Genomic DNA, 141,298 nt, shown 5'->3' with positions numbered 1-141,298 from the left:
GTGGCGTACCACTTCGCTGCTTTGGACTCCAGCTCGTACTGGAGCTCCAACATGTCCGGCACGGCAGCGCTCAATGGTGGAGTCACTTCATTCAGGGCACGATAGTCCACAGTCAATCTCCATTCCCCGTCAGACTTGCGCACAGGCCAGATGGGGCTGTTGAAGGTGAGTGGGTCTTGCTGACCACCCCTTGACTCTCCAGCTCGCGGATCATCTTGTGGATGGGGATCACAGCATCTCGATTTGTCCGATACTGCCGGCGGTGCACTGTCGAGGTGGCAATTGGCACTCGTTGCTCTTCCACTTTCAGGAGCCCAACTGCAGAAGGATTCTCAGATAGTCCAGGCAGGGTGTTCAATTGCCTAATGCCCTCTGCCTCCACAGCAGCAATCCCAAATGCCCACCTGAGTCCTTTTGGGTCTTTGTAGTAGCCATTCCGGAGGAAGTCTATGCCCAGAATACACGGGGCCTCTGGGCCGGTCACAATCGGATGCTTTTGCCACTCCTTCCCAGTCAGGCTCACCTCAGCTTCCAAAAGGGTCAACTGCTGTGATCCCCCGGTCACCCCAGCGATGGATACAGGTTCTGCCCCCACATGTCCCGATGGCATTAAAGTACATTTGCCCCAGTATCAACCAATGCATCATATTTTTGTGGCTCTGATGTGCCAGGCCATCGGATCCACACCGTCCAGAAAACTCGGTTCTCCCGTGCCTCTTCCTGGCTAGAGGCAGGGCCCCTCTAGCCCTGGTTATCATTCTTTCCCTGGGCGTACATGCTCGAGGTACCTTCAAGGGGATCCGACATATCATCCTCCCTTCTGTAATGCCTGGCAGCTCGGTCACGGGAGGCTGAGGCTACCTTCACCTTAGCGGAACCCCCTCGGTTAGTGCCTCCCTCCTTGAGTTCACGCACCCGCGCTGCCAGGGCAGAGGTGGGTTTCCCATCCCACCTTCTCATGTCTTCCCCATGCTCACACAGGAAAAACCACAGCTCAGCTCGTGGGGTGTACCCTCTCTCTCTAGCGGGGACGACGGGCTCTGACTTGGGGGCCTGTGACTCGCACTGGTGCCACACTGACCCTCCTCATCTCCTCCCTCATCTCCCCTCATCTCCTTCATCTCCTCTTTGAGGTCCTGGACCACAGCAGAGACATGAGTTTCAGTGGGCCATTGATCATGCTGTCATAAAATGCCTGAGCCTGTTGGCAAAGAGCCACTGTTTCTCGGGTATTGTCAGCATCAATCGTTGCAATGAAGGTGGTGTATTGTGATGGCCCTAGCCTTGCCAGGTTCCACATCATCTGTCCTGTGCACCTGACCTTATCGGGGTCATTATCATGCTGTCCATCCTTCCCAAAGAGTACCTCTAATATTGCCACCTCTCTTAGCTGTTGGATCCCTTGCTCGAGTGTCTTCCACTGCATTCTATGATGATACTCCTGCATTCTTTCTTTGTGAATGAACCTTTCTCTCACACTCATTAAGAGCCGCTCCCAAAGAGAGAGAGGCCCTGGCTCCCTCACAAATATCTGGTCCACACCTGGGTCCTGGGTCAACGATCCCAGATACCTTGCCTCACCACTATCCAGTTGCACACTTGTGCCCATAAGGTCCCAAACCCGAAGCAGCCAGGTGGTATAAGGCTCACGCCCCCTTCGCACAATGTCGTTTCGCATAGCACGGAGACTGTCGTGCGACAGGGACTCAGTGATGACTTCTGGCTCTGGCTCTCCTGCTGGTTGTGAGGGCCCTGGTTGCCCATCATCATTAACTGGTCGTACTGATTTGGTCTTATACTTCCTCCTTTGCACAGGGGCGACTGCTGCTGGCTGTGGTTGTCCTTGTGGTTCAGCTGAAGCCTGGACGGTTGTAACATCCGTGGGTTCCATGCTGCACCATCGGACTCACCCTCTTTGGGGCAGGGAGAGGGTTTTTCACTAGCTGAGGAGGTGTATTCCCTTAGCAATTGGCATATCTCCTGGCGCACCTGGCCCATCTCCTGGCACATCTCCTTGCGCACCTGGCCCATCTCCTGGCATATCTCCTGGCGCACCTGGCCCATCTCCTGGCATATCCCCTGGCGCACCTGACCCATCTCTTGGCACATCTCCTGCATCCCTTTTGCCAGTACCCCCCACCCAGTTTGGGTAGTCCATTTCTGAGGTGGACTGTTGGGCAGTATCAGTCTGTGGGGCGGGATCTCTAGTGTCTGGGGCTGTGGCAGGCTCTGGCTCTGGGGTAGGATCTCTAGTGTCTGGGGCCGTGTCAGGTTCTGGGGTAGGATCAGGCTCTGGGGTAGGAACTCTACTCTCTGGGGCCATGTCAGGTTCTGGGGCAGGATCTCTAGTCTCTGGGGCTGGTGTCCGGGTAGATATCCAAGCCAATCTCAACTTATCCTTGAATGCTAAATAGAGTAGGCCTATCAGCAGCAGATGGTTAGTATTCAGAGGGAATTTAAACCCTTCGAAAATTGATGGGGTGGGCCCAAAGAACCGGTTGAGGGGTTGGGAGAAAACTTCCCCTGGTGTCATTTCCTCACAGAAGGTACCATTGTTAACATAACCCCAAAAACATGTGCTCAGTGTGTGATAGCTGTTTATCCATGTGCCCACATTCCGGAGGAAGTTAAAAACCCATGAATTCCTCACCTTCTCGACCCATAACGCAAGCTGGATAACAGCAATGGTAGCCTTAGTCAGAGGACCCATATTCAAGTAAGGAGCTGCAAAGGGGAAGAATATAGCCACGGCCACATGCCACCCAAACCAGGGTAAACTAGACCACATAGTGCTGCCTAACAAGGTTCCAATATCCAGCACACAAAATAAAGTTATCGAGGAACTGTTATTCCTTTTTCACCTCTATCTCTTAATGCCCTCAGGCCCCACGTTGGGCGCCAAGATCTGTCTCGGTTTTGAAAGACAGGTGTCTGCTAAGGAAGGCAGAGGCCCCCTTGAAGTGGCAGATATAACCCCTTTTCCCTCCAAGTTATTATATTTTGAAATCAAGAGCCGCTTAGGCGAAGATGTGGGAAATAGGAATAACAGTTCTTTACTATATATATGTATGTATATAACCAGTCAAACAAAAAACAACAACAATGGCAGTAACAGCAATCACAAACCCAGTCCCAGCTTCTCGGCTGTCGGGCCCTTTCCCCTCGGGTGCAGTTCCGCTCGCAGCCGGCAGGGGCCGCTGGCGGCTCCCGGTGAGCAGGGCAAGGTGCGATGGTTCCCCCGCGGCTGCAGGGGGCGCTCCGGAGCGAGCTCGGGAAACCCGCGGCTCTGGTGCCCTGGGATCCCGGGAAGGATGGAACAAAGGCTTCACAAACCCCTGGGAGTTGATCCCCGGGCTCTCAGGAACAGCAGGCTGGAACGGCAGGGACGGACGCAAATCCCCGGGTGGCAGACGAGATGTATCCAGATGGGAGAACCCCACGGAGGCCCAGGCAGGCAGGGCGAGCAGGGCTACAAGCGTAGCGAAGCTCAAGAGCAGAGCGGAGCAGGGCAGCCACAGCCCGGTCTCCAGCAGGGCAGGGAAAACGGCTTTTGGGTCCCGGCGTTGTTTCCAGCAGGAAGAAAGAACGGCCAAAAGAAAGAAGCAGCAGCTCTTTCTCCTGCAGCTTCTCTCTCCGGATGCTCCGAGCGAGCTGACCCCACCCCAGGTGTAGACAAAAGAGTAGCCAGGCCCGCCCCAACTCCCCTTTTTGTCTTTCTTAAGTACAGCTATTTGTCCCCTAGCAACATGCATATGGGAGAAAATTCCTTTAACAGGAAAAAAAACTAAGACTAAACTAAAACCCCAACAACATCTCATGGCTCTGTGACAGAACCCAGGAGCCTATAAGCAAAGCTGGTGTTCTCAGAGTGCAGGATGCAGGATTCAGAGCAAAATGGGTTATGCAGCACTATCCACAGTACAGTCTGGGACATGAATATCGTTTCTTCAGCTGGGAGCACAGTGCAGTCAAAGGCACCACTGAAAACAGCCTGACTCCATCGTCTTAGTGTCCTCCCTTCAGGTATTTATCCACACTGAGATCCCCTCGAGCCTTCTCTTCTCCAGGCTGAACAGTTCCAGCTCCCTCAGCCTTTCCTCACAGGAGATGTTCTCAGGTAACTTTTCCATGTTAATATATTGTTATTTTGTCACTGCTCAGGTTTCTCCAGGTCCCTGAGGCAACTTTTTTTGGCCATTTCCTTGTCTTCTGATCCTTCTTGATGTCTTCTGCTACCACTGCACAGTTATACCAAACCTGCTTTTATTGATACCTTTGCTGGTGATTCCTTTAGTGACCTGAACCACCCATCCCTGGTAAGCAGCTGCAGGTGACACTGCTGACATGTGGCAGTGAGCCAGAGTGGGGCTGACAGCTCAAAGAGCACCAGTGTGCAAAAGGGGTCTGCTCCCCTGGGATGCACCTGTGGAGCATGGCACCTCAGGAGCATCAGCATCTGCTGCAACACGTCTGGATGGAAACAGAAGTGTAGGAAGTATTTGGAGTCATGCTCCTCACAAAGAAAGACCAGAAGCCCTCGGCAGTGGGAGAGCTGCTGTCAGGCCAAGCAAGACCCCAGCATGAGTCCTCAGGGGGGCTGTGTTGCTGTGAGGGGGCGGGTCACAGCTTGGGGTGGACACTGAGGTTCCTACTACCCTGAGTCAGGGCACCGTGCAGTCCCTCTTCAGGGGGAAATCACAGCCAGGGTTGTCAGGCAGCCCTTGAGGTGCTCATGTGCTGGGGAAAGGATGGGGTCTGCCGTTGTGGGTCACATCCAGCCCTGGGGTCCTTTGGAACTCCTGACTGCTGTCCATCCTGCTCAAGTGAAATATGTATGGTGCTGCCAAACAGCTGGGATGTCAAAGCTAAAGCTTGTGAGAGAAATGGTGTAAGAGCAAATATTTAAATAACTTAATAAAAGCAGCATCACCATTTATTTCAGAATGTTTTTCTCAGAAACCGCTGCAGGCAGCACATTAAGAGCAAGGAAGGTGATAGAATCCGTACAAACCAGCGGGGTCAAAATGAAGGAAACTCAGGTCAAGTCTGAGCTGTCACTGAGGTGTCAATGGAGTTAGCAGTGCTGGGAAGGGAAACTGGAACTTATTATCATGGGGCCACACACAGTCTCAGTGGTGTGACACAGACAGCAGCTTGTGGCAGCCCAGTGCAGGGGAGTGGTTCATAGATCTGTAATTAATCAGCCTGATCTCCTTGGGGCTGGGCCGAGCACCATGCAGATGATCCCTGGTCTGGGCTAGGGCAGATCCCCATGTAATTTTAAAATAACCCCTGAGATAAGAAATCTACATCCACCATGATAACCTGTTCTAAGATGCAATTAGCTAGAAGATTAATTGCCCTTGCTATTAAAAATGTCTCATTTCTAATACGTGTTTGCCCAGCTTCAACTTCCAGACACCAGATCTAGTTTTACCTCCAAGTGCCACTCAGAAGGCCTGACAGTGCTGAATGAACCCTGCAGGGAGGTTGAGCAAGAAGGCACAGCAGGGTCCAGCAGTGGGTGTCAGGGGACAATGAAGGGGCCCTTGGTGCTCTTTGGGAGTGGGCTTTCAGCCCCTCCTGCCCTGTGAACCCGAAACTGGAGAACAGGCACCCACACCTCCACATGGGCCTCTGAGGAGCAAGCTTGGTGTGTCCAAGCCCCCCTCTCCACAGCTCCCACAGCCAGGAGCCACTGCAGCCCATCACCCACTCATGGTGCTACTCTGAACCCCTCTGATTTCTCAAACTTTCTGAAACATCGACCCTAGAGCAGGATGCCCCTGCAGCAGAGAACCCAGAGACCTGTAGGCACTGGGCACCTGCCCCAGGTGTCTGTGTGCAACACACATTCTGCATAATGAAAACCAATAACTCACTAAATATTTCTGCTCTGCATTTGGAACAGCTATGTGCAATATTCATATTTTACAGTGGTAATGAAATACTTTCTATTTCATCAGTAATTAAGGAAGATGCTAAACTGTGTAAGTAACAATTTTTATAATGTGCAAGAGAAGAGCTTACAGCCAAGAGTATTTAATTGGCTAATGAGTTCACTGAACCATTTATTTTTTTTCTTTATAACAAATCATGGCACACTGGGGAACTTAAGATTACTAGGGGGAAAAATACCAATGTCTTGTCAGTATTTAAATGTGTTCACATGGATATCCAAGAAACTACAGAGCAGTCAGTTCAACATACCTCCCAAGCAATCACAGACAAGCAGTCAAAGGATGTCCTGGGCAAGTTAGTAAAAACTAGAACCCAATTTAATGTAATTTGAAAGAAGTACTTTCAAATTATTTTATGTACCTTTTTTATAAGCCTACAAGTTTGATAGAGCTGAGAGAAATGGGCCAAGCTTAGAATCCTGTAAGTCATTTGACTAAGTTCTGCATGGCATTCTAATAAGAAAAAATCAGCTGTGTGCTGCAGTTAGTGTGCTCAGTATTAACAGATCCAAAAGAACTTGGTGACTGAGGAGACTTATCCTACACAGCCATTTGACAGGCATGTTTCTAGCTCTAGTCTCTTCACACACCAGTGCTATATGCTATTAGCAATCAGAGAGAAATTAAAAAAAATTGCCGATAAAATTATTGGAATGGATAAAAATTAATTGTTGGGATGGTAAAAGTAATAGGTGGCACTTGCTCAAGACAACCTGATGTGGGTTGCTGGAAACACCAGGTTCATGAACAGCCTGGGTTGTTACAGTGAAGTATAGGGTGCAACATATAAGTAAGAAGAATGGGCTTCACTTTAAATCAGGGACAGCATCATGGATAGTAACAAGCCTGAAAAACATTAGAGGTTGCAACATCCAACATCAGAGCACAGACCACACTGACTGGAGGGCATCACTGCTCAGGCCTCCTCCTGGGCTGTGCAACTGGTCAAATCATGTCAAATATGAATCCAAGGTTCCTGAGCATTTGTGTGGGTCTCAAATCCACAACAGAACAACCCTTACACAACCACAGCACAACCCCGTTTCAAGCGCTGTGCACAGATGTCCTCCCTCCATCTCCGAGGGATGCACTGCAACCAGTAAAGGCCCAGGGAAACCCTGTGTGTGGCATAAGGGCTGGGTGACAGCTTCTACACAGGAACAGCACAGCTGAACAGAATTCCAGCCCAAATAAGGAGAGAAATAGCAGAGATCTGTATAGTTTTAAATAATATGATTAAGAGAAAGACAATCATTGCCCATATATACTTACATGGCATCAAATGAAACATGACAGTGACAGCAGAAAGATTAATAGAGGGAGGTGATCAATACACTGTGCAATTCTTCTCTCTTTGCCACAAGGGCATCAGAATGCTCAAATATACACAGGTCCAGAAAGTGACTAGTCAAATTTATGGCAGAAAAAAAAAGGTCTCTCCACAACCAAAAAATACAAAGATGCCTTTTTGACTCAAAACTATCTAAGAAGCAGGGTACAACTCAGGGTGGGGACAGATATGCTGGGGAAGAACTTTTCTCTACTTGCTTTGTGGCTGTAAGTACCATTACTGTTAACCCCCATTATGGCCTCATGCTCTTTACTGAGGAACAGGAAAATTCGAGTGAGAGTCAAGCAGCTGCTTGAGGCTGGGAAGCCTGCAGAGAGTGCTGGTTGTCTGTCAAAAGGGGATACCAGGGATGGGCAGGGCTTTGGCTGCACAGGGAGGGTCAAAGCAGGATCCAGTGGCTGCAGCTGGGATGGAAACTTCTGCCTAGAACTGAGATGACTTTTGCCCAGAGCATGACACTCAAATGGCTGCACTGAGAATGCAGTGGTAGACTCACATTTCTCCAGCCACTCCTAAGGGTTCCTCTTGCCATGACTGCTCTGCTGACAAACCCAGGTGGATGCTGAAACAGGAACAGCAGCCTGTGCCCAAAAGACATGCTGAGCAAACCTAGGGCACAGAAGTGACCAGCAGCTGCTTGTGCCTGCAGCAGCTGGTAAAAACACACCAGAACCCTGTGCCCCTGTGCTAACATCACCCGATGCTTGGTGTTCTCAGTGGAGACCACAGCCCTCCCACTCGAGACGGTTAAATTTCCCTTGCAAAATTGTCCCAGCAAGTAGATCCAATGCTGCATTAGGAATTTCCCCTTCAGAAACCTGAGAAAATAGCAAAGCTTATTAAATTGCCAGAACATGCTTTGGAACATTAAACCTTTTAAAATCTGTTCTTGTAAATGTTTTTGAAAATCAATTGCTAATCAATTAGCATAACTGAGTTGAACTCAGAGCATTTGCACTCAGCCTGCATCTTAGCTTGAACCTTTCTGATTGTTTCTGTTTGCTGAAGGGCTGGAGTTCCCAGAAGGTTTTCTGGTGGCTTGGTTTGATTTGGTTTCGTTTTTTCCCCACCAGTTGCCTTGGTCACTCTGTAAAAGGTTCTTCCCTTTTCCTTCCAGCCTCACATTCCTTGAAGACTGTTACCCAGTGGTATCCTTATGCATAAGGAACTCCTGCCCTTTCAATTTTGGTGGGAGCACAGACAAAATTCAGTTTCTGAAGATGTGTGGCCAGGGATGGCCTGTCCCTCTTGGCCACCCACCTGACCTCAGCCCTCCCTGATGGGCTGGTGCACACTAGGATGCTCTGTCTGTAAATCTGGTGGCTCTGAGAGGAGCACTGGAAATGTACCTGCAGCCCCACCATGGATCCTTCATTGCAGCAGGTGCCCATCTGGGCCACAACACCTTTGTCCAGGAAGGACTGGGATGTGCCAGAGCTCCATCTGCTCCTGCATTTGAAGAAACCAGACCCTGTGGGTTCACCTCTTCCCACCAGAAGAGCTGGAGCTGCCCTCATCACCCAGCGCAGAGCCACCTTAGAACTAGCAAAAGCAACCAGCAAGACCCAGGAAACAGCTATAAGCCTAACAGTTGTAAGTAACAACGACGAAATAAAGCAAACCATTAAATTCAACCCTTCCCTGTTCTTAAGGAGATATTATTTTAGTGGCTGAGCATGCATTACTGAGCACCAGTTACTGCGGGCATGGGGACAATGTTGGAGAGAAGGATGGTACGCCTGCCCAGGTGTGCTGCTCTGCAGGCTGCCTTCAGACCAGGACACCAGCTCAGGCTAAGGCACTCCCAGACTGTACTGCCACCAAAAACAACAAACCTTCCTGTTTTTCTTCCTCTTTCACTCACAGACATCACCTGGCTAAAAATGAACTCTCTAAAGTCGTGATTAGACTTTGGGAACAAGACCACTGGCCCTGATCCCATAAACAGATCACCTGAGCAGACAAGCCAGTTCAGCCAGCAGGAAGAAGGGAGCTTCAGACCCAGTTCCTACCTGGTGGTCCATGGTGAGAGGGCAGGCCATTATGGGTGTATTTTAAAAACTTTGGCTCCCCTGTACACTTCATCCCTGTTTTGCAGATCATTGTGGTCACCTCAAGCCAGCACCTCACCTCTCTGCCCTGGATGTCATAAAACACATAGTTAAATGTTCCTGAGATATACTATCTCTATACTGCAATAGTACCTACACAAAGGCAGCCACAAGTGCTTTCCAGGCACCTTGTGTGCACCTGTACCACATAAACACATGCCTCTTGTACCCTGTTAGCATTCCTGCTGTGGCACATCAGCAGTACAGGCACATTAGGAACAGCACAATCAACCTCACAGTGTGATTTTGGGCTCTCCCCCTCAGAGCAGCAGGGCCTGGCAGTATAAGGTGACAGTAACTGAGGGCACAGAGCCACAGCCCATGTGGCCAGAGAGGCAGGAACAGACAGCACCACTGGGTCTGTCAAACAGCTTTGTCTTCAGAGCTGCATGTTGCGGTCCTACTGTTGGTGTGGCCATGAAGAGAGGCCAGGCAGAACGAGTGCAGCAAGAGCAGGGACCCACAGTATGCTGCCCTGGGTACCTGTGCCAGCCACAGCTGTGGTGCTCAAGGTATTCCCTGAGCCAGAAGTAGCAATGGAGTTTGCTTACAGCAGATCTTTAAAGGATGGATAGCGCTTCCCTTCTTTACAACTGTGTCTTGAAGTCACAGGACCAAACTTTTCCCTTTACCTTGTCGAGAGCATGTTACAGCCCAGGCCACAGTGTGAACCCACACAGTGCTCTGCAGGTGCTGGCTGCTCTCTGCCCAGGGGAGCAGCATTTTCAGGGCACATTCCTGCTCACCCAGCAGTGACATCCCCGGTGTTGCACAGGCACTGCCATCCTGCCCCAAGCTCCTGAGCCAGGTAACCCAGACCTTGTACCTTCATGAAAGGGATTTGATTGGAACACCTACCACACATTTCCCTCTGAGAAGCAGGTGGGTGCACAGGTCTGAGTGCATATGCCACCACCCATGACATGTCAGGTGAGCTCTATCAGGACAGTCTTCAAGGAAATGTAGAAGTCATGCTCAGGTAGGTATAAAGACCAGGATTTATTCCAAATACCTTTCAGTACAGACCGTAAAGAACTTGACTAAAGACAGGATTACACCAAACATTTAGGGTACCAGAGTTGCCTAGTACAGGCTAGAGTATTTGGATTTGGGATAGGGAAACATCTATGTTTCTATGCTACTACTAAGCCTGTGATCCATACAGTGTCTTTGCTCCTTGTACCACAAAATGCCCTAATCCCCATGCCTCCTTTTCTTAGTCTGGAGTCCGTGCTGATTAGTATGGACAAACAGAATGCTTCAAAACAGGTGCATGAGGCAGAGCACAAGGCTGGCTGGGACTGGGACACAACAACAGGCTTGGCACAGGGGGCTAATGTGGCCAGGTAGGAGTGGGCTGAGGGGAAGGGGGTGAGGGCAAAGCACAGACTGCATTGGCAGGGATGGAACATCTACACTGAAAGACACAGCAGGACTGGAACCACAACCCCTAGTAGAGAATGTCCTCAAAGCCGAGCAGCAGGAACTGGTGCAGGGCACTTGGCAGGTGTAGCTGGGACAGGACCAGAAGCAGCCGGCCCTCCAGGATGGTCCTGAGAGTGCAGCGAGCCAGGTGCTGCAAGGAGCGAGGTCTGTGCCCCAGGGAGAAAAGTGACTGGTAGAAACATGGGTATTTCTACAGAGAGAAGAAAGGACCAGAGGCACACAAAGCTGAAGATATCACCCTGGGACCAGAGGTAGAACCAGACATCCATTTGCCTCACTATGGAGCATCCTCCCTGTCCCCAACAGCACCCTCCCTGTGTCTGGCAACCCCACACTGCCCAACCCCCTCCAGGCCCAGATGCCCCCGGCAACCCATCAGAACGTGGACTTGTGCTCTTCAGCCAGCTGTAGGCATTTGTTCCCTCACCTGTACAACCTCTACTGGAACTGCTTCCACCCAGTCCTCAGAGACGCACACATGGGTGTAGCTGTTCACCAGGGCCTCGATGACACGGGGGCAGGTGTGGCAGTACCGCAGCACCTGGCCAGGGAAAGAGCAGGTGATCACCATCATTGGACAAGGTCCTGCAAGCCCTACTCTGAGGTGAGTAAAATACTGCTCAAACCCAGATATGGTAAATCTGGTGAATTCCTGTCTGTCCCACATGCTGCCCCACGAGAGAAAAACCACTGCAGGTATGAAGCACCAGAGCATCCCTCCTTGCAAAGAGGGTGACTGAGCCATCACCCAACCTGCATGGCATGGCTGCCTTCAGCACAACCGGGTCCCCACAGCTTCTCCTCAGACACAGGGACCATCATACATGGCTGTGATGATGATCTCCATTGGCTTCACTGCTGCAAGTAGCTCATGAACACCAACACTCTGCTTTACACCAGGTTCCTTACTTCACATTTTGGTAGTTAGACCATGAGCCATTCGGGGCAGGGACTGGCACTCATTCTGTGATCAGCCAGAGCACAGCACATTCTACCTCTGTTGAGGGATGCACCAGGGTCTCAGGGGTGCGGGATTGTGCCTGTTCGGTGCAGGGCTGCAGAGACATCTGTACCTGTGTCCATGTCCATGCTGTGCCCATGTCAAGGGCTGCACAAAGCCCCAGAAGACTTCACACATAGTTGTACATGTCTGGTGCATCCCACATTCGCATAGGTGCAGGTGACACACCAATGCCATGTACCTAGCAACAGTGCAGCCTTTGGAGCACACCCTACTCAAGCAAAGCCACACAGAGGCAGATTTCCCCGGCTTCAGGCTGCCACTCCCCATGGCCCAGGCCAGCAGTAGCTGTCAGAGTCTATTCTGGCTGTACCAGTGATCCTCATTATCTGGCGTTAATAGGAGATTAATTAGTGTTAATTGTTGATTTTCCTGTATTTTCCCAAAGGGGAGAGCAATCTGCTGATCTCCGGGCTGGGTAATTATTGCACTGCTCAGGAATTAAGACAGGAAATTAACCCTTTGTCTGCTGGTGTCTTGCAGAGACAGCAGGAGCTGGAGGGTGTGCCCCGAGAAGAAACTGTCTCCAAAGAAAAAGGACCAACCACTTTTCAGAGCGAGTGATTATGGAAACTGGGTGAGTACTGTCCACATAGCTTAGCAGACAGAAGAAGGAGAGTCCTACAGGAAAACACACCAGGAGAAAACATCAGGGATACCATCCCATACCAGTTCTCCCATAATGCCAGCTCTCCCTTCCCAGGCCCTGGGCAGAGCAGGGCAGGACAGCAAACAGGCTGCCATGGAACAAGCCTTGCTGTGACAGGAGGGCTCACTGGGGCCCTGATGTTGTTCACAACCTTCCTCTCCCACCACACTCCCAGCTCCGCTGAAGACCCGCACCTTGAGGAGGGAGCCTGGCCAGATGCGGACGGCTCCATGGTTGAGCAGTGCTCGCACCACGAGCTCCGGGCGATGCTCCAGCTTGTAGGCAGCTACTTGCAGGATGTTGTGCAGGGCCGTGTTGCCACCATAGTTCATGACATTGACATTGGCACCCCGGGCCAGCAGTAACTCTGCAATTTGAGCATTGGCATTCTTGCAGGCCAGGTGAAGTGGGTGCTGCTGGTCCCGATCCGCAGCGTTGATGCTGGCACCGCTCTCCACCAGCAGCTGGCAGACCCGGTAGTAGCGGTCCATGTCCTGGGGCTGGTGGTGCTGAGCACAGGCAGCATTCAGGGGCGTTTGCCCCTCCTTGTTCTTTACCTCCAGTTCAGCCCCGTGGCGCAGAAGCAGCTGGACATGCTCTGCCAGGCCGTGCCGTGATGCCACGTGCAGTGCTGTGTCATTCTCCTCCTCCGTCTGACTGTTTGCACTGGCACCATGCTGCAGCAGCTGCCGGACACACCTGAGTGGACCAAGGTGACTTGGTGACCATTTCTCATCTCCACCTCCCATCCTACCTCCCAGCCCCCACATCTGTACCATCCCACAGCTTTTCCCCAGAGTCCAAAAATCCCTGCTCCTCATGCCCTGGAGCAGTGGTTTTAAGCCAGGATGACTAGTGATTAGAGATATTGTCACCCTAATTTCAGCTAACTCCACACACAGATCTCTTGAAGTGTTGTCACACCTGATGCCTGCTCACATATGCAGTGGATCTGCTCAGGAATGCCCTGAACATTGCAGTGTGACCACTGGCTCCATGTTGCTGGTGGGCAGACCAGACAGCAGCACCTGGCTCAGCTGCATCTGCTAAGGACACAAGCTTGCAGTCATCTGTTTGACCTCAGAGGTGATCCTGGCCCAGGAACAGGCACCAAGGCCACCCCCATTCTGCACCCATCAAACCATCTTCAGGGACCCCTCCGACAGGGGATTAGGCTTGAGGGAGAGGGAGGCTGGCTGCACTCCCCCGAACAGAACTCACTCGATGGAGTCTGAGCTCTTGCAGAGGTGCAGGGGCCTGTAGCCATCCTCAGAGACAGCCTCAGGATCAGCTCCGGAGCCGAGCAGCAGGCGCACACAGTCGGTCCTGGCACAGGCACAAGCCTCATGCAGGGCTGTCTTGCCCCCCGGAGCAAAGTCGACGGCAGCGCCGCGGAGCAGCAGGAGCCGCAGGCAGTCCGTGTAGCCCCGGCTGGCCGTGATGTGCAGCGGCGTGGTGAGCTCCTGCTCATAGCTCAGCGACCACAGTCCTGCAGGGGAAGAGAGGTCAGGGAGCCACATCCAGCCACAGTGCACAAAGAATTGCCCTTTTCCTTGAAGCACCTGATGTACATCCCGCCTGAGACACTTGTGTTTCCCCTCCAGGGACTTCAAGTCCCTTCCCTGCAAGGTCCCTGTGTTTGGACTGGCCTACCAAAGGCAGAGATCCATGGAAGGCTCTCAGGCCACACAGCAGTGCAGACAGGGAGCTCCAGGGAGCAGGAGCCCACGGCAGAGGCTGTTCTGTGCAGTGTGCCCTTCACCTGTGGCTCAGGTACATACATGGGGTTTCTGTTGTCAGGAGTGCAGCAAGCGAAGGGTCTGGGGCACCAGCAGGGCTAATGGCAGTGAGGTGGTTGGGCTAAACACCATGTGTGAAGCACCCCAAACATAAGGAACTGGGCAGTAAGAGAAGCATCAGAGCCAGCTGCCATACACACAGGGGACACAAACAAGCCCTGAGCAGGGTGCAGACAACAAGCTACAGCAGAGATGGACATCTAGGGCCTAGGAGAGAGCAAGGGACTGAAATGTGCCAGCTCTCAAAGATGCTGACCCAGCACAAACCATCGCTGAGCTGGTGCAGTCTGCTGGCTAACAGCCTGCAGATGCTACAGGAAAAAAGCTCCTTAAACTGTGCTTCTTGCTGCCTACCCAGACTGAGCTGGAGGACATCCCAGACTGCATGGCATGTTCCACACTACATCCTCTCAGCTCTTTCTTGCAGAAGCAGTATGTGGTCATCTGTGTTTTCCAGGGCCAGGTTCAAACTAAACCATCTTAAAGACCTAGCTCATGTTGTGACAATCTGGCACAACCTGCAGTGGGACCTGGCAGCCCAGTGCAGGCTGCACAGAGAGCAGTTCTCAAGCACCTAAGACAATACCTGTGAGAGGGGCCAGGTTTCCTGGATGCACCCTGTGCTCTCAGAAACATGAACCCTCTTCCACAAGGATCACAGGAAAACCTGACCACATCCCCATGCTCTTGGCTCCCATTCCCACTCTTCTGTAACCCAAGGAGCACCCATAACACCTAACCCCAGCAACAGCTATGCCCCACAGCACACACCACAGCCAAGCCCCACTGCTCCCACATACTCAGCCGGCGGGGGTTGAAGCGGTAGTTCTTCCATTCTTCCAGGTCACTGGTGTCAAACACAGCACTGGGGCTCAGGTTGTTCTGAGGTGCTGTGAGGATCTCGGCTACAGTCTCCCGATCCCCAGCCAGCAGGGCCTGCCAGAACACCTGGGCAGGGCCAACCGCCTGCTGTGTGCGGATGGGCTCCTGGCTCTCATCTCTTCCACCTGTGATGCTGCCCATAACAAACAACCAGACCCTTCGCAGAGACCAGGACAGGACCTGCTGTGCGCCCCAGCCAGGCTCTGAGGCACAGCCCCACCAGCAGCCTGTGTTTGGGCTGAGACTCTGCCTGCCAGCCCAGGGTGTTCCACAGGGAGGGGGAACACATCACACCCCTCTCTTTGGCCCAGGCTGGGCATGGCTCATGTCTCAGCTGTTCTATTCTGGGAAACCTTGTGATCAAATGCTGGGGCCAAGAGGCCAATAAAGGCTCCCTGCTCAGGCAGCAGTACCTCTGCAGTGCCCCGCTGTGAAGGGAAAATCCTCAGGCAGGGCAGGGGAGCTTGAAGGGTAGAAACAGGGATGGGACATCACTAAAACAACAGAATGGGAAATTGTTTCATGCCTACTCAGCACTTTGTTGCCCAGTGCTGTCCAGACCACAACAGCATGACCCCAGCAGCTCCACACACATCTCCCATGCCTTTGCTCACCTCTTGGCTCCACACGTCTCCAGCACTGCACACCCACTTACCAGTTGCACCTGAGCCATTAGCACTAGGGAGGTTTTTAAACAAGCTACAGGACATCTCTTTTTAATCAAAGCCTAAGGAGTGGTAGAAATAGGCACAAGGATGGGAAAAACTAGAGGTAATTGTCCTTTAGACCCTCCTGCTTCCTCCTTTTTCTTGATATCCAGCCTTGCACAGAGCCCCTGCATAGCTTTAGTGTTTTCTTTCAGTCCTCAGACACTCCCCTGACTCAGAGTTGCTCCCTGCAGTCCTGTCACCTGAGATGGTGTTTTCCTCTGGCACCACTTGGCTGCATACAGCCAACCCACCCACCTTGGTCACAGAAGAGCATGTGTTGCTCACGTGGCATTAGCACTGTGTACATATTGTTCACACCACACGATCCAGAGAACGTGTCAAACTGTGTGGAAGGCTAGTAGTGTTCAGTGTAATTTTGTGTCATGGAACTACTCAGATCCTGCAGCTAAACACCAGCTAAGTGACCCCAACAGACCACCAAGCAACAATTACCAGGGGACCAGAGCAGAGTGTAAGACAGGGAACTCTACTCTTCTCAGTAATGAAAATAAATGAGCAAGTTCTATGCTGACAGTATCTGGTTTGCTCTGTCTGTGCAGACTTCACCTTGTCTAGCTAGAATGACAAAGCAAAAGCCTGCAAAAGGGTAAAGAAAGGGAAGCCCCTGGCAGATGTTCTCACCTGATGGGACCCTCTATTTCCCCAAGGATATAAGCAGGTGTCCCATGAGAGCTTGAGGTTCCCAGTCACACACCAGGGAGGCAGAAAGCTGTGTGAGTAAGTGTCAGTGACACCAGACAGTTTACACTTCTTCTGGGCACCTTAAAATACCAAGAGGGGTGATTTGGGAAAGACAAGGTCACTAGAACCTACTGTTAAGGTCACTGAGTCAGTTCTAAGAACCTGTCCCTGCACAGTCAGTGAGATACAGAGGCAAGCCTCGTGGAGCATGAAGGTTTGTTTTGGTTTTTGTTCTGTACCCTTATCTGATAAATTTGGCAGCACATTTTTGCTCTGTGTTTGATGAATGATCTTGTTCAGTTGGGGTTTTCATGTCTTGAAACTTTGTTGATAAGAGAAATTTCTGCATGAGGTTGTTTTACACTGTCTGTTCCATTTTCTCTGGGGCACAAACCTTTACAAGCAGAGATACTGGCTGTTCCAGTGTCTGCCAGCCTAGCATAAGACAGGAGTTACAACACCCAGTTCATATTTTACTGACAAATGGTCTCAGTTACACAAAGGGCAATACTTTTAGTGATTTCATTCCTAAGTAGACTGTAACAGTTCAAAACCCGGGTTGTACAAAGCTTGCAATTCAGTAAATAATCTTCACCACTCACAAGTAGCAGCACATGCATCTGCAAGCCCACACACCCTATTTGTCTCTTGCTGCAGTGGATCCCCACAAAACACTGTCATCTGACTAAGCACCGGGACAATCAGCCTGCTCCTCTGGGAAAGCAGTCTCATCAACAGCTCTTCCATTCTGGTATGGGTGGCTTTTGCCACCAGCCTTCTGTAGAGGAGGGTGGTACAGTTAAAGCCCTTCCACACCTGACACTCTTAAATTCTGGGAGTCTGCCTGCACCACATCACTAACTGACAGCAGCAAGAACAAGGGCACATCCAGGCTGCTCAGCACACCTCTCCCTTGAACACACCAGCTGCAGTGTTTACTGAGAAGCTCACAGGTGACATTGACAAGAAGGTAAGTAAAAGGGACCAGAGTGTGTGGAAGCATGTGTGGTAGCCCCAGGATGTGCCTGGACAAGGTACAGTGAGATGTACAGATGGAAGGAAACACCAAGGATGATCAGCTCCTACCTCCTGTCACTCAGGAAAGTTTACTTCCACCATCTTTCTGGTAGACTGGATTTCTGCCCCCCTTGTCAAATCCATCCCATGGAACAGAACAGCATTCTGATGCCTTTTCACCCATGCACTCTCCCCACCTCCCACATATTTCACATCCACCCCAGCAATCTCTAACAGGACAGTCCTGAGAATGTGTTTCTCCAGCAACTCTTCCAAGGGCTCTATTCTCATTATTTTCCAGTAGACCTGCCTCATGCCACCTTCAACAAGCCTGCTACTATTTGTTCTACAGCCTTGGAAACCTCCTTCCTCACACAAAAGCTGTTCTTCCCAAGTCCTTCTTCCACCACCAGACATTCCTTTCAACATTTTTCTTGGGTGCCTGAGCCCTATCTTTGGGCCCCACCCTGGGCACACACTATCCCCCCCACGTCCCAGTCTCGCATACCCACCACGTTTAGTGCTAGTCCAGCGCAGCACATCGCCCCTGGTCTCAATGATGAGATTGATGGCTGCGCTCTTGGTGAAGTACTTCTGCACCATGTCCAGGTCTCCAGTGAAGAGTGCGTTCTGGACCAGCAGATCTCGGCACTCCAGTGGCTCCAGGCGGCTGTGCTGGTACCCCCAGCTCTCTGTGCTCTGGCTGCGCTCACCGTGGTGGTCTTGGGACCTCACGTTGTGAGAATACTTCCGCTGGTCCGGCTGCAGCAAACGCGTGGCAGAGCGGGGAGGGAAGGCGCAGTCCATCACAGGTAACTAACCTGAGAAATCTGAGCTGCACAGTGAACGAGCTATCGCAGCAAAGAGCCTCTCGTTCAAGGGTTTGTCCTTTGCAGGTTGCTCCTGGGTTCCAGCTCCCCTGCATCTGGCTGGACTCAGGCACAGGCCTGAATCACCCAGTATAAATAGCCTGGCTTGGCAGCTCCTCATCACCACCTCCCCTTCTTCCAAGAGCTTATTTTCAGCTGCTAGGTGCAATCACCAGCACAGACTAGGCAAAGGAGAGGAGTGGCAGGCAGCCTGGAACCCTCTCCTTGTGCTTGTTTGCTCTGCAGAGAGCTCCTGCTCCACAGGGCGCTCCCACTGAGAAAGAGGCAGAGCAAGGTGGGGTCAACCATGGCAGGGAGGCAGGTGGGTGAGGGGGAGCTTGGGAAAGGCCTGGATCAGACTCGGTGTCTGAAGTCATAAGAGACTAAGGACAGGGCACTTCCAGTTCCCCACAGGCAACTCCTCAGGGACCAAAAGACCCTCACAAGTACCACACACTGCTCTGGGAATCAGCCCCTTCCCTGGGGCAGCAAGGTTGGCTGCCCACAGGGCTGGGCAGGATACAGAAGGGCAGAGAGGTAGCCCTGAGAAAAGCAGCTTGTACAACACAGATTATCCTGTCACACTGGTCCCAAATTTTGATCAAGTTCTTTGTGGTGTGGCTGGAGGTGCTGGTCAAACAGGGAGCCAGACTCTGCTTGTGTTCCTTTTGACAGCTGTTTCCAGAGCAGAGAAAACAATTATGTAAGAACCTTGAAGCTGAAGAGGGTCCCATGAACCAGACTGGGATGATGCCAAACATTCCCATTGCCACAGCACAGCTGTTCTGTGCCAGTGAGCACCTGCAGCATCCCACTGGTGCTGGACTGGGAGCACATTGCTTTCCTGAAGGATGCAGTGCCTGTACCTCCAGCTCCTCCATGGAATCCACATTCAAGCTTCACAGAGTCTCCTCCAGCCTGGTGAGGGGCTCAGTGCAATAGCCCTGACTTGGGGAACTTTGAGTACAGGAAGTCTGGATTCCCTAAGACATGAGGAAAAGGAGAAACTAAGAACTCCTAGTTCCTCTCCAACCTGTCTTTAAAACTTCTGCTGTTCCTACCACTGAAACCAATGCTATCATGGGAATAGAATGCCTAACTAACCCCTCATGCTCAGCACTATTCGTGCACCCAAGACCAGGAAAGGCCCCTGGGAGGAATGCCCTGACTGCAGCTGTGCCTCACCCCATGACCCACTGCTGGCCAAGGGCAGGCAACGTCTTCACACTCAGCATTTCACAGACCTGGGGCTCCATGTTCCTGACTGCACCAGCTACCCTTGGACATTTTCTCCCATGCCCATGGCTAACAGCAAAAAAAAAAAAAAAAAAAAAAAAAAAAAAAATCCCTCAAACCACTTTAGGCAAGCCAACCAACCCAAAGTTACAAACAAAAACCCACCCAAAAAAAAAAAAAGACAAAAAACCCCAAAACAAAACAAAAAAAAAACCCCAAACCCACAAAACACAATCAGCCACCTTCAGCACCTCCAAGCCCAGCACCCACAGTTGCCAAGTAGGAAAGTCCACAGGGACATTGAGGACACTGAGGGCCCTCAGCTGCAGGCAGAGAAAAAGATGTCATAGCTATCCATTTCCCACCCAGAAAAGCAGCCAGCCAGGTCACTGAGCAAAGAGACAGAAGCAACAGAACCCAACATGTCCTTAAGTACACCTGGGGCTTTCACCCTCACCCCACTAATGTTTGGTCACAAGGTAGCACAGAGAAAAACCACAGCTGGGACCCTGGCTAGGAGGGCCTGAACATGATCAGGAAGAAGAGGATAAAGACTAAATACTGCTCATGCCACCAAGGCCAACAGGACAAGGATAAAGTGGTACTAAGAGCCTTGTCCTCCCACACAGGATTTCAATCTTGCATGGCTTGAGAGGACAGCAGAGGGTGCCCACACAGCAGCCAGAGAGGAACAGAAAGAGCAGCAAGGCTGCTCTCCCAACCAGCCACTAACCAGCTGCCACAGAACCACTGCTGACACTGCTGCTGCTTCATTGGCTCCCTCACACCTGGTCCCTCTGGCTCATGCATCTCCCATGGACATCCAAGAGCTCAGGCTTGTCCTCAGCTTCAGAGCCAGCCTAGGATAGCTGACATAACTCCTCCAACAGTGCCCAGAGCCCAGCAGCTGAAAAACCTTGGGGCTTCAGGGTCTGGAACCTGCAGTGACACAAGTCCAAGGGCTGGTCAGAAAGTGAGCACAGGTGAAGGCCAGGACACCTGAACAACAGTCCCATCACCAGGCACGCCCCACTCACCTCTATTCTCTCAGACTGTAACCAACTGCCATGACCTGGCTGTGCCTTATCTCTCGTCCCAGAGGACACCATGTCTGTTTTGTCAAATAAATGTCTCCATAGGGCCAAGCACTGCAGCCATGGTGGGGGAGATGCATTCCAAGCCTCAGAATGAGGTTGTGTGGGGAGGGAGCAGCATGCGTGGAAACGAGCCTGTAACGAGTTTGTAATATGCATGTGTGGCACGGCCTGCGCAGCGTCATCACAATGGCACAGGCACTTTCCCGCCTCATTGCCTCCCAAATGGATTTTAAATATCATTCCGAGGACACAATTATTTAAAACGCTGAACTAAACACTCACTAATGGGAAAACGGCGTGTGGCCTGCAGCAGCCATTCCTCATGGGGCCACTCTGCCCATGTCATCCTCTTCTCCAGCCCCACACCCTGCATGGGGCCACATGGAAGCATCCTCCTCCTCTTCCTTGGAGGCCAAACAGGACACCACTGGTACCTGCCTTGAGCCCAGGCCGACGCACATTGCTTATATGAGAACACATCTTTTGTCCCCACCCCAGAGACCTCCAGCCCCAGAGCAGTCCCCAGGCACCAGGGGCACTGCAAGTCAGCCCCAGGGCTCCATGTCAGGGAGCACCTCACCAGACAGCATGTCTTTCTGTCTCTCCCCAGTTTGGCAGCAAGTAATACTGGGCTACACAGGGAGAGGACATGAGAACAAGGATGCCTCCTGACCCCCTGTATATGGCTCTGGAAGTTATGGTTACAACCTAAGATTTACTTTTTCACTTAGTCTGAATACCTCCCACACCCCCAAGCACAATCCCAGCCAGGGGAGATGAAGAAAGCAGCATTATTGTTGGCTACATCCAAGAATCCAGAGCACACAGAGCATGAAAAGAGAGAAAGAACCCAAGGAAACAAACTGTTTGTAGCAACCCTTGCTGGGGAGAACAGGGAGACAGCTGCAAGGATGCAGTGGACACTTGGTCCCATTACAGCAGTGGCAGCATTAGGGATGACAGAGCTTCAGACAACAGTGTATCTGCTGATGGGGGAGTGCCTGCCTGACCTTTGATCATCAGCCCTCTCCTTTCCTCCAGGCAGGGATTCTAAGGCCGCCACAAGCTACCAGTGCTCAGAGACAACAGCCTACCTCAGACTAAACAGAGAAGGGAGGTGACACAGACCAGCACCATCCCCACACACTAGCAGTTGAGCACAGAGAGAAGAGTCCATTGCTGGAACTCCAGCTGCACATCAGAAGTTTATATTTTAACAGCTTTGGCATCACCAGGGCTATCCATCACCAGCTCATTTTCCTCCGAGTGCTGAACCGTTCCTGCCTCTGCTGTTTGGAACAGTGTCTAACGATGCACCGGAGCAGCCACCTGGCAACACTGCTGCCAAGGGCCACAACACTGGAAGAAGAATACACACAGGTCTGCACACTGCTGCCAGCCTCCACTGCCCAAAAACCTCCCTCCGCTCAAACCTGCTCCACTCAGACCACATGGATGCTCTGCCTCATGATCCTCCACCTTGAGAGAAAGAGCACATGCTCTTAAGCCATTGCTCCCTTACAGAAAGGAAAGCAGAACACAGCCATTGATGATATTTTCATGAATGCTCATTCAGCACTACAGTGCTATTTTTGAGAGGTTGAATAATGGGCAAAAAAAAAAAAAATTAGTTGCTTCTAGCCCACAGACATGCATAGCTTAGTAAGAACATAGCTGTGGGGCCAGGGACATGTAACATGACAGTGCTGCAGTACTAAAAACTTGCTGTGAGACTTGCAAAGACACAGGCAGACCTGGACAGACTCACATGGAGCAAGGCAGCCCCAAGACACGTTGGAAGAGAGCCTGCACAGGCTCCAAGTTTTGCTTTTAGTGTAACCTGAGTACTTCTGAGTTGTTCTCACAGTGGCCAGTGGCCTGTGAATCCCCACTGGGTGGCAGAACCTAAAAGCAACTTCCCCTAGATCTCACTGGATCCACTACAACAAGGGCATGGAGCCACAAGCCCAGCCTGAAAGCAGCTGAGCTGAGGCATGGTGCTCACCAAAGCTAATCAACTAAATACAGGGTGAACCCCAGGAAAAGACAACCACCTATGACATCCCGTGCAGGCATCCCAGGGCAGCTCCATGGGAACTTACTTTGGGGAAACAAGCAGCAGAATCCCTGCACAGCAAGAGATTAACCCACCCCCACATGGGAAATGTGGGCAGGTTCAGTGAAGAACTCCCTCATTCCAAGAGCAGCCTCCCTCCTTCAGCCTTAGTGCATCTGCACTACCTGTCACAGTTCTAAGGAAGTGCAAGGATCTAGTAAGAAGAATGTGAGGCCAATCTCCAACTCCATTCTTCAAGTCTTTGTTGGGGATGAGGGTGAAAAAGGGGGTGTGACATGAAGCAGGATGCAGAAGTGAAGTACTGGAGAATCAAGCACCTACCCCATTGAATCCTCACTCCTCTGGGGCTCACCCGGTGCTCGATGCTCTATCAGACATCTCCAGGAGACAGCCACTCGCTTCACCATAAATCAGCACCTTACCCACGCAGCCAGCCACGTATCTGCCAAGAGAGCCAGGGTACTGGAGAAGAAAGTTCCAGGCCCCCAGGCAGCCTGCTCCGAGCTGGGTAGCGCGGGGCTCCTGCCCATGCAGCAGAAATGGATCCGAGATCAGGTAGTCAGAGACACCCATCTCCAGGGCAGGAGGAGAACTGCAACTCCAGGCTGCTCCTCAGCATTCCCCATCCCTCAGAGAGCATGGCTGCACATCCCACAGCTGGGAGAGCTGCTGGAAAGGGGAGTAAGCTGTAGTGAACGAGTAAAAAGCAAGGAATGTTTCTCCATTGCCTCCTCAAACATAAATGTTTGAAAGTTAAAGTTTTGAACTGCATCCAACAAAAACCAGAGACTGCTTGATTTTAGAAAATGAGGCACGCTCTTGGAAGGTCATTAAAAGAGCTTGTATTTGATAGATCAGGCAACGAAGTAATAAACTTCTGATACATCAGGCAAACTTCGCCAGATACCAACAAGCAGCCAATGAAAATTAAGCGAGCAAAGATGAAGTTCTCCGCAGATCTGCTGTTGCTACGAGGTGCATGTGATATTGCCGCTTTCAACACCCTCTATAAGCAAGTGCCTAACTTGCCACAGGGGCTGCAAAATCTACAGAGTGTTGAAGTCTTTGCCTTTGCTGTCCTTCGCTGTCCTGGCTGCTACTTCGAGGCCTTTCATGCCCCATTCTGCTGGCCTGGCTGCCATGGCTCTGCTGCCTCTCTGGCTTGCTTGTCAGCTCTCAGAGGGACTTCACCTGGGAAAGCCCCATCGCACCCAACACAGGTCTCCCCCATTGCACTCTACAAGCCAGCTCTGGACCCGTGCTGGTGGTAGCCCCTTTCCTGTGCTTTTCATAATTATTCTTGGCATTTTCCTTCTATTTCCTTTATGAAAAAAAAGTTGAATTATTGCTTTGTATCCCAACATCTAATCTCATTTATGTTTTAATCTCACTTTCAGGTATGTTTAGAACATAACTCCTTTCCACAATTATAGATCAAGGCAAAACTTGCCTCTCTTCACCTTAAGCAGATCAGAACACAAGTGCAGACATGGCCTAGCGAGCAATAGAACAGATTCAGCAAGGAGATGAGCTGCTCACCTGCTTGATGCAAATGGAGCCTGCTCAGCATCTCACTCCTTGGCTGGACTCTCCTGCCTTCAATCCATGCATGCAGCTGAGCATCCCCGCAGCCACTCTGCCTCTAGCACCAGACACACAGCCTCTTCCCACAGCACAGCCACCACACAGGTTAGAGAGAGGAAAAGAATTGCAACCCACACCTCTGCTCAAGTCCAGTTCTGGCTTGCAGGCCAGACACAATGAAGAGATTGCTCTTCAGTGCTGTCCTACAGCCAAAAGGAAACAGGACACCCAGTACAGCCTCTTCCCTCCCTCAGCCAGCCCCACTCTATAGCAGCAGGGATGGAGCTGAAGGCAAGATGCTCAATGCTGCTGTCTCCTGTATTCTCCCTAGAAGCATCACATACGCCTTGTCTGGCCCATACTCTACCGGGCCAGGCTGACCCCCATCAGAGATCAGCATCTGTCACAGCTCCATAGCTCATGAGACTCAGCAGCACCTCACAAGCTTGTGAAATCCAGGACTGCCCCACTTACTGTCACCTTGGACCTTAACACAGCTCTGGTTCCTCCTGGTACTCCTACCTTGATACTGTGAAGATAAGACATTAGAACCAGGCATCCAGTCTCAACATGAAGCTGGCAAAAGGCATTGGAGCAGGTTGTCCAGAGAAGTTATGGATGTCCCAAGCATTCAAGGCCAGGTTGGACAAGGCTTGGAGCAACCTGGTCTAGTGGAAGGTATCCCTGCCCATGGCAGGGAAGTGGAACTGGATGGGCTTTAAGGTCCCTTCCAACTGAAACTATTCTGTGATCTCCACCACTTCTCAACCCAGAACATGAGCCACATCTTTTCTTCACTCCACCACAGACCCTGAGGCAGCACCTCTGTGCAGGAGCCCAGGACAGCCCCACACATACCAAGGAGGTGCTGTGCTTACAGGGCAGCCAAGCCATCCATCACAGGGTCGTGTCTGGACACAAGACTAAGCCCTGTGGGTTGCCCAGGGTCCATGTGGACAGACAGAATGTGCTCATGCTCCCTTCAGAGCCCTGGATCCCTCCTGTAGTGAGCACCTGGGGATACAAGGAAAGGCAGCAAGGGCCAGTCATTAACACAATGGTCCAAGGCAGAACACAGCATACTCAGTCCTAGCCCAGCTGAGAGCCCTGCAAGATAAAGTTCTCTTTAAAACCACTGAAAGCAAGTAGAGATGATGGCCACATGTCTAGAAAGAAAAGAGTTTGTTTTTCTTGTTAGTGAAGCTCATTTTGCTTTGGTTCTGCCTCTCCCAGAAAAGGAGAAAGTTTTCACCAGAAGAAAAAAAACTAAACAAAAACAACAAAACCCAAACCAAACAACAGCAAGAACAAACCACAAAAACAGCTAACAAGGAAAAACTCACACTCATTCCCACAGCCCACCAGAAAAACAAAGAAAACCAAACAAAGAACAACAGCTTTGAAAATAGCTTACAAACGTTAGAAAAACCCTTTACCCACTGCTAACTTCATTCTACTGACCCAGAGAGATTTAGCATTTACTCTAACCAGCATAAACTGATAACTTGGGCAGAAAGACCCACCAAAATTAGGAAGCAGTTGAAGGACAGCAGAAAAGTCAGAGGCAACAGAAGTTTTTAAGCAGTCAGGAATCTGAAAGCTATAGTAAGGAGTTTGGAGAACTTCAGAGAACCACTACGCTTCCCATAATGACCCAGCTTTCCCCAGGCACACCCTGTGGTCCCTGCTCCTAGTTGTATGTGGTGGCTTTCAAACAGCAGCTATTCTTCCAGCCCTACCAAACAATCCCCATGGCCATAGTTTAAACTGCCTCACAGTTTGTGATGCAAAGATTAAACACATGATCTGGGTTTCTATGCATTTCTTTATTTAAAGGCAGACTTTTTGCTTTTTCAGTTGAGTAAGACCAAATACCAACTCCTGTAAGAGAAGCAGCAAGGCTCAGGCTGGTTTCACTGGGGTCCAGTTGGTCACTTGCCGCTGGTGTACTTGGTGACGGCCTTGGTGCCCTCAGAGACTGCGTGCTTGGCCAGCTCGCCGGGCACCAGGAGCCTGACAGCCGCCTGCACCTCACGGCTGGTGAGGGTGGCACGGTGGCTGTACTGGGCCAGGCGTGAGGCCTCCGAGGCCAGTTGCTCAAGCATGTCGTTGACAAAGGAGTTCATGATGCTCATGGCCTTGGAGGAGATGGCAAGGTCTGGGTGCACCTACAAGATGGTAACCAAACACCATCTCACACACCCATCACCCTGGAAAGAGTGGGAGCCCCATTCCAGACAGGGCACTCTAACCCCAAAAACACCTGTAGTTGCCGCCCTAAGGGTTTCCAAGTCATGAGCCACTTTAAACTCAGTATAGGCTCCCATAATGCCACACAAGCTTTGGGATTACACTGGCAGAAGCCTCCTCACAATCCCCATGGAAAACATGGCTGTGAGGGGTGGAAATACTCCAGTCTCCAAGTCCTGTCTACAGACTCATGCTGACAACTGTAGCCTAGAAAACTCATGGTCACTTCCAAAAACACTCTCATCTCCCCATCAAAAATCACCAGACACCTACTCACAGGGCCAGAAGCAGCTGTTTCTGCCATACTGACTTCAGTGCAATTACTTCTTCAGGCAGAGCTGTGCACCAGAGCTCATTTTCTCTAGGAAACACCTTCTGCTCTAGATCTACCTCTACTACCCCTAGAATCCACCTCCTCAACTTCTAAGCTTCAGCTGGGGCTCTCCTGTACCCACTTACACTTTTTTTTCTTTCCCCATCTCTCTAGAAACCCAGATTTTTCTCCCTTAATCTTTATAGTGTTAACATGCAAGGGGCAGAAATTACTTTATGCACAAAGCAGTTTCTAGCAGAAAAGAAACATTTACTCACCTGCTTCAGTACTTTATAGATATATACTGAAAAAGCTTCCTTTCTCTTAGGCTTCCTCTTAGATCTTTTGTCCCCAGAGGTAGCAGCATGATCCTCTTTCTTCAAAGGTTCTGAGCTCATCTTAACCTCCAACAGACCAACGAGCAAGTGCCGTGGGGCTGGTTATATAGCACAGGCAGCAGAACCTAACTTGCCTCAGGTGCAGCCCCCAAGGAGCAGGACAACTACACACCTGTGGCTGATGATACCACTTTCCACTAAATGAAGAGCAGCTGGCCTGAGAGGAGCTTGGAAGTGACAGATTCAACTAAACTTTCAGACCTGAGAAGTTTGAGTGTAACCTGGGCAAAGAGGGGCAAGGGCAGAAGCATCCAATTTACAGGAGAATTACCAGAGAAGAGCCATTCCCAGGTCCAAAAGGGGTTTGGTGAAAGGAGGGATCTTGCTTTGGTGCAAGGGTGTGAATTGGAGTACTCAAGGTACTCCAGAATCAAATGGGATCACGTCTATGCTATGGAACAGGTAATGCCATCAGGGGAAACTCAGTAACTGCAGGAAGCATTGGGCCTGAGATGAAATGATGGCATCGTAAACACCCTACCAGCCATATTTCCCCTGCTACCTAGCCTGCTCTTGGGATCCCACCTGCTGCACACAACAGGGCCTGGAATGCCAGGATGGGGGGCAGTGGAGGGCTGACACCCCAAGTATGGACAGAAACCAAGATTACACTAATGAGGGTAAATGTGACACAGGAGTTAGACTTAGCCAGGAAAAACGTGCAGCAACACAGCAGAGACATGAACAAAACAGAGTTTTCTGCGCTTTGGGGAGAAAAGGAAACCTTTCAGCAGACACCACTACAGCCATTTCATAGAAGGGTGATGCCAGTATGCTTGTTTGGTGGGGGAACACACCGGGGTCTTTGTGCTGCCAAGTAGAGTCTGTTGCTCAGGTATACACATCGTACTGGCACATCCTGAGCAAATTACATCTTCCAAAGAGTGAGCTTGGGAGACCTACTCGTCAGTCAGTGATTCTGCTACTGCTTGTGCAGCCCACAGTGTTTCACTGAATTGTTTTATTCTCAGCCTGTCCTCATGGGGAGGCACCTGATCACCCTCCCCTAGTGCAAATACCTGTCACAGTGACAAGGGGGGTCAGTGCCACAGTGAGGTCTTGCTCCCAGAAACTGAAACATTAGTGATCAGGCAGGACAGGCTGGAATGATCATGTCAGTGCATTTGTGAAGGAGAATGGGCTTGTGAAGATATGTGTTAGTGGGATCCTCTCGAAACAGGAGTGACTAATACTGGGAGGGAGGACCAGGGGACATCAGCACTTGTGCTTTGTAAGGGGCCATGTGTTGTCAAGGGACAGTACGGGTCTCCCCCCTCAGAGGGACATTCCACCACCCTCCTTGTAATAGGAGCCGTGTTACCTCGGTTTCAGGTCACAGCACAAGGGGACTCTTGGGCTGAAGGAGCTGGGGGCTGTTGTATCCCTCCCCAGCTGCCACCGTGCTTGTGATACAGTGTTACACAGTGATAAACACACAGCTGTTTTTTTCTGAAAAAAACCCATTTAGTTGGAAGGGAGCCCGTTGGCGGGAGGAGCAGCGACTGGTCACTCAGCATTAGGCACAAGGAGCCTTTACACACCAAGGATGGAGGCTCATCCACTGAGCAGTACCATCAGATTTGAACTCTCAGGTTTGGAGAATTACCATCTGCTTCCTTAGACTGGATGTGCTAGAGGCTGTACACGGTGCTGTGTGCTGGGCTTGACTCATCCTAGTGCTGGCTTTGCACTAGGTTTTTGGTTTTTTGGTGTATGGATCTACTTGCAGCACATACACAAGGGAATCCCACAAGCCTGCACCTGCCACTTCTGCCTGTGGCTGTGTTAGAGCCAACCTTACTTTTGGGTAACAGGCAAGAGTGACTGTGCAGGCACTGGGTCACTTCTTTTACAGAAATGACCATCCTAGCAACTAAGGGGCAATTCTTGTAATTTATCTATAGTTTTCCTTTTCTGCAAAACCAGAAAATTCCCAGCTGAAACAGCTTGAAGTGCCACTGCCCCAGCTTGTGGCTGTCCCTGAAATCAGTGCTCCAGGACATTTGTCTGCCACAGCTGCTTCAGCGCCGCCCAAAAAACTATCACCATGGGACAAAGTGAGGTTAAATCAAGGCTGATAAAGCATGTTTATACATTCCATTTTACAAGTCCTAGCCTACTGTGACCTCTAGTGCAGCTACAGCTGCTTTTGCTTTAAACATGTATCTGTGGTCCTTGTTTATACATCAGAGACGTGTCTGCACCCCAGAAGTTCCTCTCTCTTTGCAGCAGCAGACAGTAACAGCACTCATCTTGGCTCCGTGAGCTACAATGCTCCAACTGCTGCCCATCATGCTGGCCGTCATCCCAGTGTCCCCAGGCCATTCTCAGGATTTACCATTCCCAAAGAACTCAGCGTAAGACTGTATCCTGCATTTATTACCACCAGATCTGAAATGTAGTGAAACGAATTGTTGCCAAATCTTTGGTTAGGGAAAGAAGCACATGACAAACAGCTCTAGCCTCAGTCGGGACTCTTTGACCTCACCATTCTCAGAGCTACTTCACAACCTTTTCCAACTCATCAACACTTCCTACAACCTAGAGAGTAGAACACACATGCATTAATCTATTACTGTTTAACTTTTGTGACCCATCAGTCTTTTGAGTAATCACTTCCCTGTGAGTTTTACTCCCTCGCTCTACCCGGTAACTTCCAAATCCTCCACTGTAAGATATTCATCCAAGTGACATTTACTGCCATCTACACCTTTCTGCAAGACTAACTTGGAAGCATTTATACTAATTGGCATTATTTTCCCAGAAAGCATTTTTTTTCTTGTCTCAGATCTTTGCCAGAACCAGTGAAAAACCTGAAGGTCCCACTTGATCTACTGGAAGCAGCTCGCGTTGTGACATTTGTCCTATGGATGACATACAGCAGCAGTCACAACTTGGATGGGTGCTTTGGGAAAGAAAAATAAGGAAATACTCTACTGAAAGTCAAAGCCAGTCAGTTGGCACCAAAGAATGCACTGCATGGGAGCACAACTCCTTCGTTTGTCCTGTCCTTCCATTCACCCAGCAACATGTGCTGCTGGACAGGCTGCTGGGCTACATGAACCTTTCCCGTGACCAGTGTTGCCACTCTCATGTGCCAGTAGTAATTAAAATGATGACTCATGATCAAAAAAAGTTATTAGGTTTGATTTGCTACCTTTCTCTTCAGTACCCTTTGTTTTAATAATAAATTATAAATGTGTTTTATTCAAGGTTCTGTGGCTCAGGGTGAGGTTTGAACACCAACTTTTCCAAAAATCTGTTACTGAGAACAAAAATAAAAGTTCAGCTTCACTTGATTAGTCTTTAGTTAAACCTGCAAGGAACAAGGAACGAATTTGTAGTCCAAAATTCCTACATTATTGAGTCTCATTATTAGGCAATTCAAAGTGAAGCAAAAAGACACACCTGAGCCACTGTGTTGGTGAGAACACACACTGGTGTTGCACAGATCTATGTTCTCTCTCTAAAATTGATCTTCAGAACACTTTCAAGTTGTGTCTGTCACCATCTACAACAGAAGTATCCATGGCTTGTTCTGTGACTCACCGGAAACCCAGTGTTCACTGTCTGAGCAGAGGTGCCCCAAGTCTGAGGACCCTGCTCACTGCTTCCACAGCTCAGTACTCACCACTTCACGTGTCTCAAGTTCTGGCCACAGCTTTGGTTGTACTGAGGAACTGAACATTAAGCAGGAAGGGCTGATCCTCACTCAAAGCTTAGCACTTGCTGACTCACCCCAGCACACCCCAGCTACCATGGCTCACAAAACAAGACAACATTGTTCTTCTCTCTTTATTGACTGATGGATTCTCGGGCAGATCTGTTAATTACACTGTTAAATAATAGTTAAAAACAAACCAAGGCCAGAGGAGTTTGAAGTGAAGTATCTAAACTGAAGCAGAAATTGGGAGGCAAGAGGCAGAAGCTGGGCTGGGGTCTCCACTTGTGTATCACTGCCACTTGGACACCCCGACGGCCACTGTTGTGACCCCAAGCCAATAGATTCCAAGGCCTGGCTCAGATGGGACATTGTCTAAATAAGGAAACAGTTGCCCAAACGTAGCCAGATCAGGAGAGAACAGCTCTGTCCAGACACAGAGGTGCAAGGCAAGTCGAGGGGAAGCAGTATTGCAGCAATCCTAGAACACAGCCAGAGGGAGCAGCAGTTCCGCTCCTGCCGGCGGGCAGGTGAGTTACATGGCCACCGCCAGCCCCACGGAGAACACGGGCTGGGGCTCCTCAGCTCACACGTTGTGGGTCCGTTTGGTGAGCTGTGGGTCCTCATCCACCAGCTTCGACTTGAGATGCTCCTTGTAGGCAAGGATGTCCCCTTGCCACTTGGTGATTGTCTGCTTCTCACAGACCCAGATCTCCTGTGCGACCTGAGAGCAAACAAACAAGGAGGAAGAGGAGGCAGAGGGGGAGGCGGAGAGAGGTTTGCAGTACAGAATTTTATAATCTTACCAAAATTAAAAAGTTAACTAAAAGCTATTCTCTGAAGTCTGGCAGGAAAAGTTTGATAACTTCCACATTTCGACTACCCAAGAAAAGTACAGAGAAACATCTTCCCTGGTGTTTTCCACATAATTTATACAAGATGTTAGAACTGAAAATCCTAGGCCCCTCTGTATTTCTGATTTTGTTCATGGACTAAGATGAAAAGCCTTTCTTGCTAAATTGGGAATTGAAACAAAAGTAGTTCTTGACCGGAACTACTTGGATCTATCACAGTGAAAAATAAAATCATACCTGAACTCGCAGCCAAAGCTAGAGCTGATAGATCAGCACTTGACATTTGTGGCGGTTTTTATTTTATTTTAAGTACCTAATGTTTTCCTGGGCTAGCTCAGTAATTGTTTAATATGCACACAGTAAAGGTATCGTGTCCACTGATTTTTTTTCCTTCACTCACTCATCTTTTTGGGATGAGTAAGGGCCAGTCAGTTGAAAAGACCTTGTTTTAATTACTAAAATGTTAGAAAGGTGCTCTGACAAAACTCACAACTGTCCTTACCTGTTGGATGAGTCTGAAGTCATGGCTGACAAGCATCATTCCTCCTTCAAACTCGTTGATAGCATCTGCCAGTGCATCTATGGTTTCTATGTCCAGGTGGTTGGTGGGCTCATCCAGGAAGAGCATGTGAGGGTTCTGCCAGGCCAGCCAGGCAAAGCACACGCGGCACTTCTGCCCATCAGAGAGGTTCCTGATGGGGCTCACCTGCCCAACACACACATGGCTTGCTGCTCTGCAGTGACCTGACAGCATGCCACCCTGACCCAAACCATTTGGCTCCCACCTTGGCCTCCATGTAGTTCCATGACACAAGAGGACAAATGTTCAGTCAGCCTTATACCTACACTAAGCTTCTCCCAGCCAGGGAAGAAGGGAATTCCAGGGGCTTCTGAAGGACTATACACAGCAAGGCCCAGCTTGTGCCAAAGGCGTGTAAGGACAGCTAATTTGTCTGACTGGTATTCACCAACACAACAATCAAACTACTCTCAACTTCTGCAGTGACAAATGGGCAAAAACAATGTAAAAACCAAAGCTGAACTGCAGCGATGTGGACAACTGTTACACACAGGATGTGTCACGTACAAGAGCATGTCATTCTTGGACTTAGAGCACCATAGGTGAGCCCACTCTCTTGTCTCAACCAAGTGGACCCCACAAACAGCTGAGAACCTTCTAGTACTTCTGCCTGGTATTCATCTCAGAAATAAGAGAGATGCAAAATAGTTCAAGTTACAATTAAAACACGCTCAGGTCTAGCACTATACCAGAACTTGTCTTCTTTTCACCTGGAGTCTGAGGGGGTCACCCCTTCAACCCACACTGTGATTCAACCCAATTGCTGTGATCCAAAGAAAGTTCCCATGAGCCGCGAGTTGGTTTTTTTTCTCCAATTTCAAAGGCAGAGATGGAAAAAGCATTTTGATGCTGTGGTGTACCATGCTGCATACTGTATCACACTGTCAGGTGTCAGTAGAGCAACAGAAAACACAGAACCTCTACTCCCCTAATGAACAAAAGGCAAACCTCAAGAGCTCATACTCACCTGCTGCTTCCCTGTCAGACCATATCTGCCAATGATTTTCCTCATCTCCTCCTTCTCCTTGATCTCTGGGTAGCATTTCAGCATGTACTCCAGGGGTGAGAGGTCTAAGTCCAACTGCTCTTGCAAGTGCTGACAGAGAAGAAAAGTCACCTTCAGGCTGTGCAGGCCAACTACTTCATGGCCCTAAGCACTACCCCTGTTACACCCCTCTGGTACCAGGTGAGCGGCAGAACACAAGAGCCAATAATCCCACCCACAGGACAGCCTCTGTGCTGAACTATTAGGGAATAATTTCCATTTCAGGAGGAGTGCTGCTTCAGAATAGGAGGCTTGTCCACCACCACAAACAAGGCAACCAGCTCTACCATAGCAGGTGGGAGACTGAACAGGAAGGACCACAGCCAGACTCTTTACAGGGTAAGAACATGAGCTGGAGACCATTCCATGGAACAGTTCCTTCCCCCATCTCCAGACACAGAAAGGCAGCAGTGGCAGAAGCCTCAGAAGCAGAACTAGAGGGGCAAGATTTCTCATCCCTGACAGCTTTTTTCTCAGCATTCTCTGTCCCTGGGGGCTGCTGTAGGGAGTACCTGGTGGTATCTACCGATCTTCACATGCGAGTGCTTGCGAATCATCCCATCTGTGGGCAGCAGCTGGAAGGGGAAGATAAAATCATTTTACCGGGAAATCTCTCCTCTTGCAGTATGCCAGAAATACAGAATCCAGCCATCTCTACTCTGGCACAGGGGAGGCAGTCTGAACACATAATATGAGAGAAAAAGCCCTATATTGCAACAAGACTATAGGATTTCTAAGGCCTCACGGGGGTGCTCTGGCAAATAAGTGCAGCTTTGCTGAAGACTATCCCAAAAGTAAAGGTCCAGAGCAGGGTAGACAATGTACAGAGCAAACCTCTCCTGTGAGCAGTTTCAGCAGTGTTGACTTTCCAGCTCCATTGGGTCCAACAAGAGCTACACGAGTATCCAGGTCAATCCCAAACTCCAGGTTATTATAGATCCATGGCTGCAAACCACAAAAACCATGAAATATTATGCCTTTTCAGCAGTTTCCAGAACCGCCCTACTGCACCTGTAATGCTCTGTCCCCAGCAGGCCCAGCATTAGCACTGCCAAGAACTTTGTTCCATTAGTGATACACTGCAGCCCCATCAGGAAGCTCAGCCAAAAGTCTCCCACTTCCAAACAAGGCAGGAATACAAGTGATCTCTGTATGCATACTCCCATACTCACCCCATCCTTGGTGTATCTGAAGCTGACATTCTGCACCATGATGACAGGAGGGGGAATTTTCCCACAGGGTGGAAAGTAGAATGACAAAGTCTGTTAACACAGAATATCCACCTGTGAGACACCCCGGAACACGAGAAAGCCCAGTCATTCTGGTGTAACCATGCCTCACTACCAACATCAGCTGTAGACCAAGGCACCAGATCGTGACTTTTTATAAGCCCCTCCTGCAACTCACTCAGACTTATTCTGATGAGCTGCTTGCAATCTCATCTGCTGGCTAATGAATCCCTATTTCTTTCCCTTTGAAACAAATGTGGGTTTGTACTCTTTACACAAGTAAAAGCTGCACTGAGCATCCTCTCCCATCTCCTATGAGCCCTAGGCATTCCTTTCTGATTTCTGTATCTGCAAAATAGTCTTATTGATATGAAAACTCCACTTCCCTCCCCTAGAAAATTCCTCCTCCTCTTCTCATTGTGCAGCATTACTCCATGCTGAGTACAGGGATCCTTGGCATCAGGAAGGGTATCTCATTCTTGCTACTAGCTCTGTTAGCCATTCTTGCTGTCTGCTAAAGACCCTTCTGCTCCTGTAGTCTGTGTTTCAAATACAGATCTCTAGATGCAATTCCATGTCTGATCCTACCTTATCATTCACAACTCTCTCTGTCAAGCCAGAAGCCATCATTTTTTGAAGGGTCTTCTCCTTGCTCTGAGCTTGCCTGGCCAGCTTTGCACTACCATGACCAAATCGTGCAATGTAATTCTGCAACAAAAGAGTTAGCCAAAAGCCACAGTGATAAGGTTGAGGAGGGGCAGGGATGCCCACTACAAGGGTAGGAGGGTGCTCATGCAGCTAAGCAGGTACCTTCATATGGGCAATCTGATCTTGCTCCCAGTGGAATCGCTTCATTTGATTTTCTTCTAATTCCAAGCGAGTCTTTACATACTGATCATAATTTCCCTGGAAAGAGAGCATGGAACATCAGATGTGCCCAAAGAACAGCTCCTGTTTCTGCTGGTTACATGGGGCACTGTCTACTCACCGTGTAGTACTTAAGTTTGCGGTTGTGCATGTGGATGATGTTGGTGCAGACGCCATTCAGGAAGTCCTGGGAGTGGGATATCAGCACAAGGATCCGCTTGAACCTGTGGCACCATGCAAGTTCTTAGAGACTAAACTAGGAAAAGAAAACCTGTTCGTTGGCCCTGATGGTGACAAAGGCTTTATATGCACCAGATTTCTCTTGCCTACAATCAGATTAAGAACAAAAAGGTCACAGCCAGGGAGTTGCTCTGGGGAAACCCGAAGTAAAGCAGCTACAACCAACTGCAGTGAGTAAATCCTGCCAACAGTTTTCACTGTAGTAAAACACCCTGCACCACTAGATAGTCTTTGCCTGTTATCACAAAAAGCCCAGAATTGGCTGCCTATGTGGCAGGTGACTCGTGCCACTGATGCAGCTGACTCCACTGGCATCACATTTCTAAGACGTTTCAACCTTTGCTGCTTACTTTCCTCCCAGTACAGACTCCCATCCGTTAGGCACACTGCATCTGGCTGCGCTCCAAATCCGTACAATGAGGGGTTAAAGCCTCCCCAAAAGAGGTTCAAAGTTCTTTTCTAAAGCACCTGACTTCTAAAGCAAGGACACAAAAGGTTCAACTGACAGAGCTGATGGAAAAACCTCTGCAAAGGCAAAGCCCTTCTCACAATACAGTTCTTTTAATGCATACCCCAGATAACCTGAGCTTCCTAACTACTCCTAAGGTATTTGCCTTACACCTTGACATTCTACCTTTGCTATGAAAACCAGTCACCTTACACACTAGCAGAAGATGAAACCAACACACTCAGATACTACAGTTCAGTGAAAACAGAGAAATGGTGGGCAGGAAGATGAGCTGAGAGCCAGATCTGGAAATCTCACACTACTGGTACGGTACACAATGCTGGTACACAGGCTGCCAAGGCCTGCTCCTGGCTTTCAAGGAAGCACCTTTAACCTGGGAGTACAAACCAGCATTTCTCATTTCTTCAGTGCCAGGGAGATAGGGGATTGTTTTGAATTCTTTACTTTTGCATCAAGCATGTCACATAGCAGAAAGCAGGTGTCACTGATACTGCAACACAGTTATGCACCCACAAGAACTATACAGTTACTCCTGCAGAACTTGCTTACATGCTGGCAAGATGTTCATGCTCACATGCTGACAGAAAAGCACAACCCACAGAAGCAGCAAACTCCTCTGTGCTTACGTTTTCAGCTCTTCCTCCAGCCACACACAGGCATCCAGGTCAAGGTGGTTTGTGGGCTCATCGAGCAGCAGCATAAAAGGCCGAATGAAGAGCGCTCTGCAAGGACAGGGGAGATGACAGCATAGGGTAAGTGCAGGGTAACCCAAAGCCTCTCAGCTCTGCTCTGAGTTCTTAGAACTGTGTCTGTGGTTCTGCAGAGTCAGGAGCAGGCAGGCATTCTCGCAGGAGGCAGGAGGCACTATTCCACTCACCTGGCAAGAGCCACCCTCATTCTCCAGCCACCACTAAAGTCCTTCAGCTTCTTCCTCTGCATGGCTGGCGTGAACCCCAAGCCATGAAGGATACGTGAGGCCCGTGCTTCTGCCTTATCAGCATCCAGCTCCTCCAGACGTTCATATAACTCCAAGAGTTTCTCACATTCCGCTGAAAGAGAGCCTGCCGGTCAGCACCTCCGCCTATAAAGGGCTCCCAGCTGCACTGCTGCACAGCATGGAAACCTCACAGTCCCTCTGCTTTACCCCTATTTAGCTCCCTCCATATCCAAGCCTGAGACACTTCTTAAGATGCTGCATGGAATAATTCATCCAAAGAAGTGTCATCCGTGCCCATTAGTACAGGCAGCTGAGGGAAAGAGGTACCACAACATGTGAAAACTCCACTAAGGAACCCAAATTTTCTTTGGTAGGGAAGGAAACGGGAGAAAATGTCCCTTGGGACTCTGAGAAGCTTTACCATCTTCATGAGCTAAACGTTCTGCCTCTCGCTCCAGCATGGCCCTCTCTGTATCCACCTCCATCACACACTGCAGAGGGGTCTTGTCACTGGGAGGCATCTCTCGGGTCAGGTGATAGATGTCAATGTGCTCTGGGATGGGCACTTCTCGCTTCCCAATAGCCGACAAAAGCATGGATTTCCCTGTGTGCAGATAATCACAATTAATTGCTGGATTCAGTGAGATACAACATCACAGTGAAACCAATGAGATACACTCAGATCCCACTGTGATTCCTTCGCTTTCCAACCTCAGAAAATCCTGAAGAATTTTTTTCCCAAGAGGCCAGAAGAACTGGAGAGGCCACTGCCTCACTATGACAGGCCGCCCTCCTAGCTAAGGCTCACCACCCCAGGGACAGGACATGAAGAAGCTTTTTGGAAACCACTGCATTTCAGCCCTTGCCCAGATTTGGGAAACTTTATCTCTGTTGTACTTTCTGCTGTCTAACCAGGTCTGACAGCTGGTATCAGGATCCCAGATTCCAAAGACTTCTAACATTGAGGAAAATAATGCACTCATCCCTAAACAACCTGGGTTTTCCTGAAAGTTAAACTAGATGGTCACACTTACTAGCACCCCTCCAATCACACCCATATTCTGCATCTCTCAATGTAGCATCACTTTCTCCAAGGACTGTACAGTTGTTTTCCCAGTCAGGCCAAACCACACACTTTCTACTCCTCCATACAGTACAAGTTCTTTGGCCAACACCATCAGCATTGGGTTTACTGGCATTACTAAGCAAATCGGGCAAACAGGAATCAGGCAGATTAACAGATCCCAGACATCTCAGCCAATGCTCCATAGAAACAAGATCAAAAGCACAGTCCAAATCTAGAATGCAATCTCAGGCTTCTATCAACAATCCTAGTAATTCCCCTTCCTGGGTGGAGATACGGGAGATCAGAAACTGCTGTGTCCCAACCAGGTCCATCTAACAGTCCTCTTTCTGGTTTCCAGCACTTCCCACATGTACCTGCCCAGCTTCTCAGCAGCATGACACCTTTACCGAGCTCCAGGGAGCCATGTCACTTTCCCCGCAGCTTACCAATCCCATTGAGTCCAATCAGGCCATAGCGTCTCCCAGAGTTCAGCTCCAGTTTGGTGTCACTCAGCAGCTCCTGACCATGAAAGGTCAGTGAGAGGTTGATGATATGCACATCAGTGCTGTTGGGGTGGGAGGCCAGCACTCCTGTCACGGCTCGGGCAGCAGCTTTCTTTAACTCAAAGTCCTCCAGCTCCTTTGTAAGAGCGTCCACCTCTATATGTGAGAAGACCAGAAGTGTTACTGATTTACAACCATGAGAGAAGCCATAAGCCTCTGTACCAAAAGGCCCAGGACCACAAAAACAACTCCCATTTCTGCAGAAGAGTTGAGGAGACCCAGATGCAATGAAACTCAGCTTTTCAGCTTAGCAGGCGGATATATACAGTCTAGCAGGAACTTCCACCAGCTAAATATCTAAATGTTATCTAAATAAAACAGGACCATCAGAACTAAGTGAGCAGCCAGAACAGTGAGCCAGTTTTCTAAATGTGATGGGACTAACCCCCCTGGCAGGAAGGACTAGACTAGGAATAGAATGTACAAAGTACTGCCTGCAAGCTTAAGAAAAGGCTTGACCAGAAAATTAATTTAATAGCAAATAAATGAAGGGAAAGCTGAGAATAGAGAAGCAGCAGCATTGGAACAGTCCCTACTAATTTTCTGAGAAGCTACTATGTCCATCTGCACGTTCCCCTCTTCCCTTCCTCCTACAGTAAAAGCAAGTAATAGAATCACAAAATCCTGGAATGGTTTGGGTTACATCTTCTAGAGCATCTATTCCAAACCCACTGCCATGGTCAGGGACACCTTCCACTAGACCAGGTTGCTCCAGGCCCTGTCCAACCTGGCCTTAGACACTTCTAGGAACGGGGCAGCCACAGCTTCTCAGGACCACCTGTACCAGAGCCTCACCACCATCTTTCCTGTCATGCTGACCTTCTGTCACAGGGCAACTTCACTCCTCGGTGAGAGATGCTGCCCTTTGAAGCAGCCAACGGCACTAGTGATCTTGGCAGGCAGATCTGATTTCAGATTGTGCCAGCATGGAATGACACCCTGGCTGTCAGCATCCAGCACTCCTGGCAAAATCACTCACTCAGCAAAATCACTATTAACACCCTGGCAAATATGCTTTAGCCAAGGAGCAAAAAACGTCACTGGCACTGATACAGGACCCCTTCGGGCAGTGCCACAGAGCAGTGACAACAAGGAATGAAACAGGTGAGCAAAAATGGGCAAGGGAGTTTTATCCCTCATGTGTAAATAGCTCAGTAAGAAATATGTCGGTATCGACCCACACAGAATCATATGATCTCCTGAGCCGGAAGGGGCCCACAAGGATCATCGAGTCCAAGTCCGGGCCCTGCACAGAACACCGGCACAACCCCACCCCGAGCCTGAGAGCGCTGTCCCGAGGCTCCCCGAGCCCCAGCGGGCCCCGGCCCGCCCCCGCCCCAGCCCGCACCAATAGGGAGGCGGCATGCAAATGAACCCCGGCAGAGCGCGGCGATTGGCCGGCTCGGGCCGGGTCCCCGCGGCGCCTCCGAGTGCCCCGGGGCCGGCCGGAGCCCGGACCCCGCGCGCGGAGAGGCGCGCTCGGCACCCGCGGGCAGGAGCGGCCCTTCCGCGGCTCCGTGCCGCACACCGACCGCCCCTTGGCACAGCGCACCGCGGGCTGAGCCTGCAGGAAGCTTGCGGACTGCCAGGTGAGCTAAAGGAAGGCCCAAAATTAAACTCTCTGTAAGCGTTACCTGCTTATTTCCTTTAAGACCAACAGCTCCCTGTGGCAAAGCCTCTCTCTTTAACAGGCACAAAACCTCTTTTAGAGGCAGGCTCTTAGTTTCTGCAAACCAGGTATGTCTCAGAAAAACAGGTGAGCAGAGAGTCAGAGCAATAGCAGTAGGAAGAGAATTAATTCCGACGCTACAGTGGTTTCTGCAGCAGGAAAGAAAACTCCAAACAGGTCTGGGCATCAAGCACCAGAAGATCGAGGCAGTGTCTGAGAGGGGGAAGACACCATCAGCCCCCTCCATCTTCACACTGCCATGCCTCAAGCAAAGGCCACGGGCATCCTTTACACACATGGCCCACGCGGAGCCCCCGGGGCTGCGGGTGTCCTGCTGCCTCAGGGCAGAGTGGTCCCGACGGCATCTACTGGAGCCGCCCGGTTCCGCGCAACCCATGCCCGAGGCGTTTCACCAGCAGAACATCAACGTCGCAATTCACCCACCCCGGGACACTGCCGAGCGTACAGAGTCAGGCCCCCCGCCCTGGGACACGCGGGGCAGACACCGGACTGGCCACCCTCTCACCTGGCAGCACCGTCCCGTTGGCCTCCGGTGGCCGGACTTCCTGCGGCTCCGTCCCGGCATCACCGTTCTCGTCCGGGAACCCGGCGCGGCCGCTGCCGGGCCTTGGCCGCCTCCTTCTTCTGGCCGCCTTCTTCTTGGCCAGGTCGGAGGGCATGGCGCGGGTGGGAGCTACGCCAGAGGGGGCGACAGGCGCCGTTAGGGCCGCGCTGACCCGGCCCGGCCCGGGTCGCCCCGCCTCTGTTCCCCCGCCCCGGCGGCCCGCGGGCCGTCCACCCCGGCCCGGAGCACACGGCGCCGCCGGCTCCTCCCGAGGGTGCTCTCCCGCTCGCTGGACTGCCCGCGCCGCGCCGCCCGCCCCGGCCCTGCCCCGGCTCCCCGCTCTGGGCTCCCCCAGGCCCGCCCGCACCGGCCGCTCGCGCTTTCCTTCTGTCGCAACAGCCCCGCCGCGACCGCGTGCGCGCGCCCCGCCCCCTCGGCGCCCCGGCCAATGGCAGCGCTTGCCGTCACCTGCGCCGGGCGGCGCGCGGCCCCGGGGAGCGCCGTCCGCACAGTCCGCCGCGCCTCCCGGCATGCTGCGCGCCCGTTCGGCCCACCCCCGCACGTACCATAGAGGCGCCGGCGTTGCTGGCCAGAGCGGCCGCCAGGCAGCATCGAGAGTAGAGCGGAAGCGGAAGCGCGCGGGGCGATGCGACAGGTGAGGTGGCAGCGGCGGAGAGCGGCCGGGCTGAAAGCCGCCGCCACTCCCCACGGCCCCGTCCCGGAAACCCCGGCCCGCCCTCTGTCCTGTCACCGGCCTGCGGGTAACAGAGTCCCGGGGCCGCCGTCCCATAGGGCCGCTGCCGCCCGAGCGCCCCGCGCCCGCCATGTCCTGCGGCCGCTCTGTGAGCTCGGCCTGGCCGTAGCTGCCGCGATGCGCCTGGGCGCGTTCCTGAGCGCGCTGCGGCCCGCGCTGCCTCTCCTGCTCGGGCTGTCCCTGGCTGCAGCCTGAGCCTCCTGCGCGCCTCCTGGAGCCACAGCGCGGCTGAGGAACGCTGTCTGGCACCGGGGCCGCCCCCGCCGCCCGCTCGTGGAGCTCCGCCCGAGGCAGGGGAGGGGAGGCCCGGCCCGGGCCACGAGGACTTCAGGCCCCGGATTGTGCCGTATTACAGAGACCCTAACAAGCCTTACAAAAAAGTACTCAGGTAAGTTACGGGTTTTCTGGCCTGGATTTCCTCCAAGCAAAATATTCTCGTGTGAAGTTCTAAATTTTTGTGTGAGTGAACAGGTTCAAGGTGGAATTTGCTGTTTGAAATAACTTGTGTAGTAAGAGCGTGGTGCACCAAGGCAACGGCCGAGATTGTTACCTTAAGGGGTGCAAGAGATGTGTTCAGGAAATTAACATGAGGGGAAAAAAGGCAGCAAAATTGCCCAAGAGGAGTGAGAATATTTCTTCTCAATATAGGGAGGGTGATTCTGCCCTGCTCAGGTGAGACCCCACCTGCAATGCTGTATCTAGCAATGACATCAGCTTGTTGGAGCGAGTCCAGAGGAGGCCACCAAGATGATTAGAGGGATGGAGGAAAGGCTGAGAGAACTTGAGTTGTTTAGTCTGGAGAAAAGAAGCCTCACAGTGATCTAGTTGCAGCCTTACAGTACCAGAAAGGGAGCAGCCAAGAAAGATGGAGAGAGAGACCATTTAACAAGGATGTGGAGTGACGGGACAAGGGGGAATGACTTCAAACTGAAAGGGAGTAGGTTTAAATTAGATATCAGGAAGAAATTCTTTCCTGTGAGGATGGCAAGGCACTAGCACAGGTTACCCACAGAAGCTGTGGCTGCCCCATCCCTACCAGTGTCTAAGGCCAGGATAGACGGGGCTTGGAGCAACCTGGGATAGTGGAAGATGTCTCTGCCTGTGGCAGGATGTTGGAACTAGATATTAAAGGTCCCTTCTGCCTCAAAACATTCAGGGATTCTGTGATTCTTTTGTTACTCACGTTTAATAGAACATGTTAAATTATTCTTCAAAACTTGTCTTAACTGGTCTGCTCAGTAGGAAAATTTTGATCAATTAACAGTAGTATATGTGTTAAGGAAATTTTCCTGCCTGACCATCCAGGAGCCACTGGGCATTGCACTGGCACTGCCCTAGGCTGTCACTGCTGGGACCGAGGCTCCTTTGTAGCTACAGCTCTGGTGACCCAACAGGTGCCTTGCTCAGCTCCTTCCACACACCACACTCATACTGTCAGACAAGTTTCCTTGGCCCCAGGTTTCCTGTAGCAGTCCCTTTGGTTTCTTTAAGTATTTCACTTGTGGTGCAGCAGCATCATAACAGCTCAGGATGGTACTTGTGTAGAGGGACCCTGAACAAAGGGACCCCTGGGCGTTTGTACCCTCACAGGCTCTGTGTACTCTCTGGTGGTTTTTGGTCTGGAGTCTTCTCATTGTTCACTGGGTCCTGCAGGGCTTTGTGCTGTTTGTGAGGCCAAAGACCACCACCCATTGCTGGCTCATGGCCTGGGGATTCAGTGATCTCCCAGCACCCAGGGTGCCATGTGCAGCTGGTGCACCCCAGCCACCAGCACTAGAGACTCCTCAACAATCAGTCCTGTGTTTTTATTGCACATACCTGCTAAGCTGCACCATGTACTAAGTTCCAGGTGGTTAGCTCTGTGGTATTTTGATTTTAATTGCACTGGTACAGTTTTCTAGCTCAGATAACGTGAGATTGTAGCTGCCTTGAAGGAAGCAAGTGTTTTTACAAAATGGGCTTTTCACTAGTGAGTCTTCTCTTAAAGCTCTATGACTAAGCTTGACTTTTTCACCCTGGGTAGATTCCAGCAGTTAAAGACTTATCCCAAGTTACCATAATTCTTTGATTTTTTTTCTCCTCCAGCTGTTTGTCATGTAGGTATGTACTTCCTTTACAGAACTCGCTACATCCAGACAGAATTGGGATTCCATGAGAGACTATTTGTGGCTGTCCTGACCTCCAAGGCCACACTGAACACATTGGCAGTGGCAGTGAACAAGACAGTGGCCCACCACTTCCCTCGCCTGCTGTACTTCACCGGGCTGCGCAGTGCCAAGGTGCCCCATGGCATGGTGCTGGTGGCCCACGGCGATGAGAGGCCCATTTGGCTCATGTATGAGACCATGAACTATATCCATCAACATTTTGGTTCTGACTATGACTGGTTCTACATCATGCAGGATGACACCTATGCCCAAGCTGAACAGGTCAAGGCTCTGGTGACACACCTGAGTATTAACCAAGATGTGTACCTGGGGCGAGCAGAGGAGTTCATCGGGGGAGATGAGCAGGCCCGTTACTGCCATGGGGGCTTTGGCTACCTGCTGTCCCGTAGCCTGTTGCTTAAGCTCCATCCACACCTGGACAGCTGTCGCAATGAGATCCTCAGTGTGCGCCCAGATGAGTGGCTGGGTCGTTGCATCATTGATTTCCTTGGCATCACTTGTGTTTCCCAGCTCCAGGTATTACCTCCCTGCTCGGGTCTTGTGTTAGCTGAGCCTGACAGAGCCCAAAATCTTACTTGTTCTCTGCCGCATAGCCAAGCGGCTTTTTGTGAGTTGCAGAGGAAAGAAGGGCTGTGTGCTATGGCAGCATTGCGGAGGGCCCAGAATCACAGCTGGGATGTTGAGGGAGAGAGAGCATACATAGGATTTAATTTTCAACCTACTAGCAGGGCTGATTCACATGTTTTTGAAGGCAGGATAAAAAGGGTATGTTGGTACCGAGAAACAAGTGGGAATGCAGTGCAGGGTGGGAGGGACAACTTACCCCTTTTTTTTTTTTTCTGGGTACTACAGTCAGTATGGAAAGAGGGACAGGTGTGTGTCTGGGGTGAGGAAAAGCTGCTCTGCGAACTTGAGTTCCATGCCAGTCTTTCTGGCTTTTGTCTGCTTCAGGGCCAGCATTATCACACTTATGAACTGGCCAAGAATACTGAATTGGAGAAGGAGGAAGAAGAGGAGTTTCAAGCAGCTCTTGCGGTGCACCCTGTTTCTGACATGACCCTGATGTACCGGCTGCACAAGCAGTTCAGCAGGATCCAGCTGGACAGAGTCTATCAGGAGATCCAGGACCTCCAGGTATGTGGTGAGGGATATCTGCAAAAACTCCTTGACCAAACAGATTGCCTTCATTTTCAGCACACTGGAGGAAGATGATTGCTTCTGTTTGTGGGCAACTGTTAGTCAGACACAGGCTACAGTCCCTTGTCTCAGAAGCAGCACTTCTGACACCATGTTACCCAAAACTGCTGGTGTGACACTACCCATGTACAGTTGTAGGTGATGAGGTGGGCCTGGGGAGGAGCTGACCTGAACCTCTTTGAGAACATGTGGGGATCAGTTTGTGCTCTCTGTTTGCACAGATGCAGATCAGGAACCTGACAGCCCTGACCCCTGCAGGTGAGGCAGGTGTGACCTGGCCTGTGGGCATTAACGCCCCATTCCTTCCAAAGTCCCGTTTTGAGGTGATCAGCTGGGACTACTTCACAGAACAGCACCTCTTCTCCTGTCCTGACGGCTCCCCAAAGTGTGAGCTCTCTGGAGCCAGTAAAGCAGATGTCAGCGAAATCATTGAGTCTGCAGTCGAGCAGCTGAACCGTCGCTATCAGCCCCTGCTCCGCTTCAGCAAGCGGCAGCTGCTGAACGGCTACCGGCGCTTCGACCCCACGCGGGGCATGGAATACACGCTGGACCTGCTCCTGGAGGCCGCCACCCAGAAGGGTCACAGTCATGTTCTGGCCAAGCGAGTGAGCCTGGTGCGACCCTTAAGTAAGGTGGAAATTATTCCCATGCCATATGTGACAGAGGCCACACGGGTGCAACTGGTGCTTCCCTTGACAGTGCAAGACCTGGATTTTGTAGCAAACTTCCTGGATATGTTTGCTATGAACACACTGGACACACATGATAATGCCCTGCTGACTTTGCTTTTTATCTACCATCCCTACGATGCCCAGAGAGTTGGTCAGGTGGATGTTTTTGCTGGAGTCAAAGCCATGGTAGGAGAGCTAGAGAAACGCTATGCAGAAGTTAAAATTCCGTGGATTAGTGTTAAAACAGAGGTGCCATCGCAAGTGAAGCTCATGGATATAGTCTCAAAGAAGCATCCCGTGGATACACTGTTCTTCTTGGCCAGCGTCTGGACAGAAATCAACATGGAGTTTCTGAACCGCTGCCGCATGAATACCATCAGCAATTGGCAGGTCTTTTTCCCTGTGCATTTCCAGGAGTTCAACCCCGCACTGGTGTACCGTGGTGAGCAGACAGCATCCTCCAACACTGACTTCCTGAGAGATGGGCATTTTGACAGACATTCCTTTGCTGAGGCCTGCTTTTATAATTCTGACTATATGACAGCACGTACCAAGCTTGCAGCTGATATCCTGGACCGAGATGAGGTGCTGGAGAGCATGGAGGTATTTGATGTCTTCCTCCACTATTCTGGCCTGCACTTGTTCAGGGCTGTGGAGCCAGGGCTAGTGCAGAAATACACACTGAGAAGCTGCAATCCCCGGCTCAGTGAGGACCTGTACCATCGCTGTGTGCTCAGTAACTTGGAAGGACTCGCGTCCCGCTCACATTTAGCCATGGCCCTCTTTGAGCAGGAACAGGCCAACAGCACTTGAGAGATGAGAAACAGCGAGAGCTTCTCAGCACCTTAACACTTGGCACTTTCCATCCCCTTCCCAGCCTTGCCATGGGTGAAGGGTATGTGAGGTCAAGGGAGGAGGAAGACTTTCCCAGACCCACTCTGACGCACTTGGGCTATGGAGTGAGGCTGTTTCAGTGGAGGGGGTTTGGTTTTGGGGTTTTTTTTAAAATAAATTTAATGTTCTTTCCAGGCAGAGTAATGTGGTCACTTGTAAACTTTGCAGTCTCTGGATGAGGGAGGTAAACAAGCTGTAGAGTTGACCTTACTTAAAGCTATGTCATTCTGCTGAGCAGTGCAGGCAGAGAGTGAGTATGAGCTGTGTACTTGGACAAAGTTACCTTGACTGGTTCTGGTTTAGCTGGAAAAAGCTATTCAACCACTTTCACTTTGCTGGTTTTGGCTCTTTCAGAGCTGCAGAGTGGTTCCAGCTTAAGTGTCTTGGGGCTGGAGACTCCATAGTCCCTCCCAGCAGTATGATCTGGTGCATAGTAACTTTTACAGTTGAAAACTTCTTTCTCCTGTTTAAATGAAATTTCTTGCATTTCGATTTGTGCCCATTGCTTCTCTTAGCATCACTGGACACCACTGAGCAGCAGCTGTTTGCGTCTTCCTTACACTCTCCCATTACTGACACACACACGGATGAGACTGCCCTGAGCCTGTTCTCCAGATGGAACAGTCCCAGCTTTTGCAGCCTCACTGTCAGGACAAACACTCCCATTACTTAACATTTCCACATCCCTTTGCTGGACTAACTCCAGTGTGTCCATGTCTGTCTTACTGGGAGGCCCAGACTGCACACAGCACTCCTGGCATGTCTCACGTGTGCTGAGGAGACAGGTCATTGTCCTTGACCTGCTGGCCACAGTCCTGCTGCCTCAGCCCAGAATGCTGTTGACCACTTTTGCTCTGCGGGAATGCTGCTGGCTTATGTTTAGCTTGGTATCCATTAGGACTCCACTAATCCTTTTTCAGCTTTCCAGCATCATCTTTCTAGCCAACATCCCAGAAATCAAAGCCCAAAATCCTGAAGTGAACTTGTGAGTTTATGTGATAAGTTGGCAAGCGTGACTGACTGTTCATCGCTGCAGGGTCACTGCTGAAGGAGAGAGCTTGTATTTGCTACACTCGTCTCATGAGGTGAGCGAGGTGAAGGTCTGGTGTTGGCATCAAAAGAGATGCTGAAAAATCAGAAAAGCTTAAAAGAAGTATTCAGAATCAGGAACATCAGTTCAAATTGGATAGAAATGTCAGATTTGCTTATTTAACAAGTAAGGCATGCCTCATTTACTTGGGAAGAAGACAGATCTCTGCAGTGCCTTATGGGGATGTGTTTGTTGCTAAGCACATGTTCGCAGAATGAGGACAAGGGCAGCTACCTGGGAAACCTTTTATTATTATGATGGTTGTTCTGCATGGGGAGGTCCTGATCCATTATGATCCAAGTAGGAAAGAGACTCAGACTCTGTAGGGTGCTATTTAAGATATGATGTGTTAGAGCTAACACAATAGAATAGTGTACATCATCTCATATTCTTGAGATGTGGGGAACTCCAAGTGGACCTCTGCTCTCCACCCAGCATGCCCTGCAGAGCCCACCTGCAGTGCTGGTTCTCCCTTTTTTGCCATTAGAGCCATTATAAGAGTGCAAGAAAACAACTCTGTCTAATAGTGAGGCAAGAAATTCTCATGCAAACATCCTTTCTGTCTGACAGCAGGAATGACGAACAAAGGCCAGGCCACATGAGTGGCAGAACGGCTGCACATGACCTAGAGCTGCCCACAGGCATTTCTGTATGAGGAGCTGGCTGAGACTGGTGGGCAAAGGATTTGTGCAGCAAACCGAGGCCTGACTGTTACCCTGTGAGCAGCACAGGCCTGTGCGTGCTCAGGTTAACATCTCCTTGGGATGTAGCGACTGCCAGGTGCGATCATGTGCCATGGCAGAGATGGACAGAGTGAAAACCCCAATGCTTGCCTTGGGGATGGTGTGCTCATCTTGAATGCAGAAGAGATTCTGGTGCAGGAAGTCAGAGAGGATGCAGTGCTTGTAATTGCAGGTTTCAGTACGGTGTAATATCCAAGGAGAATTCCTTGGATCATTGTTCTACATAACACATCTGGAAGCACTGGCAGTAGACACTGGGTCCTGTAAGAAACTAAGCAAGCAGCAGATCTACTGCACCGGGACACAGTGGGTGTCATGCCACCAAGCCGAGCATTAACCTGGGAGAGATGCAGGAATTGGCTGTCAGGAATTGCTGTGACTGAGAGCTGTAGGGGATGCAACAGGTGGGGATATCTGGATGTAAAACAAGCTGCTAAAGAAAAGGGTTTGAAATGACATAGGGCAAGCAAGAATCATTACTGAGTCCTCATTAGAGAAGGAAGAGAATCATGGGAAACAGGATAGTGAGATTTGATGGATGTAACCCAAAAGCCAGAAATGTTGTTGCCAACTTGTTGGAAAGTCCTTGCCTGTGTCAGGGCATGTCAGATGATGATGCAACACTACACAGAACTTAAAATTCTTGAAAGCGTCTTGGGAGAAAGCTGAGGGAAGCTGGAAGCTGATTCTTCTACTTTTAAAAATCCAGTTCTGTGGAAAGGAAAGGCAGGAAATACTGCTAGCAGACTGCCCAATCCATAAGCTGGGGATTCTGGTTTTTACCTGAGGAACAGTTCTCCAGCCAGTGTTGTTTGACACTTGAAATTGATTATTTGGAAGCAAATATAAGATCTCTACAAATAAAATCGGCACATTATGTTAAAAAATGTGAAAAAAGTCATGAAGAGAAGATAATGGTGGAGAAGTGTGTAGCAGAGCAAGGCTCTTCACATAGATTTTTGTCTTAGAACAGTCAAATGCAAACTTACCGGCTTGGGGAAGACAGTGTATCACTCCTCCAGAGAGGACTGTGTGTTAAAAAAGGTAAGTCTGTAAAGAAATTGACTGTATTAAAGTGCAAGCAGCTTCATTTTTCTTGGACCCACTATTTTAGACATTAAAATCCAGGTGCTGTCCCAGCCTTGTAAAATATCAGTTTAAGACATGATAAAACAGATCTGTACAGGTAGAAGATCTGGGGGAAACAGATGTTGTTGATGTGAGACAGCAAGAAGGGCCCTGGTGGCATAGCACACAGCCTATTTTTTAAGGCTTCTAGGGAACAGAAAATACAAAGGATGTTCGAGGTTCACAAAACTTACCTGAAGATTGTAAGAAGTATTTTTACAATGTGAGATGCAGAACTCTTGTAAGACGAGGGGTAATGGCTTTAAACTGAGTTTAATGGTTTTAAACTAAAAGAGGGTAGATGCAGGACTAGATGCAAGAGGGACCATTTTTAAAGTGAGGCTGGTAAAGCACTGGCACAGGTTGCCCAAAGAACCTCATCCATGGAAGTCTCCAAGGCCAGGTTGAATGGGACTTGGAGTGACCTTACTGACCTTATTATGGGTGGGAGATGTCCCTGCCATGGCGGGGTGGGACTGGATGACCTTTAAAAGTCCTTCCTAACCCAAATTTTCTATGATTCTATGAGTTCTTAGAAGGTTGTGAGTGATCTGATTAGGGTGTGTGAGTACATGTACTAAGTGAAAACACTGGATACTAAAGCAGTTTTTAGTTATCCAGGGGTAAGCCACAACAGCTACACCAAGACGAACAGCTTTAAACTGCAATAGATTAATTCCAGAGGAAAACAGGCACATGCTTTCAGTGCTGAAAGTGAGTAGCTAGTGAAATTACAGCAGTAACTCTTCTGGTGTGCTACAATTGAATTGGTTTATGTAACAGAGATCATTGGAGGCAAGTGTGAAATTACTTGTCAAATGTAGGTGAGCAGAATATGTCCTTGTCAAATGTTAGGGGGTGTAGAGTAAGTCCTTCATGGCCTTAAATTTTGTGAGTGCCACTATATGGTGGATGAAATTTGCAAAAGAGAAATCTATCAAAGGCTGTTAAAGCCAAAACCTCTGGCACAGCAGGTCTCTGAATTACAAATCTGTAAGACCTAGGAGAGCTGCCAGAGAGGGAGCATTCCTCGTCTACCCTATTTTTATGATTTTTTCTAGGCAGACAGTGTTGGCCACTGTCGGGGAGAGGGTAAATGAGTCAGGTGTGCTTATGATTTGACTCTGTGCCACCATTTTTGTGTCTTGTGCTAAAAAATACTAGATCTTTTTCAAAGATGCACTTTATTTCAGCCAGAAATGATGAACTATGTGAGGATCATGATACTGAGTTTGTGTACTACAGTGGGGTCATGAACTGGCCAGGAAGACAAATTACCGTGATTGTCATGTTTGACTTGTAGCCCTGAAGAAATGCACACCCTTATGTGGTGTTTCTGCTTACCCCAACATGCACCAGGTATGTTTACTTTTGTGTATACTTCACTTTCTTTGGGGTCCACAGCAATGGATATTTTTCTTCCTTGTCTTTAGTTGTGAAGGTAATTTCCTCCATTGCATGTTTTAGACTGGCTGACATACCCTGTTGGAATAATCTGTTGATCCTAGAGAAGGATGTACAGTATATGTTACAAACACAGGAAGCTTCTGTCCCAGCTGCATTTTTAATTTCAAGTAACAGGTGAAAATAGACTCTCCACCTTTTCATCTGTGACAGATAGCTACTCTATCCCAAATTAACAAGTATACTTAAACCCCAAACCCAGATGTTGTGAACTCAGAAATGTTGTCTGATCATGGTGTCCATCAGTCTTCTCCAAGACTGGAATATAAATGATGTGCCTCTGCCATGCGACCTGGACGAGTAGCCCATCTCCCTCAGGGGATCTGCCCAGGGTGGTCTCCCCCCTCCTCCCTGGAGCAGTTCAGGTCTGTCTGGGCAGGTCCTCCACTCAGTCGCAGCTCACAACCTGCTTCACCCCAAAGTGCTGCAAGGCCAATTCCCAGCACACTGGAGAGTGCAACCCAGGCACTTGCAGATGGTCTAAGCTGTTCCACAGAAGGTCTGGAGTTGCTGTTGGTCAGATGAGATGAGCAGATAGAGGATAGGATGCTCTCAGTAACAGGTGCACACTCCCCCAGCTACAGCAATGTATTCTTGCTCAGCAGACTCCTCCATTCTTAATTCCAGCACAAAGAGTTCTTTTCATAAGAGCTTGCTGTCTTCTCTTTGGCTTTGAGCATTGCCTTGTCACGCATCCATTGTGAAATATTCCATACAGCACTGCAGAGCGTGTGCAGGTGCAGGCTGCCAGCTTGGTCTCAAGCTGGAAGTCGTGGCCTGAACCACTGCACCAGATGCTTTCATGCCCCACTGTCCCAAGGGCTCACCACTCCCTAGACCTGTACTTCAGCCAAGGCAGTCACCCTCTCCTATTCCCATTCCAAACCGTTTCCTGGATGTACTAAGCACTTACCTTGTCTTCTCAGCATGCATGCTGAACCATTGCTCATGGATTCTCAAAGGGGACAATTTTCTGGTGACAGGTACCACACAAACTCATTTTCCATTTGCAACAGTATTTTGGTGGTACAAATAACTGTAGGGAAAAGTTTGAAAATGTGATGCAAAAACGCAGTGAAAAAGCCAAAAGCATGTGTATAGTCTCTCCTTAAAAACACCCAGTGAGACTTAAATCCACCTCGTCATCTTTACAATATTTTACTTCATCTTTTAGACATACACTGGTTTTGAGCCCATGAAGCTGGCAGGTTTTCTTGGCTTTTTGCAGATGGAGCTCAGTCCTTTCACTGCTTCCTCACAGCTGCTTGGAGCATCACCCCAAGGTATTCACTGTCAGTGCTCATTCTGTCCAAACTTCCCTCCTCGTCCCCGTGGACTGCAGGGCTTTGGCAAGTCGCACTGAAGGTTCCTTCTAATTACTCTGTCCAAGTGCACATCATAGACATCTCCCACTGCGTGTTTAAGAAGCAATTTTCCTTTTCCTGTTAGAATTGACACTGCACCAAAGACCCTTAACCCACCAGGCCCAGTACCTTCATCCTCACCCTCCCGGGAGTCACCAGCTCCTTAAACACAAGGAAAAGCGTGCGGACAGTGGATCGCAGCTCGGGGCCTGTTCTGAATTTGAAGGATTGGACGTGCCTCAGAGCTCCCTTGGCCTGTTTGCTCTCTCATCCTGTTAGTACCGTACCCATCGCCACTGGAATTCTCATTGCCTCCCGGTGAACCCCGGCCCCGTCACTGTCGGTGCGAGCCCCGCTCGGTACCGGTCGGAAGCGCTCCCGACCCTGCTGCGAGCGGGCGGTGCTCGTCCCCAGCCAGGTACGGGCAGCGCGGGCCGCGTTGGCACCGGGCTGGGCGGGGGCTCTGCGTCGGGCCCGGCGGCCCGGGGGGGTGATGCGGAGCGGGGACGGCGGGCGGCGCTGTGGAGCGCGCGGAGGCTGCGGCGGCGGGTCGGGAGCGCTGCTGGAGCAGCGGGGCTGCGGCGGCGAGGGCGGCAGGGGGCGGCGGTGAGTGCGGGGGTGAGTGCGGGGCGGGGGCGGCGGGGCTGGGGGACTGCGATAGTAAGGGGGCTCTGGCGGTGGTGCGGGGCGCTGGTGGGGAGAGAAGGGGGTGGCTGTGGCGGCGGAAGCAGGGGCGGCGGGGCTGGGGACCGTGGCGGCGGCGGACCCAAAGCCAGTCCGTCCCTCTCTCGAGCTGTGTCCAGGCGGCAGCGCCGGAGCGGCCCGTGGGGCTGGGAGGGTGTGGGCGCCGCACCCGCCTGTCCCCGGGAGGAGCTCCGCGCCGCGCCGCCCCCGCGGGGCTGGGAGCGGGGCAGGGGCCGCGGCTGCACCGCCCTCCCGCCGCAGCAGCGCGGCCGGGGCCGGGCGCTCCCGGCGCGGGACCCTCTGCCCTGGCGCGGCGGGCGAGCCGCACTTTACAGACGGTCCCTGGCCGCTCTCCGCAGCGCCGCGCAGGCGCCCCGCGCGCAGACGGCCCCGGCGGGAGCGGAGCATGGACGGGACGGTGAGCTCCGCGCGGCCCCCCCGCCCCGGCCGCCCTCCGGCTCGGCCCTGCCCCGGGCATCTGCGAGACGCCCACGCCGGCGGTACCCCTGGGCCGGGCACGGACCCCGGGCAGCACCGCTGCTGCTCCCGCCCGGGCGCTGCCCGCCGGGCTCGCCCGCCCGGGAGATTGGTGGAGTCCGGGCGGACCCCGCGCCGCCGGTACCGCCCGGCGGTGCCTCCCTCCTCAGCCGCCGCCGCCGCTGTTTCTCCCGCGGAGCCGCGGCTGGAGCGCCCTGGCGGCTGCCGCGCCGCGCTCTCTGATCTTTCCCCCGGACTCGGCTTTACGCGGTGCGGCGCCCGCCTGGCCCCCGCCGGGTGTCCCAGCGCGGGCCCCGCGTCCTCCGCCGATCCCCGGCGGCTTTGCTGCCTTGCAGGAACTCGGCTCGCTCGGAGAGGCAGGCAGAAAGGGGGAGCCCAGTGCTCATTTACCTCTCCCGAATGTGGGCTGCAGGCCCCCTCGGGAGGGTCTCCTTTAGCAGGGACTGACTTTACCGAGGGAGACACCATCACTCGTCTGGAATTGCCCATCCTGCCCTGACATGGTCCATGCATTCTCTGGAGAGGAGTGTCCTCTTCTTAACACCCTGTTCCTGGAGACACCCCAGCGCTGCCCTGCATCTAACTGACTGCTGTCTCTGGTGCTCCAGCAACAACCAGCCTTCACACAGGAGATGGCAGCTTTTGAGAGAGAGTATTTGACTTGCTGCCTCTAAGATGCCCCTCAGTTCCGTCTTCAGAGGGAGATACATGGTCCCAGATACTCTCTCAGGACTAACAGATCCGTGCCTGTGGGAGACTGATGCTCTGCGTGGCCTTCTGGAAGATCTTCTGACTTCCTGAACATGTAAACCATCTCACTTTGGCACCAGGAGTCTGCTGCTGGAGACTGCTGCTCCTTCCCTCCCTCCTGTTCCCTGAGGCCTGAACTCTTCTCCGTTTCCTCCATCACTGTGGCCTGTGGAGGATCCCTGTGTGCGAGCTGCTGCTGGGAAAAACTGAGGTAGAATTAAAATGGGGGACTGAGGAACAAACAAGGTCATTCACCAGTCAGCATGATCTGGGAGAGTGTGCATTATCCTTGCCTGGTACTGTCAGCACTTCCCTTCTTGGAGAGACTGACTTCATCCTACTGCCCATCCGAGGAAGTCCTGCAGCTTCTGAAAATAACCACTTCCTTGGTGCTGTCTCAGGAGCAATCAACGATCTGCTGTTTTCCATGGGGACACGACCAGTGAAGCCAGCCTGTCTTCCCTTGCTGAATGCCCTGACCTCTCTGTGAGGAGGAACTTGCAGCTTGGCCTTGCCCCTAAGGCAGGGTGAGGACACTCAGTCTTTGCTCTCCTCCTTTTCCTCAGTGCTGCGGTAGTGTTCCTTCCTGTACTTCATGCACTCTCCCTTCTCATTTGCGCTGCCTCCACTGCAGTGTTTGCCTCAGCCCCTGCTTGCCTGGGATCTGTCCTTCCTTGAATACAGCTCTGTTTCAGCAGAATTCACCATGATCTTATTTCTGTCCTTTTTTCTTCCCTTTTTCTGACCCCACTGGATCCAGAGCCTTGGTCCTGTCCCTGGTGGAGTTACCCACTCTACTCATGCCGCCTGGCACTGCCCAGGCTGGCACTGCAATGTTCATACTTCCCTTTCTTGCCTATCCATTCTTTGAACAGTTGTTTCTATCTGCATGTCTAGGTGCGAGCTTATGCTTGAGAGTGCTGTGTGTGCTGGTGCTCACACCTGTTCTGCTGTAATGCTGCTTTTCTTCATCAGCTACAGTACAGAGCTGTCAGGAGCAGCAGGGCTTTGTACTTGCAGGTGCAGCTGGCTCAGCTCTTCCCAAGGAACAGGTCCCTTTTCCTTCTTAGCCTGGTTCGTCTTCTTTGGGACCTATCATAGCATGCAGACACTGAAGCTGCCTGACTATGCCCTAAATCTGTGGGATCATTAGTTACTCCAGTCTGCCGCACTCTCCCTATTCTACTGGGGCAGCTAACAGTGCCTGCTAAAATGCTGGAGTGTTCTGGTAGGAGTTGATTTTGAGTTCTTTAAGGAGTTGATTTTTTTAAGGATGAAAGCAAGCTGACTTGGACAATGTTCCTAAGCTGGCCTGCCTTCCCCAGGTTGAGAACATCTGTCTGAGAAGATACCTTTGCTTCTTGGGACAGGCAAATTCCAGGGATCCACTCTAATCCTACCCACCCTGTGGTTCTTATCAGAGCCTGCTCAGTATGTTGACAGGTTATAGGCAAGCAGTGACCTTCATGTTCTTTCTAGATTCCACAAATACAAGCTGGGTCCTGTGGGGAAATTGAAGAGCCCACATGGATGGGCCAGTGCCTGGGCAAAACTGCTGTCCTGGCAGCCTGGACATGCACCTGTGTACAAAGTCTCCAGAGAAGTCCCAAACCACTATGTCAGTCTCATCTTCCCTTTCTTGCTCTTCTCCCCCTCTTTTTTTCCCCATGTTGTGCTTCTTACGAAGTGTCACATGGGTTGGTGCAGTTCTAGGAAATGTTGTTTTTATTGTACATTACTTCCCTCTCACCCAGTACGTACTTTCTCTTTTCAGAGCTGGATCCAAATGCATCCTCAGCCTGCTGTCTTAGAGCTGTTCCTGCTTAAGGTCAATGAGAGCATCTCCTGCTAATTCATCATGACATAATATCTGGTCTCCTGCTCCATCCACAGGATAAGTTTATTCCTTCTTCTTGGTCTACACAGATGTGACTCCAGGTGTTCAGCTGCCTTGTCTGGTACAGGTAGGTTTTAGCTCTTTGAAAGGTGACCTGTTTTAGTCAGGAAGGATGTGTCTGTGCTTTGTATTGGGGATGGAAAATGTTTACCTTTGGGCATATGGGAAATACTATGTTGTGAAATAAATCCTAAGATGCCAGCTTGCTGCTGCTGACCTAAACGGGTCCTTTGAATAGCCAATTACTTCTGTGAGAGTTTGCACTAGTGCTGGCAGGAAGATGCTGATCTGGCAGAGTGGAAGTGACATTGGAGAATGCAGTTGCTAAGAGGAGTAGTAGTAGCAGCAGGTATTCTTTGTGGTAATTCATTACTCCATTTGCCACAGGTAAATATAATTAGTTCTTGTCAGGTGGTTATTGATCTGTGGGGTTCCCATGCTTCTCAGTGCAGGTTTAAATTAGCTCTTCCCAGCTAGGAAGACTTCTTCACTATCTGCTGTTGCTGGATGGGCATTGGTCATCTCCATGATATGGTGCTCAAATCTGCCACTCAGATCTTCATTTTCTAACATTAGTTACATTCTACTTTTTGCTTCCACTGTGAATATCCACCTGTCTGTTTTCCCAGCCAGTACACAGTGTGCCTATAAGGGACTTTTGTTTTTGCCACACCTGGATTGGTGACTTCTCACCTTTCACAGCCTGCACAGGTCACCTCACTGGTAGTGTAAACTGTGTGGTAGAAGAAATGCATACTATTTTGCTTTGGAAATAAATAGCCTAGGTTATAACAATTCTCACTTTAACTGGAAGAGCTTATGTATGAAAACTCCTTCAGTTTTTTGATGAAGATGCTAATGCTAACCTTCAGTTCTCTTTATCACTCAGCGCTCTCTCCTCATCCAGTGCAGTGTTGATACAGTGGTTTCCAAGCAGAGTGCTTGGGCTAACACCTGGAATTTGGTGGTCTCTCCTTAAATTGAACAGCGTTCCAGGAACTTATCTTTTCTGGAAAGATGCAGCTGAAGGAATTGAATGGTTCTTAATTGAAACTGTAAAATATTGAGAGTTCAGGTGTTATACCAGGAGAGTTATCCAGGTTTTGCATTTTTATAGAAATGTCCTGGGTGCATGGAAATAAGCAGATACCTACAACTTATGTGCCTTTCCATCTAGCTCACAAGGCTGTGCTGTGTTCTCCATAGTGCTTTCATAATGCAGACGCTGGCTAATTGGTCTTGTTCATGGAAGGTTCCTCAGAGGTCATCAAGTGAGGTGTGTTTAATTTTTGTGAATTGACAGCCTGAGATGCCCTTGTCAAATGTTTACAATATTCACTGAGTAAACATGGAAGTGACAAAGATACTGTCATTTCTGTACCTGGATGTATTTGCGAGCACTGGAAGCTCCATGCTGCACAAGGACCCCATGAATTTTATGGAAAGCTCTTTTGGTCTTCCTTCCATTTCTTGAAAAACTCTGCATTCATAGGTTCCAGTGTTTGAGAGACAAACCTCCTATCCTTTCCCTTCTGGCCTCTTACAGTCCTGCAGCCTTCTCTGTTTTCTGTACTGGCACAGAGATGGTGTCTGTGTCTGTCTGTGATCAGTGCCCAAAGCAAGGGACAGAAGCATTTCTCTCTGAACAGAACTAGCACCATGGCTTAATTGAAGGCCTTAGCTAGACTGAAGAATTTGCCTACTCCAAGAATGTCAGTGTAAGATTCTATTCAATATCGTACCCTTTACCCCCAAATTTGGCACACTTACTCTCTGCCTGTGAATAAATTAAAAAAATTATTTGTTTAAAGGTAGTTCAATTCCTTTCGAGATCCTAAACTGCAGGGAACAAAACACAATTTACCAGTTATATATTTTTATTTTTACAGGCACAGCTATTGCATTGAAGTGCGAAATCATGTAAACTTAACTTTTCAGCATGTGGCCTTTGATTTGTAAATGTGCTTTTGATGAGCACCTCCCCTATGGAGACAGGCTGAGAAAGTTGGGACTATTCAGTCTGGAGAAGAGAAGGTTGTGTGGAAGTGTCTGAAGGGGCTACAAGGAAGCTGAAGAGGGATTATTTGTTAGTAACTGCAGTAATAAGAAAAGGAGTAATGGGTACAAATTGAAAGAGGGGGAAATTTAGGTTAGATATTAGGAAGACATTTTTTACTATGAAGGTGGTTAGACACTGGAACAGGTTGCCTAGGGAGGTTGTGGGTGCCTCGACCCTGACAGTGCTCAGAGCCGGGTTGGATAAGGCCTTGAGTGATCTGGTCTAGTGGGAGGTGTCCCTGCCCACGGCAGAGGGGATGGGACTAGATGATCTTTAAGTCCATTCCAATCCCTTAACATTTTATGAGTCTATGATGTGAAAGAAATTTGACTTCACTTGGTGAAATTGCAAGGCCCAACAAAGAATGATATTGAAAATTTATAAATTTATTATTTTTAAAGATTTAAACCAGTCATTTTCCTCTGATAAAATATCTATGATTCATGGCAACAGCAGAATTTAGAGTTAAGAGGTGGTGTCTAGATGGAAAGCAAGAGCTGTGTTTGCAGCTGTGAGACCAGTGAGGAATGATTTTAAAATGTTACTTGCAGATTTTTATGCTTTCCAGTTTCATGGTAGAAAGAGGACATAGTGGAAGGTTACTTAAGGGTTTTTATTCTTGTTTGTTCTTTGAGATCATGGGGATAACCACATAGTAACTGAATGGGCTGGCAGGCTGATCACACTCTGTGTGGACAGGGGCCAATCTGCGTAGTTGCAGGAGAAGGTACAAAGCTCATTCACTGTGGTTCACAGAGGCATAGAATGTATTGGTTGGAAGGGATCTTTTACAGATCACCTAGTCATGTTCCAGTGTTTCACCTCCCTCATTGTAAAAAATGTCTTCCTTACTAAAAATGCCTTCCTTCTAATCTAAAACCACCCTCTTTAAAATGGCACTTTAAAAGTGTTGTCCCTTGTTTTGTCTTAGAGGCCTTGGTAAAAAGTCTCTGTCTTTCTTACAAGCCCCCTTTAAATACTGAAAGGCGTCAAGAAAATCTCCCTGAAGCCTTCTCTTCTCTGGGTTGAACACCCTTGGCTCTCTCAGCCCATCTCCAGAGCAGAGGGCTTCAGCCCTCAGAGCATCTCCATGGCTTCCTCTGGGTTTGCTCCAGCAGATCCATGTTTGTCTTGTACTGTGGAGCAAGGTGAGGTCTGACAAGAGCAAACAGGAATAATCCCCCCCCTCACATGCTGTCCATGCTGCGGGATCAGCCCAGGACTGATTGTTTCTGGGCTGGCAGCGCACGTGACCAGGATCTGTTCTATTTTTCATCCACCAGCACCTCCAAAGTCCTTCTCCACAAAGCTGCTCTCAGTCAACTCATCCCCAAGTCTGTACTGGGATAGGTGAGACAATTGCCCCAAAGGTGCAGGGCCTTGCACTTGGCCTTGCTGCACTTTATGAGGGTCCCATGGGCCCACTCTCTCAGGGTCCCTCCCTCTGGATGCCATCCCTGCCCTCCAGCTTGTCACCTGCACCCTTGGCTTGGTGTCACCTGCACACACACAAGGGTGCACTCAGTGCTACTGTCTGTGTCATTAATAAAGATATTAACCAGTACTGGTCCCAGTATGGAGCCCCAAGAGACACCACTGGATCCTGATTTCCATTTGGATATTGAGCTGACATCTATTGAAAGACATTTTACTTAGAGCCCAAGAACTATTGATTCCAATGTTCAAAAACTCAGCTGAGAAATGTGGGAAACCAGCATGGCTGAGTAAGGACCTCCTTCCTGAAACTGAAACACAGCAGGGAAATGCAGAGACAGTGGAAGCAGGAACACACATCCTGGGAAGAACATAAGGATACTGCCTAGGAGTGTAGGGATGGGATCAGGAAAGCTAAGGCACAGCTGGAACTAAGTTTAGCAAGGGATGTGAAGAATAAGGGCTTCCTTGCACAGGTATGCTGGTTAGACAAGGAAGGCAAAAGAAACTGTATTCCCCAATAAATGAGATGGAGAATTAGTGACGACCAAAATGGAGAAGGCTGAGGTACTCAACAACTTTTTTCCTGCTCAGTTTTCACTTGTAATTGCTCTTCCCAAATCACTGGACTCTCTGAATCTCAAGGCAGGGACAGGGGGAATGAAGTCCTGCCCACTGTAGGAGTAGATCAGGACCTAGACCATCTGAGGAACATGGACATACTCAAGTCCATAGGACCTGATTAAACACGTGCCAGGGTCCTCAGGGAACTGGCTGATGGTGAATCCTGTCTCTCCTTAGTAATCTGTATTCATCAAAGAACATCCCATGACTGGAGAAGCTGAAGCCCTGGCATCAACACCAGCCATGAAGCCAGGTGTTGATCTGCACTGATCATGGTTGTTTACACATTAATGGATCTTATGGCTAAAAGAAACTTTTGGATCATGTGACACCCATATTTTACTGAGCACTAATTGATTTCCGTAGGTCCTTACTGTGAGCCTTATACCTTTCACAAAGACAAGCTGGTTAACCATTGGAAATTTCAATGCGATATACTGCTTGTAGACCTTCTATCAGTGGAGGGTTTAAGAACTTGGACAAATACTTGTTAAGAAGGGTTTTGGCAGATCAAGGCTGACTTGGGGAAAGGAAGTATTTGAAGCTCTAAAGGCCATGCCAGCCCCTCTGCTTGTTCTCTTAATACTTGTCATTCTTGTATGAATGAAAGTGTCTAGTGCAACAGTATCTGTATGTGGTTTATAAGTAATTGTTGTGCTAGTTTTGGGCTTGGTAGTCCAGACCTATCTTAGTAAGGAAGTGAACCAGTGTGGACTGCTAAGAACAGCATCTCTGGATCTCCCTGGGATGTGCACAGACCAGCTAGGGACCAAGGCAGTGTGCCCTGAGACAGGGCACCTGAGAAACATCTGCTGTCACTACTTTGCTATGGACTGTCTGGTACTTTTAGTCTCCACCATCCTCTGAAGTGAATGGTGGTGTGTGTCTTGTGGACATTTAACACATACAGATTTTGCCAAGTGGTTTACAAGTCCAAGAAAACTGGATGCTCCTTATCTAGTTACTGCTTTTTGCATCTTCAGTGTCTCTTGGCAAGTCCTATGTCCGTTGGTGTCCCAGGCTGGCTATTTTGCATGAAAAAGGTTTCATTCATTTTGAACTTAGTCCTCCATTTTTGTTGGTGGTCCTCAAGTTCTTCTGTTACACGACAATGTGCTCCTTTCATCACAGTGACAATTTTCATTCTTTATATTTCCCCCCTCCTCTGCAACATAAACACGCACTCTGCTTCAGTTCCTCTCCATAAGAGGATTATTTTGTACCTAGTCTTTCTATATCTGTATGGTTATAATTCTGCTGTATGCTTTCAGAGATGTGACCAGCACTGGCTGCAGTGTGATAAAAAAACTGTACTGACTGATACCATGTTCTGTAGTGTCTTCTATCAGGCTCTTCATTACTCCTTCAGATTTTATTTTCTGAGTGAATGCTTCTGTCAAGTGTTGCAGCCATCCTCATCTGTTAATATCTTTAACAATATAAATTGCACACAAAGTTGTAATTCGTGGAGTCCTGTTTTTTGTTTGAAGAGGAGGTGTGTAAGTGTGCCATTGCAGGTAAGGAGTCAGCGTGTCTTCTGTAGAGACAAACAGTGCCCCATGGGTCTGTTATGTTCCTATTCTATTCTCAGTTGTGTCCCTGTTTTATTAGGATTAGAATTCTTCGATGGCTCATGTAAATCAAAGTGGGTTTGTCAGCATATTGCACTTCAGTGTTTTGAAAATGGCTCTCAGCAAGGTTTCTAAAGAATATAAAAGCTGATAAGGGAAATAGTCAATAAAGAAAACTCCTTGTAAGCAGTAAGAAAAAGCAGTGACTCATACAATGGTTGAGGTTGGAAGGGACCTCTGGAGGTCATCAAGCAGAACTGGTTGCCCAGGACCGTGTCCAGACAGCCTTTCAGTATCTCCAAGGTGGGAGACTCCACAACCTGTCTGGGCAACCTGTCAGCCTCACTGTAAAATACCATTTGTTGATGTGCCAAGGGAACCTCTTGTGTTTCAGTCTGTGACCCTGGCATCAGGTCCTGTCACTGGGCACCACTGAAAAGAGCCTGGATCCATCCTCTTTGCATGCTCCCATCAGGTATTTTTATACATTAACGAGCTCCCCTCTGAGCCTTCTCTTCTCCAGACTGAGCAGTACCAGCACTCCTGGCCTTTCCTCACTGGAGAGATGCTCCAGTCCCTTTGTCATCTTCATGGCTCTTCTCTGCACTCCTCAGTATGTACATGTCTCTCTTGCACTGGGCAAAGCACTCCAGCTGTGGCCTCATCATGCTGCACTGAGGGGAAGGATCCCCTCCTGGATGTCACTGTGCCCAGGTACCCCACCCTTGTTGCTGCCTCGTGTTCCACTTGGGGTCTTTGTCTGACAAACTGCTCTCTGGCTGAGTGGCTGCCAGCACATTCTGATGCCTGGGGTTTTTCTTCCCCAGGGGCAGGAATTTGCACTTCCTGGTGAATTTTTGCCAGGAAATGTAAGGGTACACGCAAGGCGAGAGCACACCTCTTCTTCATTAAGGTCAGACAGTCAAGGAGGTTCTCCATGCAAAGGGGATAATAAGTAAATGGGGAAAGTGCTACAGAAAAAGAGAGACACAAGGCTGTGAGTCAAGGGATAATGGTGACAAAGCCCAAGAGCAGGCTTCCACTGACTGATGAGCCTTTAGGAAACTACAGGCATAGCTTTCAAGAGGTCTAAGCTGAATTAGTGCAATCCCTGGGACCTGGAGTTGCTGAAGGTGGTGGCTGCAGAAGGACGAATAAATACTGAGTTTCTGTGCCTTTTTGGTTCCCCATTGGTGCTCAGTGTAGGATGAATGAGTTCCAAAGATCTAAATAACGAAACAACAAAATTAGATTATAATGTGACATTATTTGACGCAGTAGAACCTAAAGCTGTCTTAGGATTGGGGAAGTGTGTTTCAAAACTGGATGATAATATGGCAGAATAAATTCCAGGTTGATGAATTTATATGTAAAGTGCATAAAGAAAATAAACCTGCCAATGTAGCCACATTGTTGCTAAAATTATTTCTTTCAGCTCAGGAAAGAAATCGTGGCATCTTTATAGAGAGTTCTCTGCAAACACGAGCTTAACAGTAGTGATTAAAATGGAAAATTTGATGTTAGGTATTACAGGAAATGAATTAGCAAAGCCGAAGTTACTGTTGTAATATTGTATAAATCCATGGCTCTCCTGTGTTCTGAAGAGAGGATGGAGTTCTGTATCCCTTAAGATGCCGTGACTAGTAGAACTAGAGGAATTCTAGAAAAAGTGATAAGGATAGTGAGAGGTGGAGGGATTTCCATCAGAGGAGGCCTGTGAGAATTCTTTAGAGAAATGATATACGAAGGTAAAAGTGGTAGAGATCATCAGCCACCACTGAGGAAAGGCAAAGCACAAATGGACTTAGGATTTGTAGAAGATATAGGCATGTGATGAAATTATGAGGCAACAGGCTTAAAACTAGCACAAAATATTGTGGGTGTTGGTTTTTTTTTTTTCAGCTGAACATAAGCCCAGATGTGCCCAGGTAAGCAGGAGGCCAATGGCACCTGACTTGTACCAGCACTGGTGTGGGCACAACCCCCGGGGCAGTGCCTGTCCCTGTGCTGGCACCGCCGAGCCACCTCCTGTCCTGGGGGTAGTTCTGGGCCCCTCATGACAAGGCTGGAGCGTGTCCAGAGAAGGCAACGGAGCTGGGGAAGGGGCTGGAACCCCAGGAGAAGCTGAGGGAGCTGGGAAAGGGGCTCAGCCTGGAGAAAAGGAGGCTCAGGGGGAGCCTTGTGGCTCTGCACAACTCCCTGACAGGAGGGGACAGGCGGGGGGGTCGGGCTCTGCTCCCAGGGAACAGGGACAGGAGGAGAGGAAATGGCCTCAAGTTGTTGGGAAATATTTCTTTACTGAAAGGGTTGTGAAGCCCCAGCACAGGTTTCTCAAGGAAGTAGAAGGGTCACCATTCCTGGAGGGATTGAAAAGACACGTAGACATGACATTTGGGGACACGGCTTAGTGGTGGACTTGGCAGTGCTGGACTTACATTGGATATGATGATCTTGAAAGTCTTTTCCAACCTAAATGATTCTGTAATTCTGTTCTGTGATTAGTAAGTGGACCGTGTTCCCCTTCACTCTTAGGGCACTGCACTGCATTCACTCTGTAAATTGAGGTATAAGGGTGGAGAAGGGGTCCCTCTGCTGCCAGAAGCCTCCAGGCTCCCTATTATGAGGCATGCTATCCACTGATCCTTTGAGCCCAGTCTCTAGCTGTCTCTGCTTTCCCACATCAGGTATATGGAGCAGCAGGCCCCTGTTTCAGTTGACAATCCCTCCCCAAATTGCAAATCTTAAGTATCAGTGCAGTCTTTTCAGAAGGGTGAGGAAAAGGCTTGTGCGAGGGAGGAGAGAGAATGTGAAACGGGATTGGGCGGCACCAGCAGTGCAGTGGGCACTGACTGCATCCTGCAGCCCAGGGAGCTACCTTGATGCTCCTGCATGGCTGCAGTGCAGATCCCACCTCCGCTAAGGTCCCCTGCTGCAGGACCTCTCCCTGGTGAAGTGGCCAAGGCGGCCGCAGAGGGGCAGTACGGAACTGCCAGGACAGTGTCCCTGCTGACCCTGCCTGTGCGGAGCTGCTCCCGCACCGACAGAGCAGCTCGGGAACACAGCAGGAATCTGCCATGTGCTGCGGGCCGGCGCTGCTGCCCTGAGGCCTCCAGTGTACAGAGCCTGCTGATTTTACAGACATGTTCTGGTTAAAACTAGTGGTGAAGGCAGACGAGAGATGGACACTGCCTTTTGCCAACCAGCTCTTCTGGAAGTGCAGGTCTCGACCACAGGAAGCCCATGGAGAGGAAGGAATCAGTTTATTGCACATTAGATCAGTGAGAGTGAATTGAAAGAGCAACAGGACAACAGGAGAAAAGACAGGCATACAGAGGTTTGTAGGTTGGCAATGTCATTTTAAATGTTGATATCAAAACCAGTTATTAGGGATAATCTGACATATTATAGCAAAATGCTTAAAACATATTCTGAAAATAGGAATGGGAGAATGATTGACGTGCTTAAGTGGGGGAGGTGATTATGACTGTATAAAACTCCTTATGATCTTAAAGATGCTGAAATGCTTTGGGCACAGTGTCCAAAAGCAGTGGCTGTCTCCTTGGCAACAGGAATGCATCTATCTGTTGCCATGGCAATGGACTAGAGGGGTGCTCAAGGAGGGCTTGTGCAGAGCTCATCAGCGCAGGCTCCCAGCTCTTCGTTGCTCCTCCCTGGAGCAGAGGCTGTGGGCACATTCAGGTGCTCTGATCCTGCAGCTGACAAGGAGGAGTGAACTGGAATAGTGTGGTACTGTTCCTGCTCCCTGTGTAAAACAGATTAATTGTGCAGTGTTGTTTCATCTGGGGAGTTCCTTCCTCAGTCCCTAATTGCCAGCATTAAAGACTTCTTTGAAGCTCCCCATAAGGAAAGCAGGATTTTTGCTATCCAGAGAGGCATCAGAGAGTGTTTGATGTTGATTCTTTCAAAAGAGCGGACAGACAAATCTGAAAAACAGGAAACAGTGTATATGCAAGGAGTCTGCATCTCAGCCCTTTCCTGGTGTCTAAAAGGAGAAATTGTGCAGAGGCACTGACAGGCCTACCTGTACTAGGTCCACCACACAGGAACTGCTAATAAAGTAAGCAAATTATGTATAATAGGCACCACTTCTTCTAAACCCACTGTGATACTCTTCTAAGGGAGCCAACTCGTATTTAGCACCAGAAGTAGGATCTAAGCATGGTTTGATGTTTTTATCCTTTTTAAATACGAGGCGTGGGATGCAGAAGCACTGATGGAACAGTGATCATTTCAAAGTGATGAACTGGTAAAATTATTTTAGAAGCAGCATTTTGAATGCATTTCTATGTATTGTGTGTAGGTATTACTAAGCAGTGTTTGTTTTAATTTTTTTCATCAACAGGCTGCTTTTCATTCTAGTAGCTTCTTCCTAGTCCTGCATTAAAGGATAGCAAAATAGAAATCCATTACTTACCTTCATTATCATACTGTTTTGCCCCCTAATATATGCCTTCTAAGGCAAAAAGCACTTTCAATCGCTGCTTCTAGACTGGCATATGTGCTTTCAGGTAAAGGCACTCCAGGTGTTTTGTCCTTGCCTTGTTTCTGCTCCAGTCTCCAGGCTGTGGTTTCTCATATGAATTCACAGCATGTTGATTGGGCAAGTTGATTGAGTTACTTGTCATGCTTAAGTCTTTCCTGAGTAGAATCATAATATCATAGAATGGCTGAGGTTAAAAGGGACCTCTCGAGATCGTGTGTTCCAACCTCCCATCTCAGAGCTGGGTCAGCTTGAGCAATTTGCTGAGTACCAAGTTCAGTGAACTTCTGAGTATCTGCAGTGGTAGAGTGAACTTGCTCTTTGGGCAACCTTTTCTAAGTAAAAACCCATTCACCTGTTGTGTATGTGCATCTGGTTCAAACATTCCCTGACCTTGTCCTTCTTCACTGGGGGCAAGTCTTCCTCGCTTCAGACATCTTAGTGGTCTTAGGAGCCTGGAATTCCTGACAGCCAATCTTGCCAGTAAAGAAAGATGTAAAGAAGGCATTCAGTACTTCATTCTCAGCAAATCCCCTCCCCAGTAAGCCCACATTCTCCCATGTCTGTCTTTTACTGCTGAGATATTTGTAAAAAACTTTCTGTCTGCCCGTCATGTTCCTCACAAGATTCAATTCCAGGTGGGCTTTTGTTATCCTAATTGCATCCCTGCATGCTTGGACACTGTCTCTGTATTCCTTCTGGGTCACCTGTCCCTGCTTCTGCCTCTTGTAATGCTTCAGCTCAGTCAGGAGCTCCTTGTTCATGCATGCAGGCCTCCTGCTGCTTTTGATTCATTTCCTGCCTGTGGGATGTACCAGTCTTGAATTTGGAGGAGGTAATCTTTGAAAATCAACCAGATCTCCTGTAACTCTCTTCTTTTCAAGGCTGTAATTCATAGAAATCTTCCAAGAAGATCCCTGAACAGGCCAAAGACTGCTGTTTTGAACTCTAGGGCTGTGATTCTGTTTTCTACCCTGATCCATCCTCTCATGTTCCTGAAATATCATCTCATGGTCTAGCTGAGGCTGCTCTGACCTTCACATTCCTGACCAGTTCTTCCACGTCGAGAGCACCTCTCCTTGTCTGCTCCTCAGATGCCCGTGTTAGGAGTTTATCTTCAGTGTGACCCAGAAGCCTCATGGATTGCTTGTGCCCTGCTTTCTTATCCCCTCAGCAGATACTGGGGTGGTTGAAATCTTCCATGAGGACCAGAGACTGTGGACATGAGGACTTTTGCTGCTGTCTGTGGTCTCACTACTTCTTCCTCAGCAGGTGGTCTGCAGCCGACACCTACCACAGCGCTACATGTTGGTCTGCCTGATAACTCTGTTCCCACCTCTGATCTGTGAGCGCTCAGCTGATTCTCTGTCCCTCCCAAGATGGAGCTCTGTGTGCTCCAGCCACACGCTTGGCTGAAGGGCAGTTCCTCCTCCTCGTCCCCCAGCCTGCCCTTCCTAAAGAGTCTGTCTCCAGCCATCACAGCACTCCTGTCCTGTGGGTTGTCGGTTACTTTGGGATTCAGTGCATGTTCAGGGTGAAAAGGGACCAGAGACAGCGTCACTAACAGCATGGATGTTCGGAGGTTTTCTGTGAGGAGGGAGAGGTGGGCTGTCAGTCTGGGAGCAGATACAGCACCGTTGCAATAGGAATCAGGAGAATATGTCACAGCTTCATCGGTTTGAAGAGAGTGACTGAGGGCCTTCTGTCCTCCAACCATAGGCAAATGGCAGAAAAAGCATTTCACATGTTCCTGCTCTCTCAGATGCTTTGCTGCAGGGAGACTGCAACAAGATCAGGAACTGAAATATTAACTATTGGAGTTATATGTGGTTCATTCTTTACCAGCTGCCAGACAGAACAGTAATTTTCTGAGGGTGTTCTTCAGGGTTTTGTCTGGTTTGAAATAGGTCAGAGGCCTATTGTTTCTGCAGGCAGGCAAGAGGGTTCACAGCACTGGTCTTTTGAGAGACAAATGGAGTTGAAGTATAAGGGAAGAGCAATGCTAATCCTTAAAATAACGCCATAACAGGAGAGGGATGTAGGTTTGCAACTGATTTTTTATTAAATAATTTATCATGAGGAACTGTGATTATTGATGCCTTGCAGCACTGTGGAAGAGACAAGGCATCCTGGAGCTGCATGGCAAAGTGGATGCAGGGCAGGGTAAAATCAGCAAATGCATAAGGCTGATGGGATGCAGAGGGATGTAGAATTGGGCCCTTATCTATATGCAGTATCTATACTGCATATAGACAGTTTCAGAACAAATTTTAGCCTGTGGCATTCCAAGAGGATTTAATCAGAGTGAAAAAAAAGTATTTGCCAAGTTCAGAAGAGACAGAATTGCAGTTTTGTGATGTGCAACAGCAGGAGCTTGAACTGGGGAGAGGAAGGATTGACTCGAATAGAAGGAGATGAAGAAACAGAAAATGAAAAAGAAGAGTAACTGTCAAAACAAAGTCAGCCAAGTGGAAGAGTTGCTAAAGATCAAATGCAGCAGGAAAGGATTAAGTTATGTGATAGACAAAAGAAGATTTTCTGAAGAACAGAAATACGACAAGTTTTTTTCGTGTTGGAATATTTCTTGGCTCCCTGTATTTCTTATTATTGGAGTATTAGTGATTAACTTTCCATTACATAAACTTTCCACAAATTTTTTAGGTTTGTTTTATTCTTGTTTAGATTAGGTGAATACCCTACTGGAGATTAATATCCAAGATCTTAACTAAAAGGATTTAAAAATACTGTTTTAATTGTTATGGTATCTCAGACTTACAACTAACGATTTAGAAAGCCTTTCTCTCTATAACCTTAGCAGAAATTTATGTATTATTATCTGGCATCATATTTATAATTAGTATTTGGTGTTGCTGTATCATATGTATATATACCAGCTTGGCTTTAGCATCAGAACACTAGGGAATCTCTTTGAAGAAGGAAGCATAGTTATTTCCCAAGAGACAATAAGGTAGTCAAAATCCCCTACAAGTTCATTGTTTCTATGGTTTCAAGTTTCAGGCTGGGTATAAATTGACCAGAAAACAGGTGCCAAGGATGGGGTGCACAGGGTAGGGATTTGGTGGCTATTCCGAGCAAGTGCAGCCAGACAGCTGGCATGCCTGTCAGGATGACTGGTGTTCTCTATTCCACTGCGCTCCTTCTATTTCCATCTCTTAACTTCATCTGTAAACTGTCAAGGTCAGAGACTACATTGTTCTTAGCTGTACTTCCTCATACTCTCAGGCACCAGAAACTACTGAGTCCCAAGAATGGGAAGGATTGTGACATGTGGCAGAGAATGTGACTGACACAAAGTACAACACACAGCTCTTCTCCCTCTGACAGCGCATGGCCATGCACAAACACGCCTCTCTCCTTGGAGTTCTCCAATGTAAACTCTGTTTGTTTTGAAAAGCACTGAATGCCATAATGATTCAACTTAAGTTTGTTCTGCCTGTGTTTCTTCTGCACGTTTTGAAGATGATTTAACAAGTAACTTGTGCCACCACTTGTGTGCCTTGTCATTCAGACGTGCTTTTTCCTGGGATCACATGTGGTGCGGTGCTGTGCACGCTGTGTGCCGGGTGACCCCGTTGCCGAAGGCAGGTTGTGCCTCTGAGCTGGGAGCTGCCAGCCTGCTGTGCGTGTGCTCTGGTGAGGGAGAGGAGCAGACAAACCACTGTGTTGTGCTGAAGCCAGACAGTTTCCATTTCTGCAATACTTGGTTGCTCAGAATGAGTCTTAGTCGAAGGCCCATTGTCCAGTTGGAGCCCAAGTGCTGTAATCGTGTCTCTGTGCCACGAGCTGCTGTGCTCACTGTCCTATGATTTCATACATGTATTTATGTAATGGGTGGATTGATGCTGAAAGGATTAGCAAACCATCCTACCTGCTGCACAGACATGGCACAGTTCTTCCACCTCAGGATGTATCTCCACCAGCTTGATTTTTTTCCTGCTTAAATCTCCTGTCTAATGTTTTAGGCCAAGTTGAGTTTTTTATCCTCTCCCCTGACTGGCTGTGAAATTTTTCCAAAATCTTCTTGTGTGAGGATTTAATCTACATATATTTTGCTTCCCTCTTTTAGATCTTTGAAGGAGGTTAAAAAAATCTGTATGTAACAACCAACCTTGGAGTCCATAATAGTCACTTTCCTTCCACCTGTTTTTATTACTCATTTGTAACTTTTCAGTAATGTTACATACAAATAGCATACAAATTATGTTCCTTTTAAGAATTTCAGGCATATGATAATGTTTTACTACATTGCCTCTAAGTCATATTTGCCATTTCCCACTGGCTGCCATTGTATTTTTTTCCAAAGCCATTGTTTGCTGTAATGATGTACCATTTGAGATTAACTTTGACTTTTTTGGGGTAATCTGTAATTGTTGTAATTATTCTGCCAAATAAAATAATTTTAAAAGACATTTGGCCTTGTCTGGCAACACAGTTTTTTTATGATCACCACTATTACTTGCTCTCAGTTCCATCATGTTCTAAGGCCAATGTGATTGTATTCCCCTGTAAGTTGTCCTTTCCAGTCCAGTTGAAGTGAGAGCTGGATTTATGAGACAGTCCGTGCCGAGATTGCTCTGTTTTCCTTCTTTGGTTCTGTCCTTTCTCCAGCCTCCTAGTGCTGTTAAGTGATTCTTAGGCAGCTGTGCATATTAATACATCCTTCAGTCCATATTTACTGGCTATTGATTTGCTTAAACTATAGATACTTTTCAAATGATTTTCAGTGAGAATAGGACATAATTCTTAACATTGCTGGTATTAATCAGAATGGACTTTAAATTTGTTTTTCTGGACAAACAAACAGGAAATCCTATAGGTTTTCTGACAATACAGAAGGGCAAGAGTCCTCTAGGCAGATGCACTGGCTTCATCCTAAGTCCATGCAAGGCTCAAGAATGATTTTTGAAAGAGAAAATAACTGAGCATGAGAAGGATATGCATGGTGTGAAAAAGCAGCCTAAGTTTACTAATCTACTCTTTCTCAGATAAGTAATTTTCTACACAAAGGAATCAATGTCTTTCTTGTCTAGACTTGAGTGAAGCCTTTGATACAGTGTGATCTGAAAATTTGGCTGGGACTCAGAAGACAGGTAATAGCAGAACTGCAAAGTAGGTAAGGAGCTTAGTAAAGAAGACAAAAGACATTGCAGTTTCTTCAGGATTTGTCTTGGCACTGGTGTCATTTAATATTTTCACTAATGCCCCTGGCACAAAAATAGGCAATGTATAATTAAATTTGCTAGTGATACAAAATAGGTATCGTTGAAGCAGAAGAGAACAGGTTCTATGGGAAGAACTGCTTGACTGTGAACTACACAAACAGAACTCAGCTGGTATCTGGTGACAGTACAGTGCACAGCCATGCACTTGGGGCCTTGTCACAGGAGTAGGCACTGTATGCCAGAAGCTGATCTAATGACAGTGCTTAAGAAGGAGAAACAGCCCAGTACATCAGTGCACCTTCAAGATAATGTGGAGCTGTCACTGTCAGGATGTTGTGGAAGGCAGCTGTGAGCCTAGCGAGGTTTGATGGATTTCTGCTCGTGAGAAAAGTCATAATGGCACACGAGGATGTGGCCTGGACACTGGAGGTACAGTTCTGTCTGCCCTTATTCTAGCCAGGTTAACTGGGACTGACAGGAAAAAGATGGAATGATAAGAAATAGGCACAGAGTTTTAGGAATGCAAGTAACAGTTTTCACTTGTTTAGTCTGACAAAAGGAGAAGTGAATGTGGATGTGACTGCTATGTGGAAATGCTTCAAAGCATAAACATTAGACACAAAGGACCATCAAGGACAGTGTTGGTAAGCGTTAGCAGCTGTCCCCTAGGAATACCAAGATTTAAAGTGCTGTGAAATAAACTTATATCTGAAAGGGTTATTATATGTGACATGGTTGCTGTTGATTATACATAGAATCAGAGAATTGTAGAATGGTTTGAGTCGGAAGGGACTTCCCAGTCCAGCCAGTAGACCCAGTTGCTCCAAGCCCTGTCCAGCCTGGCCTGAATACTTTTAGGGATGGGGCAGCCACAGCTTCTCTAGGCAATGTGTACCAGTGTCTCACTACCCTCATTGGGAAGAACCAGTGGTTCCCAGTTGCTGACCCAGTGGTTCCCTCAGCTGTGTTCTGTCAGTGAGTGACAGCAGGTGAATCTTTAGGATGCCTTTACCAAATGCACCCCAAAGCCATCATTCTAACCACCAAATATTATGAAGATACTTACACCTTTTGGACTAGGGGCCAGTTGGTTTGAGGGTAGTTGTTGATAGGTCTTTTTCTCTGCTCCCTCATGATTACCCACCAATAATTCCTCTATTTCCTTCAATTTTGAAAAATTCAAATCTGCATTCCCAACTGTTCTCCTTCCAGGACCAAGGTCTTACTAGTAACCTCTCACACTTTGCAGCTTTGCTCTGGCCCTTGGCTAGAGTGTGATGATTGTGGCTGCTGTTTGCAGTGCTCTGGTTATTTGCTCAGATGTTTGAAGCCGTGCACAGCTGTTGCTGCACACTCAATATAAAGAGGGTTGGTGAGGATGGAAAAGTGGAGATAAAGGCACAGTAGAACTAGACAGCTTACCATGAGGTCAAACAGAATTGTGCAGAATTGTGCAGAATTGGCTAAAATGTTAGTATGGTTGATGACATGATAATTCTGATGACTCATTATTTTGTATCCTATAATATTACATACATATTTTATATATTTCTCCATCTTTTAGCATCTCTGCTGTTGCCTTTGATTACATTTTAAATAATCAGGGAACAAGTTTCTCTCTCTCCCTCTGCACAATAATGTTTGGAACCTTCAGAAACAGAGACAAGCACTTTTCTTTGCCTTAATTTTCTCCCCTTCCCTTCCCATGCCTTCCCATACTTCTTCGTTGCAGATAGACTTTAGAAACAATTAGTGGAAAGGCCTAACAGAGAAAGGAGAGCCTGTGGGACAGTGATACAAGATTGTGGCTGAAGATACAGGAGTCAAATAGAGAGCAAAAAGCTACAATATAAAAGCCGTATGATCCTTGGGAAGCCCCAAAGACTGACTGGTAGCACTTGGCATGTGCAGATTCCTCATTCGTACATTGTCATAACAATCAGATGTCTACTTTCTCCTGCAATAAAAAATTTAAGGAACTCTTTTTGTTTGGTTTAAATTTCCTTGCATGAGATATGTGAAATCTGTCAGGGGAAACTACTCTGGATGAAAAAAAAAGACACCTTAACCTTTGTGTTACAAAATTTCATACAGTTTCTGTAGGGAAATAAGGCAAAAAGAACCTCTGGAAATCAGGTGGTCCTTTGTCCTGCCCCAAGTCAGAGTCTACACCACCTGCATCACTCTGGATAGATGCTTGTCTAATGTGTTCTTGAAAGACCTTTGGCAATTGGGATTCCCATCCTTGCTGCTCAAACTATCCCAGAACATCTCCACTGTTACTGCTGTGCTTCTTAATAGCTAACATAAATCTTCCTGGGAGAAATTCAATCCATTATTTCCTGTATTCTGTGTATGGGGAGCAGCTCTTCCCTGTATTTGCAGCAGCCTTTTGGATACCTGACAACTGTTGTTTTCTCTTTATCTTGTTTGGGCCGTACAGTTCTTGTTACACTTACTGTCCTTTCCTGAACCATCCTGGTTTCCTGATTTCTCCCACGTTTCCTCTGATGCACAGAGCCCCTGACTGCAAAGGTTGGTCTGCATGAGACACTGACGATTCATACCACAACAGAATTGCTTTGGAAGAGTTCTTCAGCAATTCTGGCAAACTTTAATTTTGCAACCTTAAGGAGATGTTGAGCTGGAACACTTGTGCCCTGGAGAGCTCAGGGGCTGGGGGGAAGGAGGAGAGACGAAAATGAGGAGAAAAGATTAATCTAGAGTATTGTTGTCAGTGCCTATGCTGCCACCAAGGGGATGAGAGCAGTGGGGCAGCATTCCTGCAGTTCCTGATCTTCTGGGGGTTTTATCTCTTTATTTTGTGTCAGTGTAGTACTGTTAACTCACATTCAGCTTATGATCTATCATATCCCCAGATATTTTTTTCTGAAAAAACCTCTTCAGCCAGTTGTTCCCAATCTTCTGTTTAGATAGTCGTTGATATCTATCCTGATGTGGAACTGTGCACTGTTTCTGATTGAATTGTGGTTTGGAAAAAACAGGACATGTCTCCAGTTCCTCTGGATTTTAATTTTAATAATTTCTTGTAGCAAACTTGTAATCTCTCCAAACCGTATGTTGCTAGGAAATTGAATAAGCATGTTGTCTAAGTACATTATCCATATTTTTAATGAGACTACTGAATAATTCTGAACTCAGGAACAAGTGGACATTTCTTTAGATTAAGCAGAGCCTCAGTCTTGGGATATTGTCTGGTTCCAGCATGTCTTCTATGCCACACTGCATCAATTCCAAAACTGCTGCAAATACTTTAAATTTCAGTGAAAAGCACGATGCTGACTTTAGTGAAACTTGGATGAGAGAAACTACACCTGCTTAAGGCAATCAGCACCTTCACGTACTTCTGTAACTACCTACAGATCAAAAAATTGCAAGTAGCAGCAAACATGTCTCCCTAAAACAACAACGTGGTTCATCTCTTTTCTAATCAGACCATCAGTTTAACAGCCTGAAAAGCCTGAATAACAGCACAGAAATTAAACCAAACCACACACACAGAGACCAGGTGGGCTCCCAGAGCCCCAGGAAGTACCAGGGAAGGAGGTCAGCCTTTCTCTGAAATGAAATGGTCTGGGAATGTGACATGAAGCGAGCTGAAAGTGAGTATGAATGAGGCTCCAGTGTGTGCTCAGCCTTCAAGAAACCGTGGAGGAACACAAGACTTGCAGAGAGCCCTATGGCACAGAGAACTTCCAGGCCAGAGATGGCTGGGAGCTGCTAGGATACTTGAAGCAGTTGGGGACGACTTAGGTTGAATCAGTCACTTTTTAAAAGAGCACTGACAACTATTTTCTATACTTTTATGGGAAAAAAAAAAAGTTGGGAAAATAGAAAACCAAACCATTTAAAATAAAATTATATGCTGTTTCTCTTAATATGGGAAATGAAAATCTTGCATGGTAACCTTCACCCTTTTGTGCAAATGCCTCACACAGTAGTTTTCCTGGACACTATTGTAAAGGGTTGAAGAATCACAGGAAATGGGTTTCATTCTCAGCTAGGTGATGTTGGGCAAGTCATTTCCATCCATTTGTACCTTATTTTCCATTTGCAAAATGTAAGAGCTGTTTCTACTGATTTATTTTCTGAAGTGCTTGGAGAACTACAATCATACTAAGTAAGAACTGAGTTTTTATTATTACAGGATTTTTAAACTTTTTTTTTAAACTCAGTTGACAGCTGAAGCTAGTGTGCCATTCCGTAATTTTCAAGTGGCTGGCCCTGGAATTTGATGTTCAAGGAAATCTAATTTGGATGTCTGTTAAGAACATCCAGGTAGATTACAGTATATATTGTATGGTCTGCAGCTTAAATTAGTAGCACTTCATAGCAGACGTCCTCCTGCTCCGGAAGGTGATCAGTGGCTATCGATGGAGATCGGGGCAGCTGCGGCTCCATGCTGTATCTGCAGCTAAGGGGAAAATAAGAAAACCCTGAAATCCGCAGCCGAGCGCATGCTCCGGCGGCGGGACAAAGGGCCGGGGCGAAGCGCTCCCGCCCGTCCCGAGAACAGCCCGACCCCGCTCTGTGCTCCGCCGCCGCAGCCCCGGGAGCCGCCCCGCCGTCCGTCCGCGGGCGGTGCCGTTGAGGCGCGGGAGGGGTTAAAGCGCTCCCCCCGCGCGTCCCCGCCGGCCCGCGCTGACCTTCACGCGGCCGCGCCGAGCATGCGCGCGCTGCGCCCGGGCCCGCGGGGCCGCGCTCCGCCCGCCGAGGTTCTGCTCGCCCGGCCCGGCCCGGCCCAGCCGGGCCCGGCCCGGCCCTGGGCAGGCGGATCGGGCCGGGCCGGTCCCCGCCCGCGGCGCGGCCGGGACCGTGGCAGGCGCACGCCCTGCCCGTGCCGGGCGCGCCGTTGCCATTCGGTGCCGATGGTGCTGGCGACGGAGCGCGGGGGGACGCGAGGGGGGACCGCGCGCCGCGCCGCAGCCCGGAGCCGCCGCCCCTTCCCGCGCCGAGCGGGCGGGCAGGGCCGTGGGGTGCGCCGGGCCCGTCACGACGGCTGCTAGAGGAGCCGCTGCGGCCCGTCCTTAGTGCCGTTTCACGCGGTGAGGGCCCGCACGGCTTCCCGCGAGGTGGGGGGAAACAGCCGCACGGGCTGGGACTGCTGGGACCGCCGGCCAGTGCGGCCCCAACAGCTAGTGCAGACTGTGAGGAAAATGAACGGTGTCTGCCGGGAGCAGGGAAGGGGCTCACATGATGGGAGCCAACATTTCTGTGTGAGTCCGGGGTCTAAAATCATGGCAGGTACCAGCTGGATGCTGCCTTGCCAGTCATGCTGGCATGTAGAATTTAGAGTCGTTTACGTTGGAAAAACCCCTCCCGATCAAGTTAACCTGACATTGCCATGTCCACCAGACACGCAGCAGTTGGTTCCAGATTATACGTGCCTTTAGTTCAGCTAGAACCTGAGGAATTGTTCCAGCACAGAACGAGGCATGGCTATGTTGATTTGCTTGGCATATTCCTTTTGAGGCGCTGAGAGGGGGAATTGATAACAACGGTCATCCTCCCTAAGTTTCTGTGATTCCTAGGGCTATTGCCACACACTAGCTCTTAGATTGGGGTGACCCTAAAAATCAGTGGCGGTCACTGTCTTCATCTCCATGTTCAGAAGGCCATGTGATCTTCATGGCTTGCCCTTCATTGCTAGTCAATGCAGTGTCTTTTCTGTGCTTGTTTTTAATGTTGGATGAGGGTAGAATATTTTTTGTTTCTGATCTGATTCTGTCTTGTTTGCAGTCTTGCCAGAAAATTCACAGCCCCTAGACAAGAATTTCAAGCAGAGGAGTAGAATAAACCCCTCTTGTAACCTGGCAACATCTCGCCTATTGCTGTGTTAAGGGAGATCAGGGAACATCGGCGCCTGTGAGCCGCGGGCACACGGAACTGTCGGAAAGCAGATCAGTGCCCCAGGCCATCACTGCGGGCTCGGCCATCACGGAGGAGCCACACTCTGCTTGTGGAATGGCCGCCGTGCTGCCAGCGCCACGCTCGCCCCAGGGCCACGGAGGGGGCGGTCTGCTGCTCTCTTCTCCTTCCCCCGTGGGCTTCAGGTTCCCAGCAGTGTCCTGGGATCTCACACTCTGTCGTGCAGGGCTTTATGTGACAAGCAGTGAGCTGCTGATGTCTTGCAGCAGCTGTGGTGTTAATAATTTGTCTGCATCTGTCAGTCACCTGGGGTCTCTAGTGGATCCATCACAGTGGTACCAGCATCCCTGGAGTGGTCACTGGGGAGAGGCAGTGGGAGCATTGGAAACAAGCTGTGGAAGCTGTGCCGCCATGCTGCCCCCCACCCCCTTCCTCTGCTGATCTCACACTCTTTCTTTCCCCTCGCTTCCACATGTTGTCCCTCCCTGTTCCCAGCTCCGGCCTCCCGCTGCTTCTCTGTCTTGTCCAGAGGGGTTAGTTCTCGTCTCTCATGCTGGAAATGCTGCCAGCGAATGTTTCTGTGTGCTGCCTGCCAGGTCCCTGGGGAAAGGGCCTGGAAATGCAGTGCGGGAGGAGCAGTGGGAGCAAGGGAAAACCACTGCTCGCCTGCTGCATTTTCTAATGGGAAAACATCTCTGTGAGGTGCTGAGCTCTGTGTCACTGCTTAAGTTGCCCCCTCCCCCTTCCCCTTGCCCCAGAATTGCCTATCCCTGACGCAGAGAAGGAGAGGCTGCAGCACCACCACGGAAAACCGAGACGTGTTTTTCAATTTGCCTCCTGCTTATCTCTGCTGTTTGGACAGAGAGGTTTAAAAAGCTGGATTTTCTGTCCCTGCAGAGTAAACAGACAGAGCCCGGCAGCACAAACTATTTCTGGCTTATCAGTGGAGGAATGCAGCAGCTGAGGCTGAGCTCGAGTGGGCCGTCAGGAAGGCCCTGAAGGGGCCCCCTCCCCACTCCGCGCTATTAGAAGTGTGAGAGCCCAGCAGGACTCAGAGGGGAGAGTTGGAGAAAAAGGCAGAAAAGGGAAAGAAAGAGGAAGAGAGAGAGTGAGAGAGGCTGAGCAGACCCTGATGGCTACAGATGAAGTTACAGGAGGGGCTCGCAAAGCTACGAAAAGCAAACTTTTTGAGTTTCTGGTCCATGGGGTGGTGAGTCGGGAAAGTTAGTGAGCTGGCTGGCTCTGAATAGAGGGATGAGTGGAAACTGGAGGTTCTGTGCTGGGCTGTATCGGCTCCTGCAGTGTGCTCCTGGGGCGCTGGTAGCTGCCTCACCAGGGGAACACCGGGGTCTGTGGAGCCCCCAGCCTATGCACTGATTCATTGATAATACAGGCTTGTGTCTGGGGGGATGTGTGCTGTGCTTTTTGCTGTGATTCTCCATGAATGGTGAATAGCATGCTTTTCAGCCTGATCATGGTGCAGAATCTGCGCTGGATCTAACCCAAATGGGCTTGTAGGACACTTTGTTCTGTAATCAAACTTGTGTTTTGAAAAACAGTTCTGATGAGAACCTGATGAAGCCTTGGGGTGCTGCTTCTGGTTCTTGTCTCCAGTCTTGGCTCGTATGTATCCTCTGGCTACTTAACAGGTGACTTTCAGGGGCTTGAAGAGATTAGCTGTGCAGATCTGTAACAGTCAATGGAAACTCACCCACGAGAGAATTTCAGGGTGCCATGCTTAATTAAAGCAATCCTTCAGGTCTTTAAAAATGTTCCAGCTTTTGTTTAAGAATCAGGTCTTCGATCTCCATTTAAGGGGAAATGCTCACCCTGTTTTGCTGCCATTGGAAACGTTCTTTACATGACTCTAGTGTCTGAGAGCAGTCACCATTTATAACATTTGGATTTCTAGCATTGATACACATTTAACAGAAATAATGCTGTTAAAGAGCCCCAAGGAACGCAATATTGTTTGGATGCTGATAGTCCCAAGTGCTTCTTTCTTGAGGATTCTGACACCTCCTGTGACACCTTTTTGAAGACATCAGGTAGGGGCTCTTGTAAAGAGATCATAGAAACCTGTGGGGCTTACGCCAGACTACTGAGCTGTTTCCATGGTTCAGGCTTACTCCAGATGTGAAGTCTCTTGCGTGTCCTTTAGCTCCTGGATGTGGTGGGACTGGCATGGCTATGGACTTTGAGGTGGCTTTCTGTGTTGGTGAGAGCTGTGAAGAGGTGATGTGGTGCCAGTGTACAGGAGCAGGCTGGGCGAGATTGGTGGCTGTTCAGGGGTCGCAGAGAGCGGGTGTGCAGGTGGTAGCAGTGGTTTTGTTGTGGACATGTGGATTTGTCAAGGTGGTCTGGATTGTGATGGCTGTGTCTGAGCAGAACCAGAAGCAAGTTGGGAGGGTGGCAGATGGGATGATTTTGCCTTATCTAAAGTTTCGCTTGGCATTTGCACACCAGTGCTCTTCCTTTAGTATCAAGAAGAAGGGCAAAAATAGTTATGTGAATTTGCTTATTCCACGTCTAGCTGGCCTTCATGTGAAAGCAGCATGCAGGGCTCTTAAGCCTGGGAAATTTTTAATTTATACTGGAATGAATATAGCAGAACTCATTTCCATTACTTATTTGGATGCCAGGAAAGTCTGCCTTTTCTGCCCTGGGAGTTTTGTTGCCAGTAGCATCTTACTTGAATACATGCATTAGCCTGGAATATCTGTATGTGTTTGTCATCTTCCTGCTTCTTGTTGGCGAGGCTGACGCTTCTTGGCTGTTGTTCTGGTGCCTGAACACTTCTTGTATCACCCTCTCCTTTCCTTCATTATCATCTCCCTTAGTTCTGCTTTGCTGCCTGGTTTGTTCTTTCCTTTAGTTTCTTCCTCGTCTCGGGTTCGTTTTGATCGAAACATGGGTTGGGGTTGTCACTCTTCTGTTACTTAAAAAAAAATGAAAAAAACGTACAACTTCATTTTATCTCTCCAGGCCCTGTATCCTACCAAGTAAGAGAGCATGCCATGCCAGCCATTACCTTGAGTTTACCTTGTGCTGGTTCCTGTGTTCTATTACTACCCAAAGTGTGTCAACATCTGAATTAATTCCTTGAAAAATCAAGTTGCATAGCAAACTTTAGTGGAATTTCGTGGAGTCAGATCCTGCTTTAATTTCAGGAACCAATCTCTTCTTCAAATGGCTAATTTTTTTTCATTCTATCTATGATAACATTATTTAATTTGGTTATTGAAAATTATTTTCTTTTCACCCCTAAAAATTGGGAGAAGCAAACAGAGGTAGAATGTTGTGAGAATATTTTTTTTTGCTTTGTTGGCACTTAAATGAACAGGATAATTCTGCGGTATTTCCTAAGGGCAGTTAGCTCTTGGATTCACTTGATCTTTCTGGAAACATATGTTCCTTTGCTAAGGTCACTTTGCCCTTTGCTCTTGTGCACCTGATCCTGCTTTTGTGCTTTTCCATATTGCCAGCTTAGACAATGTCTTCTTCCTCGTTTGTCCAAGGCAGATAGGATCCCCCTGAAAGGTGAAATCTCTTAAAGGTTAAAACTCTGAAGTGGGATGCTTCATTCTCTTCCTACTTGAGACCTTGATAGTTTGTTACACCTCTGGTTAGCAGTTGGGCTTTAAAAAAGGTTAAATTTCTTTCAGTTATTTATTTTTACTGTGCTTTTACTCCTGTTCTGTTTCATCAATGTCTTGCACATCGTTTTTGTGGGAGGAATTTTTTTTTCCCCCAAAGGCTTCATCCTGTACTTTGTCCTTTTGTTGTTGTTGTTGTTCCTCTCTTTTTCTATCATTTTTATGGACAAGTATGGCTTTAATCACCACATTTATGTTGATTATCTTTTTATCAATGCATTTTCTGCTGTCCAGTAGTACATTTCAGGCAGTCTTTATGACATCTGTCTAGGTGTCCAGCTGTTGCCTTATATTTTGTTGAATAAGTTACTAGTCTTGCTGCAGGTCATTCGTTTCCTCGGTTTCCTCTATCCTCTAGTCCCTACCACAGGCCTCATTGCTGGCTGGATCCCTTAAATGGATCCTGCCTTTGTCTACCTCCCCTGCTTTTTTCTTTGTTTCTTTCTGGTTTTTCTTTTTCTTACTCAAACAGCCTGTTTAGTCTTGAGAAGGTCCATGGTGCAGGTCTTGTCAAAACGCTTGTCCAGACATCTGTCCTCTTGTGACTCGATTGCAGGAACCTTTGCTTGGTGCCTTGTGCTGGCGACCTTGGCTGTGTCATCTGCACGCAAGAACCTGCTGAGAGGTTCATTTTCTTGTCCCATTGTTCTGACCTTTTTAATCTGCTTCTGTGTCCTTTTGCTGTTCCCACTTTATCTTCCTTCCAAAGCCAATCTTTTTGCCTTTTATCCACCAGATACCCATATAAAGGTCTATGTGCCTGTCTTAACTCTGGAGTCATAGCTGTATTTACAGTGTACTTGGCTGTCAGTTCAAATCACCTTCTTTTTCCCGTAGTGATCTTGGTCTTTGTCCTCTTTGCTATGCTTAGGAAGCTCTCTGTGGCAATATAAGTCCTTATCCATATTTATTTTCTGCTAATAGGTGTTATTTCATAGTTCTGCTAATCTCTACAATTTAATATTAGTTACACTCCAAGATTGCTAATTCATACAAACCCGTGTATCACTGATGTGACTCCTTTGCTTATCCTTAGTCCTTTTTTTGTGTGCCTATCTACCTCTGAAATCTGGTCATAGGATTTTATGGTAAATACATAAACTGTCTTACATTAAATGGCATTTACAACAGTGAAAGAAGAGTGTCAGAGCATGCCAGCATGTAAACAAATATTTTATATATATGATAGGTAACTTGTCAGTGTTAAAACAGATGAACAGGTCTCGTGGATATGGAGGCTCTATTACAGATTTATCAGTGATTTGGAAAAAAGGATGAGTAATTAATTTCATACACAAGTTTTTCATCTCCTGATATATTGCTGGGTTTAAATGAAATGTCACCATTCAGGAGAAAGGCTTGGATGTCCTGTGAGCTGCCTAGTGTCTAGCTAATAAGACATCAAGTGAACTGTTAGCCTGATTGGGAAGTGGGGCAGGGAATAACGCAGAAGCAATTGCAAATCCATGGCATATACTTACCAGAATGTTTTTCTGATTTTGGTAATCTGTATGACTAACAAGCCAAATGACTGGGAACTCGGAGGGCAGTAGGAGTGGGAGACGTCTGAAGGCTTCATCAATAAGGGAATTAGGGGTATTTTTGGTTTTATTTATAATATGTAAGGATAGAGACTGATTATGTAAGTTGTAAAATCAATGTCATTGGAGGCTCTTAGGTACTGGTTAAAGAAGTAAACAGCTGTCAAAGATGATGGAGTTACTGGTGATGCTTCTTTGAGATGAGAAAGAACTGCATGACCTCAAGGTCTCATATTTCAGTACAGTATAAAAATTACGGGGGTTTTATTAGAATGGGAGGAACTAAAGATATTTTTGCAAAAATTGAATGGTGATCTGTTTTAAGTGAATAGAAGTGACTGTTTCTCCCAACCAGTCACAGGGTTGTAGAGATCACTACTAGAAATAGTGAGGTGAAGAGGGTATGGCCAGGTTTGAAAAAAGTAGAGCTTTCCTAATGAAAAATTTCCTACTAATTTTTATTTTGTCATGGGTATAGATACTGTCTTGTCAGAGCATAAGCCAGCTAACACTAGAATGGCTAGAAAAGAGCCTCGTGAACTGTTGGTTTTGGACAGCTTGTTCCACTTCCTACCTCAGGGCTCCATGCGTGGTTCTCTCTGCGAGGGCATCCTCAGCAAATGGGGCCTGGGATGGAGGCACTGGTTTGCTGTGTGCATATTCCCTGTTGTGGTAAACAAGGAGGTGTTTGGGGTGAGTAGGGCAGCCTGGAAGAAATCAAGGGATCTTATGGCAAGGAATTTGTTTGGGAAGGTAGTTGCACAGGACTGTTAGAGTGAAAACTTTGTACAACATTCAACTATGTGAGCAAGCTGCTGGTAGAGACTGAAGCTTTGTCCTTTTCTAGCCATGGACTGATTTCAGGCTGTCAAATAGAAAAAAGTTCATACATAATTAATAAAATAAAATCATATTAATGCCAGCCAAGGCTTTAATAGAGATCAGTGTGATTTTGTGCAATATGGGCTTGTTAAACAAATTTGAGTTGCTGGTTAAGAAAACTTGTATTTGCTGAGGAATGTAGGTGTATGGATAAAATGGATCTGTGAGGTGTTTGAACTGCTCTTCTCTTTCTAAAAAACCCAAAACCACTGTAGGAATATGAAAATGGTCAGACTGGATCATTTAGTTCAGTATCCCACGTAGAATGGGGCAGTGGAAGGCAGCATGGAAGTACAGGAACAAGGCAAAAACCTTAGCAATGGTTCGTATGAATTCTCTCTGATTTGGAGCTTGGGAGCTTTCTGACCCAAAGCTGCCCTCTGTGTAGTGCATCTATATGGATTTTGGAGTGCATCTATATGGAGGTTAGTCTAATGATGTCTTCCAGAACCTTTCTAAACTTCCAGCATTCAGTGTTTTGTGTCAGGAGTTTTTTCAGCTTATCTTGCATAAGGAATTACCTGATCCTGCCAACTGTTGTTTGATTATTGTAAGGGAAGAGACAACGAGCTCTTGACCAGCCTCTTCTCTCTCCAAGCTAGTCATGGTGCTGCAGAGCTCTGCTGTTCCTCTCCCTCCCAAAGCCATCCTTTCCAAAAAGCCAAGAGGTGCATTCTGGTAGTTGTTCATACAAAATCCCTTTCATACATTAGATCACAGCAGTGGTATGATCAGATCTGTTAAAGGTGGTGGAACTCAAAGCTGGTCTGTAAGGTTTGTTTGTTTAGATTACAAAGACATTTTGGGGGGGTTTTTTTTGTTGTTGTTGCATCCAAGTGCTCCACTAGAGCTTGGTGGCAGATTTTTCTGAGCTGTGAGCAGACACACATGAAATAGAACTGAATTTCGTCTCGTGTTACAATTCACAGTTCTGTAAATGGGATGGTTTCTAAATTAAAGACTTTTGGATTGTTGTAAACATGATATTAAAGTGCATGGTACCTGGAACACTTGGATTTACAGACTGAGAGCTTTTGGGAAATGGAGGACGGTGAATATGGCAAGAAGCAAGAATTGCAATACTGATGTTTCAGCTTACTAAGCCCCCAAAAGATTCATACACATTAAAAAGGGGAACTCATGAAGTAACATCTATAATTGTAAGTAGGAGAGAAGCCTTGTACCAGTTTTATTTGTTGTACTTCTAAGAGTCCATTTTGAAACAACACATCCAGTTGGGAAACCATGTGTACAGTCAGAAACTTGTTGCCATCAGACAGTATCAGTCTAGTCTAAATTTCTTAAGGGTTCCAGGTACTTCTAGTTACTCATTCTTACCTCCAGACAGCATCAGGTATCTTCTATTGCTTATGTTTATGCTCTATAGAAATCATAGAATGGTTTGGGTTGGAAGGGACCTTAAAGTTCATGTTCTGCCATGGGCAGGGACACCTTCCACTAGACCAGATTGCTCCAAGCTCCATCCAGCCTAGCTTTGAACACTTCCAGGGATGGGGCAGCCACAACCCAGGCCTAACCACCCTCATAAGTAAAGAATTTTCTTCTAATCTAAACCTACTGTGCACTGTGCTGTTTTTGCCTTGCTGCTCTGCAGGCACCTCTGCTCTGCTCTCTGCTTCACCTTCTCAGAGCTGTGAGAGCAGTCCCTTCAGCTGGGGACAGGCTGTGGTCTTCCTCATTTCCTGTGGCCCACAGTGGTTTTGCCCTCTGTCCAGTGGGGTGTTTGTTAGTGTGAAGCCCTTCCCTCTTGTTCTGTCACTCCAGGCCCTTGTAAATCTCTGTAAATAAATCTCTGTAATAGACTTGTAAATAGTCTCTCTCCATCTTTCTTGTAGGCTCCTTTTTAGTTAAGAAATATGCTGTTTGTATACTTGGTGGTGGTGGTTATTCTCAAAATCTGTCAGTGTCTCTGTTAACAAGAAGCTGGTGGCTGTTCCGCACAAGCCGTAAGAGCCTTCTGTGTGGTGCTGAGGTGGATGGAGTCTGTCAGGACAGGAGATTGCTGTGAATGCAGCTCAGCACTCAACTGCAATGCAGCAACTCCTGGCTCTCTGTTCAGTCTCTTTCTGAGGCCTCTTGTGGGTATTTTTTGCTTGACTTTTCTTGACACTTTCTTTTACTTTCACCTGTCAGTTCTCCAGGTTATTTTCCTCTTACTGGTATGTCCAGACAGGAAACCTTTTTTCTGCTTCTGTGTTTTGACTGCTGTGATGTACATCCCCTGAGAAAAGACTCCGCAGTGGAAGAATGTAGAAGAGCACTGCTCTAATGTTGTCTTGTTACTGCTGTCAGACAGAAGTTCACTTAAGGATGACAAAGAGGACAGAGGCAGAGCTCTGATGTGACAGGAAGTTCAGGCAAGGAAGAAAGTAGACAAGCCAAACATGGCTTCAGAAACTGGTCAGTGGAAGGCAGTGAAGGGATATGGCAGCAGGTGTCAGGGAGGTGGTATCCTGCTGCACTGACCATGTGCTCAGGTTTGAACAGCTGTAGCTGTGCACATGTATACAGGCAATTGGCAGAACTCTTGGGGTCCAGTACACGTGCATGTAATATTGGTCGTGTGCCTTTGTGCACTGTGCTGTCTTTGCCTTGCTGCTCTGCAGGCACCTCTGCTCTGCTCTCTGCTTCACCTTCTCAGAGCTGTGAGAGCAGTCCCTTCAGCTGGGGACAGGCTGTGGTCTTCCTCATTTCCTGTGGCCCACAGTGGTTTTGCCCTCTGTCCAGTGGGGTGTTTGTGCAGATTAATACATGTAAATGGAATCAATGGAGGTAAAAAGGAGATAGGACTGTGGTTACAGAGATGAGTCGGGGATGGGGGTCTCAGGCAGATGACTTCCCAAGAAGGAGGATGTATCAGTGCTGTTTTGCACTGCAGCATTTCCCATGGATGCTTCTTGTTTAAGACAGATTCCATCCTGCTGAGGAAGAGAGGGAGAGACCTAGTCCATAGGCAGATGCACCTTCAAGATCTCTTTCAAAAGCCATAATGGGATTGGAATACTCTTTAGTATGAAGACTTTTTTTTTTAATGTCACTATTGTGAAAAATTCGATGTATTTTCCATCACTGTCTTGTCTCGCACATGCGTTTGAGAGCAAAACCAGCTTTTAGATGAGGTGAGGTACTGCTTGTGTAGTCTTCTTTTATAAAAGTTCACATAGATGAAGTATTTCTGAATCTTGGGAGTCTGGTGGGCTTGCAGCAGGAAGGCAGTTGCACAGTTGCATAGTGAGTAATATTTTATCTATGAGTGATATCAGAGATAGAAACATGAGAACAGAGGTGAAGGAATGAGGTGGTCAGGGAATGAGATTCAATGTGCTTTTGCTGGAGCTGCCTCTCGTTTCTCATGTTTGTCCTTTCTCTATGTTTCTCTATTTTAGTGCTTAACAAAGGAAGCTGAAGGAAGTTTAAAGATGTAAGGCCGAGTAGCTTTAGCTTGCTGACCTTGTTCTTCAAGCCCTGGGGTGTCCTTTAGAGGAGCACCAAAAAGGGCCTTCAGTTTTATCCATGTGGCCAGTCAGTCTCCGTGAGATGGCTGTGCTCAGGATCCGGGCTCTTCTGAGTGACTGTCAGATGTCCCCGGCTGACTGACAGGCAGCAGCTGGCCCAGTGGTCTGCCTTTTGCTGGAAGGAGGCCACAATGCATGGCTTGACAGATGACAAATCTTAAATGCAGGCTCGAGAGAGAAGCATTTTCTGGGCCATTTCTTTCTGCTGACTCTGCCTGGGTCAGAGGGTGGGAGCGCATACATGGGAACAGAGAGCACTGTTCCCTTCCAGCTGTTCTTGGGGCTCTAGGTTCATGGCAGAAGTTATTTGGAGCTTTGCACAAAGCTGCAGTTTGGTCTGTCTGCTGCCTGCTGCTCTCTCCACGGCCATACCTGCCATTGCTTTCTTACATCGGCACTTGCTGAATTCACCTGCGTGGATTCCTGCGCTGGTCACTCTCGTACCTCCTGCCTTGCCTCTCTGTCCATACCAGTTATATTGGTTCTTTGCTGGTCATCCATTCCTCTCCTTTATCCAGTTTCCTTTATAGATACAAGTGTGAGAAATATCTAAGACTTGTGATGATCAGGGAGGGCACTGAGCTGGGGCTTTGGGAGCTACAGTGGATTTGTGTGGTTAATTTGGAGATGCCGGTCCAAATATATTTAGAGTTATGATTTATTATAATGCATAATTACATATTTAGAAATCATAGAAATTATGAGATAAAGATGAAGTAAACTTTTAAAAAGAATTATATATGTTGACTGTGCACAAACTATTTTCTTCCCACCCCCAGTGAACTGGCTTGCGTACCCTCAGGGGTGTGTGCATCTCATTTTGGGGTCCAGTAGTGTATTTCTCCCAAGTACTTTCTCAGTCTGCAACTATTGAGCCAAGTATGTCTTCGATGTTGTTAGCACCCCTTTGGAAGAGGGTTCCACAGGCTGATACCCACGGTGGGACAAACTCACCCCTTCAGTGGTCTGTGAGCCTGACCCCTCTGCTGATGGCCAGGGTTCACTACTCTAGCAGGGGCAGTGAACAGTCAATACCCAACTGCCCTCCCCAGGCGATGCCTGATTTTGCAGAGCTCTGGCAGATGCCCCTTTAGATCACCTTGGATCACCTCTTTCCAGATGAAAAGTCACAATATATTTACTTTTACTTCCATGGATGCAGTTCCATATGTTAAGAATTTCTGTGCCATTCGTTGTCCTTGTTTCAGCTCTGCTCTGCCATGACTGAGCTGCAGGAGCCAGAGCTGCGCACAGACCCTCACTTGTGGACACATCGTGGCCAGTGGCACACTGATATCCTATGTTCCCTCCACTCTTACTTCTTTTCTTTAATGACATTCTTGACCTCTAGTAACCAGTGAACCGATTTTTTTTCTGGAAGTGTCTGTTTAAACAAGACCTTGGTTCTGCTGGACAGCAATCAGCTTAGGGCCCATTGCATTGTCTGTGATTCTCGGATTGTTTTTTCCCTTTTGTAATTCACTTCAATATGTATTGAAGTACATTTGCATCTTCCTTTTAAGTGTTCATTCTGTCTCATAAAGTCCTTCTGCAGTTCTTGAAACTGGCCCTTGTCCTTGCAAGCGTGAATAACTTAACATTACCAACAAACTTTTTCACTCCCTTGCTTTTTTCCTGGCTTTTTTTGGTTCTTTTTTTTCCCCCCAGGTTGTTTTAAATATGCTGAAAATGAGAGGTCCCAGCAGAATTTTACATGTGCCTTCCTTTTATTTTCAGAACCAATTACTTTTGCCTCATTTCTATCCTTTAACCAATTGTTTATCCATAATGGATGCCACTGACTCTTGGTTTCCTTAAAATACTTTGTAGAGGGACTTGACTTTCAAAGGACTTTTGTTGTATGGTTATTCTTTTTCTCATCCTGGTTCAAACGCCTAGAGAATGTGTGTGTCTGTATTTTTGCATATATGTGGAGATATACATATTGATAATTCTCAATATGAGCCTAAGCTCGTCTCTCTGTTTTGAATTGCATTTTGCAGGCAGTAATTATTTTACTGGTTGTTTTCCTTGATGACTATAAACTTTTAGAATTCAGAATTGGGTTTACTGTGTGTCTTGTGCAGCATTAAGCTTGACCCAGAGAGTCTCTCAAGAGCATGCAGAAGTCAACATAAATGCCAGGGCTTTAGAATGCCTACAGGGCTGCTGACAAACTCCCACATCCATTTCATTCTTTTTTTTAGTTTAAAGGCTTGATCGGAGACATGACCTTTTTCTTAAAGGATTCATGCTGCATTATGAACCGACACTGCTCTCTGGTGTAGGTGAAGTAGAAGGCTCTTAATGCAAAGTGTTTATCCTGATGTTTTGCCTGTGCTGGTTTCTGTCTCCCAGCTGATCAGAGCTGCCTGCTCGGCAGTGCAGCGTTTGCAGTGGGAGTGTGCTCGCAGCTCTGAGCAGCATGTGAGCTGCACCAGTTTGGACTATGTGTCGCTGCCATGGGGTGTTCTTTTCAGGCTGAAGGTAGAGCTTCCAGCTGTAACCCGGTCTGGATATGCCACTGACCACTGAGTGTTTTCCCAAACCTAGTATTTTGCCTCCCTGTTTCCTGTCTCCTTTATCCCTGAATGCCTCATGACATCCAAGACACACCAGTCACAGAGCTTACGTGCTTTATGTTGCTGCTTAGTGCTTATCAGGATGGTCAGAACGGGGAATCTGTTGAGGCCAGTGTCGCATGATGTACAAATGTCTTGGCAGCTGCAGAAACAGGAACCAAACTGGCTTTTCTTTCTGTCTTGCTTTTCCTCCAGCGCCCTGGGATGCCATCAGGAGCTCGAATGCCCCATCAGGGGGGTCCCATGGGTCCTCCAGGCCCCCCATACGTTGGAAGCCCCTCCGTGCGACCTGGGATGCCCCAGACTGTGATGGAAACAACAAGAAAACGCACTGCACCACAGCAGGTCCAACAGCAGCAGGTGCAGCAGCAGGTGCAGCAGCAGCAGCAAGCCACTCAGAACCGAGCTAGGAGGTGAGTGTTCTGGAAGGAAAACACAGGAGGACAATTTGAGGAAGCAGAGATGATACCTGTTTAGCAGTGGGTAAGACCTCTAAGATCAGATGGGACAGAATAGAACATGTATGTATTGTCAGTTTTTAAGCAGGAAAAACATTGGTAAATTTTACTCTTTTTTTTTTGTTTGTGAATGGTTTTGAACAAACCGACCTTTAATAATGTCTGGTTTTGCAGTTACTCTGCTTTTACTTCACAGGTTTGTCAGGCCATAAATCTGTTGAGTATGTTTAGCCTTTAGAGTTAATGAACAGTTCTCTTCTAATATAGTAAGATTATTGTATTATTTGTTGCCTGTTCTGTATAGTTGCTCTCATTTCTGACTGGCTAACAAAATAGTTTGTAAATGGCACAAGTGGAAAAAACTTTTCACATTGTCATGTGAATACTTGTACTATGATCACTCAGAAGAGTGGTCATAAAACTTGCAGTTGTCCCAAGTGTTTTTGCATATAAAGTAAACAAATATGCACTGGAAGTAATTCCATAAAATTAGAGGGATTTCTATGAGGAACTTTCTTTTTTAGATATGCCCACCTTGTATATTGCTGAATGCATTCTCTCTTAAATAAGTTAGCTAATTTCTTTTTGCAGCGTATTAGACCTCATCAATCTTGAGTGTTGAGTGTGATCCGCACACACATAGCAGATCTGCATGGGCTACCTTTTGCAAAATCATTATAGATGTATATACAGCTTCAGACAGTGTTCTGGTGGTGTCATGGAATCCAGTTGTAGGTAAAACATGACTCTCTAAGCTCAGTTCTTCAGGAGCCCTGCTCTGACCAGGTTATATACCTTGGATCAGCAAGTCAGACTTGGGAATGCTTGTATCTGGGATGCATCTGGAAAGGACACTGATCTTGAGAGTATTAATACACAACAATTGAAAAAGGTTGAACACAGAAGGAATGTGTGTGAGTGCAGCACGTGAGCACAAGCAGTGCATGTGCATCTTGGAGGCCTTGCCTGGCACCAACCAAAATGCACATTCTATAGCGCCTCCCGGGAGATTCTGCAGGAAACTGCACAAAATAATGCCCAACCTTCAGGTACTAGGGTGGATATAACCTGAAAAATTGCCCCTGCTGGATAATTAAGGTAAACTTTAGTCGCTAACTAGTTTCCAGGGAGCATTAAAGGACAGTATTTTCTAAAAGTTGATGGCCTAACTCACAGAAGAAAGTTCCCCATCCCTTTTCTTAACTTCAGTGTTTCTGATTTGGGACCCAGCAGTGATCTCAACTGCCTTGAGCCCAGTTCACAGCAGTGCTTCCTGGGTACACAGAGAGCTTCTCTGTTTCTTCTGCCATGCCTTCCCTTCAGATAATGTGTTGAACGTTTTCCCTTTTTTCGTTTCCACCTCCCTGTCATTTCTCATTCTGTTTTTTCAGGCACACTTTTCTGTCACCTTGGGTCCAGTTCTGGGGTTAAGTGCGTTCCATGTTTTCTAGCGCAGGCCAAGAAGGTTGCACTTGTCCTTTCTTGGCAGGTTTGGTGGAGACAAAAATCTCATTTCTGTAATAGGCTATTGAAGAACTGGTTGAGACCCAAATTGTTTGGGGATGTTGCTTTGTTTGTTTCTTGCTTTTTATTTGCAAGCCTGTGGGGTTGTTGCCGGTACGTGCATATCCCACTCCCTTTGGGAGGCTGGCGCTTGCTCAGCCTTTACTTCCAGATTCTGTGAAGTGTTTCAGTGCAGATTTGATTTGTAAGCTGTGGAAGGTATTGGAGTTTCATATCACGTAACATTCCATTCCCATTATTCCTACACTTTTTAAAAGGAACATTGTTCACCTATTAAGTTGGGTGTAACTGAATGTACCTCCAGGCACAAAGAGTGTCTCAGCCTTGACTTATGTGGGGATGGGAAAGAGTCTAAGAATCTGATATTTCAATCCTGGCTTATTATTAACAAACATAGGAAGAGGGTATGCCACACCAATGAGCATGGAAACAGCTTTTATGTGGACACTGCTGGTGACAGACTTGCAGTATGAAGACAGTAAGGAGGAGGGTGTCCTTGTGACATGGCAGAATAGCAGCAGGTGGTTTACTTTCCCCCATTTGTCTGTCACAGATGGAGTGATTCATCTCCTGCTTAAGATAAAGGCCTCACAAATTAAAGAGATGAAGAATAGGACCTGAATTCCATCTTGGCCCTGTTAGAGAAAGCTGAGTGACAGGTTTGGTGGACACAAACAGTTCTTAGAATCTGAAGAATTCAAAAGACAGTGTATTTGACAGTCTTCCTGACAGTACAGTTTCTCAGGCACATGCACATTTGTGTTTATGTCCACGAGTAAAAGTGTGTTTTTAAAAGCATAGCTATAGAAATGTGCCTATGTATGGGTATGGACACAGTATGTGTACACTCTGCAGGCACACATACATCTTCCCATGTGTGTGTTCATAAAAATGAAGAAAGGTGGAAATGTAAGGCCTTTTACCTTTGTCCATCACTCATGCAATTTTAGTTTTGTTTTGTTGTTTTGGTTTTGTTGGTTGTGGGAGTGTTTTTATTTTTGGTTTTTATTTTGCCTGTTGCCTTTATAAGATTAAAAGGTCTCAGAGGTAATCAAACTTTTGCCAGCAGAAGACCGCTCATGCAAATATGTTACAATAAAACAAGTGTGTATGTATATATATAAGGAATGAAGGGTGTACATATGTGTGTGTTTTCATACATCATATGAAATACACACATATATGTGTGTGTTCTTCAGCACTTAATTTTGGGCATGATTGAATAAATGCGTGTTGTCTGTTTGAGCGAGTTCACATGCCATTTGAGTGCTCAGCCACTCAGATGTGCACACACATAGGTGTGTCTGTGCATGCCACACGTGAGACTGTCCTCCTGCACGCTTGTCTGTACCTGGAAGCAGCGTGTGCACATGCACTTGCATACATTGCCACCCTGCACCACAGAAGATGCTGTGATCAAAGAACTTACAGACTTCTTTCCAGGATGCATAACAGACAGCCCTGATTTGTTCTTACCTAACTGCCTCCCCAGCCTGCTGAGAGAAGGGGTACGAGGTCCTGGGCATGGGTGAGACCCTTTTGCTGATGCATGCACAGCTGTGCACCAGCATGTGGAGATGTCAGGATAATTTAGCAGGTGGCCTCGTTACTCCTAGATCTGTCACCATGGTAACGTGTTTTTTTCTTTAAAAAATGTACAGTGCCAAGAGGAGGAAGATGGCTGACAAAATTCTCCCTCAGAGGGTGAGTCGCTTTCATTTCCTATTCCCTTCACAATCAGTTCAGCATCTTAGTGTAATTAGAGGAATTTTAGAAAATTCTTTCACTTTTTGTTTAAAAATCTAATTAAAAAGTAAGTAGACAGTGGGTGAAAGTCTGGAGAGCCAGGCTGGGGCTGGGCTGGGGGCTGGGAGCGTGGAGCAGCCCGGCCTGTGCGGCCTCGTGCCTGGGTTAGCCGAGCCAGCACTGCCGCTTGCTGGAGGGACCGTGGTGCTGGGCTGCCAAGCGACAGCTCGGCACTGGGGCCCTCGGGTCTCCAGAATGCTTTTGATCCATTTTTGAGGCTGGCCAAAACCTGGTCCAGAGTGTGGCTGTACCTGAGGGGGTGGGCTCAGACTCAGGTCTCTGGCCCAGTAGAGCTTCCAGGTTGTGATTTTTGTGGTTGTATCACCGTAGGACTGAAGTGAACCCATGTAAACAACAGAGTCCAAGGGGTCTGTATTGTCTGGAGAGTTACTAATTCTCTTATCCCTGGGGATATGTCTAGCTTTTGGCATCTGCCCATGTTTGATCCTCAATGCTTCCATCATCTACTTCCTTTCTAAACATTGGGATTTCTCTCTGTTCTCCTCTCTCATTACTCCCAGACTTTTCCTTTCCTTTACCCTCTTCAGTACAGTCCCCAAGAACCTGCTTGGTCTCAAAAGGCTTCAAAACACACACCCTTGTCACATCTTAGTCTCAGTTGCTTTGACTGGTGCTTTTTCTAGGCTCAGAATCCCTTGGACAGGTGTGTCCTTTTCCTCCATATCCTTTTCAAGTTTTCAAGCTCCATTGCTAGTGTGAGCCCAAATTTGCTGGCAGGCTCCAAAGTCTGTTCTGTGACATTTCACAGGTGCCTACTACCAGCCATCCAAAGAGGTGAGCCCACTTTGGTACTCCTGATGTCATACTATCCCTTCTTCTCTTGTCATTCCTGCCACCTTCTGAAAGCAGAGCCTCTCATATGTAAGCCATTAGATCTCATGTTGCTTGAAAGACTAAGCTACCAGTAAACCCAGACCTTTGAACTACTTGCAGCCTCCTGGTTGTTGTGTTGAAGCCTCATTCTTGCTCTACTGGTGGTCTGTACGTTTTTATAATGAAGGCTAAGTTTCTTGTACTGTCAGTTTTGTCTGTCCCACACAAACTGCTTTCACAGACAATGATACGTCCCATATAGCGAGGCTGTTGCTGCAAATGTACGTTCATTTCGAGGTGCTTTTAAGTTGGTTTGGTTGTTTTCGTTTTGTTGGTTGTGGGAGTGTTTTTGTTTTGGATTTTTATTTTGCCTGTTGCCTTTATAAAATTAAAAGTCTCAGAGGTAATCAAACTTTTTTGCCAGCAGAAGACCGCTGACTCTGTTTACCAAGTCCATGATAATTCTTTAATAGGTAGAGACTTCTATAGGTGTGTCAAAAATCTCTACAGATGCTTTCAGAACCATGCTGTCATCAAATATTCTTACTTTTCAGTATCTTTGTTGCTGACAGCCAACAGCTTTAACTGATGGAGTAATAAAGCAATTGCTAGAGGTCTTTTCTGCAGTGGGGTTTTTATCAGTGCAGCTGCACTGCTGGTGTCTATGATGTGACCTCTGTCTGGGTTAAGATACTCTGTCAGGCTGCGGTAGTGTGTCAGAAATCCCTTACACCATCTGTGGGATGAAGAAATGCTGTGCACATCATTGTCCTGTCAAGTGGAGGGTTTGCACTGGTGGCTGTGGAATGCATGTGAAACACAGGGTAAAACTTCCAGCTTTCTGGAACTACCTCTGGAGTGTTTTCCAGTCAGTCAGCATCTGTTACCCACAGACTTTTTGCAGACTCCTGCTTATGTTTTCTGAGAACTTTGAAGGGGAGAGAGGAGGCTATTAAATACATTTTACTCTTGAAAATGATCTTATGTAGCAGTGGGTTCTCAGTATTCCTCACTATGGTAATGACTCAGGCAGTTGGCACGGGTAACCTCTTGTTGGATTTCCAGGCTCTCTGGTTAAGCCTGTGCCATAGTCCTGGAGCATAGTGCTGTTGGGTAGGATCACTGAGCCACTCCAGGCAAACTGTTGCACATAGGAAGATTGGATTAGGGAACTGCATAGGACATCCTGGCACTTCCAGTCTGGTTCCCTCTGTTGTGGAAGCCATGACACAACTGCCACCTCAAGACTAGTTACTTGAGACATACTTTTGATCTGGCAGCTTGGGTTTTTTTGTTTTGCTAGGCTCAGCAAGGGAAATGCTTTTAGCTTCCCAAGTAAGAGAGGCTCCCCTCTTGAAATCCTCTTAGTCACTTGTTTTATCTATTCCAGGTTAAATTAACCTCTTTCAAACCTTCTTAAATCTACCTCTCAATAAACCAGAACTATACGTAGTAGGAGAGATTACCAGTATCACCAGTGCTTGAATGCCACTCCTGCATTTTTTATCTTTACTGGAAAGAGCACTGCAAATTGGTATGGCTGTGCTGTTTTTTATTCATGGCCTTTCCACACTGATACAGCCTCTGGTCATTCTGTGATTGGCTAATACAAGTATTTCTGCTTTCTGTCATATGCAACTGATGAATTCCCATATTAGAGCAGGATTTAGACTCTGAGGCATGATCCTGTGCTTTGTAATGCTATATTTCATCCCATCTCCATTATACAGTTCTGAGCTTCCTCACATTTTCTGTACTATCCTCTGCCTTGCAATGACAGTGACACCCAAATTTGTCATTACTAAGTTTTCTTAGCATACTTCTCCTTTTTGTACAAGAACTATTAATGAATGGTCCATGAGGTACTTCCTGCTTAATACTTATTTGCTATGCCAGGTCTTGTTCCAATCTCCATTTTTCAGTCTTAAGGAGTGGTTCCCTTTATGACTGTATGTCAAATGCTTTACTTAAATGCAAGTTGCTTGTATTGACTGCATTTCTTTTGTCTAAAATGCAGTTTTAATGAACACAAGGACTTGGTTAAGCTCAGTTGACATACTGAGTAACATAGCAAGGCTTAATATTTTTTATAGTGTATTTAACATTAACTCCAGTTCTGTCCAGCAGGTTCTTTCCTGCCCCATTTTCCTCACTTCTGGATCTTTCCCTTGTTCACACCTGGTTGTCACCAAAACCCTCATTCAGTTTTGGAGAACTGCAGAGGCATCTTCATTCATAGCCAGGGACCTAAATCTCTGGAGCTGATGTTGCCTTTGTGACCCAAGTTTAGCAGTTGTACCTCGATTTTGACCTCAGACCACAAACTGTTTGTAGGGACACATGACTGCACCTCGGATTGCACTTCTTTCTCCAGGCCTTGCCTCCTCATTACTTCTGGTCAGTCTTATTTTCTCTTAGTGTTGAGTCATTACATTTTTTCCCAGGAACTGTGAGTGTGATCCACCATTCTGTTTCTTTGGCTTCCTTGCCTACCCATTCTGATGCAAGAGTCTCAGCTGAAAACCATTCTGGCTCCATAGCTGTGCCTGTTTCTGCTTTTCCTTGTTTAACTTGCTGAGTGGATTGCAACTTTGAAACAGCAAACTGCCCCTCCTTCGGTGGCATACTTGTCTCTTAGTATTGGCTGCTGTTCTTCTCACTCAGCCCCAAATTCCTGAGGACTTTTTGTCTAGCTGTGCTGACAGGTTTTTGTATACCTGTCCTCTCCTTTTCAGCCTCTCTACTTCATTTTCTTTTACGCAAATATTTAGTCAATTTTTGCTGCTGCTCTTCACTGACCACCATGTGGAATTCTCTGCACAGATCCCATGCCATAATAGCTGTCCTGCTCTGGTTTGGTCACTGCATGGCTGTTGTCCACCTCTTTCTCCATCTGAGTCAACCAGAGGTGAGGAACACCTGGATCTGCCATTCACTTGTAAGAAAGATGATGTTAAGGGGTGTGATAATCAGTGGTATCCTTGGATATAGCAACCGTGAAATAAAGAAATTCAAGCTCTTGCAGGGAATAAGGAAGGAGAGTAGTCAAGTACAAACCTTGGACTTCAGACAAGCAGGGTTTGGCTTATTCAGGGAACTAGTAGGTGTGATTCCTTGAGAAGCCAGTCTGAAGGCTCAGGGAAACTGGGAGGTCTTTAAGGACCTTTAAGAACAGCCTGTTTTAAAGGCAGGAAAACGAGCAAATTTATGAGGAGCCCAGAATAGGGAACTCACAGAGGTGGTCCCAACATCAAAAGGCAATGTACAAGAAGTGAAGCAGGGACAGGCTACAGAGGAGGAGTTTAGAAATGTTGCCTGGGCATACAGGGAATGGTATCGGCAAAGTCAAAGCTCAGCTGTACTTGAGATCTTCAAGGGACATCAAGGACAAGAAAAGCTTCTGCTATTGCACTAGTAATAAAGGCTGACCAAGGAAAATGTGTGCCCCATGGCGAGTGGACTGGGTGATCCAGTGATGACAGAGACAGTAAGTCTGAAGCACTCAAAGCCTTCTTTGTTCAGTCTGCACTAACAATGCCTCCCATGCCCAGTGATCAGTGAACGCATCCAAGAGGAACAGCGAACAGTGGACAGGGATTGGGCCAGGGATTAGTTGAGGAAAGTTGACCCATACAACTCCATGATACCCAACAGGCTGCATCTGACACACCAACAGTGTCCTTTCAAGGCCACTCTGTCATCCATAATAGTCTTGTATCCAGGTTGGGACATTTTGGTCTAAATGGGCTGACAGCCATCTGCTTAGGTGATGAGGCTGAGAAGGTGGCTAATGGTTGCACTTGGCCATGAAGACACTGACATCAGAGTACAGCAGGGATGTGTCCTGGCAGCTGTTCAGTCCAGCATCTTTGCCACTGGAGGAGGCAGTGCAATGCTTGCTTATAAATGTACAGATGACACCAATCACTGGGTGGGGAAACCAGTCGATATGCGTGTGGACAGGCTGGAGGAATGAACCAACAAGAACTTTATGAATTGCAACTAAGTCAAATGTTCTTCCTTGGGAGAGAGGAGGACTGCCTGGCTGGGAAGCAGCACTGCTGGAAAGGCCCTGGAGGCGCTGTTGGATGGTGAGCTGAGCGTGAGCAGGAGGTATGCCTTGTCAGCAAAAATGACTAACAGCGTCCACAGCTCTGTGGCCAGGAGCACAGCCAAGAGATTGAGGGACTTGATTACCCTTCTTTGCTCAGTACTTGTTAGCTCACTGCTAGAGCACTGTGTCCAGTTTTGGGATCCTGAATTCAAGAAAAACATTGGCAACTGGACTGAGGTCAGTGCATGATTGTCAGGTTGATTGAATGACTGGATCAGCACATGAGGAAAGACTGAGGCAACTGGCCTTGTTCATCCTGAAGGAAGGCTCTGAGGGGACCTAGCAACAGCAATGGCTTGCCAGCTCTTAAGAGAGGAGGACCAAGAATATGGATTGCTTTTGCCGTTTTACTGGACTATATTACTGGCCCTGTGGTAGTCAGTCAGAAATCCTCCTCAAACCACTCTCTCTCAGGGGTTGCGGGGTGGCACAGTTACGATTTATAAGGAGTGTCAGCCCTTAGCAGTCTTTCTTTGACCACCGTAGAAGCCTCAGTGGTAGAGACACTTTTGTCAATAAGCTATGGTCTAAAGTTTCTTCTTGGGGAAACTGTCCGGTAGCTGCCAAGTCAGACTTCAGTCACTGCCACTTAAAATTTAAAAGTTCTGGTTCTCAACAATACCTGTGAAATGTGTGGGTTGTGTGCATCTGCCATAGGTAGTAAAAAAGCCAGCTCAGGATCAAATTGAGCTTGTCAAACATGGGGGGAGTAAGGGGTCTTGGATTTTGTTACCTCTCTCAAAGAAGGGAATTCTAGGGTAGCCTAATTCTGAAGAAGCTGCCAAATCTCCATTTATTAGTGATTTTTTTTTTTAAATCAAGATGGCTGAAACTGCTCTGTTGTCCTCCAGTGAAGAATGCAACTCCAATTGTTCCTGCCAGAAATAGGTCCAATTTTATTTATTGGGTTTTTTCTGGGACCTTGGAGGTGCACAATAGTAGGACCTCTCAAAGTTGTGCAGGCCAGCTGTTGTACAAAACAGGTTCAAATTACATCAGCTTGCTCAGGACCTTGTCCAGATGGGTACTGAATATGTCCAGCCAAGGATGGGCACCCCAGAGTATTTTTTGGCAGCCTGTTCCAATGTTTTAATACCATCATGTGTTTTGTTTGTTTTGTCAGAGGTTTTTTTACAAACCAATTCCTTATAGGGAGTGAATTGGCCGTGCTGCAGTGAATTTCTGTTGCCTCTCACCCTAATCTCAGGCACCTCCAAGGGGAGGCTGGCCCTGTCTGTGCTTCAGCAGTCCATATGGCAGTCGCACTCACCCAGGCGATCCCCTTTTCCCTTTTCTCCTCCAGGCTGGAGAAGCTCTTGCAGCTTCTCTCGGCAGGTCTGTGCTCCAGCCCCCACCATCCTACTGAGCCTCTGCGGGCCTTGCTCCAGAGTGTCACATCTTTGTGGTCCTGTGCCCACCAGTCCAGATCCAGTTTCACCAGCGTGGCATAGCAAGGAAGAGCCTCTTTCCCAGGCTTGATGGCAGCACCTGCGCTAATATGGCACTTTTGCAGCTGACCTTTGCTATGGCTGCCTTACCTCACGGACTCCTTCTGCACTTGTTGTCTGCCCAGCAGGGCCCCCAAGTCCTCTCCTGCCAACCTGTTTTCTACCCCACCGATGCCCACCTGTGCCCCTGCACGGCATCATTCTGTCCCAGGAGCAGAACTTCTCCCATGCTGGGCTCTACCATGCTGAAGCGCCGTCCTGTTTCTGCGGCCTGTCAGGGTCCCTCTGAACAGCCCTGCTGCCCTGACTGACTTGGGCTCAGGACCCTGGGAGGCCTGAGGACAGGCCTTAACCAGGAGCAGTGGAGCCAAAGACAACATGGAGCTTTCTCTGTGGCTTTTGACAAGAGCAGCAGAACCAGACCCAGACCTGGGTTTTCCTTAGCATTCCTTCTGCTGCTGATCTTCTTGCAGAAGGCTTCCTCGTTGCTTTCCCCAGCCTGCTGACTGCTGTTGTTGCCTTCCAAGCTGTCATACTGTGACAGCCATAGAAGCTATCCAAGGATGTTGTTCGTATCCCAAAATTTGTAGTGTTGCAGCTGTTCCTTGGTTTCTGATTCTGTCTCACGATCCTTGCACGTCTGTTTACAGGCAGATGTGGTGGGGCCCCCACACTCTGCTGCTCCTACAAGGAACTTGTGAGAGACTCCCATCAGGCCATTCCTTCCACACTGTCCTCACTGCCCCCACTTGCAAGTTGGCCATTTTTTTGTCACCATTGATAAAAAAACCTGTGGCAATCAAGGATAAAAATGCAGAATTTAGTAATAATTGCTTTTTACTAACTTTTAAAAGTTTGAAACATTTGAGTTTTCACAATAGAAAGAGAAACAACTCCAGCCTCTAGAAAGACAGTGTCTTACTAATGTTAATAGTAATCTCTTCCAGTTATCCAAGTAATTCTAAGATAAAGTGTTACTATATAAGCTTCAAAACCTTGGCTGACAAGATGCTGCTTCTGCTACTGCTCGGTGCTTTCTGGAGTTTCTTCTACTAGATAAAGGCCAGAATGGAGAATTTAAGTACTGAAATACTCTTTTCACATTTGTAGTTAGAACTTTTGTAGAAGAGTGTAGACTTGCATGGAGCTATGAACTTTTCAGTTAGGGCAAACCATGCAAGAAGAAGGAATTAGGCAGGCTGTGCAGATCAGTATCACATAAACACTATCATGCCTCCAAAAGATTATTCCATTAGTAGGGTGAGAAAGCAAAAGACTGTAAGAGCTGCCAAAACTGGCCTGAGTGAGCCTTTGATCTAGCCCAAAATCCTATCTTTGCTGGGACCATAACACATCCCTAGAGAAGAATACAAACACAGCCAGTACAATTCTTCTCTCAAATGCTCTCCCAACCTGTGGCCATTTGCAGTTCAAGGAATTAGATGCAGTTTTGTCTTTGGCTGATTTTAAAGTGTTTGTGCTTTTTAACATCTTATAATGTTTAGCATCCAGTTTGGTTATAGGAATGGAATAGGAATTGCCCTTTCGCTTTCATGTGGTAAAAGATGTAAAGGTGTGGAATAGAAAAATTTATTGAAGGTTTCTGCTGTTTCTACAAACTTACTAGAAATTTTGTTAGATCCTGGGTCTAGTACCCATTGAAAGGTTGTATCATCTGTGTTGTATAGGCTGTATCTTAAAGACTCTGTAGGCCTCTCCCTGCTTCACCATGTGCCTGGGGGGTTCACAAACTGACTCTGGTGGAACTTGGCATCAAAGGTCTGAAGCTACTTTTTTGGTCCAGAATTTTTAATTGACTGCAGCACACCATGATTGATTTCCAGGCAAGGAACTGAGGAATCTTTTTATCTGTGCAGAACAGGAAGAAACCTTTGGGGTGTTTTGTTGGGTCCAAAGATTTGCACTCTCTGCCTCGCTGCCCTTACTCTGCAAGCTGTCTGTCAATTCCCTGATGTTTCCAGGGTAATGCTTGCTCTTCGTGCTCATGTTTCTTTTATTATTCTGCTGATACTAACACATTGAGAAAGCATATAAGCAGTTAAAAATATAATGGTTCAGCTAAAGCCGAACACAATTTTTTGCTCTGTGGTTTCTGCTTTTCCAAAGTATCAATCTTGCTGTAAGTAGAGCAGTTACTCTACCATCTCAAAACAAACAGTAGGTTGAAAGAGACATTTATTTGATAATCTTAATCAGTCTAAATACAGCAGGGAGAAATTGTTTGTCTTCAGGCTGGAAAAGAAAATTATTAAGAAAGGGATGAAAAAAACCTGTAAAACATGTGGGAAAGGTGCCTAGGGAATGCCTGCCCACCACTGCTCCAGCAGTGCAGGGAAATGACATCAAATGAAGCTCACTGGTGGCTGGTTCCAAATGAGCAAAAGGAGGTACTTCCTCCCACATTGCCTGGTGAGGTTCTGGAACGCTCTGCCTTGGGCTATTGTGGGTATTAAAAGGCAGCAACTTTCAAACCTTGTCAGAGTACTAGGAGAGCCAGCTCTTGGCATGACCTCGTGCAATAGTTCTCATGTCCTTGCAGATCACAGGGAACAAGTGTATGCCTGGTGTCTCTCACATGTATGTTTGTGTCTTACACCAGATATAAACTGTAATTTTAACTGTAACTAATTTTGATTCTAAAGCAAAACAGGAATACCAACTCACTTTTAATTCCTACGGAAATATTATAACAGTTAAGTATTTTAGTTACATAGGTGAAAGCTACAGTGAATATTGTAGAAATAGACAAGGTTGTCTGGTAGATCTGTTTAATTACTTACAGTACCTTTTTTTATGGTTTGCCTGCATGAGGTATTCCAAATTAAGAACCAGCATTTTCATTTAAGGGTATACTTACCCATTTCTAAGCTCAGTTCTTTACGTCTTTGTTCCAACCTACTTCATATCCCCACCTCTGCTAACTTCCTTGTAAAACAGAAAATAAAAAGGGGGGTTGTCAATAGAACTCACGTAGTTAACTATGTATTAAAGTACCAGTAAAAGTTGGCAGGATCATAAGTTGACACCTGATACCTGATCGTGTTGAAACTTTGACGTGAAGGTCAATTTCACCTCAGCCAGGAAGATACGCTGGCAAAGGCTGGCATCCTATGTGACAGTTTTTACTTACAATGGGTAACACTTGGTTTTGAAACATCAACATGAACACTCTTTTAGTCTAGAGAGATGCAGCACTCTTTAGTTTTGAACTGGACAAACTCACTGTACTTCGGATTGCTGAGAGTAGCGGCTCCCTGGCTGCCGGTAGCTAAACCTCTCTTGAAGAAAACAGCCATGATTCAGGCCTTGTGGATTTAGACAGGATCTTCCAGAATCCATTAGCTTCCGTTCCGTGCTCTCGCTTTTCAGTCTATGCTTGTCCCATGCCACTGAGACCTGCCTCGCTGTCTGGGAACTGCTGTCAGAGGGAGAACTCTGGTCACGTCTCTCCAGGGGCTGGGAGTGTGTCAGTATTGCTGTTCTGGAACATGGCAGATTCGCGCTTCCAGTGCTTGGACATTCCTTGCTTCCTTCTCAGATCCGGGAGCTGGTTCCTGAGTCCCAGGCCTACATGGATCTCTTGGCCTTTGAACGCAAACTAGACCAGACCATTATGCGGAAGCGCGTGGATATTCAGGAAGCACTGAAGAGGCCAATGAAGGTATGTTGTGAAAAATTTGTAGATTGTGTCAGGGGAGGAAAATAATTCTTGTAGTAAATGGTGGAAATACCTTTCCAGTAAAAGTCCCATTAACAGAAATGCTTTGGAACAGTTCAGACAAAGCTCCTAAGAGCAAACAGCTGGGAATCAGCGTGCATAGAAAAGTGGTAGAGAAAAGAGAAGATTCTGGCTATTACCTGCTCTAGCTTCTGAAAGTCTCTAATAAGGGGAATAATACCCTAGGGATAAATAAACACTGGTTTGGGAACTTTGTATTAAAATGATAAAAAATGAGAAAATAAGAGATTAGAGGAGTGTGCTGAAGGTATGTATGACATTTCCAATTCAAATTCGGTCAAAAGTGGAACTTCTGGAATAACAGAACATACAATGGCAAGAACTACTTACAGAAATGATTATTTGTGTAAGAAGAGAGTTGATGACGTTTTCTGCAGTTTCTTTCTATTAGATCAAGTCCAGCACTTCACTCTTCCTAATATCCCACTGAAATGGTCTTTTTCTAAGTTTTCTGAGTCTATTAATTTGAATCATGGAAGAGTTTAGATAGGAGGAAACTGAAGTTACCTAGTTCAACCTTCTGCTAAAAACAGGGTTGTCAAGGCCTTGTTGAGTTTTGAAAATCTGTAAGGATGGAGGTTTCACAGCCTCATCAGGCAGTCTGTTACAGTTTTTGTCCACTTTCGTTGTGAAGAATTTCTTTTCATGTCTCATTTAATTTCTTGTGACTGTATGGGGTAGCTCATATTCATTCATCTAGTAACTCCCATAGAATGAAGGGGTTTGTAGCTGTATGTCTGCTGTGAAGTAAAGCTGTCATTCTTGTCTGTACTACAGTGATGGGAGTCAGCCCAACAAAGATCAATATTCCATTGTGTTTGTCACTGTACAGGTATCTGATAAAATGGGAAGGCTTTTACCTCTTGATGTTTTTCCAGTTGATATATGTGAAGCAAAAAAAAAACCTCCAACAACAACAGTAAAAAAAAAAAAACCCACAAAAAACTATTACGTTCCATTAACATACCTAGATAGATAGGAAACTGTATTGTGGAGGGTCTAAATCACAAGTTCATTATTAAAAAGTGTTGTACATAGTAGATTGGACTCTCAGAAGAAATAATTTGTCTTACCTTCTTGATATGGGTAGAACACCATTCTTTTAAACTAGCTAGGAATCTGGCCATGTTTAAAAATGATTGAAGACTCTGACTGGAATTCATAAATCAGCAGGAAATTGTTTATTCTGTGGCAAACTCTTTAATGAGGGACTTAACAGGTACACAAGGTCCCAGCTGTAAGCTGTGCAATGGAGATATTCAGTGTCTGGGATAGGGAAGAGTGTAGGAGGCACAACACTCTATGGAAACTGTAGACAGAAAATTCTGTTTCCATCTAAGGCTCAGCAAACATATTTTAAGTATCAGTTACTCAGCATCTAGAGAATGATCAAACAGATGTTTTTCAAATTCATATATAGGTAGTCCTAGCAGACCTGTCAAAATAGAGCTAAATCTAGATAAACTTGGGTTTTTCTTAAAGTTAAGTATTTTCATTTTATTATAGTTGCAGAATTGGTAACAGCAATAGAAGTTATCTCTGCATTTCCATCTCTCATCGAAGCTCTTGTAATTTTGAAATATTTGCCTTAAAACAGTGATTCTCAAACTGGGACTGTAATCCTGGGAGAAATATGAATTTGTCTGAGGTATGTAAAATTATGTAGGGAATATGCAGGATTTCTCAGAATTATCAGCTGTAATTGCAGTTACGGTGTTAGTCACAGTGATTCAGCTGTAGAAGCAGTCGTAGGGAACCACAGATTTATGGTCTAGTGTTGCTCAGGCTGGGGGTTTTTTTCTGTCTGAAGACTAACCATTCTGGGGAAATTTTAGGGGGAAGTGGTTTAAGCATTTTTTTCCTGAGGATAGTGCACAGAATATGTTTGTCTTGTTGATCCTACTTGGATCTCCTGAGAACAGTTGTGCTGTTGAACCCGGTGACAGCTGTGGGATGGCTCAAGAAGTGAGGAGGCCTGGGGGTTGTGCAGCTGTTGAAGGGGGAAGTCGCCTTCCCCACCTGTCAGGTCCTTTGACCACTGTCAGCAGCCCCCTTCAGCTGCCAGCTTTTCCAGTTTAGATCCTGCCTTGGTAGTTTTCTGCTTGTTGGGCACTGCTGTGTTCTCTACTCTTCTTCAGCCAGTCCTGCATTCTTGGATTGCATCTGTCATGAGAGTCTCAGAATTCCTTGTCTGCAGAGCAGCATTAGCAAGAGTCCTTGTACTGACTTCATGGAAGACCCACGTGGTCAGAATTCCAGAAAGAACTTTTAGGAGGTAGTCAGGCAGACAGGGCTGTTTGATAGATACAGCAAGCTCCATGGCCTGAAAGAAACAGAAACCAAACACTCAACTCCAGACCAGTAGATGTCGTTAAAGAAGAATGAATTACTGAAAAATCTCTGCAGCTCTAAGTCCATGGTGAATGTTGGGAGTGGGATTTATTTGGCTAAGTATAGACATATCTATTTTATTCATTTATATGTGAGCTAGTTGCTCTCGGCTCCCTTCATAGTTGTGGGATTAAGTTGGTATAGGCAATGGTGTTCAGGGCACAATTCTTCTCATACAGAAGCGGATGTTTAAAAGAATATAGACAAATAATGCCCTAAAAAATGCCTATTTCTCTCCACTGTGTAAGCCTGAGATAGACAGCTGTGGGCATAACAATAATTTAAAACTGAAATGATTTTCATCCCAAAGCTTGAACCAGGGTCTCCTGACAGAAAGGGGGATGAGACCCATGTCACAAGCAAAGGCTCCTACTCCAGGTCCTGGCACCACAGACAGTACATTGGTCTCACCCAAACCAGAGACTGTCATCCAGGGACTGTCACTCTTTTGCAGTGAACTAGTGTGGGACATTCTGTTTGCCAGACGTGTAGAGTTGCAGTTTCCGAACTAAATTATCTGCTTCCAGGTTCTCCATTTTTAGGTTAAAAACAAGTAGTAGCATCAGAATACCATCATAGTGTCTCTCTCCCTAGTTTTGTGAATTGGGATCTTTTCCCCACTTTCAGATTTTAAGATGACTTAGGAATTGATACTGGGTTGTTGCCAGAAAGCAATTTGGGTTTTTTTCTGAAACACTTGTCTTGTGGTGTAATTTTATGTGTTCTGCTTTTTTGCTTTATGAGATAAGGAAAATGTGAACACCTAATCTCCTTCTTTAATCAGTCAATGTTTTAAATTTGTCTTTCAAGTTCTTTAATGTTCTCTTTTCTCAGGTAAAAAATTCATTCCTCCCAATCACTGTAGAAAAATAATTTTTCAATGCGCCTGGCTTCTTCTTACTGCCTGTCACTATACAACTCCTCATTCTCTCCTGAGAAAGTACCGTATACAACTACCAAATAAGCTGCTGCAGCTGATTTTGTAGACTGTTGCCCATACTAATTTGCATTTTATTCCTCTGCAGCATTCGTTTCACCTTTTTTTGAGTTTTGTTGTTGTTGTTTAAGCTTTTATAGAACTGTCTACAAGTGTTTTTCATGCACTGCAATTTTGCACTCAGTAAATATTGTCTTGTTCCTTTTATTATTCATGATATTTCTATAGTCTGCTAAGTCACTGATTTTTCTGCTTTGGGTTGACCATTTTTACATTCTTGTCCATTTTTTTTCAGGAGTTACCTAACTAATTTTGTTTCTTCTGCAAATTTTGACATATCTTGCTGCTGCTCTGAGTGAGATGCCTCTATATTCCAGCTCTGATATGGACACTCTCTATTTAACTTGGGACTTTTATAATGATGAGACAGTGATCACTGTCTTTTCTGTCTCCTGATTTTTAGTCTCCATGCTACCACTGTTCATTATGCTTCCTAAAAAGTTACTCTATATGCAAAGGCAAAACCACGGATTTTAATCTTTTCTGTGCTTTCTGCTTGAGGTTTTTATGCTATGTTGAGGTTCATAGAAATTCACCCTTAAGATATACTTAGAGAGCTCTTAACACAATACTGCTTATAAGATTGGCAGCCAGATTTTCTTGCGTCAATTGGGAATAGACTATCCGCTAATAACTTTGTTCATTTGTTTGAAATCCCAGACACAACTTCCCTGGAAGCATCCTGGAGGTTTTGTGTCCAGCCTGAGAGTTCATTGAAGGAAACTTCAGCAGTTGATGGAGATTTGTCTGGGGGATAGCACACAGATCATGGGATCATCAGATACTCGCTTCCTGATTTGACTTGTTAGGGATTCAATGCTAATGGAAACTGAAAAAAAACAAAGTAACACTGTAAACCAGGGGAAGCTTTCTGAAGGATTTGGCAGATTTCCAGCATTTCACTCATGTATTTGAACTTAAAGCTGTATTGATTTGTGTGAAGATGACATTGGAGAGCTTGGAGAGAGAGCAAGCTGTAGCTGTGCTGCTCCACCGTTCCTGTCAGCCTCCCATTCAGACCTGTTTGATTTCATGTGAGCTCTCCCAGCAGTTGTGCTGAGACCTTTGCAGGAGTTCATTGCTGACATGACCACTCATTTATTACATACGATTATTTTTTTTCCTTTTCGATTTCTCAAGGAGAAATTGTAAATGAAACACAGTGCGTTTAGGGGAAGGCTTTTCATTTTAATATGTCTGCAATTTAAAGTTCCTTTTGCTGAAGCAGAGTCAAAGATCTGTATCTTACTCTTAGAGAGCAAGGAGATCAAGCGTTTGCTGATTTTTGGACAAGAGATTATTTGATTTACAGTGTTGATCAGGTCTCTGTGAATTTCCCCCTGCTTAGCTTTGCCTTTGTGGGTGGTAAAGTTCTGGTGTGTTTGAAGAGATGAAGTGTGATGCTTTCTCTTTGCCCTAGAGATGTAAGTCTTCTCTTTAGTTTTTGCTCCCAACTACTGCGAATCCTTTGGTTGCTTGCTTTTCTGTTCTCTGAGAATCCACCATACAGAGAGGAGAACAGATTTTAGGTCTGTGTGGTAAAGTGCATGGCTAAGAAATTTGAAGAATTTGTTGAAAGGCAGTGGCTTCTTGCCACTGCTTTATTTAAGCTGCAAAGCAATCAAGTTGCACATAACTTTTATCATTTCCTGCCTGGATGAGAATGAGTTGCGTAACTGGAGATGGAAGAATATGTCATTCTGAGAGCCTTCTGGATATGGACTTGACATTATTGTGAACACAGGGGTACTGAGAGTGAACCAAATGCAGTGGTTTTGGGTGTGTGTCAGCAGCTGAAGAGACTTTATGGTCCGTATAGTGACTCTAAAACCCCACCCAGCACCATGTTGGTGTCTTTCTTCCTTGAGCTGAATTTTGACTGTATCTCATCTCTGAACTGGCATCTTCCAAGACTGGACATCCTTATGATAGCAGTATAGCTGTGCATGCTGGAGTTGTTACTCACTGGATGGATCCCTTCAGGTAGGATTCAGACTATAATCTTGGGTGTCTGCCAAGGGTCTTGCTTCACAGGTGCAATGGTAGTTTAAATCAGCTGCCAGGAGAATAGTTATGGTAGGAGAGAAGGAGCTTGAGGGTCCAAAGTAACTGTTCTGGCTGTAGAGCCATGGTTCTGAAATTTTGCTAGGGATTTCTAAATTTATTTTCTTTAAATTCCACTGCACAAAGTATGCATTACCACTATTGGTGATAAGGGTATGCAGGGCAAGTTCAAGTGACATTGTCTAGTTCCTGGACCTGGAAGAGGAGACAGTCAGCCTCCCAAAATGTCTGAGAGCAGAACCGTTCCCAGGTAGCTCTTACAAGAAGCCAGTGGTGCTGGCAACACTAGATGTATAAGGAAGAGGTGGTAGTAATTCTGGAAAGGGCAGAAAAAGAAGGAAAATGGAGCAGGAGCAGGGAAACATGATAAAAAATGGAGGAGCGGCAGGAAACAAACAAGATGTGGACATGATGGCAGCAGCTTCAGAAAGGTAGTTGAGGTTTGAATGTTTCTGGGTCAGTACAGTGTTGTGCAGGGCATGTTGGGCTGTTCAAGCAGTGTTCATGGACAGATGCCTCTTTCACAGTTTCTTATACTGCTCTCCAGAACATCTCTGGTAGGTCTGGCTGACTCTGCAGGTCATGTCTGCACTCTGAAAGGCATGGAGTTGCTGGAATAAGAGCAAACCTGAAGAAATGAAGCATTTTCAAGGAGATGTGAGCAGAGAAAATTTGGTTTACAGAATTTTATTTTTTTTAAATTTTATTTTACCCAGCAAATGTCAGTTTTCCTTCTTTATGTTCCCTTATTCTGTGTTTTAACGAAGATTTTTATTAGACTTAAAGCCCATTTGGTGTTGAAGTATTCTTGCAGCTGTACAATTGCCCTACCTGACTGGTTTCTTGAGGAGTAAGAAGCAAGGATCTTTCTGTGGTTGTATTTAAGAGATTATCATTGCCTTAATAGTGTTGCAAATTTGCAGTACCTTGGGCCAATATCTGAAGACAGCCCCCAGGGTGCAGGTTGGACATTTTGTTGTCGGATAGAATGTCTCTGCCCAGCAGAGGCTGGAGGCACAGCATGCCACAGTACAGACAGGTTGTCAGTAGTGTCTGTATCATGTTGGAGTCAAAGGCTAAATAGCTTTCGATGTAAAAGCAAGATACATAAAAAGTAGGAGAAATTCTAATTTTTGAGATAGCCATTACTTAGTATTTTTATTCACAATTATTCTAAGTTCCTTTCTGATGTGGAAGTCAGCTTGTATATAGGTGTTACAGTCAGGAAATAATTAAATTTGAGAAAGAGAATTTGTTGTGTAAAACCAAACACTCTAAATTGAAGAGAGAGATGCAGGAGAAACAACCAAATGATTCGCAGACTGAGACTCTGGCAAAGCAGGGAAAATACAGGGAAGCCAGCAGGAAACCAGCTCTGAAATGTAAGCTGTACCTGGTTTGTGCATGACTTGAAAGACGAGTGCTAAGGGGCTATCAAAGGGAAGGAGTGAAAGTGTGGAGGAGAGGAGCTCGATACTTCACGGTTCAGTTGGGTGGTGTTGTTAACTTGGTTTTAGGTGGACTGGACAAGAGAGCTAGAGAGAAAGGGAGACATCTAAAACACTCAGATTTGAATAAGGATGTTACTGCAGAAAATGATCTTAGTGATGAAATGACTTCTGAGGAAACAGACACGGTTCCTAGCTGGATATGGGGAGACATGAGGAGAGAAGGAGTTTCCAGGGTAAATGGGAGAATGACGATAATGTCTTTGGAAACTGAAAGAAGAGGAAATGGAATCAGTGATATAAATGTGAACTATCAGGAGAGTATCTTTGAGGAACTCTTAAGTAAAAGCCTGCTTGTGTATGTGGATACAGTTCTGCAAGTAATCCAGATGGGTATAAAATTTGGGAATGGTGCATAAAATGTGCAGAGTAATTTGAAGAGTTGTGAATTTAAAAATGTGAAGTCCTTCACAAGTCCGCTGCATGAAATAGAGACTTAGGGTCATTAAAATAATTATATTATGAAAGAGCACTTTGGCAACAGAAATGCTGTGGGAAAGGATGGAGAAAACATTGATTCACAGGAATGTTTTTCTGCCTATCTCCCTGTTCTTACCTGTGTAAACCTGTCATTTTCTGCACTGATGGCACTTTGGAAAATCCTGTTCCCTGCCAGAACATACTGTTGACACTCCATTTCTATCAAACCTCTCCGTCACTGTCTTCTCCAGATTTGGCAAAACGTAGTAATTTTTCTGTTCCTCTTCAGCCATACATCTCTGCCTTCCCCATTCCTCTGTGCCAGATTATGCTCTACAACCTGCTGTATGTAACTTCCTTCTCTCCTATGTGTGTGTGAAAGCTTTACAAGATTGCTCCTTTCTTCTGTTGTTTTGTCTGCATTAACTTGATAACTGTAGCCTTTTTGACGTTGTGTTATACATAGGTATTGGAGATTAGAGTCCCAAAGTAATTTTTGGTAATAATCTTTTCTGGAATCCATGCATCAGACTTAATGGCTGTGTTTTCCACATGGTGCATGGCAGGAGAGGTGCTGAGAAATGACACGGCCAGAAGCCATTACACTGACTGGGAAACTTCAGGTGTTCTGTAAAAATGATTATGTGTAGGCATGATTGTATCTCTGACAGACTTGAGCACCTACCTCGGTGTTAGGAATGAGGCAGGGTGCCTTCCTTCACTCCGGTCTCCCAGCAAGGTGGAACTGCAACATGTTTGCTGAGGGTGAAGGCAGGTGGGGTGAACAGGAGGGTAAGGCAGCCGGTGTGTGTCGGTGTGTTCAGGTGTGTCTGCAGGAGGATTATTACCAGATGCTGCATGATGGTAGAATGCAGATGAGCAGAGATGTGCGTGACAGGTAGTTTGCTGCATGAGCTGATTTGTGATTGCCATTTACAAATTTGAACTGATGCAACTATGAAAGACATTTATGTTGCAATAGAGTTGCAGCTGAGTTTTAGCAATCTAGCTAGGTTGAAGCCAGAAAGGACATCATACCGTGCTTTTCTCACAGTGATTTCTCAAATATCTAATCCAGACCTACAGGATGTATCACTTCTCAGGCTTGGCAACCTCCTGTCTTCCTCCATTTACACTGAATTTTAGTATGTTTGTATAGCCAAGAGTTTTTGAAAGGAATTTTCAGATTCAGCTCTTCAGTGTATTTTCTTACATGTAACAGAATCTTAAATTCTAATATAACTGGTGCAACTGTACAAAACATGGAGATTCTCTACTAAATGTGTAATTATCACCTTTCCTGTGGCTTCCTCAGATCTTGAACTTAAACTGGATATGTACTTTTCCCTTGTCTATGTGTATAACAGCAAAAGCGGAAACTGAGACTTTACATCTCCAACACATTTAATCCTGCAAAATCAGACGCTGATGACTCCGACGGCAGCATTGCTTCATGGGAGCTGCGCGTGGAGGGGAAGCTCCTGGATGATGTATGACTTATCTCTGTTTCACTGGGGCTGGAGGACTCTAAAGATTGTCCTTTGGGGTGGTAGGTTTTACTGGGGACATCAGCTGAGACAAGACACGTCTGAATGGTAGTGTTGGCTTGTTGCTGCTGGGAAGGCACCATGCCCAACCCAAGTGAGGGATAAGGCCCTAGTGGGAATGTTGGAGAGTGCAGCAGAAAATGAGGCAGATGTAAGGACAGGACAGGTAGGAGGAAGTGGAGATAAGAGGGCTGAGGTGAATCCCTTCAAAGAGGTGGCAGGGTTCAGGTTACCACAGGTGTGATAATTCAGGCCTACAGCAAGCATTGCATCTTGTGAAGAGCGGGATAACAAGGAGAAGGCAGTACTTACATTGTACTTAGGGAGTACAACACGATGTAGGAATGGTTAGAGCAAGGATGGAAGAAACATTTTATCATTATGAAGTCCTCAGAAACCTCAGTGATGGATTTAGCTGTCCTTGGGGAAGGCTGGACTTTCCTAATAAATCATCTCTTTGAATAGACTTCACAAATAAGTGTTTATAGGCTAAACAGATGGAGAACATGCATGCATGGAGAGGGCAATGCTTTCAGTCTGTCTGGAGGTAACTGTACATGAATCAGAGTCCTGCTGGAGGATGAAGTGGTGACAAAGTGCAACATCTGGGAATTGCAGTTAGACAAATTCAGTTTAGAAATTAGAGCATATATTTCTTCTTTATTGGAGCAACATAGCTTTTCAATTACCGGCATTTTTAAATAAAATATTATCTGCATGAAATACAAAGAAATAAATTGGAATCCTGTGGCCTGTATTCTGTGGAGAGTCAGTTTTTAATGTAGACAGTATGAGCTATGTAGTAAACAACTAATACTGATAATTAAGTGAAAAGACAAAATGTAAAAGGAGATAGTTTTGCTTCGTGCATGACCACTCTGCAAAATTTAATGTAATCTGATAAATCAGACCAAGAAATTAGCATTCATCAAAAAACCCCAGGCTGTTAAAAAGAAAGGTATACAGAGGCCTTAGGATCGTAGAATGGTTTGGGTTTGAAGGGACCTTCAAGACCATCTCATTCCATCCCACTGCCATGGGCAGGGATGCCTTCCACTAGCCCGGGTTGCTCAAAGCCCTGTCCAACCTGGCCTGGAGCACTTTCAGGGATAGGGCAGCCACAGCTTCTGTGGGCAATCTGTGCCAGGGCTTTACCACCTTACCACCTTCTGAGTGAAAAATGTCTTTCATTAAAACCATTGCCCCTCGCCCTGTCACTACAGGTCTTGGTAAAAAGTGTCCCTCGATCTTTCTTACAAGCCCCCTTTAAATACTCCCTGGAACCTGCTTTTCTCTGGGCTAAACAACCCCAGCTCTCTTAGCCTGTCCTCACAGGAGAGGTGCTCCAGTCCTGAGATAATTTTCATGGCCATTCTCTGGACCTTTCTCATGCATGCCATGTTCATCTTACAAGCCAGTCCTTTTCAATAACACTTAAGAGTCAACGAAGTCTTACCTAAAGTACGCAGTGTTCCACTGTTGTTGAGATTTTTGCATCTTGCCCTGTGTTTGTCAGAGGGAGAACTCAATTAGATTGATCACACTTGTGACTTACATGGGATTTAATGTTCAAGACAGAGAGACTGAGAAGAAAGTCTAGGACACAAACTAATAAATGCAGCCTCATACATGTCTGGTTCTTCTGCTTGTACAGCTCAGCAAACAGAAACGGAAGTTTTCATCTTTTTTTAAGAGTTTGGTTATTGAACTGGACAAAGATCTTTATGGACCTGACAATCATCTTGTGGAGGTGAGAAGGTTGTGCCCCCTTTGCATACAAACCAGTTACTGGCACGCATAAACACCTGGTGCCTGTTGCCTCCCTTGTTTAAGGGACCTTGCATTCATTATTTCATTTAAGGTATTTTCAAAGTTCTCAAAATTCCATTCTTCTTAAGAATGTTTGCTAAAGGAATCTACTCTAAAAACGTAGATGGATTAGTGATGTAGCGCACATCTTAGAACAGAATGTATGAAAAGATGAAAAAATTGTACACGTTTTTCCTAACAAATAAAGTGTGCTAACAGCAGAGCGGGTTCTGCACTAAAGCCAAATTGAAATGACTGGCGGGGCGGAGGGGTGTTGTGGTTTGGTTTTGTTGTTGTCAGGTTTCTTTTTTAAATTGCCAGATCTTCAGAAAGCTTGTACTTGTCTGATTCTAACATGGTGTACTGTGCGAGATGCACCTCCATGGACATCAGTGGAAAAAAGACCAACAATTTTGCTTTTCTCTTTGTTAGTGGCACAGAACTCCCACAACCCAGGAAACGGACGGCTTCCAGGTGAAGAGACCTGGGGATGTCAGTGTGCGATGCACGTTACTTCTCATGTTGGACTACCAGGTCAGTGCACTGCTTTCGGCATGGAAAATACAGCTTCTGGGACCTAGTGCAATGGAGCAAATTCATCTTGTCACATACATCAAAACCCAATGTACTTGAACTTGCAGTGTCACGTGGTCCATTGAAGTTAGAATGATACCAAACTGACAGATTATTTAAAATCTAACGGGGACAAAACAAGTGAGTTTCTAATATAGTCTAGCAAAATATTGGTCTTGGTATTATGATAATTAGTATTTTTATTGTCCACCTGAAGAAAAAATAGGCATTTCCTCCTCTAGCTTCTTAGGGAATAGTCAGATAAGTTGCACACGCATGTGGTTCTTTAAAAAAAATTCAAAGGAGTAGCTTTTGCTAATGGTACCTGAACTGTGTAGCTGTGGCAGCCTTACCTTGGCACAAACGATGGACGCTGCAGTTGTGGAGCTCACTAATCTGACTGAAACCATCTCTGGAAGAAATGTTGCTGTCTTAACGAAACTGTTAAGAATGCACTGCTGCGAGTAGATGGGATCCCCCTTTTCAATGACAGTTCAGGCTCAGATGCGTTTTGATGGTATAACTTTTAAGAACTTGTTCTCTGCCACCTTCCTTCCCCTCCAGGCAAATAGCATCTATTCAAGATATAGACGCTCCATTTTATGTTAACAGAGGGAAAATTTTATTGATTTTGTGGAGCATATGGGCTAACTGAAATACTGATATAGGCAGCGAGAATTTTTACTGTTAAGACAATATAATGATGTTTGTTATGCTCACCGTTATTATAGATTTATGCTTTAGAATAGATGTTCTTTTATCCTTAAGTCTTGATTTGTTATAAAGCTAGCTTTGGGTGACCTGCCACCCCTCAGACTGGTGAATACTAAACCCGAGTATGAGTACACACTTGAAGAAGCATCAAATTCCAAATTATCCAAGGAATTTATATTACTAGAGATGGTAAACAGGGAAGTTGAATTGTATCACTGAGATCAGGAAAAGAAATAAAATACATTGACTGGTTGTGGCCGGGTAAATGTTTTGGTGTGCACCAGAATGGTGGGAACATGCCTGAAAAAATAGAGTTCCAAGACAGTGTGTGGATATGAGACAGCAGTTATTAGCAACTGTGGAAGCATCATCCTGCCTTCCTTCTCTCTCTCTGTGGTTCATTTCCAGTAGTTCAGAGGAAGGGCTGTTCTTTTTCTTCTCCCATTCCCAAAAGGAAACATTTGCATCAGTGTTGAAAAGGAAAATTCTTCCTGAGTCTTTGTGCAAGTTTTTATTATTTGAAGTATGCGCTACAAGTAGTCCATGTGCATAGCACGGGTACAATGTCCCTCTTCCAGAGTACCAGATTTCCAGAGTTGTATTTTGTGGTGGGACACAAAAACACAAACTTGTATTTTTGCAATCTCTGCCACTGAATGGGATGCTTCTCCTGAGGAGCAGAGTCCCCCGAGAATTAAAAACTGAAACTTCATACTTGTGTATCTGTCTGCTTTCCTCTTTTTTGCCACCTCCTTTGCTTTCTGTTCCAGCCTCCCCAGTTTAAATTGGACCCAAGGTTGGCCCGTCTGCTGGGGATCCACACGCAGACACGCTCAGCCATCATTCAGGCTCTCTGGCAGTACATCAAAACAAACAAGCTGCAAGACTCCCACGATAAGGAATACATTAACTGTGACAAGTACTTCCAGCAGGTAACTCTTTTTTAGACACAGTAGCTCTTTAGAAGCAAACTGTAACATCCAGCCACAAATTTGGGATGAATGAAAATGACTGATTTTTATCTTCCCTTAATGATTTGCAGTATCCTCAGTATTGAATGGCTTTCAGCAGCCACTACAATTAATATCATTAACAGCCTCCCCATGTGCCAGTGTTGTCAAAACCCCCTACATCTGGTGGTTCAGCACTCCCACAAAAGCTGTGGCCTTTCCAGGAAGGAGGACTTCTGTATTGATTTGATGGGGTTTTTTCCTCCATTGTATCATTTTATACTAAGAAACATGAAATATGTTTTCTTCCCTTCTCTTTCCCTGTTCATGAAGGAAGAAGACATGGAAGATATAATTGCAAAAGCTGTTTTTTCTTAAATCTTCTTCAGATAATGAAATGATCTGCATGATATTTTGAAAGTAGCATGTTGAGACTTTTTGTCTTTCACAATGACCTCTAGAATTAACCGAGAAGGCCACTTAAAAGCACTTCCACCCTTTCTGTAAATATGATTATGGGGTTTTTTTTTTTGAAAGGTAGTGTTCACTGAGCTATCACTGTCTTACTTGGCTTTGTTTTTCTCTAGCTTCAGGCTCACATGACTTATTTTGAAAGTAATTGAAAGTAGGGTTTGTGACATACTTCTGTGTAAGGAAAGTACTGGCAATTACAATGAGTAATATTTTAGTGAGCAATGAAAGTAAATGTTGTGATGAAACTTGTGTCCTAGTTTTCAAGTTTTTATTTTCTGTTACTAATTTGCCCTACAACAGTTCAAAGTAGCCAGTGCTTGAAGTAAACTTAAAGACAACTTTGCACATTTGAAAATACCAAATGCAGCAAAACAACTGTGAGATTCATGGGTATTTTTAGGAATATAGAACCAAAGTGATCAGGATTATATAGTCACTCTCTTGTTTGTTTGGGTTTTGGTTTTTTGAGAATTACAGCATACAGTCTCTTTCACATATAGTGAAAATTCCATATTAAAACCACATAAGAATTTTTGACAAAATGGCAATGCTGTTCTCTTGATTAGATTATTTGATTTCCATTCTTTATTTATCTTTAGCCAATTTAGACTGAGTTTTGTTTCTGCCAGCCCAAAGAGGAAATGGGAAAGGGGAGGTGAAAAATATTTGAAAAATCATGAGCAGAATGAAAAGGTGAAAAAGGAGTAATTTTTTATATTTTGGTCAATAGTTGCAGTCCATCAACTAAAACTAGCAGGTAGCAAATTGAAAACAAACAAAAGGACTCAAGCATATTTAAACTTCAGAACTCTTTGCAATACAACCTTGCAAATGCCACAAGTGTATATAGATTCCAAAAGTGACAAACCAAAGGATGAAAAATCTTGGGCTGTTTTAAATGCAAATTTGGAGGTTGGGAGAGTGTTTTTGGGGAAGAACCAGTATATGTTTCTCCTGTTCTTATATTTTTCCTTTAATATCCACTTTTGGCCACTACCAAGAGCAGGATACTATGGTAGATTTGCAGCAGATCCTTTGTATGACCCTGTACAGATGTACATATCTTTCAGTAAGCAGGAGGGCCTTCTCAATTTTATGTATTTTAATTTTCAGTTTAAGAACTTTGCTAGAATAAGAACTTGTTGAAGCCATCTTTTCCTCATGCACCGCATTAGAGATTTATTTGGTCTTAGGTCTCCTTTGTCTTAGAACTCTGCAGGAATGCTATGATACCTGATAATTGTCTTCTCATCCTCAGAAGATGAGTCAAGTGAGAGAGTTGGGAAGTAGCTGATTGCTTTTCTAGAAGACTGAACCTCACACCCCGCAAGAGCTAGCTAACCTGGAATAGTTTCATAAGAATGCAGTGCTTGCACAGATTTAAATCATAAATGGGATTGTTTTGAGTATTTCTGTTTTCCTTAGGTCTCTGTCAAAACTGTCCTAATCAGCTGATCTTACTTTCAAAACTGATGCTACTACTTAGGAATCTGAAGCCACTTACAATAAACGAAGTATTTAATGATGAGGTTTTTTGGTTTTTACTCTAATACTCTTAAGGTTGAGAGATGGAGGGCAAAGGAATTGGGTTAGTAATGCCTTCCAGTCTGATAATATTTCTGTAGATTGTATAGTTTTAGCCTCATGACTCCTGGGGGAAAAAAGGGTTGTCCTAGCCAGAAGTGTACATATCAGGGGAGCAGTACATAGGCACCAGTGTCTCTGGCATTCCCCTTGAGATACTGGTCTTCTCATTTGGTATGTCAGCTTTTCTGCATCCTGCACTGCTGCACTGTGGTTATATCTAAGGGCACAAGACAGTACACACTAAAAAATTATCACTGAATGAGTTACCTGACCCACCAGCATCACTGTAGCCAGAGAGGCTTTCAGAGCCAGGGGTTACAAGTGTAGACCACTAATTCCAGTTAGGCAGGAATATGAGAAGCTCTAGGAAAATTCCACCTACCCTTAGTTTCCAGCCTCCCATCCTCCTCTCGCTAATGTGTGTTCTTGATCCCTTTTCCCTTCCTAAAGCTCTTGTCGCTTGGGCTTGCATCCATGTTAGGAGTTTGACATGAGTGTTGAGCCAGTGGTGACAGCAGATTAGATGGAGCTTGGTGTGGAGAGATTTTGGGTGGGAATTCCACAGTCATCTCTATCAAGTGTCAGAATTCAGAACTCAAATAAGGAGGAAGCTGCAGACTCATTAGGTTTTGTTACTTCCTTGTTGTTCAGAGACTAGCTGGCTGAATTCCTGGATACAGGCAAGTCCTATAAATCAGACAGATTTTAGAATTGATGAAGACAGATCCTTTTCTGTTTAAAAACAGTTTACATCAGCAGGGAGATTTGAAATCCACTGTGTTACAAGCAAAAACAAGAAAAAAGTTTCAAAGGTATTTCAAAAGCAATAGAACCTTGCAAATACCCAGAGCTGGCTCCTGGGTATTTCTGCTGCCAAATTCACTCACTTGAGAAAACTGTGAATTTCAAAAGATACCCTATCTGAGGAACCAGAGCATCTGACTTTGTATGTCTATTCTACAACCTGATAGTCCTTTCTTTTCAAGCCTGCCTGCATCCTTTGTCTCTGGAGCTGCAAAGCTTGTTTTTGTTTACAGATACATACTATGAGTAGTGTATCTCTTCTATCAGGTGAAAGTAGTTTCCCTAAGAGGCATTTTCATTGGCATAGGCCTGAACATTTTTACAAAAACTTCCTCCACATAAAGGCACATTTGAAGGCAAATGTCAATATATATAGAAAGTTCAGGTTTGTTTGGGGTTTTTTTTAAGGTCAGTTTAATTGGAGTATCTTTAGAGAAAAGTCTATTTGCCAGTTCAGAGCATTAAAAATCACAGTAGGAAACAAAGGCTGTAATTATATTTCTGAAAACTCCAGGTATAAAGAGTGTTTCTAGATTCATGGCAATGCACTACAATTACAGAAAATTTCCAAACTCTACAGCTTTTAATGCTTTCCAGAAGAAAAAAATTCTTTTTTTCTGAATTCAGTAGAAATTCATTGTGTGATTTTCAGGGTTGTCCTATGCAGAGGCAGGAGCTGAATTCAATGACCCTTGTGGGTCCCTTCCAAGCTAGGATATTCTATGAGTCTATGATTCTGTTTAGCTTCTGGACCATAGTAAAGAGACGGGGTAACCATGAACCATTGTTTGGAAAGGGGTGGTTCCCTTCCAAGAGGCTGTTCAGGCTTTGGTTAAAAATAAATAATATCCCCTTGGCTTTATTTTTCCTTAATCCTAAAAACCCCACAAATTGCAAGCGATTTTAAAATCCAGAAATGTTTTCTTGTATTTTTCTTTAGCACAAAATATCACAAGAAACAAAAAGGCAAACTGTTTTTATGTTTTCTCTGGTAAAAAAATACAATTCTCTTTACAGTGTGCTTTTGTAAACCTTCAGTAAGAGAGGGAGTATTTGCTTCTCTCCCATCATTGATACAGCTGATCTTCGTGTCTCATTAAAGAGCACAATCTTCACATGCCCTGCAGCATCTAAACCAGAAGTGAGACATCTGAAATTGTCGTGACTTGATGGATATGTCTGCAAGCCCAGATGAAAGTACCACAGCAATTTACAGGGACAGAAGTGACCAAAAATTTAATCTGTGCAAGGAACCTGAATTTCAGTTTTCAAAATCACCTTCCTTAATTGCCTCAGTTCCTTGTGAGCTGCAGATACTGCAAGATAGGCTTTGGACAAAAAGCATTTGTTGTTTATTGTGTTCCAGATCTTTGACTGTCCACGGCTAAAGTTTTCTGAAATTCCTCAGAGGCTCACTAACCTACTGCTGCCACCAGACCCGATAGTGATAAACCACATCATCAGGTAAGCTGGCTGGTCAGCTCAGCACTGCCATGTGCAAAACACTCACTAGGTGAAGTACAGAAACAGCTGCAGCTAGCTGTAGGGACCATAATCCAGTTTTTACAGTTTCCAGGTGAATACCTGGGACTTTGTTGTGTGTTCATTCTATGTATCATTCTAGTTTGTATAATTCTGAATTATTTTCACTAGCACGGAACCAGTTTTCTAGGAGTATGAAAAACAGCTTTTATATTTACTAGAATATGATTGAGAGAGTTGGTCGGGCCTTTTCACTAAGGAGAGAGCAGCGACAGTTTGAACCCACAAAAAGAGATAAAAAAGAAATTGAAATGAGATATTGTACATCATGGGCAATCATTCTAATCACTGATACATTATGTAAAATGTACAACATTAGGATTTCAAATGCAGGGCCAGTCCATGCATGCTTTGTTGGGATTGGATCAGCCCTTTGACTGTTAGTCTTATCCTGAAAATGCCAAGGAGTCAAGAGATCTCCAGAGATTTCCAATAAAGAATGCCTGGATTTAGAGGAGGTCATTGTGACCAAGATACTGAGCTCTCATATCCTTGTCAAAACAGATGTCTTTGTGGCATAGCAGATGAAATACGACTTTCAGCTCTCTAGGGCTCTTCCAGCATGTGCTGTATTTAAGTGACAACTGTGTACATGGAGGAGGGGGATAAAGAGATTTCTGGGGATTGCAACTTTACTGTTCAGATGTTTCAATCTTTTCCAAGTTTCTTTGTGGTCTGGGTCAAAACTCTGATTCTGGGTGTTTAAACGTTATTGTTACTTAAGCACAGTGATTTGATCTCCTGGAGAATATTGACAGCAAATGTTTCTGAATTTGCTTGAAATTGGGCTCTTTATTTTAAATTTGTAACATATGTGATAAGAAGTTTAAATACTACATAGGCTGTGAAAATACAATTTGCTTTTTGATTAATTTGAATATATCAAACAGAGTAATGACAAGGCAGCTTGGCGGCCGTGCAGATTGAGAGCTGCGTACGTACTGTCATTGGATGCAACTCAGTGACCTGTCTGATGGACCACAAAAAAGCTGAGGTCCTCGGAGATAGACAGTCATTGCTTAGAGAAAAATGACAAGGAACTGATGATGATGTTTCCAGGGGCAGAGAGATGGCAAAAAGGTTCTGGAGGAAGTGTTTTTTGTCAGGTACCAGCTGAAGACCAGGACTTTGTATCTAGTAGCATTCTCTGATACACTCTATGCACTACACAGTACCTGACAACCTTAAATGGCACTGATATAACGGTGTGGAAAAAAGAAGAACTAATTTCCTGAGAAGAGGCAATACTTTTGCAGTGAAGTCTTTACAGTGTCAGGCTAAACTAAAATAAATCTGGAAGTCTATCACTGAACTTAAAGAAAGTAAGTAATTTTTAGACTCATAAGGTCACAGGATAATTTACAGTAGAAGGGGTTGCTGGTGGTCATTGAGAGCTCCCCCATCCAAAGTCAAATCAGGTTCAAAGTCTATCCAGGATACTTAGGGGTCTGGTTCAACCAAGTTTAAAATAGGGTCTCACAAATGCTCTGCCCTGTCCCCCTGCATTCAGTTTTTCAGAGTGAATGTAGCCAGCCACTGAAACAATATGCCAACTGCCTGTCCTGGTTTAATCCAGTCTTCAGCTCAGACTCCCCATCCGCTTGTTCTCTCTTGAGCAGGGCAGGGGGGAAGGTTGAAAAGGTAAAAGGGAGAGAATTCATGAGTTGAGATAAAGACAGTATAACAAATGATGATGATGATTGTGATGAACAAAATGCAATACAAGTGATACAGATGAAAACTATTGCTCACCACCAGCTGATTGATGCTCAGCGAGACCTTGAGCAGTGAACACCTGCCCAGTTTACTGTTCAGTATGGCTCCACATGGTTTGGAATATCTGTTTGGTCAGTTGGGGTTAGCTGTCACAGCTGTGTCACCTTCCAGCTCCTTGTGCACCTCCAGCCTCCTCACTGGTGGGTGGTGCAAGGAGCTGAAAAGGTCTTGACACACTGTAAGCAGCGATAAGCAATAACAAAAACATCTCTGTGTGACCAACCGTTTCCAGCACAAATTCACAACACAGACCCATGCCAGCTACTACTCTATCTCAGCCAAAACCAGCACACTACTACAGGAAATTTTTCATCACTAGTGATTGTAAATATATGTGCTCTTAATTGAGATAAATCCTCAGGACTGCCTTTTACAGGAAGATCAAGTAGATCACAATTATTCATTCTAGTTGTAGAGGCTATGCACAGAGACAAAAATGTGAAGTATTCTAAACTTATTCTAGAAATTTTAACAGTATTGTAGAATCACTCTCTGGGCAACAACAACCTTCCTTTTTGAAGAAAAAGGAAGAAAAAATACAATGGGGTTGAAGTGGATATAAAGTACAGATGAACAAAAAGTCTCTGATCTTGACAAATGTTTTAAATACTAGGTAGACTCAAACAATGCAGAATGCAATTAAAAATATTGCATTTTGTAATGGTTTCTGATCCCCATGATACTGAATGCATCAAATTTAAAACTGGTAGAAGTAGAAACTGGTAGAAATCTTCTTACCTGAGCTCAAGCTAGAACTGGAGATTTTCTTGAGTTGCACTTCTAATTGCAGCTGGCACACCTGAAATCAGAGGTAAAAAGAAAAACCTCTGTGGGATTTCCATTTCCACAGAGAAGCGAGACATCTTCCACACTGTTAAAGGACACAAGCAGACTGCAAAGCATAGCTCTCCAATATTCTTCTAGTACAAACAGGTTGTCTCTGGATTCCCCCTTTTTGACTTACCATCATGATTTTTAAACAAACAATTCCTTATAGGGAGTGAATTGGCCATGCTGCAGTGAATTTCTGTTGCCTCTCACCCTAATCTCAGGCACCTCCAAGGGGAGGCTGGCCCTGTCTGTGCTTCAGCAGTCCATATGGCAGTCGCACTCACCCAGGCGATCCCCTTTTCCCTTTTCTCCTCCAGGCTGGAGAAAGCTCTTGCAGCTTCTCTCGGCAGGTCTGTGCTCCAGCCCCCACCATCCTACTGAGCCTCTGCGGGCCTTGCTCCAGAGTGTCACATCTTTGTGGTCCTGTGCCCACCAGTCCAGATCCAGTTTCACCAGCGTGGCATAGCAAGGAAGAGCCTCTTTCCCAGGCTTGATGGCAGCACCTGCGCTAATACGGACCCTTTTGCAGCTGACCTTTGCTATGGCTGCCTTACCTCACAGACTCCTTCTGCACTTGTTGTCTGTCCAGCAGGACCCCCAAGTCCTCTCCTGCCAACCTGTTTTCTACCCCACCGATGCCCACCTGTGCCCCTGCACAGCATCATTCTGTCCCAGGAGCAGAACTTCTCCCATGCTGGGCTCTACCATGCTGAAGCGCCGTCCTGTTTCTGCGGCCTGTCAGGGTCCCTCTGAACAGCCCTGCTGCCCTGACTGACTTGGGCTCAGGACCCTGGGAGGCCTGAGGACAGGCCTTAACCAGGAGCAGTGGAGCCAAAGACAACATGGAGCTTTCTCTGTGGCTTTTGACAAGAGCAGCAGAACCAGACCCAGACCTGGGTTTTCCTTAGCATTCCTTCTGCTGCTGATCTTCTTGCAGGTGGCCACAGCATCACAGATTCTCAGAATGTTTGAGGTTGGAAGGGACCTCTGGAGATCATCTGGTCAAATGCTCTCCCCTGCTCAAGCAGAGCCACCTGTAGCAGGCTGGCCACAGCCATGTCCAGATGGCTTTTGAATGTCTCCAACATGGGAGACTCTGGGCTGGGCAAAAGGCAGATGGGCTTTGAGGGTCTTACTGCAACTTGTGCTATTGCTTGGTCACCCTTAGAATAAAAACGTGTTTCCTGGTGTTCAGATGGAGCCTCCTGTGTTTCAGTTTGCACCAACTGCCTCTTATCCTGTCACTGAGTACCACTGAAAAGATCCTGGCTCTATCTTCCTTAAACCCTCCCTTCAAGTTTTGGTAAGTTCCCTCCCCACCAGCCTTCTGTTTTCTAGGCTGAATAGTCCCAGACCTCTCAGCCTTTCCTCAACTGTGAGGTGCTCCAATGCCTTAATCATCTTCATGGACCTTTGCAAAATTCTCTCCAGTAGTTCCATATATGTCTTGCACTGGGAAGCCCAGCACTGAACACGGTACTCCAGGTGTGTCCTCACCAGTCTTGAGAATAGAGAAGGATCACCTCCCTCCACCTGCTTACAACACTCCTAATGCAAATCCATCCTTGGAAGTTCTTCCGCTCCCCCAGCTCTGTCAAGCTCAATTTGATCCTGAGCAAATTTTTTTACTACCTATTGCAGATGCACACAACCCACACATTTCACAGGTAGTGTTGAGAAGCCAGCATTTTTATATTGCAAGTGACAGTGACAAGTCTGATTTACCAGCTACTGCACTGAAGACTGTTTTCTAGTTAAGAAACTTTGGTCTAACAATAAAGTAAATGTTAAGTCTAACTGTTGGCAAATTAAATATAAATTTAGGTCAGGACAAGCCAAAGAATGATACTGGTATTTAGCGTAACATGTTTCAGGAGGATGTCAGAAATTAAATTTGATGGTCCGGGCAAAAGCTCCAGCTCAAAAGTCTGTGAAATCCAACCGATAAAAGATGAGAGAATATGCAAATGTATAAAGATACCCTGTTCTTAAACTTTTCTCACAGCATCTGCAACAGGCTTTATTGAAGAGTGTATTCTGGGCTGGATGGATATTCATTCTGATTCATTTATGGGCATTCTCATGATCTTGTGTTATACTCTCCATAGTGTTGACCCCAACGATCAGAAGAAGACGGCTTGTTATGACATAGATGTAGAAGTTGAAGACCCATTAAAGGGCCAGATGAGTAGTTTTCTTCTCTCAACAGCTAACCAACAGGAGATTACAGCATTGGATAACAAGGTATTAGCCCAAGAGTAGTGTGCTCATTGTGTAGCTTCATGTGGATTTGGTGTTATGTGTCAAAGACAGTAATGTTGTGAGATGGGGACTTCTTGTGCTTTCAAGGGATGAATCAGCCAAATGCAGTGGGAATACATAGGGCTGAATGGCATTCCCACTTAGGATTTGACACGGTTGTTGAGGTGATAGAGTTTCACAGGTAGCGTACCGAGTCCCCTGACACTTGAGAACCACCTGAACTGTATGACTGTAACTTTTCATTGAGAGGTCATGATATTTTGCTAAATTGCAAAGCCAAAGCTAGGAGAATCTCATACTCAGGTGTGGGTTTTGTATTCATAACTGCAGAATGGCTCTCTGCGTTAGGTGGAAATATGGAACATGCATGGCGGAAAAATCACTTGGAGCAGTTTGGCAGTTTTAAGTGTTAGTGGAAGAGGATTGTGTGCACTTCAAATAATAATACCTGTCTTAAGGCAGTGGTGGGCTTTGCAGGCTGTTTTAGGGGTTTGTGTCCTATGGGCTGTTAGCCAGTTCTGGCATGTGTCAATGGCTGGTTTGGATCGGTAAGGGATAAACGAAACTGCCTCCTCAGATCAAGGCCCAGGTTCTCTTTGTTTACTTCTAATAGAAACAAATATGTTAAACTCTGGTCTTCATGCAATTTTGAAGGGGATCTGGGCACCAGCAATGCAATGGATTCTGGTAACTGTTGCAGCATCTTTTCTGTCATGGCTCTTGAGGAAGGTCCTTTTCAGCAGGGCAGCTGCTTAGTCAGTTGGTTCCCAGCCAGCCAAGCTTGCAAGCAGCATGTGTAGGGTTATTCTGTTTCCAGTCCCACTCACCTTTTCAACCATGTCTGTGTCACCTCTTTTTTGAATATTTGCTACAGCACAGTGCAAGCTGTGATCAGTGAAGTTACTGAAGTCACTGCTGCGTGAATGAGCATGGGCTGCTCCTGTTACCCTCTGTGCATTGCATTGCTGTGCTGCCATGGAGTCCCCTCCTGGGAATTCAGCGCATGCCAATGGAGTTCACTCCACACAGCTACAGTATTTTCCCAAAAAAGGAATGATTTAAAATGGACAGCAGCTCTCTTAACATACCACATAGTACTTACACTAGTGGCCTTGATGGCATAGCCAGATCAGAGGAGGATTATTTTCTTCCACGTGCTTGGTCACCTTAGCTGTTTTGGCAAAAGAGATGAATACATGAAACTAAACAAGATAGGTTTACTATTTCAAACTAGAATGTTAGAGGGACAGGATAGCAAAAGTTTGCTTTTGTGTTTGTCTATGTGTAAATGATTCATGAACTGTTCTCCTCCTGATCATACTTGATGATATTATCCGTTATGGGACCTTGACTTCTCTTCAGTCTTCATTCTTCCCCACTAGTTAATACTCATTTCTTCCGTAATATTTCTGAAGATACGATTCATTTTCTATAAACCTACCCATGATTTCTCACTGTTCATGCTCTTCTTTTTGCAGCCATTGTGAATTTTACAGGCTTTCTCTTAAGAAAAAGTCTAGAAGTCATGGCTGTTCATTTGACATGGACTTAATCAGGAAAGTGCTAGAGTTTTTAAGGATTACAGTAGGATATTGAAGAGATGATGATGATGATGGTAAACTGGGGAATAATTGATTTCTTTCACTGGGCACTGTTTAACTGCATACTTATGTAGCACCTGTCCTCAAAGATCCCAGTCTTGGCAGGCAGAATGATTCTGCACAGGAAATTATTACATTGTACAGTGACATGGCTTAGCTCTGCATGCCATGCAGGAGTTCAGTGCAGGAAGTGAAGGAGAATCCTGTACATACTTGTATTGCAGAAGTGCAAGTGAAACCAAAATGTAGTGGCAGGATTGCAGTTAAGTTGCTGCTTTTTGAATTGAAAAACCCCTAGGAGCCTGCACAAGTCTGTGGTGTAGAATTGTCACCTTTGTACATTACCAGGAATGCAAAGATAGTAACAGAGCTGACCTGATGGTCACTGGAGCATGGGAGAAATTAAAGAATATCTGCTTTGGTTTTTTTCTGTCAGATTCATGAGACAATTGAGTCCATAAATCAGCTAAAAATACAACGTGATTTTATGCTGAGTTTCTCCAAGGATCCTAAAGGATACATCCAAGACCTTCTCCGGTCCCAAAGTAGGGATCTTAAGGTGAGCTAAGGTTTGAAAAAGAATGAATAGTGGAACCAGAATGGAAGAATTTTATCTAAATGTACACAGAGTGTATAGCCAAACATCTAGGATGGATAATTGGTGGAAGACAGACAATGAGTGGACTACTATTCCCTGAGTAGACAGTATGCAGCAAAGACAGTTTAGGTCGTATTCTGGTTCCAGTAGAACAGTGGTGCTTCATGGGAGTGGTAGGTCAGCTTTGTGGCCAGACAGTAAGCTCAAAATGCAGGGCTTTGTTGATGTATTCTGTAAATTGAAAGCTGTGTAAAACTCAGCAGGAGCATCCTATAGCACGAGAACACAATTTGGGTGTTTTGTTGGTTCATAATTTAATCTATCAGCTGTCCTTGAGCTTATCTTTGAGATATGCAAGAAATGGAATGCAAAGAAGTTCAGTTGTTTGCCAGCAAAAATTAATCATTTGTTCCTCATAAAGTTTCACATTTTCTGTCTTTAACTGAGATGCCTCAAAATCAGTTGTATTAACGAATCCATTAAATTATTTTAATAAAATCATTGTGTCTTTCTTATGTAAATGCCTATTGTTAAGTGAATAGTCTTCCGAAAATCTACTGTTAAGGTTATGGTTATTATAATTTATATTGTATTCAAAGGGGACAGGTATCTGAAAGAATGTTTAAATAAAGCAGACTTTGACTTGAGGAACTTACAAACAAAGCTGTCGTGGAGCTTCTCTAGCTATATACATGGAATAGTTGTTCAGAGTTTTCCCAACTAGTCCCAGAAGAGCCTTTTCTATAATGTTCTGCCCTGCTAGCATCAAAGGTGTGATTCCACAACACTGCTTTGCAAAATATACCAATATTTACCTTTGATTCTGTGATGCTGGAGACATAGTCATCAGAATTCTATTTTTTTATAGAATGGTTCCAACCCCCTTGCTGCTCTATCCCTGGAGGCAGATTGGACAGGGCTTGGAGCACCTGATCTAGTGGAAGGTGTCCCTGCCCTTGGCAGGGGGTGGAACGAGATGAGCTTAAAGGTCCCTTCCAACACAAACCATTTGATCATTCTGTGATCCTGCTTTGGCAGAAAGCACACATTGTCCATTTGCTTTGGGCTTTGAGAACAGTTCTGACCATTTTTATGTGTAATGTAGATAATTTTCACTCTGGGTAACTCTGCAAGCTTCTCTGTGTGGTAGAAGAGCTATGGTGAAAAATGGGTTTATTTTTGTCACAGGTGATGACTGATGTGGTTGGAAACCCGGAGGAAGAACGCAGAGCCGAATTTTATCATGAGCCATGGTCTCAAGAAGCTGTGAGCAGATATTTCTACTGCAAGGTATGAAAGAAGTATCCACACTGCTGACTTAAAAATGCATCTCCTGCCACTGAGCAATTTAATCTGCTAAACTGTACAGTGTGTCTTTTTCTTTCAGATCCAGCAGCGCCGACAGGAATTGGAACAATCTTTGGGAGTGCGTAACACATAAGTACTGCTCACAAGATTCCATTGGCATCATGACCACCAAACCAGTGGACTTTTCAGTGTTACTTAGCTCACTGTTACACATGGACCTGCTTCCTGACTGGATGAGAACATACCGTCAACACACCAGTTAGAACACCAGCTTTAGAGTGACCCTTGAAAATCTTGCCCAAGATGGGTGTCTCAAACCATTCCAAGCCAGAGACAGCAACATAACAGTGTCAGTGTGAAAGAAGACTAAAGGTTCACTCATCAACGCACGTCATTAAATTTTAGTGGAAAGTTAGACACTACACAGCAAATCCTAATGGGCTATGCTTAGAATCATGAGTGGCACTGATGGGGGAGGTCGAGATAGGTGTTCTAGGAGACCACAGATTTTGAGAAATAAATGCAGTTCTTATCCTATGGTACCTAAGAATCTCAAACAGTAACTTACTGGAATTAGACAAGATAGTCTTTCTTATAGCTGTGGAATGCTTTATGTTCCTGAATAGAGCTTTTATTCCAGCCGGACCAATGCAAGAAGCTATCTCCCCATCTGAAAGAACTAACTAGGAGGATTTTCATCTCGGAATGCAGAGCCCGTCTGGAAGAAAGACTGAGAGAAAGACTGAGAGAAAGAGACTCATCCCTGGGATAAGAGCTTCTTATGCATCCCTAATATCAGTGGTATTAGCAACAAATGAGGCATTCTGAGAAAATGGAAATAATGTAATGGTGCTTTGCTGATGCCTGCCTTTAACACAGCAGATATTAACAATAAGTATGTATGTAAAATACCAGATCACTTAAATGTTTCTCTGTGTGCCTGTAGGGTTCATCACTGAAAAGAACTTCCTAATTCTTGGTGCAGAATTCAAGAAGCTTAACTTCATGTAACACGGTAGTTTTTTCTTTACTTCAAGATGTTAGCAGAGGCCCTGGATTGGTCTCACATTTTGATCATAGGTGAACTGCCTCTTACTATTAATTATTTAGCTCTCCCATACATGGTACGTGCTGGTTATTTTGGATGCTCTTGAGTTATAAAGCACTATCAGCCTTAAATAGCACAGAGAACATATCCCTTGGAAATCATCTTCTTTGTAAATGTATGACAGATTCAGACTATGGGAATTTATAGAACAATTACTTGGAAGCAGGGACATCTTCCTTAAATCCTTCCCCTCCTCATTTTTTGTAGTGCACAGATGAGTTGTAATTAAAGGCCCAACATGATTTCTAGTCCAAAAAGCAGCTGCCAAAGTATAACTCTTGTCTGTTTCATATGGCACTAAAAATGCTCTTCCAGGTTACTCCTTTTCACCTCCTTTCTTTCACTTCCTTGGAAAAAGAATCAAATTCACATGTGGTATGGAAGGAAGGCAGCTCTTCTGAATAAATGCATTTTTTTCTCTAGTACTGTGTTTTCTGCTGTCTTTGCCAATTTCTCTCTTAGTTTAACTTAAAAGTTTCTTCTGTTCAGTCACAGAAGAGATAGTCTTCTCTTTATACCTTTGTTTAATATCTTTGTTTTCACATTAATAGTGCCATAGCTTTTACTCCATCCGTTGTGTTCAGAGATGTCTTGGAAAATTTGCTTTTGATTGCATTTACGTGATGGCAGTACTCTCACACAAAACCTGTTGGTGTGAGAAAAAGTATGGCAGTATCTCATTGCCTGAGGCCTTTTACTGGGAATGGCTTGATTTGGAATTTTCCCCTTTTGTGTTAAAACCTCTTTTCACAGTAAAATGTGAAATCCTGCAGTCTTAAACTGGTTATACTGAGGGGCTGTGAGGCTGCCACAGTGATTGACTTGAAATGTTACTTAATTTAGGACTCCACTAATTGGACTACAAGCAAGCATTATGAAGAGAAAACAGTGGGGGTCATCTGCTACTGTGCTTCCATATTTGTTATGCTGCTGTGTCCATTGTGTGCATGCTGCTCGATGTATGAAACTCTTGTCTATATGTAGCAAACAGAGCAGCTACATTCAGGGGCTTTGTTCAGTGTGCAGGAATAAGAAATGCAGAGGAAGATATGCAAGGATATGAGAAGGCCACTGGACTGAGATAGATGCCTGCAGAATGTCTGCCAGGGAATTCTGGAGTTTTGAGAGCCTTCCTGCTGAAGTGGCAAATATTTGCAAGAAATATCAGTCATTTGCCACAGCTGGCAACATACTGGAGTCCAGCCTGGTTTTAGAGCCTCTGTAGAATTAATTGGATGGATCTGGTTCCAAGTCTCTTTCAGAGCAAATTAACAAAACTAATGTGTTGGTGCCGGTGTTCACAACTGCATCACTGAAAGCTGAAGCTCTGTTAAGCAGCAGTGTTGCACTGAAATGTGTGTGTGCATGAATCAGGCACTGGAGATGACAGTCCAGAATCTAAATTCTTATATCCCACTGGCTATAAGAAAAGAGTGGTTACCACCAGTGAGTCTTAGGAATCAGGAGTCAGGAGTCAGATATCTTTCCTTTGGTTAAACTGGAGTTTGAGATTTTGATGCCTTTTTCCTGGAGCTGTTCAGGAGCTGTTCGGGCCTTTTAGTGAAGACAGAGAAAAATACTGTCCTCTGTTCCACAAGTGCAGCTAAGAGCTTTCTTGTTTGCAAAACAAAGAGAAATTTTTTTTTGAAGAGAAATAATGGAGAAATACTGGAAGCAACTAGACCAAGTGTTGCTTGACCATTGAAAATTAAGGGTAGTGGCACTGAACAGGCAGGTAATTATGGGCAGACTGTGAATGAGAAATTTATTTTGAGTTCAGGATGGTTGTCTTTTTGGGTGTGTAAAAGATGACAAGAAGATGTTTCAGCGTCTTCAGTTGCTACAGTACAATACAAATCTATGCATACTGCAAAAAAAAATTCTGTGCATAGAAGTAATTAATGTATAGATGATAATATAGATTGTTAGAAAATATAGCATCCAACTAGGAAAGGGTTCAAAAGAATTTTGGAGTACCAGTAGGAGGGAAATGTATCTTGGAGCGGAAGTGTTGACATGGCAGGTTAGAAACAGTTTTTTTAGTCTTCTGGGTTGTTGGCCCTGAGACAGTAATCAGATCAAATGTTTCTTAGAGATTGAAGGGGAAACAAATGTTCGGTTATGGAATAAAGAGAAGAATACAGCAGTAGGAAAGGAAATTTAAAAATGGAGCAGAGTGCCACTGCAGCGCCAGTAAGACACAGCACAAGATAATGTGCAAAGTACTCTTGGAAATAGCACAGCCCACGTGAGTCTGTGCATTCTGTGTGCATGTGGACATAAAGAGAGCACCGTCTCTACGGTCTCAGTCGCTGCGTAGCTGCGGAAGTGGGGGGCAAGGACAGAACCAAAAGTTTTGCCAGTAACTTTGAGATGCACTGTCAAAGCATTTTCACTGTTACCAGCAGGGATTCTGTTGTTCGACATAGCAGGATTTGTAGTCGTAGTGCAGACATCCTCTCGACTGGCAAGTTTTTTACACCACATTGTTTAGAATTTATCCTGTGGAAGCCGAGTGAAAATATTAGTGTATAAATCAAGATTGGTGCATATCCTAGGGCTCCTAATTTTGCCAAAATGCTAATCGGGTGTTTGGGGATTGTTGGTCTGGTTTTGTGTGGAGAACCCTTTTATGGCAATGCAAAGAGATAAGGAGGGAAAGAAGGCTCTTTTTTACTAAAGAAAGCGGTCTCCTTTCTGTAACTGCTCTGCTGTTTAATAGGATGTATCTGTTCTGCCAGATCCTGTATTGTGAACATCTTTTCCAAACTCACTGAAGAGAGGAACTCCATTTAAAAATTACAACAGTGGGTTTGTGAGAGTGAGCAAATACGTGTATAAAGAACGGGGGGAAGGGAGAGAGCCACTTCCTCTACTCTGCAGCCACCATATCCATTGTATGATGCCGAGTGATTCGTAGAAAAGCTTTTGACAATAAATACTTTGTTTCTTTGTATCTCGTGCACTAATCTTATGTGCCTTCACAAAGACGGGTACGTTGGTTTCTTTCTGTTCCTGATAATGATCTCTAGTGTTTGGGTTTCCCTTCACTTGTGAATGCACACACAGACAGGCAAACATTTACAGGTTTTCATGGGACCTGACAAAGGTGAGAACTGTTTCTCTTTAGATCTTTCTTACCTGAATTCCTTTTTTCACTAGATTCCACCTTCAGCCATTTTCGTACTCAGTAAGTGAGAAATCCTTTCCATTGGAGAGATCTGGCTCCTCTCCTTGTCAGCCTAGAACTAGAGCTTGGATGCTGAGAGGTCGTGTAGGAATTACAGAGTCACCATCTCCACTGTGGTAGCAATTAGGTGGATGCCACTTCTATAGCGCTTGTCCCCAGGTTCTGCTTAAATAATTAAAAAAAAAAAAAATCAAATGGAGTTTCTTCTACTATGTATAATATGTCATTGCAGGTCCAGATCGGGCCAGGCGCTTCTGAACAGGAGACCTCTGCCACCTGTCGATTGTCGATTTGGCTGGGAATATGGTTTTGTTCCAGAGTGGCTGGATGGAGCACTGGGGACAGTTGGGGTTTGTCAGCTTCAGGGGTTGATTGCAAAATCACTGAAAAGAAGAATGACAACGAGGTTTTTCAAACTGGTGCTTTCAGACCCCACTTGACATCTTTGCTTTGGTTTGGAGGTGGTCATGTATTTGCACTGCAGGTAACGAATGTCCCCTTCCAAATTCAGCCCAGCAGGTCCCAAAGGCTGTTACCGGGATTATTTCTTCTTTACTTTCTTTCATTTGTGATAACATAATACCCAAACTGACAGGAGAAATTCCTTAATTTCTCATGGAGAAAACCACATGGCAGAGGCAGTTTGCAAAGCAACCCAGAATTGTGTATGGAGAAGAGAATGCTGAAATGTGTGTATGCATGAATTCAGGCACTGGAGATGGCAGTCCAGAATCTAAATTCTTATATCCCACTGGCTATAAGAAAAGACTGGTTACCACCAGTGAGTCTTAGGAATCAGGAGTCAGGTATCTTTCCTTTTCCAGGAAAAAATGCACAATGCCAAGTCTTTTTCAGTTCTTTCACCTAGAAAAGCTCTTCCTGGCACACAGGGAGCAGATATTTATTTCTCAAGTGCTCGGACTGGACTGGGACCACTCCAAACGCGAGGAATAATTTCATTTTTCCAGAAGGAACCGGGATAATCATGGACTTCCATGTACGAATGGTTGGAGAGAAACTTGGAAGAAGTCTTGAAACTTGTTTCTGCTTTATCCTGGTATGGCGTTTGCTCCCTGAATGCCGGAAATACTCGCGCTTCCGAGCGCGTTGGCTGCGCAGGGGCGCCGCGGTTCCGCATTCCCGCTCCGCAGGGAGGCGCGCGGGCACTGCTGGGTGACTCTCTGGTGCCGCCTGCTGGCTCAAGGTGGTACTGCGGCCAAGAAAGGCACGCATGCGCACTGACTTGGGCACATCGCCGGTGTCACCTGCTGGCCGAAAAGCAGTACTGCAGCTAGGGGCGGTGCGCATGCGCACTGATCAGCGGGGAAGCCCTTCGTCGTGTGGTCATTAAGGGAGAAATGGAAACAATGCTGAGCATGCGCGGTGTTGTGGGAGGGAAGCGCAGGAGCAGTGCTGCCTGGTTACGTCATGTGGTGGTGAAGGGCGGGCGGAGCCGGGCAGCGCTGCGCATGCGCACTGGCTTTACCCGCCCGGTGCTGTGCTCCGTGGGTACCGTCCGGCGCTGCCCGGGAGCGGCTTGGAAGCGCCGGGTTCGGTTCCCGGCTGCGGCAGCGGCGGCGAGGGTTGTGGTGACAATGGAGGAGGGCGGCTGTTGCTGTGGCTGCAGCGAGGTGGAAAGTGAGCGGAGAACGGCGACGCAGCGTGTGCCGGGAAAAGACCCGAGGGGGGCGGCCCCGGAGCAGAGCCGGGCGGGAGCGGGCGGCGGGGACTGCGCGGGGCGAAGGCGGTCCGGGCGCGGAGCCGGGGAGGAGCTGCGGGGCTGGGGCCGGGACTTGCGGGCGGCACGGCGGGACCTCCCTGCAGAGCCTTTCCTGGGAAACAAAACCTGGAGTTTGTCCCACCTCGGCCCCGTGGCAAGGGGCAGCGCAACCGAGGGGAGCAGCGCCTGAGCAGGGGCGGCAGCGTGCGGGCGCAGGGAAGACGCGGCTGGTGCTGGAGCGAGAACGTGCAGGTTTCTTACATTTAAATGAACGTGGAAAGCAGGGAGAGAGGTGGTATAAAAGCACCGGGTGCTCGGGCAGGTGAGACAGGACTCAGGGGAGGGAGTCGCTTTCCTGAGCTCCTGAAGTTCCACTTGACTCTCTCAGGAGCACTCGTGAGAAGTTTCCCATTTGGAGTTGGGCTCCAAAAGGAAGGAACTTGAAACCGCTTCTTCTGATAAATCCGTAAGTATGGGAGGCCCTATGAAGCCCACGGGTGTAAGCAGCCAATAACTCCCACGAGTATTTTAACTACTAAAAATAGCAACTTTTATTTCTTCTGCACACAAACGACTTGGCTGTCCTGTGCAGGGTTCACTGAGGCTGTGAATTGCAATCCAGGGCATCTTCAGGCTCCTGGTGCTCGGGACTGTGGCGTTTGGTGTGCAGAAAACATCCCAGGCTGTCCAGCTTGGGTGTGGATGTGCATTTCCACAGTTCCTCAGAGTGGGAGAAGGCCAAGAGGGTGATGGGAAGGCCTTTCTTCTAGGCCTGGGCATCCTCAAGACACCTCAAGGATGTTTTTTAAATGTTTGTTGTCTTTTGTTTCCCAGCCCAGGGCTGAGCTGGAGAACGGGTGGAGACAGTGGCAAGCGGGAGTCCCATGTTTACATCTGTCCTTGGATTCCACTTTCTTCCAGTGGGTCTGTGCTGCCCGAAGTACAAAGGAAGGAGGTGTTGGAGTACCTGTTTGTTCACCTGTTGAGCTTGGAAGAGATGCTGAGTGTGAAATTCCAGGGGTGCCGGCTCCTTGCGAGCTGTTGGTTGCTGAGGAGATTGGGTAGGGGAAAGGGGGGGAGAGTCCGAGCACAGCACAGTGATAGGAGCTGGGTTTGCATCTCAATCTAAGGCATCTCAAAGCCTGATAAGCTGGAAAGAAGACTTTGCTGTGTTAATGCACAATTACATTTTTGTGCAATTTTTTGAAATTAGGGCTGGGATCAATCTGGGGAGGTTATCTGGCCCAATTCCCTGTGCCCTGCTTTGCCATGAGGAATGGATGCCTGACCTCTTTGCAGAGAGCTGCTGCTGCTAAAGATTTCTCAGTTTCTATAGTGAATTTATCCCAGTACTTTGCTGCTATTTCCCCTTATTACATTTAAGATCAGCTCCAGCTGAGTTAGAATTTAATCCCAACCTTTTCCCCTTTTTTTTTTTTTCCCAAGAGGCCTCAGCTATCTCGCTATTTCTTTCCTCTCTCACCCTCCAGGTCCTGTTTTTCAGACCTCGTTCTTTCCTTATAAAACCCTTGATAACCCATTCCCCACTTAAGGCTTTGTTGTATCCTTCTTTTGCTACCTTCTGGGTGCTGTGGATGAAGGTCTGGCTTTGAGGAGCACACCCTGCTCCCTTTGCTCAAGGGATTGCAGTTATTCCAATCTCCTGCTGCTGAGGACTTCCTTAGGCTCTTGCTGAAATGAAAAATATCCAGGAAGTTTTTCCTTTTTTGAGATTAGACTGGTTTCTGCAGGTCCTTGAGATGTGACCATGATGGTTAAAAACCCACAGTGCAAATGAAGGTTTCTCCCGTCTTCCCCCCTGCCCCCTACCTGCTCCATCTGCCACAGTTCATTACTTTGTAATCACAACTACTAAGGAAACCTTTCTAATCTTGTCAATTGGCAATGCAACTGCTTTTAAATTCTGGTTTAAAATAGGTTTTGAAGTCAGGCTCTGCCCTTGCTATTGATTTGAATTCTTGACTGAGTAAATTATTGGTGCTTAACAAGCCCTTTGTTGCTTTAAAGCCTTTCTCCAAGGGTCAAAGAATAACACTGACGGGAGTGAAGGAGCGCTGCCCAGTAGTTGCTTAGAAACGGAGTGTGTTAAACCCGGTTTCTTTAAAAGCAGTTTTGAGTAAGTGAAATTCAGGCACTTGAATTACTTTGGGAAATGGTCCATTTAGGATAGATCCACACTGACAGAAGCTGTTTATCTGAGGTCAGTACATGCTTTGATCAGTGCAGGGCCTTCCCCTCAAGAAATGCATGAGCCAAGCCCAGCAAGGTAGAGGAAAAGACACAAGTTCAGCTTAGGGAGCTGCACAGGTGAAATCCCATGGATGTGCCTGGAGCACGGCCCTCCCCAGCAGCTTTTCTTACAGTTAAATTCCTTTAAAAAGCTAAAAGCTGATGCTCAGTACTTTGGGATCTGGCTCAAAACTGTGGAGAGGATAAACTCCCTTACTGGAACTCAGGGCAGTGGAGTGCTCACAAGCCAGCAGCCAGATTGCTTCTTGTTCAGCTTCAATTCAACGTTGGCTTTTTGTTGTTGTTTTGGTTAGTTGGCTGGTTTTAAAGTATTCTTAGAGATGCTACAAGTGGAAGAAGAGAACAGAAATAGAGTGGAGCACCACTGGCACAGTAACTGATATTTTACTGTTCCTCTTTTTCTTTTAAAAATTTATGTAGATAACATGAACTTTTAAACTCTGTGATTTGGGAGAAACACTCTTTTTTCTCCCTCTCTTTGGAAGAGATATGCAAGTCCTGAGCCGTTGGGCCAACGCTTGCTGCATTTTGTTTACGTTTTTACAATCAAACAAGGGGCTGATAAGATTGACAAGGAAGATACAACTCAGGAGCTCACTAGGCAGCAGCCTCCAAATCTTTGGGTGATGCAGTAGAGTATGAAGACTGTTTTCCAGTGCGAGATTAATCCATAATACATGCTCACTGACATAAAAGTCACTTCTTATAAGCCACTTCTTATTCCCTGAAGTGCAGGAGCTGAGGTGTTTGACAAAGCCTTGGCAGAATGATGAAGTATATCCCTGTCAGATTCTCCTTCCTGCTAGCAAGAGCAATCCATCTTCTTTAAGGGTTTTGTTCCTTTGGGATTGTGTGTAGTTTAGAGGGAGAACAGTACCCAGAAGCATTAATTATTTCATCTGCACTGCTTTTTTCCTCGACGTGTGAGGTCTGAGTATTGTGCTGGGAAGTGGGGCCAATAAAATTTCTGGGAGTCAGACTTGGAGCTTGAAAGTTTTAGAATTAACACTGGAGACTCAGCTCCCTCTATGGTCAGAAGAGGGGGAGACACCTTCCTTCAGGATGTCTCTCCAGGGAATGCTTTTGCAAAGTTTTCTCTCGTAACGGCTGAAGTCTTGCCTCTCCCTGAAATTGCGGTGTAGATCCCACTGGAGGCAGTAAATCTCTCAAATGTATGAGCTTGGGCCTACACACCTGCTAAGGTGTGACTAGAGGTGTGAGAGCTTTTGCAAATGAATTTGGAATAATGAGAATCACAAAACCACTGAGGTTGGAAAAGCCCTCTAAGGTCATCGAGTCCAACGTGTGCCCAATCCCTACCTTGTCACCCAGCCCAGAGCACTGAGTGCCATGTCCAGGTGTTCCTTGGACACCTCCAGGAACGGGGACTCCAAACCTCCCTGGGCATCCCCTGCCAAGGCCTGACCACCCTTTCCAGGAAGAAAGTCCTCTTGATGTCCAACCCTGGTGCAGCTTGAGGCCATTTCCTCTTGTCCTGTTCCTGGTTGCCTGGGAGAAGCAGCCAATCCTCACCTGGCTACACCCTCCTGTCAGGGAGGTGTAGAGAGCAAGGTCTTCTCTGGGCCTGTTCTTCTTAGGACTGGTACGGAATCACTATTTTGCATTAAAGGACAAGAAGCAGATGTTTTGAAAAAATACTTTGAAATGTTTTTGCATTGCCCTGGAAATCTGCCAAGAATTGGAGTTGCTTACCAGGTTAGGTGTTCTTGCCTGCAACTTCCCAGGGGCTGCTGGAGGTGGGATGAGGCTATTGCAGAGGAAGTACAAGTACGTGGTTTCTCACTCAGGAGACTGGGTTTACTGTAGTTATGGGACTGGTTTTCCAGACTAGAGGAACCCCTTAAAGGACTGCAGAGGGAGGTGGAGATGGGATTTGGGGTTTGCATCCCCACCTCCTGAGCACACGTGGGGTTAGATGCCCCTTGGCAGAGCTGTAAGGTGTAATGTGGGCAGCAGCTCCTCCTCTCTTTGGGGGCCTAAATTGAAACGCTCGGGAGCCAAATCACCTCTGAGCTGCTCTGTTGTGAGCAGGAGAGGAAGGGACACCTCCAAAGGCCACACAGCTCACTCATAGTCAGAAAAATCCTACTGCTGAACCTGGAACCCCCCCAAGGATGCCCGGGACCCCCCGGGCCCCTCTGTGATCCTCGACAATGCACCCCCCCATCATCAGACCATGCAGTGTCCCCCAGTGTTCTGCCAGTGGGAGCACTGGAAGAGATACTGGGAACACTGGGAGGGAACTGGGAGGAAACTTCCCACCACTCTCCAACGTGCAGCAGCCCCAAGTGCGACCAGTGAGGAGGAGGAAGTGCTCCCAGTGCCCCGCCCCCACCCCCCGCCAAAAAAAAAGTTGGGGAGGGGTGCGGGGGGGAGTACGAGAAGAAAAAGGATTTAAATGGAGGAGAAAACACTCAGTTTCTGTAATTGTGTTTGAACTTAGGAGGATCCCACTTCATCTACGATTTGAAAGGTCTCAATTGAAGGAACACACGTTTTCATGATTTTGTATCTCAATTGGCAGGGAATCACCGTTTTCCATTATTTTCGTATCTAAATGGAAGAAGAAAGCCTTTATGGTGCTGTTTGATGGATTTGAATTGAGGGAAACCGCCCCATTTTCATCATCTTAAGGTTAAAATTGAGGGCAAAACACCACCGTCCCTGGTTTTAAAGGGCTTCCCTTGAGAAGAACTTCTTTATGTGCCATTATAAGAGTTCCATCGAGGGGGGACCCTCATTTGAAGGGACCTTCATAGAGGAAAAATGTGTCCAAAAGACCCCAAAATGGTGTTTCTTGAGGGAAATTGAAGAGGGAGCTGCATTTCCCCTCATTTCAGGAGGCTAAATTGAGCAAAACTCCCCCGTGATTCACTTTTTATTTGGGTTTAAATTTAGGGGAGACCCTCCTTATGCATCAATTACGGGTCTAAATTGAGAGGGAACCTCCGTTTTCCCCTTGATTCAAGGCTTTGAAATGGTGACTAAAGGGAGTTTTCCCTTAATTCATTAAGAAATTGAAAAAGAACAGTAAAGATGAGCTGGCGCTGCCGGTTTGGACTCAATTTATCTGTCGGGATTGCAAACTCCGACAGACACCGAGCGCCGACGGATGCCCAGCAGTGACTGTGTCACGCCCCGACAGATCAAACAGGGGCTGGAAGCTCCATGGAGTAGCTCAGCGCCTGCTCCACTCTTGCCCCCCAAAGCCCGGGATGGACCGGTGGGTCTGGACACATCCCCATTGAGGGGGGCAGAGCCGCTGCTCGGGGGCCCCGGGGGATCCTTTATCCCCCTCGTGCAGCTGCGAG

The 141,298-nt window shown here is 46.6% G+C and overlaps 5 protein-coding genes and 2 long non-coding RNA genes across 17 annotated transcripts; 3 read left to right on the top strand and 4 right to left on the bottom strand.

Moving 5' to 3' along the window:
• Positions 1 to 10,397: 10,397 nt before the first annotated feature.
• Positions 10,398 to 18,716, bottom strand: ASB10 (ankyrin repeat and SOCS box containing 10). 2 transcript variants are annotated; one of them, XM_010391476.4, is made up of 5 exons: positions 18,161 to 18,716; positions 13,760 to 14,027; positions 12,733 to 13,237; positions 11,296 to 11,409; positions 10,398 to 11,058 (listed from the first exon to the last, which is right to left on the bottom strand). In XM_010391476.4, the coding sequence occupies exons 1-5, from the start codon at positions 18,453 to 18,455 to the stop codon at positions 10,873 to 10,875; spliced, it is 1,368 nt and encodes a 455-aa protein (XP_010389778.2). In that variant the 5' UTR covers positions 18,456 to 18,716; the 3' UTR covers positions 10,398 to 10,872. The 2 variants fall into 2 exon arrangements, with proteins under 2 accessions (XP_010389778.2, XP_019136670.2); XM_019281125.3 differs by lacking the exon at positions 18,161 to 18,716 and adding an exon at positions 15,138 to 15,409.
• Positions 18,717 to 26,442: 7,726 nt separating this feature from the next.
• On the bottom strand, positions 26,443 to 27,478 carry LOC104684260 (late histone H2B.L4). Its single transcript, XM_010391481.3, has 2 exons — positions 27,353 to 27,478; positions 26,443 to 26,679 (listed from the first exon to the last, which is right to left on the bottom strand). Exons 1-2 carry the CDS (start codon positions 27,470 to 27,472, stop codon positions 26,443 to 26,445), a joined length of 357 nt encoding a protein of 118 aa, XP_010389783.1. The 5' UTR covers positions 27,473 to 27,478.
• A 3,772-nt stretch (positions 27,479 to 31,250) lies between these two features.
• Positions 31,251 to 41,405, bottom strand: ABCF2 (ATP binding cassette subfamily F member 2). Its single transcript, XM_039549105.1, is given in 16 exon segments — positions 31,251 to 31,857; positions 32,490 to 32,693; positions 33,535 to 33,663; positions 34,125 to 34,187; positions 34,447 to 34,557; positions 34,785 to 34,874; positions 35,430 to 35,549; positions 35,652 to 35,747; positions 35,830 to 35,932; positions 37,044 to 37,139; positions 37,295 to 37,466; positions 37,776 to 37,958; positions 38,867 to 39,079; positions 41,179 to 41,254; positions 41,256 to 41,299; positions 41,302 to 41,405. Coding segments are annotated over 16 exon segments (1,869 nt in total). The 5' UTR covers positions 41,333 to 41,405; the 3' UTR covers positions 31,251 to 31,719.
• A 428-nt stretch (positions 41,406 to 41,833) lies between these two features.
• CHPF2 (chondroitin polymerizing factor 2) lies at positions 41,834 to 47,041 on the top strand. The gene is given in 5 exon segments (XM_010391475.3): positions 41,834 to 42,149; positions 42,152 to 42,359; positions 44,091 to 44,655; positions 45,091 to 45,273; positions 45,558 to 47,041. Coding segments are annotated over 5 exon segments (2,505 nt in total). The 5' UTR covers positions 41,834 to 41,863; the 3' UTR covers positions 46,821 to 47,041.
• Positions 47,042 to 53,220: 6,179 nt separating this feature from the next.
• Positions 53,221 to 133,741, top strand: SMARCD3 (SWI/SNF related, matrix associated, actin dependent regulator of chromatin, subfamily d, member 3). Of its 10 annotated transcripts, XM_039549106.1 has the most exons (15): positions 53,221 to 53,296; positions 54,285 to 55,149; positions 56,397 to 56,586; positions 90,173 to 90,390; positions 93,621 to 93,663; positions 103,721 to 103,843; positions 112,669 to 112,791; positions 114,503 to 114,598; positions 115,090 to 115,191; positions 116,715 to 116,876; positions 121,126 to 121,223; positions 126,017 to 126,152; positions 128,208 to 128,330; positions 129,558 to 129,659; positions 129,757 to 133,741. In XM_039549106.1, the coding sequence occupies exons 4-15, from the start codon at positions 90,182 to 90,184 to the stop codon at positions 129,808 to 129,810; spliced, it is 1,371 nt and encodes a 456-aa protein (XP_039405040.1). In that variant the 5' UTR covers positions 53,221 to 53,296; positions 54,285 to 55,149; positions 56,397 to 56,586; positions 90,173 to 90,181; the 3' UTR covers positions 129,811 to 133,741. The 10 variants fall into 10 exon arrangements, with proteins under 10 accessions (XP_039405040.1, XP_039405042.1, XP_039405041.1 ...); XM_039549108.1 differs by lacking the exon at positions 54,285 to 55,149 and having other exon boundaries at positions 53,256 to 53,296; XM_039549107.1 differs by lacking the exons at positions 53,221 to 53,296; positions 54,285 to 55,149 and adding an exon at positions 53,692 to 53,792.
• On the bottom strand, positions 76,029 to 76,612 carry LOC120409695. Its single transcript, XR_005601440.1, has 2 exons — positions 76,559 to 76,612; positions 76,029 to 76,326 (listed from the first exon to the last, which is right to left on the bottom strand). It is a non-coding gene; the product is annotated as an uncharacterized LOC120409695 (long non-coding RNA).
• A 1,734-nt stretch (positions 133,742 to 135,475) lies between the features above and the next one.
• On the top strand, positions 135,476 to 137,242 carry LOC120409764. The gene is made up of 2 exons (XR_005601565.1): positions 135,476 to 135,613; positions 136,084 to 137,242. It is a non-coding gene; the product is annotated as an uncharacterized LOC120409764 (long non-coding RNA).
• The last annotated feature ends 4,056 nt before the right edge of the window (positions 137,243 to 141,298 follow it).

Source organism: Corvus cornix, chromosome 2, assembly GCF_000738735.6.
Source record: "Corvus cornix cornix isolate S_Up_H32 chromosome 2, ASM73873v5, whole genome shotgun sequence".
In the NCBI taxonomy this organism is placed as follows: Eukaryota; Metazoa; Chordata; class Aves; order Passeriformes; family Corvidae; genus Corvus; species Corvus cornix.
This window is presented reverse-complemented; position numbering and strand designations above follow the sequence as displayed.

Coding starts and splice junctions, on each gene's coding strand:
- LOC104684260 (XM_010391481.3), bottom strand. CDS start 27,472: ATGAGCTCAGAACCTTTGAAGAAAGAGGATCATGCTGCTACCTCTGGG. Junction 26,680..27,352: donor TCTATAAAGTACTGAAGCAG/GTGAGTAAATGT, acceptor ACCATCTTGTAG/GTGCACCCAGACCTTGCCAT.
- SMARCD3 (XM_019281131.3), top strand. CDS start 89,703: ATGCAAAGTGTTTATCCTGATGTTTTGCCTGTGCTGGTTTCTGTCTCC. Junction 103,844..112,668: donor CACTGAAGAGGCCAATGAAG/GTATGTTGTGAA, acceptor TGTGTATAACAG/CAAAAGCGGAAACTGAGACT. Junction 112,792..114,502: donor AGGGGAAGCTCCTGGATGAT/GTATGACTTATC, acceptor CTGCTTGTACAG/CTCAGCAAACAGAAACGGAA.
- ASB10 (XM_010391476.4), bottom strand. CDS start 18,455: ATGGACTGCGCCTTCCCTCCCCGCTCTGCCACGCGTTTGCTGCAGCCG. Junction 11,410..12,732: donor GGCCAGGCTCCCTCCTCAAG/GTGCGGGTCTTC, acceptor TTCCCTGGCCAG/GTGCTGCGGTACTGCCACAC. Junction 11,059..11,295: donor TTCCAGTAGAGGTTGTACAG/GTGAGGGAACAA, acceptor TTCTCTCTGTAG/AAATACCCATGTTTCTACCA.